This window comes from Aegilops tauschii, chromosome 7 (assembly GCF_002575655.3).
Source record: "Aegilops tauschii subsp. strangulata cultivar AL8/78 chromosome 7, Aet v6.0, whole genome shotgun sequence".
Lineage (NCBI taxonomy): Eukaryota > Viridiplantae > Streptophyta > Magnoliopsida > Poales > Poaceae > Aegilops > Aegilops tauschii.
In genome coordinates this window covers 624505063-624649241 of record NC_053041.3, presented here as the reverse complement: position 1 = coordinate 624649241, position 144179 = coordinate 624505063, and the positions used below count along the sequence as shown (strand labels likewise).

General features: G+C 45.2%; 7 protein-coding genes and 1 non-coding gene across 20 annotated transcripts; 5 read left to right on the top strand and 3 right to left on the bottom strand.

Moving 5' to 3' along the window:
* Positions 1-27651: 27651 nt before the first annotated feature.
* On the top strand, positions 27652-27978 carry LOC141027539 (uncharacterized). The gene has a single exon (XM_073504609.1). It carries the CDS (start codon positions 27652-27654, stop codon positions 27976-27978), a length of 327 nt encoding a protein of 108 aa, XP_073360710.1.
* A 16676-nt stretch (positions 27979-44654) lies between these two features.
* Positions 44655-46115, bottom strand: LOC120969715 (serine/threonine-protein phosphatase 7 long form homolog). Its single transcript, XM_073504608.1, has 6 exons — positions 45932-46115; positions 45594-45845; positions 45294-45514; positions 44899-45214; positions 44719-44820; positions 44655-44669 (listed from the first exon to the last, which is right to left on the bottom strand). Exons 2-6 carry the CDS (start codon positions 45639-45641, stop codon positions 44655-44657), a joined length of 702 nt encoding a protein of 233 aa, XP_073360709.1. The 5' UTR covers positions 45642-45845; positions 45932-46115.
* An 8561-nt stretch (positions 46116-54676) lies between these two features.
* On the top strand, positions 54677-83515 carry LOC109736242 (probable E3 ubiquitin ligase SUD1). Of its 3 annotated transcripts, XM_073505478.1 has the most exons (10): positions 54677-54824; positions 77328-77681; positions 78393-79073; positions 79572-80339; positions 80445-80656; positions 80758-81132; positions 81825-81982; positions 82098-82261; positions 82382-82528; positions 82695-83515. In XM_073505478.1, the coding sequence occupies exons 2-10, from the start codon at positions 77415-77417 to the stop codon at positions 83211-83213; spliced, it is 3291 nt and encodes a 1096-aa protein (XP_073361579.1). In that variant the 5' UTR covers positions 54677-54824; positions 77328-77414; the 3' UTR covers positions 83214-83515. The 3 variants fall into 3 exon arrangements, with proteins under 3 accessions (XP_073361579.1, XP_020151041.1, XP_020151042.1); XM_020295452.4 differs by lacking the exon at positions 54677-54824 and having other exon boundaries at positions 77309-77681; XM_020295453.4 differs by lacking the exon at positions 54677-54824 and having other exon boundaries at positions 77336-77681; positions 81831-81982.
* Positions 83254-87500, bottom strand: LOC109736243 (germin-like protein 5-1). Of its 3 annotated transcripts, none has more exons than XM_020295455.4 (3): positions 87272-87500; positions 87048-87175; positions 83254-86714 (listed from the first exon to the last, which is right to left on the bottom strand). In XM_020295455.4, the coding sequence occupies exons 2-3, from the start codon at positions 87166-87168 to the stop codon at positions 86185-86187; spliced, it is 651 nt and encodes a 216-aa protein (XP_020151044.1). In that variant the 5' UTR covers positions 87169-87175; positions 87272-87500; the 3' UTR covers positions 83254-86184. The 3 variants fall into 3 exon arrangements, with proteins under 3 accessions (XP_020151044.1, XP_020151043.1, XP_045087049.1); XM_020295454.3 differs by having other exon boundaries at positions 87048-87208; positions 87374-87497; XM_045231114.2 differs by having other exon boundaries at positions 87374-87497.
* TRNAL-AAG (transfer RNA leucine (anticodon AAG)) lies at positions 84293-84373 on the top strand. The gene has a single exon. It is a non-coding gene; the product is annotated as a tRNA-Leu (tRNA).
* An 8943-nt stretch (positions 87501-96443) lies between the features above and the next one.
* On the top strand, positions 96444-100840 carry LOC109736246 (uncharacterized). The gene is made up of 7 exons (XM_020295460.4): positions 96444-96742; positions 96865-96969; positions 99377-99503; positions 99588-99659; positions 99747-99795; positions 99882-100275; positions 100366-100840. Exons 1-7 carry the CDS (start codon positions 96709-96711, stop codon positions 100401-100403), a joined length of 819 nt encoding a protein of 272 aa, XP_020151049.3. The 5' UTR covers positions 96444-96708; the 3' UTR covers positions 100404-100840.
* An 894-nt stretch (positions 100841-101734) lies between these two features.
* On the bottom strand, positions 101735-106577 carry LOC109736244 (disease resistance protein RGA5). 9 transcript variants are annotated; one of them, XM_073505476.1, is made up of 8 exons: positions 106383-106485; positions 106009-106259; positions 105623-105883; positions 105325-105532; positions 102998-105046; positions 102344-102646; positions 102194-102231; positions 101735-102090 (listed from the first exon to the last, which is right to left on the bottom strand). In XM_073505476.1, exons 3-6 carry the CDS (start codon positions 105864-105866, stop codon positions 102352-102354), a joined length of 2796 nt encoding a protein of 931 aa, XP_073361577.1. In that variant the 5' UTR covers positions 105867-105883; positions 106009-106259; positions 106383-106485; the 3' UTR covers positions 101735-102090; positions 102194-102231; positions 102344-102351. The 9 variants fall into 9 exon arrangements, 8 of the variants coding, with proteins under 8 accessions (XP_073361577.1, XP_045087046.1, XP_073361574.1 ...); XM_045231111.2 differs by having other exon boundaries at positions 105623-106268; positions 106383-106577; XM_073505473.1 differs by having other exon boundaries at positions 105623-106259; positions 106383-106550.
* Positions 106578-106655: 78 nt separating this feature from the next.
* On the top strand, positions 106656-109313 carry LOC109736245 (disease resistance protein RGA4). The gene is made up of 3 exons (XM_020295458.4): positions 106656-106779; positions 106861-108894; positions 108998-109313. Exon 2 carries the CDS (start codon positions 106912-106914, stop codon positions 108865-108867), a length of 1956 nt encoding a protein of 651 aa, XP_020151047.1. The 5' UTR covers positions 106656-106779; positions 106861-106911; the 3' UTR covers positions 108868-108894; positions 108998-109313.
* The last annotated feature ends 34866 nt before the right edge of the window (positions 109314-144179 follow it).

The following is a 144179-nucleotide window of genomic DNA, read 5'->3' as shown; positions in this document are numbered from 1 at the left end:
ATGTTCACCGATGTTGACTAGTCCGTCTCACGTGATGATCGGACACGGCCTAGTTGACTCGGATCATGTTTCACTTAGATGACTAGAGGGATGTCTATCTGAGTGGGAGTTCATTGAATAATTTGATTAGATGAACTTAATTATCATGAACTTAGTCTAAATCTTTACAATATGTATTGTAGATCAAATGGCCCACGTTGTCCTCAACTTCAACGCGTTCCTAGAGAAAACCAAGCTGAAAGATGATGGCAGCAACTATACGGACTGGGTCCGGAACCTGAGGATCATCCTCATAGCTGCCAAGAAAGATTATGTCCTAGAAGCACCGCTAGGTGAAGCACCAATCCCAGAGAACCAAGACGTTATGAACGCTTGGCAGCAGCGTGCTGATGATTACTCCCTCGTTCAGTGCGGCATGCTTTACAGCTTAGAACCGGGGCTCCAAAAGCGTTTTGAGCAACACGGAGCATATGAGATGTTCGAAGAGCTGAAAATGGTTTTCCAAGCTCATGCCCGGGTCGAGAGATATGAAGTCTCCGACAAGTTCTTTAGTTGTAAGATGGAGGAAAACAGTTCTGTCAGTGAGCACATACTCAGAATGTCTAGGTTACACAACCGCTTGACTCAGCTGGGAGTTAATCTCCCGGATGATGCGGTCATTGACAGAATCCTTCAGTCGCTTCGACCAAGCTACAAGAGCTTTGTGATGAACTTCAATATGCAGGGGATGGAAAAGACCATTCCTAAGGTATATTCAATGCTGAAATCAGCGGAGGTGGAGATCAGAAAGGAACATCAAGTGTTGATGGTGAATAAAACCACTAAGTTCAAGAAAGGCAAGGGTAAGAAGAACTTCAAGAAGGACGGCAAGGGAGTTGCCGCGCCCGGTAAGCCAGTTGCCGGGAAGAAGCCAAAGAATGGACCCAATCCTGAGACTGAGTGCTTTTATTGCAAGGGAAGTGGTCACTGGAAGCGGAACTGCCCCAAATACTTAGCGGACAAGAAGGCTGGCAACACCAAAGGTATATGTGATATACATGTAATTGATGTGTACCTTACCAGTACTCGTAGTAGCTCCTGGGTATTTGATACCGGTGCGGTTGCTCATATTTGTAACTCCAAACAGGAGCTGCGGAATAAGCGGAGACTGGCGAAGGACGAGGTGACGATGCGCGTCGGGAATGGTTCCAAGGTCGATGTGATCGCCGTCGGCACGCTACCTCTACATTTACCTACGGGATTAGTTTTAAACCTCAATAATTGTTATTTAGTGCCAGCTTTGAGCATGAACATTGTATCAGGATCTCGTTTAATTCGAGATGGCTACTCATTTAAATCCGAGAATAATGATTGTTCTATTTATATGAGAGATATGTTTTATGGTCATGCCCCACTGGTCAATGGTTTATTCGTAATGAATCTCGAACGTGATGTTACACATATTCATAGTGTGAATACCAAAAGATGTAAAGTTGATAACGATAGTCCCACATACTTGTGGCACTGCCGCCTTGGTCACATTGGTGTCAAGCGCATGAAGAAGCTCCATGCTGATGGACTTTTAGAGTCTCTCGATTATGAATCATTTGACACATGCGAACCATGCCTCATAGGCAAAATGACCAAGACTCCGTTCTCCGGAATAATGGAGCGAGCAACCAACTTATTGGAAATCATACATACCGATGTGTGCGGTCCAATGAGTGTTGAGGCTCGCGGTGGCTATCATTATGTTCTCACTCTCACTGATGACTTGAGTAGATATGGGTATGTCTACTTAATGAAACACAAGTCTGAGACCTTTGAAAAGTTCAAGGAATTTCAGAGTGAGGTTGAGAATCAACGTGACAGGAAAATAAAGTTCTTACGATCAGATCGTGGAGGGGAATATTTGAGTCACGAATTTGGCACACACTTAAGGAAATGTGGAATAGTTTCACAACTCACGCCGCCTGGAACACCTCAGAGAAATGGTGTGTCCGAACGTCGTAATCGCACTCTATTGGATATTGTGCGATCTATGATGTCTCTTACCGATCTACCGCTCTCATTTTGGGGCTATGCTTTAGAGACTGCCGCATTCACTTTAAATAGGGCTCCGTCGAAATCCGTTGAGACGACACCATATGAATTATGGTTTGGGAAGAAACCTAAGCTGTCGTTTCTAAAAGTTTGGGGATGTGATGCTTATGTCAAGAAACTTCAACCTGAAAAGCTCAAACCCAAATCAGAAAAATGCGTCTTCATAGGATACCCTAAGGAAACCATTGGGTATACCTTCTACCTCAGATCCGAAGGCAAGATCTTTGTTGCCAAGAACGGGTCCTTTCTGGAGAAAGAGTTTCTCTCGAAAGAAATGAGTGGGAGGAAAGTGGAACTTGATGAGGTGATAGTCACCCCTTCCGAACCGGAAAGTAGCGCAGCGCGGGAAGATGTTCCTGTGGTGCCTACACCAACTGGGGAGGAAGTTAATGATGATGATCATGAAGCTTCGGATCAAGTTACTGCTGAACTTCGTAGGTCCACAAGGACACGTTCCGCACCAGAGTCGTACGGCAACCCTGTCTTGGAAATCATGTTGTTAGACAACGGTGAACCTTCGAACTATGAAGAAGCAATGGAGGGCCCAGATTCCGACAAATGGCTAGAAGCCATGAAATCCGAGATAGGATCCATGTATGAAAACGAAGTATGGACTTTGACTGACTTGCCCGATGATCAGCGAGCCATAGAAAATAAATGGATCTTTAAGAAGAAGACAGACGCGGATGGTAATGTGACCATCTATAAGGCTCGACTTGTCGCTAAGGGTTATCGACAAGTTCAAGGGGTTGACTACGATGAGACTTTCTCACCCGTAGCGAAGCTGAATTCCGTCCGAATCATGTTAGCAATTGCCGCATTCTATGATTATGAGATATGGCAAATGGATGTCAAAACGGCATTCCTTAACGGCTTTCTTAAGGAAGAATTGTATATAATGCAGCCGGAAGGTTTTGTCGATCCTAAGAATGCTGACAAAGTATGCAAGCTCCAGCGCTCAATCTATGGGCTGGTGCAAGCATCTCGGAGTTGGAACATTCGCTTTGATGAGATGATCAAAGCATTTGGGTTTACACAGACTTATGGAGAAGCCTGTGTTTACAAGAAAGTGAGTGGGAGCTCTGTAGCATTTCTCATATTATATGTGGATGACATACTATTGATGGGAAATGATATAGAATTCTTGGAAAGTATAAATGCCTATTTGAATAAGTGTTTTTCAATGAAGGACCTTGGAGAAGCTGCTTATATATTAGGCATCAAGATCTATAGAGATAGATCAAGACGCCTCATTGGTCTTTCACAAAGTACGTACCTTGACAAGATATTGAAGAAGTTCAATATGGATCAGTCCAAGAAGGGGTTCTTGCCTGTATTGCAAGGTGTGCAATTGAGCACGGCTCAATGCCCGACCACGGCAGAAGATAGAGAAAAGATGAGTGTCGTCCCCTATGCCTCGGCCATAGGGTCTATTATGTATGCCATGCTGTGTACCAGACCTGATGTAAACCTTGCCGTAAGTTTGGTAGGAAGGTACCAAAGTAATCCTGGCATGGAACACTGGACAGCGGTCAAGAACATCCTGAAGTACCTGAAAAGGACTAAGGATATGTTTCTCGTTTATGGAGGTGACGAAGAGCTCGTCGTAAAGGGTTACGTCGATGCTAGCTTCGACACCGATCTGGATGACTCTAAGTCACAAACCGGATACGTGTATATTTTGAATGGTGGGGCGGTCAGCTGGTGCAGTTGCAAGCAAAGCGTGGTGGCGGGATCTACATGTGAAGCGGAATACATGGCGCCCTCAGAGGCAGCGCAAGAAGCAATCTGGATAAAGGAGTTCATTACCGACCTAGGGGTGATTCCCAATGCGTCGGACCCGATGACTCTCTTCTGTGACAACACTGGAGCTATTGCCCTTGCCAAGGAGCCCAGGTTTCACAGGAAGACCAGGCATATCAAGCGTCGCTTCAACTCCATTCGTGAAAGTGTTCAAAATGGAGACATAGATATTTGTAAAGTACATACGGACCTGAATGTAGCAGATCCATTGACTAAACCTCTCCCTAGAGCAAAACATGATCAACACCAGAACTCTATGGGTGTTCGATTCATCACAATGTAACTAGATTATTGACTCTAGTGCAAGTGGGAGACTGTTGGAAATATGCCCTAGAGGCAATAATAAAATGGTTATTATTATATTTCCTTGTTCATGATAATTGTCTATTGTTCATGCTATAATTGTGTTATCCTAAAATCGTAATACAAGTGTGAATACATAGACCACAACGTGTCCCAAGTAAGCCTCTAGTTGACTAGCTCGTTGATCAACAGATAGTCATGGTTTCCTGACTATGGACATTGGATGTCATTAATAACGGGATCACATCATTAGGAGAATGATGTGATGGACAAGACCCAATCCTAAGCATAGCACAAGATCGTGTAGTTCGTTTGCTAGAGCTTTTCCAAATGTCAAGTATCATTTCCTTAGACCATGAGATTGTGCAACTCCCGGATACCATAGGAGTGCTTTGGGTGTGCCAAACGTCACAACGTAAATGGGTGGCTATAAAGGTGCACTATGGGTATCTCCGAAAGTGTCTGTTGGGTTGGCACGAATCGAAACTGGGATTTGTCACTCCGTATGACGGAGAGGTATCTCTGGGCCCACTCGTTAATGCATCATCATAATGAGCTCAATGTGACTAAGGAGTTAGCTACGGGATCATGCATTACGGTACGAGTAAAGAGACTTGCCGGTAACGAGATTGAACAAGGTATTGGGATACCGACGATCGAATCTCGGGCAAGTAACATACCGATTGACAAAGGGAATTGCATACGGGGTTGATTGAATCCTCGACATCGTGGTTCATCCGATGAGATCATCGTGGAACATGTGGGAGCCAACATGGGCATCCAGATCCCGTTGTTGGTTATTGACCGGAGAGTCGTCTCGGTCATGTCTGTGTGTCTCCCGAACCCGTAGGGTCTACACACTTAAGGTTCGGTGACGCTAGGGTTGTAGAGATATTAGTATGCGGAAACCCGAAAGTTGTTCGGAGTCCCGGATGAGATCCCGGACGTCACGAGGAGTTCCGGAATGGTCCGGAGGTGAAGAATTATATATAGGAAGTCCAGTTTCGGCCACCGGGAAAGTTTCGGGGGTTATCGGTATTGTACCGGGACCATCGGAAGGGTCCCGGGGGTCCACCGGGTGGGGCCACCTCTCCCGGAGGGCCCCATGGGCTGAAGTGGGGAGGGGAACCAGCCACTGGTGGGCTGGTGCGCCCCCCTTGGGCCTCCCCTGCGCCTAGGGTTGGAAACCCTGGGGGTGGGGGGCGCCCCACTTGGCTTGGGGGGCAAGCCACCCCCTTGGCCGCCGCCCCCCCCCCCCCCTCAGATGGGATCTCCAGGGGGCCGGCGCCCCCCCCCCCCCCCCCAGGACCCCTATAAATAGTGGGGGGAGGGAGGGCAGCAGTACCCTAGCCCCTGGCGCCTCCCTCTCCCTCCCGTGACACCTCTCCCTCCCGTTTGCGCTTGGCGAAGCCCTGCCGGGATCCCGCTACTTCCACCACCACGCCGTTGTGCTGCTGGATCTCCATCAACCTCTCCTTCCCCCTTGCTGGATCAAGAAGGAGGAGACGTTGCTGCTCCGTACGTGTGTTGAACGCGGAGGTGCCGTCCGTTCGGCACTCGGTCATCGGTGATTTGGATCACGGCGAGTACGACTCCATCAACCCCGTTCACTTGAACGCTTCCGCTCGCGATCTACAAGGGTATGTAGATGCACTCCTTCCTTCTTGTTGCTAGTAAACTCCATAGATGGATCTTGGTGATGCGTAGAAAATTTTAAAATTCTGCTATGATACCCAGCATTCACTGTGTGCTAATGCTTTGTTCCGGTACTCTATTAAAAGGAGGCCGTAATATCCCTTAGTTTCCAATAGGACCCCGCTGCCACGGGAGTGTAGGACAAAAGATGGCATGCAAGTTCTTTTCCATAAGCACGCTATATTCGGAATACATGCCTACATTACATTGATGAATTGGAGCTAGTTCTGTGTCACCCTATGTTATGACTGTTACATGATGAACCGCATCCGGCATAATTCTCCATCACCGATCCAATGCCTACGAGCTTTTCCTATATTGTTCTTCGCTTATTTACTTTTCCGTCGCTATTGTTACAATCACTACAAAAACCCCAAAATATTACTTTTGCTACCGTTACCACTACTATCATATTACTTTGCTACTAAACACTTTGCTGTAGATATTAAGTCTCCAGGTGTGGTTGAATTGACAACTCAGCTGCTAATACTTGAGAATATTCTTTGGCTCCCCTTGTGTCGAATCAATAAATTTGGGTTGAATACTCTACCCTCGAAAGTTGTTGCGATCCCCTACACTTGTGGGTTATCAAGACAAATTTCTGGCGCCGTTGCCGGGGAGCATACCTCTATTCTTTGAGTCACTTGGGATTTATATCTGCTGGTCACTATGAAGAACTTGAAAGACGAGAAAACTAAGACTTATCCCTCAACTACGAGGGGGGGTAAGGAACTGCCATCTAGCTCTGCACTTGATTCTCCTTCTGTTTTGAGTAAGCTTGCGACACCTAGACCTGCTTCTGCTATTAATTCTGATATGTCACATGTTATTGATGATGCCACTTCTTCTATGCATGATACTTATGATGAAACTACTTCTATGCTTGATACTACCATGCCACTTGGTGAATTTCTTGATGAACAACTTGCTAGGGCTAGAGAGAATGAAATTATTGAAACTGATAATATTGATGAAAGTGATGATGAAGGCTCTACCCCTAATAAATATGAATTACCTGTTGTGCCTCAGGGCTATATTATGGATGAAGAAACTAAAAGAGACTTTCTTGCTTGCAATGATAGAAGTGATCTTAAGAAATTAGTAGTTAAGCTGAAACAAAAATCTCTGAATGCTAGAATGAAATATGATCCTCCTTATGCTACTCACCTATCTTTGTTACTGATAAGGACTATGAATTCTCTGTTGATCCTGAGATAATTACTTTGGTTGAATCTGATCCTTTCTATGGCTATGAATCTAAAACTGTTGTGGCACATCTTACTAAATTAAATGATATAGCCACCCTATTCACTAATGATGAGAGAACTCGCTACTTTTATATCCTTAAAATATTTCCGTTCTCATTAAAGGGTGATGCTAAGATATGGTTTAATTCTCTTGCTCCTGGTTGTGTGCGTAGTCCCCAGGATATGATTTATTACTTCTCTGCTAAATATTTCCCCGCTCATAAGAAACAAGCTACCTTAAGGGAAATATATAATTTTGTGCAAATTGAAGAAGAGAGTCTCCCACAAGCTTGGGGGAGGCTTCTCCAATTACTGAATGCTTTGCCTGATCATCCTCTTAAGAAAAATGAAATACTTGATATCTTTTATAATGGACTAACCGATGCTTCCAGGGACCACTTGGACAGTTGTGTTGATTGTGTTTTCAGGGAAAGAACATCGGATGAAGCTGAAATTCTATTGAATAATATATTGACTAATGAAAATAATTGGACACTTCCTCAGCCTATTCCTAAACCTATTCCGAAGAAGAGGGGTGTTCTATTTCTCAGTCCTGAAGATATGCAAGAGGCAAAGAAATCTATGAAAGAAAAAGGTATTAAAGATGAAGATGTCAAGAATTTACCTCCTATTGAAGAAATACATGGTCTTAATTTACCACCTGTTGAAGAAATATATGATCTTCATTCATCACCTATTGAAGAAACACATGGTCTTGATAACCCGACACAGGTAGTAAAGGTAAATTATCTCTATAGATTTGATGAAGGTGATATTCCTCGTTATAAGTCTGCTAGCCAATGCTTAGATGAATTTGATAATTTTATTGTCAAACAAGAGAACTTTAATGCTTATGTTGGTAGACAATTGCAACGCAATGCTTATATGATTGAACACTTGAGTGATTACATGTCTAGAGTTAAATGTGAACTTAAACTCATTAGTAAACATGCTTCTATGGTTACCACTCAAGTAGAACAAGTACTTAAAGCTCAGAATGATTTGCTCAACGAATTAAATAGTAAGAATAATGATGATGCTGTTAGAGTGGCTACTAGAACTAGTAAAATGACTCAGGAACCTTTGAATCCTGAAGGCCACCCTAAGAGAATTGAGCAAGATTCTCAGAGAAATAATATAGATGCACCTAGTCCTTCTAAGAAAAAGAAAAAGAAAAATGATAGGACTTTGCATGATTCTAGTGAACCTGTTATAGACACACATGAGAATCCCAATGATATTTCCATCTCTGATGCTAAAACACAATCTGGTAATGAACATGAACCTAGTGATAATATTAATAATAATGTTCATGATGATGCTCTACCTAGCAATGATAATGATGTAGAAATTGAACCTGATGTTGATCTTGATAACCCACAATCAAAAAATCAATGTTATGATAAGAAAGACTTTGTTGCTAGGAAACACAGTAAAGAAAGAGAACCATGGGTTCAGAAACCCATGCCTTTCCCTCCTAAATCATCCAAGAAAAAGGATGATGAGGATTTTGAGCGCTTTGCTGAAATGATTAGACCTATCTTCTTGCGTATGTGATTAACTGATATGCTCAAAACGAATCCTTATGCTAAGTATATGAAGGATATTATCACTAATAAGAGAAAGATACCAGAAGCTGAAATTTCCACCATGCTTGCTAATTATACATTTAAGGGTGGAATACCTAAGGAACTAGGAGATCCAGGAGTACCAACTATACCATGCTCCATTAAAAGAAACTATGTTAAAACTGCTTTATGTGATCTTGGAGCCGGTGTTAGTGTTATGCCTCTCTCTTTATACCGTAGACTTCATTTGAATAAGTTGACACCTAATGAAATATCCTTGCAAATGGCTGATAAATCAACTGCTATACCTGTCGGTATTTGTGAGGATGTGCCTGTTGTGGTTGCAAACGTTACTATTTTAATGGATTTTGTTATTCTTGATATTCCCGAGGACGATAGTATGTCTATTATTCTTGGAAGACCCTTTTTGAATACTGCAGGTGCTGTTATTGATTGCAACAAAGGCAATGTCACTTTTCATGTTAATGGTAATGAGCATACGGTACACTTTCCGAGGAAACAACCTCAAGTTCACAGTATCAATTCTATTGGAAAAATTCCAACTATCATTATTGGAGGTTTTGAATTTCCTCTTCCTACTATCAAGAAGAAATATGATATTCTTATTGTTGGGGATGTGCATATCCCCGTTGAGGTAACATAGTGTTATTCGAAATTTCTCCGGTTTCATGTGATTCGGAATGAGTTTGTTAACAAGACCTGATCAACCTTGTTAGTGGATTCCTGTTGATGAGCATGAGATGGATGAAGTTAGAAAGCACAACTTTTTGTACCCTCCTTTTACTTTCTGTTATTTAGAAGAAATAAAGCAAAAATAGTATTTTCTGTCTGTTTTCTGATTTATCCGTGCAGTATAAAAATACCCCAAAAATAGAAGTTCTCCAAATGCCCCGAAAATGAAATATGATTTTTTTTCTAGAATATTTGAGAATATCTGGCACTGAGAACACATCAGGGGGAGCTGGCACCTGGCCATGAGGGCCCAGGGCGCGCCCACCCCCCTGGGGCGTGCCCCCTGCCTCGTGGGCCCATGGTAGCTCCCTCCACTTATTCCTGCACCCATACACTTCTTCTTCCTCCCAAAAAAATCACCATCTAGCTCAAGCACGAGTTCTAGCTCATTTTGCTGCGATTTTCGATCTCCTTGCTCAAAGCACCCCTCACAAAACTGCTTTGGGGATTGTTCCTTGGTATGTGAATCCTCCAATGGTCCAATTATTTTTTGTTCTAGTGCTTTATTCATTGTATATTTTTGCTGCTTAGGTGACCAGGTTCTTGAGCTTGCATGTCAAATTTATATGGTTCCAAGTAGTTCTAATGCATGATATAGGCTCTAGGCACTTGTAGGAATAGTTGCTATCAATTTCGTTGAGCTTGGTTCAGTTTTATTTGAAATCACTAAAAATTTCAGAAATTTTCAGAAAATAATGAAGAGGTTTTTGAGGGGCTCATCGAGCCGAAGCTCGAAGGAAAAACAAAGTGAAGAAGCACAGAGGCCCAAATATAATCTGCCTCGCATCACGGAGGTTCGGCCGTCTGAATGGCCTTGTGATGATTTCTTAAGAACAGCCGGGATTTATGATGATTTCTACGAGTTGGCTAGGAATGCAGGCCTCACCGACTTCCTCCGCGACCAACGCGAACAGTATCTCTTACTCACCAATACTTTTGTGCAAAACATCTACTATTATCCTAAGGAATCACCTCCTTCAGTAGAGTTTCATTTATATGGTGTGGTTAAGAAGATGTCATTATATGAATTTTGCAGGGTTTGCAAAATACCTTTCGAGGGTAGCTTAGAGGAACCACATCGTAATGATGTGGAAGGGTTTATTGACACTATTACCGTGGGGGAAACTAGGAAGGTTTCCGATGCAAGAATCACTAGCATGCATTTTCCTGTTTTACGCTACTTTGCAATATTTGCTAGTCGTTGCTTAATTGGTCGCGGAAACTGTGGAAACCTTAGTGTTCCTAATATTTTCATTCTGTTCCATGGTTTATTCCGCGATAACTCTGTTAGTATGGGCGGTATTATTGCCAAACGGTTAAGTCTGAACCGTACAAAGGGTCCCATCTTTGGAGGTGTCTATGCTTCGCGCCTTGCTGCATATTATAACATACCTATTAGGCACTATGAAAAACAAGAAAAATTGCTGCCCACTGTTTATTTGGATTATAAGAGTATGGTAGCGCATGATTTTATTGTTAAGAATAGGGAAGGGGCGCTTAAATACAAATTGTTCTTTGATAAACATCACCCTGAAACTATTACCTTGCCTGCTCCTTCCTTGTTTGATTTATCTACAGGATAGTATCTCGTTCCGTTGGCAGCCATTCACGCCTACCGGAACCCTACATCAACCACAGTACCAGAGCCGGAACCACAATTTGACCCTCCACGACAGTCTAATTACCAGTGGGATCCGGAGATGATTGCCAACCAGTGGCAATCGGAGTCCTCCTCTTCTCAGTACGACCCCAGTTACAACTATGGATATCCGCCAGGCCAACCGTGGCAATAAACCAACTTAGGCCAAAAGCCTAAGCTTGGGGGAGTACGTATTTCTCACCGACATTACATTCATGTCCACAAAACTCATTTTAGTTGTCGGTGCTCATACTTTTTCATTGTACTATCCATGCTAGTTTATTTTCTTTTTACGCTTTCTTCTTGTGTGTTAGAAAAACCTTAAGAAAAACCCAAAAAATTAGTTGTCGCTTTTAGCTAGTTTACTTTCCATGCTAGTGGTAATAATTAAAAGAAAAACCCAAAAAGATTTCCCGTTCTTCTTTTTTCCTGTTGGGAGCTTTCCCGTGTAAATAGTTTTATTTCTTTTCTTTTCTTTGGGGGTCGATAGGAGAAGACCATAATTAAAATGTTAAAGTGGCTCTTATATGCATTATTGTTAATTTAACCAAGAGCCCATATTGCCTTGTCTTCTCCTGTTTATTGAATGTTTGCAGATTCCAGCTTAGTCCAATGCACGTGCACTATTATTATTTTACACACCGTTCGGTCGTGCAAGTGAAAGGCAATATGACGATATATGATAGATTGATTGAGATAAGAGAAGCTGGTATGAACTCGACCTCCCTTGTTTTTGTAAATATGATTAGTTCATCGTTCATGATTCAGCCTATTATGAATGAACATGTTTGCAATGACAATTAAAGATTATAGTTACTTATGCCATGCTTAATTAGCTATGAGTTATAATGGTTTACCTTGCGTGCCAACATGCTATTAAAATGGTTGTGATGTGGTATAGTGGGGTAGTATCCTCCTTTGAATGATTCGAGTGGCTTGACTTGGCACAAGTTCACGCATGTAATTGAAACAAAATCAACATAGCCTCCATGATATTTATGTTCATGGTGGATTATATCCTACTCATGCTTGCACTCAATTTTTATTAATTTTAATGCATGTTCATGACCGTTGTCACTCTCTAGCTGGTCGCTTCCCAGTCTTTTGCTAGCTAGCCTTCACTTGTACTAAGCGGGAAATACTGCTTGTGCATCCAATCTCTTAAACCCCAAAGTTATGCCATATGAGTTCACCATACCTTCCTATATGCGGTATTTGATTATGCCATTGATATGAGTAAACATGAGACCTAAGTGTTATTGTGAATATGGTTAGTTCATAATCTTTGCTGAAAACTTGAATGCTGGCTTTACGTATTTACAACAACAAGAGCAAACAGAGTTTGTAAAAGTTTTTCTTTATCACTTTCAATTTATCAACTGAATTGCTTGAGGACAAGCAAACGTTTAAGCTTGGGGGAGTTGATACATCTCTGTCGTAACTACTTTTCCAAACACTTTTGCCCTTGTTTTGGACTCTAACTTGCATGATTTGAATGAAACTAACCCGGACTGACGCTGTTTTCAGCAGACTTTCCATGGTGTTATTTATGTGCAGAAACAAACATTCTCGGAATGACCTGAAACTCCACGGAACTTATTTTTGGAAAATAAGAAAAATACTGGCGAAAGAATCAAGGCTAGGGGGCCCACACCCTGTCCACGAGGGTGGGGGCGCGCCCCTGCCTCGTGGGCCCCCGGTGCTCCACCGACCTCAACTCCAACTCCATATATTCGTGTTCGGGGAGAAAAAAATCAGAGAGAAGAATTCATCGCGTTTTACGATACGGAGCCGCCGCCAAGCCCTAAACTCTCTCGGAAGGGCTGATCTGGAGTCTGTTCGGGGCTCCGGAGAAGGGGATTCGTCGCCGTCGTCATCATCAACCATCCTCCATCACCAATTTCATGATGCTCACCGCCGTGCGTGAGTAATTCCATCGTAGGCTTGCTGGACGGTGATGGGTTGAATGAGATCTATCATGTAATCGAGTTAGTTTTGTTAGGGTTTGATCCCTAGTATCCACTATGTTCTGAGATTGATGTTCCTATGACTTTGCTATGCTTAATGCTTGTCACTAGGGCCCGAGTGCCATGATTTCAGATCTGAACCTATTATGTTTTCATGAATATATGTGAGTTCTTGATCCTATCTTGCAAGTCTATAGTCACCTACTATGTGTTATGATCCGGCAACCCCGAAGTGACAATAATGGGGACCACTCCCAGTGATGACCATAGTTTGAGGAGTTCATGTATTCACTGTGTGCTAATGCTTTGTTCCGGTACTCTATTAAAATTAGGCCTTAATATCCCTTAGTTTCCAATAGGACCCCGCTGCCACGGGAGGGTAGGACAAAAGATGTCATGCAAGTTCTTTTCCATAAGCACGTATGACTGTATTCGGAATACATGCCTACATTACATTGATGAATCGGAGCTAGTTCTGTGTCACCCTATGTTATGACTGTTACATGATGAACCGCATCCGGCATAATTCTCCATCACCGATCCAATGCCCACGAGCTTTTCCTATATTGTTCTTCCCTTATTTACTTTTCCGTTGCTATTGTTACAATCACTACAAAAACCCAAAAATATTACTTTTGCTACCGTTACCACTACTATCATATTACTTTGCTACTAAACACTTTGCTGCAGATATTAAGTTTCCAGGTGTGGTTGAATTGACAACTCAGCTGCTAATACTTGAGAATATTCTTTGGCTCCCCTTGTGTCGAATCAATAAATTTGGGTTGAATACTCTACCCTCAAAAGCTGCTGCGATCCCCTACACTTATGGGTTACCAACCCTTTCCAGAAAAATCCATTCCACTCTATCGTACGCCTTCATCATATCCAGCTTAACCACACACAAAGGCTTCCTTCTACTCCTCATTCTGATAGCATGGACACACTCATATGCCACCAAAACATTATCCGTGATGAGCCGCCCTGGAACAAAAGCACTTTGCTCTTCTGAAATCAAAACTGGGAGGATTCCTTTGAGTCTATTGGCAAGTTCCTTTGTTGCAATTTTGTACAGCACATTACATAGGCTGATTGGTCTGAATTGAGACATCAACTCCGTTGAGTTGACATTAGGTATCATCACGATAACCGTATCATTGAAACATTCTGGTGTCGCCACTCCATACGAAAAATCCTTCACTGCCTTGCATACATCCTCCTTAGCTAACGACCAGTGTCATTGATAAAACAAGGCCGGAGAACCGTCCGGTCCCGGGGCCTTCGTAGGGCCCATTTCAAAGAGAGCTGTCTCAATTTCAATATCAGAGATCATGGCTGTGAGCTTTCCATTCATCTCCTCCGGGACTACCATGTCGATGTGTTGCAACACATTAGCCGCTGCATTTGAGCCCTCGGATCTGAACAGCGTGGCAAAAAAGCTCGCTGCCAGAGCACGCATCTCCTCATCGGAAGTACACCGAGTGCCATCCTCCCTACGGAGAGCCTTTACCGCATTCTTTCTCTTCCTATGAGATGCCCGATTCTGGAAATACTTGGTGTTCTGATCGCCCCATTGCAGCCAGTCCATACGGGATCGTTGTTTGTAGTAGATTTCCTCCTTTTCATAAAGATCATGTAGCTGACTCTCGATATCCTTGACCTCTGAAAAAACCAGTCAGTAGCGACCGTTCTTTAGCTTCCCGCAGCTGCGTTTTTAGTTTGGAGATCTGCCTACGAAGGAGCCAAAAACCTGACAAACTGCATTGCTCGTTAACTTGCACGCTAGCACCAAGTACACGTGCATAGATAGATCTAGGGCGCTCCGTATGTGGTGCTTTTTACGCTTAATGACAATCAAATCCTTGCCAGCTGCATTGCTTTTTCACTTGTGTGCCGCAAATATGTACACGCACTCGGATCTAGAGTATTCCATAGGCGGTGGTTCGTACCGCAATACTGGTCTCATATCTGCCAAATGCATAGCCTTTCCACTTGTGATGTCGTCCATCTATTGTCAGCGCCAAATAGACAAATCGGACTATAAATTGATACGCCCGGGGCAAGCCCATAGAACAACGGACTACACAGACATAAAGAGATCCATAAGTTAACGTGAAGAGGGTGACCAGATAGGCAGCCATGTTCTTCTCCACAAAGATGTGTGTTGCCACCATCATGATGCTAGCTAGCCCTGACGCTCTCGCCTCAGGGCACCGTTGACGCTGGCCACCTCTCTTCAAACTCCTGGTGGGAGATCTGTCCAGAGGGACAGAAATATGTATGCATTAGGACGCACCCCTCGCCACTCTGCAAGTGTGTGCCAAGGCATCAACTTGTGGATCGCCAGCGTACTGTGCACAGCAGGGAAACTGCCCGTGCGTAGTAACTAGAGTTTCTAGTAATATACTACTCCCTCCGTCCCAAAATTCTTGTCTTAGATTCGTCTAGATACGGATGTATCAAGACTTGATACATCCGTATCTAGACGAATCTAAGACAAGAATTTTGGGACAGGGAGTACTATAGCAATAAGAGTCATGCAGCATCCCTGCATGCGTTGCCAGAAAAGTTATGTGCAAACTGAATATATGTATGCACCATTGCATGCATGTATGCATGTTGTTCCGTCTAGTACCAAAAAAATAAAATAAGGGCCGCTACTATGTATGCAGGTCATTTGCTTTTAGCACATCGATGGTCAAAATTTTGCCATGTCTTATTCTACTAGACGATGTACCCTGTGAACCTCCTGTCCCGTACATTCTTCTATAAACAATTATATAGAAGTTGACGTATAAAATGATGGAACCACTGACTGATCTGAAAATACATCTAACTAGAGAAAAATATTCTTTATTATATGATGCCATATCCAGTATCTAGCTAGAGCACTCATACGTTATCCTACAAATAGTTATCAGATCTGATTTGTTAATCACAACAATAATATAATACGTAGCCATCACAAGTGTTTTAATTATTACATGATTGTATGGCGTCTAATATGTTTCTATGTTGTTTGGGAGAAACAAATGAGAGACATTTCTACCAAGGTGGAGATAGCGAGCTACTACGGAAGTACGGATCTTGAAGCAAGATTGGACGTCCCAAATAGGCAGGGGTTGCATGGGAGCTCAGAAAGTCTACTACTTCCTCCAATCCAAATTAATTGACACACACTTAGTATTTGGATCGGAGGGAGTATTTATTCCCCTTGGACAAAACTATACAAACAAGATTACAAATAAGATTTGTCGGGGAAGATCATACAACAGTTGAAGCAAAGTTTCAATTTCAGTGCACATGAGAATCACAACACTATATTTGCAGCTCCTAGCATTGACCTTTCATATCCCACTGAGCGTAATCACAATTGTGCGAGGAGTAGCGTAATCACAATGTTCACAGAGCCATTACCCTGGAAATAAAAAATAGAATGACCAAGATTAGGTATCAAATATAATGCCTGAGGTCGGGCCTTGAGTACTAGTAGTTGTTACCCAAGCTTCCCACAAGAGAGGCTAGTGCTGGAAATCGAATTCGATCAGATACTCGATTTGATAAAATAAAATCATGGCAAATATCACTCGGATATGGACATAGGCATCATAGTACAACTTGGGTTCAGGTCGTCTGAGCAATGGCTCGATGATGGCCGTCGGCAGCCTCTGGGTCGTTTTCCCCTCGGTCCATCGGGATTGGAGTGCAGGCGTTGGCAGCCCTATGGTGGTGGCGCTGACCCAGGCCTGGCGGCTGATGTCGGGCTTTTCCTACCGCGGTCTGTGCACTGGGATGTGGGCGGTCGATGTTTTCTCGTGGCTTGAATGTCGAGGCGGCGGCCCTGGAAGGTGGTCCGCATGGTTGGCTCTCCGGCGGGCACCATGGCGGTGGTGATGTCTATTTCTCTTGATCGTGTGGACGGCTGGAGTCATAGCGGCGGGTGGTTCGGGTGCGCTCTTTGTCTATGACAACGGAGGCGCCCTTATACGGAGCTGGTGTTCGGGACTCGTCGCCCTATTCCTGAAGGCCTCGTGGTGACTCGTGGGAGCTACCGTGCGAAGTCCCCACGCTTTGGTGCCGACGGTGGTGACGCCTGCGTGCGCCATTATCTTCTTGAAGAAGTTGTCCTGGTGCTCATCTCCGTGTCTGAATTCCTAGTGAAGACCTTTGTCCGTTGTGGACTCGGCAGCAGCAACACTATGCGCCGTTCTCCCACCTGAGGGTGTTGTCGTAGAGCTTAGGTTTATTAGGGCGTAGTCTGGCTGTGCTCTCGATCTTCCTTAATTTGTTTTGTTTCGTGTCAGTAGCGTTGCCGCTTGCAGTATATGTGATCCGTGGATCCTAGGATCGGCTTTCTAAGAGGGTCACCTCATCACCTTGTATCGTTCGTCCATGTACTTAGTTCGTTTGTTGCTTTATATATAAAGTGGGGCGAAAGCCTGTTTCGAGAGGTTCAGGTGTTCGACTCAGCGATAAGATTAAGAACACAGATGACTGAATAACATTTGGTTGCTGCTGATATTTATAGTATGTCTTGGGTCGTTGACACCAAAAAGAAAATAGGCTGCACATACTTAAGAGTGGACTTCCAACTTATATATGGCATAGATGGGATATTGGGTCTTATGCACTAAATAGACCCAGGTGTTGGTAACAAAATTGGATTCAGGTACCCAATTATTAGTATTCACGTTCCATACAAATCAAATATCATTGAAATATATTGCGAATATTCCCACAACAACATGCAGGGTATCATCTAGTTTATATAAACAATAGTATCAAAATTACATCTTCATAAATGTACTAATGTTTACAACATTGTGTTTTCTATAGTGAAAGAGGGTAAATAAGAGAATAAAAACATGTCCATGAGATAAAAATAAAGAATAGACACTTTCAATGCACTAAAGATCTAGCCCTCGCATGCTACCTTGCTAGTTTGGTAAGTTACAAATGAGTTTGCAGGCACGTAAAGCTATACTAGTTTGGCCTGGGCTTGCCTTCTGTAGCGCAAACTAGCAAGGCATGCATGGCGCATGAGTAGAAGTCAGCTCTGATTTGCAGCAAGTTGGGACGGCGGTCGAGATCTCCCCCGGCATGATAACGGCGAGGTAGCACCGAACAACGAGGCAGTCGTCGTGCATGGGCGACGTGCAAATTTGCTCCAGCTTGAAGTAGAACTTATGGTTGTCATGGTCGAACGCGTGCCTCATCTTCTTGGACTCGAAGTTCACCACCCCCTCAAGCTGAAAGCTGAAGTGCACTATCATCGGCGGCGTCTCTTCCCCCTTGCTTGCGCGGACAAGGTACAAGCAGGTGCATTTATACGAATCAGGGCAGAATTTGATGTACCATGTACTCCCGCCCACGGCGAAGTGCGTGGAGTAGGCGTACTCTCCGTCATGGAGCACCGCCCTGAGCTTGGAGAGGCTGGCGATGGTCAGCGTGTGGGACCCGGACATGGCGACCTGCGGTGGCTCCAAGACGGCGTTGGGTTTGAACAAGTTTCCGAGGAGGCGTGACAGTTTTTTTTGGGGCAGCTGCTTCTTCTCCAGGGTGCACCTGAGGGTGAATTTGTCGTAGCGGGCAGACACGCACGACGACGCCTCCAGCTCCCTCCTCCTCACGCATAGGCCCAGCATGAAGCACTTGTTGGGTTCTTGTATCGTTGCCCGGTCGCTCTCATTGTGGAAAACGGTGTGCTTGCCCGTGGCGTCGAGGATTGGGTGGGTAGTATAGAATCATCTCAACCGTTGATTGGGTGGGTAGTTTTGTCATTTTTTATTTGGTACTTTATTATAGAATTCCTCGGTGTGACCTCCCGTGGCCGTCCCGGTCATCTGTGGCGTCCATCCAACAGTCGATCAGGCTTCAGAGCTCTGTTGGCTCTAATGGCGTCGCGATTCAACTTGGCATTACGAAGTCGTAATCGGCCACGCCGTCATGGCTGCAGCTCCCTCTGCGGCGGCTCAGACTGCCCACTAGTGCCTCTTTCCCCGCTGCATCCGGCGGCCCTGTGCATGCCAAGGCTGCCGCTTCCCGTCTCGGCGGCTCGGCATCACCTGGATATGCGTTGCTTGTGCCTTGTGGCAAAAAAATCGTTACGATAGGTTTGGGCGAGAAGCGAGATTCGATCGGGGTTGTGACTGCTTGTTTGCAGCCGCCGTCTTGTGTACGTATACGTACGAGTGATCGTAGGGAAGCCATTGGGTGCTAATATGACTGTGCATCTGGACATGATCGATTAATCTGAGAGGCTAGCTTGGTGCCTATTTCCTTGGTCAAAAGTACTGGCCTGAAACGATCTCGTCTCTTCATTGCATGTCATCTCCGGCCGGAAGTATTCGCCCTGATCAGGCCAGCGCTAACAGTCTCAGAATGGATGGATCGCGTTCTGTCAAAGCAGGAGAAGAAAACACAGCGGCTTCACAGTTTGCATGTAGAATTTTAGAATATTTGTTTAGTGTATGTTCCGATTTTACCCCTTGAACAAAATATACTACTGATTTTGTCTAGTAGTATCGGTGGATCTAATCCATTGAATGACCGAAAATAGACGGCTCTTATTATTTAGATGTACCGTAAAAGGTCTCTTTCGATGGAGATGTAGGTGCCGGCTGCCGAATCGAGTCTGTGCCGCCTGTAGTTGATGGCGACCTAGACGACCAAGGCCTCCGCTAGGCCATCCTCGTCGAATCTCATCGGCTTCACTTTGACGTCCCAGAAGAGGTCGCGGAAGAATAGTTCGCCCACAGTCAGCTCATCAGGCGCCCGCACCAGCTTGGAGTATCCGTGGACCGGCACCACGCTCGTCATCGGCGCAGATCGGCTCGCGGTGGCACCCATTGTCGAACTTACCAATTAAGCTGCTCTGAGGCGATCGCGCCTGTGTATATATATGTAGGCTCGGCCTGGAGGGAATCCCAGATCAAGCCGGGAGGAGTCATCTCTGTCTTCCAACGATACAAAGCCGTAACTGGATTCTGGCTCGTGTCGTGTCCTAGAGCAAGTTTGCATGTTCATTTTAGCCACGTCTCTAGGCCGAGAATCATACCCCTAGACACGTCACGCTAGGCGGCCGTGTCGCTATCGTTGCTTTTCTAGGGCGGCTGACCTAATTACCAATGTACATTGGTAATTTTTCGGTTTCTGCTTTATTATCTCGATTTGTTTATTTTTCATCTTTTTTTCAAAAAAAATCCTCTCTTACATGATTTTATATTACTTAATAAAAATAATATTCTTCAATTTTAAATTAGAATTTTTCAAAATATTCAAGAATGTAAAACTTGGTCACGAATTTGAAAAAGGGGTTCATTTTAGAAATGTTCGTTATTTTATAAACATTATGCAAGCATTTTTAAAACATTCGTGAATCTTATGAATCTTAATTAATTATGAAAAGGTGTTCACGATTTTATTTTTTTAAAGTTCATTAATTTGAAAAAAAATATTCTTTTTCCAAAATATCCATGAATTTTAAAATATTCAGAAATTTTATTCTTTATTGCAAATTTGGTTTTTTTGTGAATTTGTAAATGATCACAATTTTATAAATGTTTATGAACGTTTGGAAACATATAAATTAAAAGGTTCACAATTATAACAATTCTTCATGAATGTTAAAAAATCACAGATAAAAAAGTCTTTATAAATTTAAAAACAATTCACAAATTCTAAAGAATTATTCATAAATTTGAAACATGTTCACGATTTTGAGTAAGTGTTCATAAATTTTAAAACTTTATACCAATATAAAAACACCCAAAGGGAGATATCCAACTAATCTCAACTATCAAATCATGTCAATCCAACCTCCTAGATTGATCCATGTTTAGATTGATCCATGTTGAGCACCCAATGTGTTGGGCACCCGACATGTTTAGCACGCAATTAATATCATGCCTAATATAAACGTCAAAGCTAACCATTAACACACGATTAATAACTACGTACTATCAGTGTGCAATTAATATTCGGCTACCGGCGTTCATTTAATATCCTACCTAAGGCCAACGGCAATAGACTTCTTCCTTGGTATGCAGAGCAGCTCGTCCTTCATTCATCCACAATCAGCTCGTCCTTCATTCATCCAGCAATGGATTTCTACGTTGGTAACACTCAACTGACTGAGCCACATCACAGCTCTAGGACGACTGAGTCATGCACCCATGGGTGTTGCTTATTTGATGTTGCATGGCGCACGAATGATGAATTCGAATTAGAATACCTATGTCATAATTTTGGCTACGTCAAAGGGTCTCGTTCCTATTAGCAAGTGTGTCATCTATATTTAATCTTCACTACGCCTCCACTCTGCGATTGACTGATGAGTTGTGCATTTGGGGGTTCATTAATGGTTCAACCTAACATCAAGGTGGTCTTCTTGAATGTGTGACTGGCCTCCTAGGAGGACAATAGACCGTAAAATACCCTTACTAGCCACCGTTTTGAGCTCCTTTGTGACATAGTTCAAGACACACATGTTACCATTGATTGCGTCTAGGAAACAAGGCTTGAACGAATTGACGTGCTCTTCTCCACAACATGATCGAACCTGGATATGCTGCAAACTACGTAGTCCTCACAGCCAACAACACTTTGGAGGAATGTACTGTGAACATGAAGGTCTCCCTCATTTGCTTGAGGCTCTCTGACTCTTCACTACGCGTCCACTCTTCATCTTTTCTCGTGCTGCTCATCATGTATCTGCTATCGACTGACTTCTTGTGCCCTCTTAGTTTCATTAACAGTGCAATCTAATGTCAATGTGATCTGTTAGAATGTGCACAATCTTGGCAAACATAATCGTTGTGATGCCCTTCGTGACATCTTTTGGGACTCCCACCCATGCATTGCCACTATTCTGAGTACCTGAAAACCAAATAAAAAATAACAAAGCAGTAGCAAGAGTGAGTAAAAGATTACTCAGCGAAGTGCAATCTAGAGCCTTAAGAACAATAATTCACAAGTCACATGAATACACCATTCAAACATCAAGCCCCATTAAGGCAAAACTTTTACAATCCAACACTCTTGGAACCCACACTAACCAATGAGCATTACAGAGTATTCACACATGACATTGACTAATCATGTTGTGAAGATTCGCCCCGCGGACCTGGCTCTAGCACAACGGAGTAGTGCACATGTGACGAAATTCACCAACTATTCATTCTCACCGCAGCGGGCTAACAAATATCCAATCACAAGGGAGATGAAATTCCGCAGTACGCTTGCTACCTGGTAAGCTCTACAATCGAATTAACTGCCAAAACGAGATAAGAGATGAGAACCCGTAGTTAATCTTTGACTAACAAATATGCCCGTGCGTTGCAACGGGAGAAAAAAATATAGTGCATATTTAAGTATAGTTAGAATTGTATGTGCAAAATGCATTCACAAGTTGTCTCATATTTAGACTTCACCAAGATCGATAAACATGTCTTGCCATGGAACAACAACATCCCATGAATCCGACTTTCTAAAATAATGCTTGGTACATGCATGGATAGCTTCAAAGATCAGGATATATATTTTCCTCGTAATTAATAATTTCTATCCGCAGCACATATAGACGCATGCATACGTATACTCCTATGTCTGCACATATATTGCTCATTCGATTTTAATTTTTTATATTAGTGCAAAAACTTCAGAATTTAATGATCTTTTAAATCCAGTGAATTAATTTTCTGTTTTATTAGGCCAAAAATAGTGGATTATATTGAACGATACTCTGCTAGTTTCTCCATATACAAAAGGCTAAAGAAAGAGATAGTACTTCAGACCGTCCATAGATACATATGTGCATGCTATCCTAAGCTTGCAAAACTGTCATGTATATGCAAGAACTCATGCTCTAAAAGTTATGAAGTTGCCAACCAGGGAGACATGCAATTATTGCAAAAAGTCAGTAAATTCAGGAGAGAAGTACTACCCATAACAACAGACTGATAATCAAATAATTAGGCCGGTTTAGCACGTACATAGACCAACTGGATGATGCTTAATGCACCGGTCGTCGGATGAGCGATGACACACACACACATGCTATACTGTCGATGACTGTAGTTGGAGTGATAGGAATTACTCACGATCGCCTATCGGGATGAGGCATGATCTCTTACCGAGCATGCTTCTTCCATGATTCTCCTTTTCCAACCCTCGTCTCTGTGCAACGGCGGCGACCTGCTCGCTGTCATGTGGTTCTCGGCGGATGGTTGATCGTCAGCGGCAGCTACGTGCGCGACGGCTCGCATACCTACGTGTGTGGACCTGTGTTTCTGGGGCTGCATGCATGGATGCGTCGCAGACTTCGTGGACGGGCTGGCCGGCCGACGTTGCGCTGCGTGCCGAGATCGAGATCATGTAGAATCCATCGAGTTCATCACGTGACGATGCTATCGGCTCCACGTTCGGGTCGTCTCCCTACACCATGATTCCGTAGACATGCTAAGAGCCGAAGTGACTACTAATGCGCCATGGGATGTGTGGCTACGCGCGCCAAAATTCAACTTGTACCTGCTCCTCCTCCTGTCTTCCAGATCACGGCCTCCAGCGCTCCTTCTGCCAGTGCTCCAGCCCACGGGACGTCACATCTGTGATGGCTCGCAACTATGATTGTCGCGGCATGGGCGGCGAGAAGAACAACGAGGGCGCCTCTGTGACGAGAACACTATCAACGCCTGGCCGCACACCGCCTCATAGAATTAGACGCCGCCATCGCTGCCTCATAGAATTAGACACCGCCGTCGCCGCCGCCGTTGACCTCACCCGCCGCGACCCCTATGTATTGCATCGGATGTAAATAGTAGCTCCACGCCTGAACTACAACGGGGCTCGAGATTTCGTGGCGGCAGCGTCAATCGTGTGGTGCGCGATCTTTCGCCCCACTTCGACGCCTATGCATTTTGGTAGCAAATAGCAGCCACCACACCTGCACTTCAACGGGACTTGCTTTTGTGGCCGCGGAGTACATGTTGAGTTGGCGCGTATAAATTAAAATTAGGTCAAAGGTTTGTTGTATAATAGTAGTCAATATGAGTCCGTGAAGGACGCTACAAGCACCAAACTTCGCCTGTACCTAGCCTAGGTTCGAGTCCTAGCCAACCGAAGGTAAACCTCGCTGAGGGACAAATCTTTGTTGACTAAAAAAAACTTTCTCCTTTTAAATTACAACCGTCAATCTTTGTGGTTAACATAAAATCAACGGATATAAAAGAGTGACGTGTGGAAAACTATGAAAGGCTCTTCCCTTTAATATTAGGTAAAGATAAAGATGTGTTAAGCAGAAGATCCATGGATGTTCCTAGTCCCTTTTTTTTCTTGCCCCTACTCTCTCCGGTCTCGTTCTGTCTTGCTTCTCCTGCCGAGGATGCATGCACGTGAACGCTCAGCTTGACCATCATCAGATCGGGTGGCCGCTACATGTACTACATGCATGCATCAAGCTGCTACAGCAGCGCGGCATACGGCCTCAGCAGCTTGGTTTCTTCAACAAAACAAAGATACCCATTGAGCTAAAGAATAACCCAATGAAGAAAATGTCGTCGAAAATGCCCAGGTAATCAAAGTACAAGTAATTGGTACGTTACTACTGGAATAAAACACATCAAAACCGGAACTTAATTAATCAACTAGGCTGTAAAAGCGTTGGTGGATGCCAAGGAAGTGCCGTTTTTTTTATTAATGATAAATAATAATGCTGTAATTCTGAAACTAGTAATGATATGTTAGAATTTCAAAAAATAGGAAGGACGCCATCAATACTAGCGTCCAGACCTGGTCGCTGTTGCAAACCACGTCCACACTTGGACGCTATTCTTAGCAGCGTCCGTTGTTTGGTTCAACCTAGCCCAGAAAAGTCCTCGCCTTCGTCCGACCTAAGGGCAACTCCGACGCGGCAACCTAAATTGACGCAGATTTTGTTCGTTCTTTGTTCATTTGGATCGGTCAGCCGGATGTCAATTTCCATTTTTGTCCGCCGGTCCGAAGATGCGAGCAACACGGACGAACATATTTCACATTTGCGCTGGATTTCAATTTTTTTAAATAAAACAGCCAGCAGAAGTCCAGAAGTCCAATTTACATTAATTAAAACTAAAAAAATAAATGAAAAGATAAAAGAAACAGTTAGCGGCGGGCAGTAGATCTAGGCATCGTCATTTTCCTCCTCCTCCTTGGCCAGGTCGACATAGACTGGCGTCTCCATCCACGGGAACGCCTGATGGATGGCTGGCAGCGTAGCCGCTTGCTGCGCCACCAACTGATGCTTCTCCTGCCGCTCGGCCTCCTCGTCTATCATGCTCACCCGCACGGGCGTGCATGATATACGATGGCAACGTGCTCGTCCACGACCATGATTGCCCAAGCAGCGGCCATGGCTCCTCCTCCATAGGCTCGGGCGCGAGCGGTGCTGGTGGCGGTGGGGGCATGTTAGCCTCCACTCTAGCCGCCGATTCAACCTGTGTGTGTGCAAGGCTAGGCCACTTGGCGAGCTCCTTGCGCTCGGCCTCCTCAATGGACCTCATTGTGGCCTCCTCGAGGGCCACAATGTAGGACTCCTAATCCTCGCCCCTTCACCATGACCGATGGCGATGGTGGACCAGCGAGCGCGCGTGGTGCACGGGACGCATCCTTGAAGCACGACCGACAACGCTGGTCATGCTCAGTGGCGAACTACGCGTCCTAGTTCGGCGAATCCATCGTGGAGGATGGGTCGCGGCGATGGTCGTCCGGGAGTAGACACGATGATGGTGGATCTCCATCAGCTGCGTGCGGCCTGAGTCCGGCACGGTCGGCACCAGAACCCTATCGAGGTTGATATGCCACCCGTGCGGCAGGTTCACGTTGGGCTACGACACCGGCACACCATGCTTCCAAAAGTGCCGGCAGTGGTGCACTGACACATAGAGGCAAAAGCACGACAGCCGGCTCAAGATCGACTTATCTGTTATCATAAACTAGCCAGTTACCAATTGTATTGCCCAAAAGTAACAACCTAGTCACATATATAATGTACGCTTGTAACCATTGAGTAAATTGTACACAAGACCAAACAAAGAAGATTCAACGAGGCCATGGAACAACTCACATGCTCCAACCATAGGTCTAGTGGATGATCCTAATGATGAGTGAATGATCCTAATGACAAGCAGCTAGTGAGATGATGTTGCTCCTGTGATGATTGATGATGTCCGTGCTAGAGCTTGCTTACCACCTAGCAAGGTAAGAAGCGATGGCTGCAAATCGTATTAGAGTATATAGGTCATGAAATCTCTATCTATCAAAGTAAAATGACTCGGTTGAGCCCAATCAGAGCACCAATGAAAGGGCAATGACTGGACGCCATCCGTACTAGAGTCCAGACCTGGACGCCATCCGTACTAGCGTCCAGACCTGGACGCAGTTAGCAATGGAGTCCATCCTGGACGCTGTTATTCTTAGCGTCCTTCCTTTTTTTGTAATTTTCACGGGCCCTTTATCAGTTTCGGAATTATAGAATTATCATTTACTATTAATAAAAAATTCGGAGGAAGTGAACGTGCCTGGAAAGAAGGCTCTGCCACATTGCGTCCGCCCTGCTCTGGCAGTGCCACGCCTCTGCTGCTCGGCCGTCACCACGCCTGCGATCCAGCACAGCTAGTCTAGCTCAGCTGTACAATGCGGCCTTGTCTGTCCATGCATGTAGTACCTCACCGTGCTGGGTGTCGCGTCTGCGTTGCTATGTGGTTGTGTGTTGTGTCAACGGATTAGCCGTTGGGTTTTAGAAAGGCTGTGGCATGCTTTTATTTCCTTTTTGCGGAAGGCTGTAGCGTAGTACTTGTTTGCATAGGGCCTATACATAAACTATGCCGGCGACACGAGCAAGGCGGTCATCGCTGTTGTCGACCAGCACGCATCGGAAAATATCACATGATACCATACTTCACATGATACCATTATACAATACCACTCCATTGTACATCGCGGACCATCAAACGGGCGGCACCAAATATCCACGGACAGCGGCCCGAACATTGTCCATTCAAAACGAGTCACCCGTCACCGGGAGAAGATCCGGTGCTCCCATGCTCGAATTTCAGATGTTTAAAAAAAATTGAATTCTTTTATGAATGTTCACAAGACATGTGTCCATAACCTCTAAAAAAATTGAGATCCAAACTCAAAATACACATTTATAAACAAATAACAAAGTCAAACATGAATATTGTCACAAGAAGACAAAAGCTAAAATGACACTATTCACATCAAGATTTATCTTTTTTGTTCTCAATATATATTTGAGTTTGGTTCTAAATTTTGTAGGGCTAAAATATAGATATATGTCTTGTGAACATTCACAAAAAAATAGAATATTTTCAAACATTTAAAACTGAATATTTGGGCATTGGCGCATGGGAACACCTAAACATTGGGAGCACTGGATATTTTCCCATGAGTCACCAAAAAAAAAACCTGACAGTATTGGCTCCGCACCTTTGAGTGGGCCGAGGTTGCCACATACTAGCATGCATGGGAGAACATGCAAGGTTTGCAGCACCACAACCCTCACTCCCTCAGGCCCCATCTTTTATTTGGTGCGGGCCATGACCTGGTTTGAGACAAAGCTTGACCATGATATCAACTTTCTAGAGATCGAGACGCAGGTAGATGCGGAGTTCATCGGACCACCAGCGACCATTGAGTCCCGCCCAACAATAAGGAAGACCCGCATCGTCCTCGAGCAAAGGGTCACCCGGGAGAGGGATGAGGCGACGATGGCAAGGTTCGCGAGGGAAAACCCGCACCTCGTGCAGGCAGAGACGGAGTTTTTCTGGAAGAGGGATGATGAGCCAAAGAAGGTGGGGCGCAAGACGAAGAATGAGGCTGGCCCCTTCGGTCTAGTCAAGCTCAAGTCTGACGACGAGGTTTAGCCCGACAACGAGAGTGACGAGTCCAACGACATCAACTAGAACAACCTGTAGGGTGTCCATAGGAGTAGATGGTAGTAATGTTAGGTTGATCTAGTAGTTTGAATGTTCGTTTAATCTATGCAATGTTTAGGTGTTTAAAACTTTAAATGTTTGAAGTGAACTATGAAATGTTTAGATTTTAAAAAAATATTTAAATGTTTGAAGTGCCCTATTTTTGGGTAGCTGTTGAAGATGAAGATTTTCGAGTGCCCTAAAAATCACATTTTGATGCTTCGAATTCTACCTCAACAAATTTATGGTGCCTAAAATAGAGTTGCCATTGGAAATACTCTTAAGGGTCGGCGTTTGAGTTGCCCTAAAGGTGCAACTGCACTGTGATAGTTCAAAACCAAACTGCTAGAGATAGAGGAGACACCAAAAGGGATTGTTTTATTATTGTGGAAAGATGGTTGTGCTACAGCTTAATTTAGAGGTGATTACTCAAAAAACGCTATATGTAAACTGGGGTACATGGTGACCACTTTTCATGCTCACGGCGTGGCAAATCCGCGCCACCTCCACCGTACCGCGCATATACCCGCGGCTCGGGCACGAAGAGCCCCAACGACGACGGCCCAACGACGACGGGGAGGGGCGCCGCTATGGCCATCTCCGTCCTCGACATTATCACGTGCGGTGGCGCTTGTTGCTCGTCGAGGCCAAGCCGCCAAGGGATGTGCCCAAGCGTGGCGGACGTGCTGTATAACGTCCAGACCGGCGCGTGCAGGCCCAGAAGCAGCAGCGCCTCGACAACAATGCCGCGACCTTTTCTATGATGGGTCAATGGGTCAATACTACACCGGCGTGACTTGTGTTTGCACTGTACCATCAGTCCCATTGGTCAATGTTGGGCCTCAAGCGGCTGATTTTTTGTGAGCGCTGTCACGGTGCCACCCTAGCCTAACCTATGGTTGTTTTATGAGTAGCCAGCATGGAGTATAGCAAGCATGTAGCAGAAAGCAAATCCTCCTGCCCACGACCGAGCGTCCCGTGCAGTGCAGTGCAGACCGGCCATGGAGCACGCGTCACGAGGGGACAAGAATCGTGGACCGCAAGCGTGCTGAGAAGTTGCATGCTGTACTTAAAATTGCAGAAGGAATCTCATAGGACGGGATGAGAGCACCATAGCCTTCTTTCTGTCTGAAAAACGGGACCAGGTTACAGGCCTAGTGCAATAGGATAATCAACTCACTATATCTGTGGAGGCTTGTACTACTACGCTTAAACTTTTTCAATGAGCTGCGTCATTTCAACCGGTCTGTATAAACCATTTCAAACATATAGCACTTGCCTTCCCAGCCTTTTTCCGCGTGCAAGAAATCATGAGATATTCACGAGCAATACGGCAAAATGCATTGTTTTGTTGCCGGTCATCAAGAATACCAATTTTGAACATAGATTTAACAATTAACCTTATATTGGATAAGAAAGCAGAATGGTACTCACTCAACATCTCAAAAATATCCATAAAAACGACAACAAAAAAAGCATACAAATGAAAAAAATGTGGAAGCACCATCGGCCTATAAACAAGCAAAACTAGCTATATATATAAGCTTCTTCGACTTAAATTTGAACTCTTGCGATCCAATATAGTCATTACGAAAATGGATTGTAAATAGTTTGCCTTGTACCTGCAATTCTTTGTTGGGACCACGTATTTCTCAGTCGCCTGAAAATTTTGTTTCAGTAGATTTTTTTCCTAGTGATTGGTTTAAAATCTAGCTAACGGTTGTCCTTTATCTTCAACCTCCTAGAGCACATACGCTAGGCCGACACAAAACTAGCTATATATATAAGCTTCTTCGACTTAAATTTGAACTCTTGCGATCCAATATAGTCATTACAAAAATGGATTGTAAATAGTTTGCCTTGAACCTGCAATTCTTTGTTGGGACCATGGATTTCTCAGTTCCTAAAAAAATGTTTCAGTAGATTTTGCCCTAGTCATTGGATTAAAATCTAGCTAACGGTTGTCCTTCACCTTCAACCTCCCGGAGCACATTATTTCTTTTTTTTTTTGAACCGCGGAGCACATTATTTCTATTCTTCCTGGCAAAGCGATTTCTTCAGCTATTACAGGGTAGAAATGTCGACCGTGACTAGAAAGAAGGCTCTGCCGCATTGCGTCTGCCCTGCTCTGCCATGCCTCTGCTGCTCGGCCGTCACGACTGCGAGCGAGGACAGCTAGTCTAGCTCAGCTGTGCAATGCCTTATCTGTCCATGCATGTACCGCACTGTGTTTGGTGTCACGTCCGCGCCGCGCTACGTTGCTTGTGGTTGGTGTGGTGTGTCGACGGAGTAGCATACCTTTTTTTGATAGGCTGTAGTACTTTTTCTTGTGTGAATGTCTAGCGGCGGCCAAATTTCCTGTTTTGACCTTTTTTGGTATAAAATCGGAATCTGACCCGTTTGCAACTTTTTTCAAATCTGACTCTTTTGCTACCGCCAAGATTCATGGCGGTAGGTTTGAACAGGCTCCCGCCGGTAGGTTGAGGGCAGGAAACGACAGGCAGCTGTTACTGGGTTGACATGTCCTAACCGCCCTACCGCCGCTAGGGTGTGGTGCGCCGCCTGGCAGCATTCTGTGACATAAAATGGGGTTGTTTCTGTGGTAGGGTTTCACACCCTACCGCCGCACGCGACGGCGGTAGGGTGCGGCAAGCGCACCAGAGTTCTGTATTTGAAAATGATGGGTTATGCGCGGTAGGTGTACACAGGCTACCGCCGGCGTACCTGGCGGTAGGCTGTGAATACCTACCGCCGTTCTTCCTGACGGTAGGCTCATGTCTGGTTTTTTTACAATAACTTGACCATTTGAATTAAACACAGATAGATAAGCACAGCAGCAAAAAGTGTTTGCATATGAAATTATGATAACCTCACACGTATAGATAGTAAAATCGATGTATCCATTAAGTTCAACATATCAAATAGGCTCAACTACTAACATAAGTAGCAATAACACGACACCGAGTAGTTCAACATAACACAACTACTTTAACTTAGCAAGTTCAACATCACTAGTTCCTCCCCTTCCCCATCTTGGTGGCACGCTCCTCGTTTGTCTTCGAGTGGCCCTCGTCCGGCTTCTTCGAGCGACGACGAGGAACCGGTTGCTGAAACGGTGATGGGCTCAGAACATCCTGGTGCGGATGAGATACCCTCTTCGCCTGGGTTGGCTGAGTCGGTTGAGGTCCATCATTGTCGTCGTACTCCTCCTCATCACCTTCTTCGTCGTCACCTCCTTCCTCTTCTCCCTCTTCTTCCACTTCCTCCTCGTCCACTTCCTCTTCTTCCTCGGTCTCGTTAACAAGGCGAGACGACGAGGCGGCATGGCTCGAGAAACCTCCGCCGGTGTGGCTTGATGAAGCTAGGGCACGTGTCGACCCACCAGGAGGAGGAACATGCACGTCAACCGAGGCAGCGCACCCAAGCATGCCCGCTAGCTTGCGGCAACGGTTAATGATCTTCTGCAATAACAATTATAGTAGAGTATGACTTGGATCAGGTTGAGGGTTGCAAATAAGTAAGAACATGGCATGGATCAAATTTGCGTTCGCTCCAATAGAATGCTATGAGGCTTAAAGTTACCTTCGTCGCTTCCCTCAGCTTGTTGTCACCCTCCACGGTTCCGGGGTCAGAACTTAGCGCATTCGAGCCATCGAAAATGTTTCTGTTTAGCTCCGCGGCCTGCAAATCCAAGGATCATTAAAAAGTTAGCGAGAATGACCATGTCATCATCATTAGCTTGAATGCATTTCAACAAAACTTACCACTCAGTTCATCAGGGGCGCATACTCCCTGAAATCACCTTGCATATCTCTGAGGTTTCTTTTGTATGCTTCATCCTCAGAGTCCTCCTCCTCCTGAAGTGATGCCATGTCCGCTTCCGTCCATCGTGGCCTCAGACGCAGACGAAACTTGATGCCGTCGTCATACCAATTCATGTGCCTCTCATACACATTCCAGCAAATGCCTGACCTCTCCCCATCTTTGCGGAATGTCCTCTCGTCCCACATTGTCACAAAAGACTTGTGCTCGTCAGCCCAGTCCAATATCGACTGAGAATACTGCCTGCTCTTCCTGCATAGGGGCATAACAAGCAAAAAAACACAAAAGACCATAAAAACGTCGAACTTAAAGAAATCACGGTAAAGAGATGGCAGCACATACTTGTGAAGGTCGTAACCGCCGGTGTCGTGGGGCCTTGCCGGTGGTGTGTGTTGCAATACGCCAAATTGTGTCGCCACGCGTTGTGGTAGGTGCCATTCGACGGCGTACACGCATATCAGTGGGACAATGCACCAGAAGAGAAGGCGGTCCCGGTCGCACATCTCGTTCAGCTCGAACCCCCAAGCTCTATCGTGGTACGGCCACCGGTTAACCTATACAAAGATTGTTTAGCAACCGTGAAAGAATAAACATTTAAAACTATCTCGCTCATTGGTATACCTGAAAAGATATTAGGTTGTCCAGCTCGTTGGTGAAGGCCTTGTACATCACACTTCCCTTGCCCGAGAAGACCTTAACCTTGTCCCAAGAATAGGCGATGGTAGGGTATCGAGAACTGTCGCCATCCTCGCCATACTCCGTCCACTCTGTCCGTGGCATTTTCTCAAGGCGACCAACCGGCAGCCGCTCCCAACTCCAAATCGAGAGGGCCCAGACACACCCACACATCCCAGATGTTTTCTCGGTCCTCTGCGTTGCGTCATCCAGTTGCAAACAACAAGTGATGATCAGATGACACAATTTAAAGCAATTTAAAGAACCACCCACATAGGTGAGATGTATGACGTCTTACCGAACGGTAGAGGTACGCGAGGCCAGCAGACCCCCAGCTGTACCCTGCATCCCAGTCGGCCAGGAAGTCCAGGTACATCCATAGGGTGTTGTCCCCCGAGCAGTTAGGAAAGACCACCTCTGTGAGAAGAAACCACAGGTAGGCCCTTGCATACTGCTCCACGGTCCTCGGATCCGCATCTTGCGGGCATTCGGCCCGGTGGTCTAGGAGCCATGCCAGTGCTACACCGATGTTCGGTTACTATTGATGGGAGGGCAGTCGCCGATGAGGGCGGTAACCCTGTCCGGCCAGTTCTTCCTATCCACGCACCCAATGAGAGCATGGCCCTTGATCGGTAGGGCCGTGATCATGGCAAAGTCCTCGAGCGTCACCGTCATCTCACCACATGGGAGATGGAAAGAGTGCGTCTCGGGCCGCCAACGGTCCACCAACGCTGTGAGAGCCGTGTGGACAAGCGTCGGCGGCGTACGCTTGAACTGGAGCACGAAACCCAAGAGCCCGGCTCTCCTGTAATATGGCTCGTAGCGGTTGTCGTAGTTCATCTCTTTGAACTTGGTGTGGCCCCTCATACGTAATGGCGGAAGCATCTGTCAATGTGCACATGAAAATAGTTAGAAAAAACTTTCGAAAAGGCAAAATTGTGATGCAAGACGTTGATCAGTGCTATTTACCACTCCGCTCTTGATGTAACGGGCGCGATGACCGTTATCGAATGCCGGGTTAAGCATAGTGTAATTAGTGCCGATCGCCGGACCAATGGGGGGCCTCCTGAAACAAGAACACTTTGTTATGAACACATAATCATATCATATTAAACCGTTCAACTAACATCAATCATATCATATTCAACAAATGTAAAAAAATACTATGAATATGAACTAAGGTTCATTTTCAAATTAGTTATTCTATCCTTTCATTCCATTATATCACATTACCAATCATATTCAACCATTCAACTAACATCAATCATATCTCATTAACCAATCATATTCAACCATCCAACTAACATTAACCAATCATATTCAAGAATTATAAAAAAATATAAAAATTACCAACATATTCATCTTCAAACCACATCAGCACATCACCTCATCACCTCATCTTGTGCCAAATAGGTTCTATCTTCAAACTAGTTAACAAATCCAACATATTCAACCACATCACCACATCACGTCATCAATCATATTCAAACATATTTAACCACATCAAACATCAATTAATAATTGAAAAAATATTAACATGAACTAGGGTTCATCAAATATATAAAATAGGCTCTATCATAGTCAACTTCAACGACATCACCACAGAAATCATATTCAACTACATCAAACATCATATTACTCCTAATTAAACAAACCTAAAAACAACAAAAATCAAAATCTACTAGATGAAATAGGGTTCATCTTGTGCCAAATAATGCGTCGAATCGAAATCTTCTTAACTAAAACGAATTGAAGGGATTGAGAGAGCTTACTTTTCTCGTTTCGGAGCCATCTCGATCCGCAAAAACCGTTCACAAATGAAGAAGATCGTATGGGGGAGTGGAGGGGATGAGAGAGGCCTTCCCCTCTTTGTTCTTGCGGGCGGCGGCAGGGAGAAGAAGATGGGGGGCCGGTTCATGGATGGGCCCCACGAACCGGCCCCCACGGGCTTATAAAGGTTCGACACTTACCGCCAATGTCATTGGCGGTAGGTTTGCAGTACCTACCGCCGGGTGAACTGGCGGTAGGGCCAACGGCAGGAAACGGCAGCCATTTGGTGAGGCTGACGTGGATAAGTGCCCTACCGCTGGTGGTCACGGCGGTAGCCTGGTCAAACCTACCGCCATCTACCCTGGCGGTAGGAAAAAGGGTCAGATCGCGAAATCTTTTGCAACTGAGGTCAGATCCCGATTTTATACCCAAAAAGGGTCAAAACACGAAATTTTGCCTCTAGCGGCGGTTTGGCTCGGGACCTCGGGTGTTGTGCAAGGAGGCAAGCACGACCCAGTTGACGATCGCTGGGTCCGGCGCAACCATGGCCACGATGACAGCTTCGGGCGCACACTCCACCTTCAGTCAGTGGTTCTGCAGGTTTTTTCTTCTTCTTATGAGAGGACACCAATTTTATTGATTACTCAACATCATTATACAGAGTTCCTTGGATGCAATCCTGAACAACAGAAAACATATGGACTAACTGAATACATACAAGCTCTAGCTAACAAATGAGCGGCAATATTCAAATGCCGACGTAGGTGCTTGAAGATCACCGAATTGGTTGTAGTGCCGCTCCACCAACATATGTCTGAATGCGGGCCTGCGGACGGGCCTCGACCTCGCGGACTTGCATCGCAATTTGGGCACCCCACACTGACATGATCCTCCCGAACCACATAGCAAAGGACGGCGTCATGACAATGAAGGACGGTGATGTGAAAGGGTGAAGGGATGGTCGGACGACAAATGGGACACCGAAAGAAGGGCTTAGATGGGTTTGGTTTTGGGGCATGGTCTAAATAGCCAGGGAAGGCAGAGCGCGTCGGGTTGAATGTGGAGCAGCGGAGTGGGCTTATTATCGGGTTGTGCCTGGTTTGAATGTCAGGTAGGCGGATGACCGGTCAGCCGGCGTGAATGTGGGCGGTTAGCCGGTAACGCTCGCTGTGAATGCACGAAGGGTTCTTGAGCCGACGCGGAAAGAGAGGGGTTTTGTGTGTGTCCGGGGAGTCAGACTGCAACATGGCAGACGTCCGTACTCCCCCAAAGCTTCCCCGGTTTGTGGGATTTTGGACTCCCGAATTGGTTCAGATAATTTTGGAGACAACCCTTGGATGACTTAAAATGTCCAAACAGTCAGGCTTAGACATTTAGCGGGCGATTTAAGAGCATCCCCAACGGTAGACCTATTTTAGGGCATAACCATGTTATTGGGCTTTTTGTCCCAAAAAACCGCCGCAACAACTATCCTTGTTGGAAATTTTGCCAAAAAAATGTGGGCATCCTGAAAAAGACAGCACCGGCTACATATCTGCAGAATGTGCGCTGCTGCAGCAAACGGGAAACCTAGGCTCACGTAGCCCAACTGTCGACATTCGAAACATTCCTGCAACCGCCCTCCTCAGATTCACCTTCCCTGCCACCACCGCCCCACCACATCCGGCCAATCACGCCACAACCGCACTACTAGCCGACTAGATCCACCGCCACTCCACCAAATCATCAGCATCGCCACCGCCCACCATCGTTGCGTCCATTTCCACCCAACGTCGTGCCGCATCGCCCCGCGCAACGAATCTAACCTGCCGTGTCGCATCGCACCGTTGTCGCGCGACATCGCATCAGTCGTCTTGCCTCATTCACCGTCGTGTCGCACCGCCGGATGCGACTGAAAGGCACGAGAGCAAGTCAGGCTACCGCGGTGCTGGGCCGCGAGAGTCCGGCCGCTTCGGCGTCTAGTTTTAGTGCGATGGCCGGAGGTATTGGCTCTACACCTTTGAGTCAGCGGAGGTTGCCACACGCACCTATCACATCGCCGTGTGGAGGCTCGCTCGGCAGCAACACGAGCTCCACTTTCTGGAGATCGAGACACAGGCGCATGCGGAGTTCATTAGGCGACTGGTGACCATTGAGTCTCGCCCGGCGATACGGGAGACCTGCATCGTCCTCGAGCAGAGGAACACCTGGGAGAGGGATGAGCCGGTGATGGCGAGGTTTGCGATGGAAAACTCGCACCTCATGTAGGCGGAAACGGGGTTATTCTGGAAGAGGGAGAGTGAGCGCAAGAAGGTAGGGCGCAAGACGGAGGACGAGGCTGGCCCCTTCGCTGTTGTCAAGTTGGAGTCCGACAGCGAGGTTGAGCCCGGCGACAAGAGTGATGAGTCCGGCAACATTGACTTGGACAACCTGTAGGGTGTCCATTAGGATGATCTAGTAATTTGGATGTTCTTTTAATCTATGTAATGTTTGAATGAACTCTAAATGTTTTAAGTGAACTATGCAATGCTTAGATGTTAATTTTTTTATTTAAATGTTTATAGTCCCTATTTTAGGGCAGATGAAGATTTTTGAGTGCCCTAAAAATCACTTTTTGATGGTTCGAACTTTACTTCAACAATTTTATGGTGCCTAAAATAGAGCTGCCGTTTGAAATACACCGACGATCGGCGTTTGAGTTGCAATACTATCTTGACAATAGATGAATAGATCGGATTTTTTTTTTTGAAAAAAAAAGGTGCGAATGCGCTGTGGTGGAGTTCAAAACCAAACTGCCAGAGATAGAGGTTTAGAGGTGATTACACAAAAAACACTATTTAAAAATGGAGTATACGTACATGGTTAAAAAAGGACCACTTTTCATGCTCACCACGTGTGAAATCCGCGGTATCTCCACCACGTATAGACCCTTGGCCGGCTTGCTCGCGCTTTGCCGAACCCACGGCCCGCCGCTATGGCCATCTCCGTCGACCGTCGTCGAGATCATCACGGTGGCGCTTGTCGCTCGTGGAGGCCAAGCGATGTGCCCAAGCGTGGCCGGCGTGCTGTGTCCACGGTGCGACCGAGGCACCCAACACCTACCCCATCCGTCGGTTCACTCCCACAGCTGGGTGCTGTGCAGACATGGAGGACGACTGACGAGGGGACAAGAATCGTGGACCGCAAGGTGCGTGCTGAGAAGTTGCATGCTGTACTTAAAATTGCAGTGTGTGTGGCAGGTGCTGCCATGTCTTGGCAGAAGGAATCACATAGGACGGGATGAGAGCACCATAGCCTTCTTTCCTGTCTGATAAAATGGGACCAGTTTCCAGTCCTACAATATAATCAAATCACTATATACTGCTGTAGAGGAATCTTGTACTACTAACTTGGCAAAACCTTTTTCAATCCAGCACTGCTATACACACGATTTTATACACACGATTTGTGGACGACGCTGAAATTACACCATACTGTGCAATGCATGGCAGCAGCACTGGTGCATCGTTGGATATATATGATTGCCGGCTGTATGTCGTGCGTGCAGTTTCGGCTGCACAGCAGTTTCGTTTTCAATCAGCTGCAACATTTCATCTGGTTAGTATAAATCATTTCAAACGAATAGCATACCATCTAGCTATCTTTTTTTAACTGGTCAGTATAAATCATTTTAATAGATGATATAAATCTGTACAGCTATTCGTTTGAGTATGGCGCATGGAGTGACTGAACATTTCAACTGGTCAGTATAAATCATTTTAATATTTTTTGTAGCCCACCGTCCAGCTATCCTTTTTTAACCTAGTTTTCCTTTTAATCAATGAAAAAAATAGCGCACTGTAGCGTCGTTAATAATACACTATAATGTTATGAGAATTACCTCACTAAATAAATCAACGTACAAAGTCTAGCTACTAGCATATAATAACATATTCCAAGGCCGACGGTGTATACAAAACCAGATTTTTCTGTTAGACCTACCGATGAGTGATGATAGCGAGTCCATTAAAACGTGTTTGAATGACTGATCGTTGCCAACAGTTGTCGGCGCCGACGCAGGTCCGCCTCGTCTTCGGTGGCCCAAGGCCATGAAGGCGCGGTGGATCCTGGCAAGGGCCGGTGGGAGGGCTCCGCTTTAGTCATTTTTTCAATCTTGTTAGGGTTTGTGTCCTGTTTAGGAAGGTAAGACGGCAACAGCTCCCTGAAGATGGAATAAAGGTCTATCCACCTAGTACCCATTCTGGCGGTGCGTCTAGCATATATCGCTGGTGGGTGTATGAAGGTGTGTCTCCGACGGATCTGTCTTTGGCGGATTTCCTCGGATCTCGTCATTGTTCATCTATATTCGTGTGTTTTGGGGTTGGATCCTTTTGACCTACGTTATTCTTCATCGGCGGCGGTTGTTGTTCTCGTGCGCTGGTCCTATGGGGCCTTAGCACGACGACTTCCCGAGTGTCTATTACAACAAGTGGCACACCTTCGGCGATGGAGGGGCGATGATAGCGGCACACCTTCGGCTCGCTTCAGTGCTTGTATCGTCGCTAGGTGGTCTGTGGATCTAAATGTATTTTTTTATTTCTGGTGTTCGTTGTACTGTCATGATTGAAGATAAATAGATCGGAAGTTTTTTCGAAAAACAAAATATATTCCAAGGCTGACGCTATTTCGCTAAGGGCACTATTTTTTTCATGGTTATAGTAACTGCAGACGAAGAAGTATCTCTTTCTTTTTTTTTAGAAATCGCAGAGAAGAAGTCCAACGAGTGAACCGTGCAAGTTGCCGGTCGGTACCGAGCACCGCATGACAGAACGGCGGCGGAGGACGCTTCACGCGCGCCCTACTCCGCACCGAAATCTTCGGCCCTTCTCCTTCGTTTGCCGCGCCTGCCTCCCTCCTTTCCTCTGACTTCCTTTTGACCCTGCTTGACTGCGATTTAGGAGAAAGTGAGGATAGAGACCAGCCACTACTCCCTCCCCCTTCCCCATAATTTACGCAGCATTCATTTTCCTTCTCTGAGTTTGTGCACATCGAACCAATCCCCAGAGAAATCCAAGCGCCGTAGGTAAGGATCTCCTCCGCGCCGCCGGCTCTGTTCTTCCTTGGTCGCTCATGTGGTGGAGCCGCGCCCCTTGAATCTCGATTCTTGTTTTCTTTTTCGCTCAAGATTTTGGTCCAACCCCTGTTCCTATCGCCTGTTTCTTGCGATGCGTCAACCTTTTCAAGTTTGTGGACGGGGAGGCTAAACAGCACCGAGACTCCGTGGTGATTTCTGCTCAATCTCTTCCATTCTATCTAGTTCCTTTTTGCTGCTTTTCGTCTTGCATTTGGTGGCGTGCCGGTTTTGTATCGTTGAAGACAGAGATGAGTCCACTCCGGACAGGATAAAGACTCCCTCCCCGGCCGTCCTACATATACGCGTGCGCGGGTATACTTGATTGCCTGATAGCTTGGTACGTCGTGGTCAATGGGTTCTACCACGAGCCGATCGGCGCCGGTGACGCTCTCCGTGCCGGTCCGCGGGTACTCCAAGCTGCTGCGGTCACCTGACTGGCTGACTGTGGACAGCCTCTTCTTCCGTGACCTCTTGTGGGACATACGCGTGCAGTCGATGGATTTCGACGAGAACGGCCTAGCGGACACCTTGGTCGTCTCGGTCGTCATCAACTTCATGCTGCACGGCTTCAAATCGTATGCCGGCACCCACATCACCCTTGAAATCCTCGACGAGACCGGAGAGCACACCGTCTTCCACAAGGAGAGCAGCCGGGACACGATAGGTAAACAAAACAAGGGTAGCTTTATCCTGTGCATGAGGAGGAGGGAGCTGGAGGCGTCGTCGTGCGTGTCTGCCCAATACGACAAATTCACCGTCAGATGCACTCTGAAGAAGATGCAGCAGGCAACAAAGCGGCGGTGCCTCTTTGAAAGCTTGTGCAAATCCAACGCCGTCTTGGAGCCGCCACAAGTCGCCATGGTTGGGTCCCACATGCTCACCGTGCGCAGCGTCTCCAAGCTCAGCGCGACGCTGAGGAACGGGGAGTGCATCTACTCCACGCACTTCGCTGTTGGCGGGAGCACATGGTACCTCAAATTCTGCCCAAGATGGCTCTAATCCGGCATCCTGTGGCTCGTCTTCGCAAGCAAGGGGGACGAGATGACGCCGACGACGGCGGAGTTCAGCTTCGAGTTCGAGGGGCTGGTGAACTTAGAGTCCCAGAAGACGAGGCACACGTTTGACCGTGACAACGATGACTTCTACTACCATCTGAAGTACACTGGAACATCGCCCATGCAGGACGACCGCCTCGTTGTTCGGTGCTGCCTCGCCGTTGTCATGCCGGAGGAGGTTCCGACCACCGTCCCAACGTGCAGCATCGAATCAGTGCTAACTCCCCTGCTCAGCGCCATGCATGGGTTACAGAAGGCAGGCACTCATTTGTAATCTACTGAAAACCTTGTGAGCTAGTACCATGTTTTGTAGTATAAACTCTTTGGGCTGTTAGCCTTTTCTCATGTCATGTACATCAAGCCTCCTTTTAAATTATGAACATTTTCTTAGTTATGAATATGTCTTTGAAAATTGTGTTTATATTTTGAAAATGCAAATAGTTTTGAAACTCCGGAAAAAAACTTAAAAAGCGCGAACAATTTTTAAAAACTAAAAATCAAATACAAAAAAAATCATAAAAGTTGTAAGAAAGGGCAAATTTGACAATTTTGACCTCGGGACGAAATCATTTCACAGAATGAACTGGGTGCGAAACTATTTCACTCCCCTGACCTTTTTGTGTAGCGCCCGCCACGGCGGCGCCACACCCTACTGTGCAGCGCCTAGCGCGGCGGCGTTGCACTCCTGTCCACCGTGGCAGCCCCTGGGCCCGCACCCAGCAGTGCAGCGCCTCCGAGCTAGGCACCACATATGTAATGTGCAGCGCCTAGCGGCTAGGCGCTGCACTGTGACTTATCCAGCCACTTGGCTGGGCCCCCCTCCCCCACCCCCCCCCCCCACCACACACTCTCTCACTCTCTCCCCGAGCTTTGCCCCCTCTCCCACTCTCTCCCCCTCTCAAATCTTCTTCCAAATCTTGCAAATTTGAAGAATTTGTCCGTGGATTTCGAAGTCAAACCCTCCCTCAAGGTAATAATCTCCGATCCCCTTGTTTTGATCCAAGTAAAGTTCTCCCATTGCTCATTTGTTGCTAATTTGGGGAAACCCTAGTTTTGTTTGGATCTAGAGATTTGCATGGAGATGTGAGATGTTTGTTAGCCAATTTCTATGATTAGGCTTTGTTAGTATGCTAGGGTTATTCTTATGGGTGTTCTTATGTTGGTGCTAGGGTTAGGTTTAGGGCTAGGGTTATGGTTAGGGTTAGGGTTATGGTTTAGGGTTAGGGTTGTTGTTTCATATATATATTAGGGTTTGTATTCCGTGTTAATCCATGGATTAGTACTCATGGAAGCAATGTTACCTTGTGTTCTTTGAATGCTTATAGGGATGGGAAGAACATGTGTATTTGTTCATCATGGGGACAAAGACGCCTTTTTGAAAGGCAATAAAGAACCGGACCCGGATGAGCTTGACATGGTGTTTGATAGTAGTCCTAGCTATGCGGAGCTCTTGCAACAAGTTAGGAAAGATTTGAATTGGATGGACCCTAGTGATATCATTGAGTTGGAGGGAAGGCATAATGTTGGTTTTGGAATGCACATCCGTTGAAAGACAATGCGTGTCAACTCGGAGCAACGTTGGGTTGCATACAAGGAGACGGTGGCCGAATCACTAGACAAGGCTCTTGAGTTATTTGCAACGAAGAAGGTTGATTCAAGTTTGCACTTGGACTTGAACCGGAACCCCTCCCCTTTGGTTGCTAGTAGCCCCCCACCCTTGAAGCGAGATGAAATTGTTTAACCTCTTTTGACCCAAGAAGTGAGGCCAACATTGAGCCCGACAAACAACCAAGATGAATCTTTGCAAGAGGACAATGATGAGTATGCGGACGATGACAATGAAGTTGATCTCCATGACAACAATGTGGGTGATCTCGACAAATATCATTTGCAAGAGACAATGGACCATTCCATCCCTTTTTCCCGTGCATATGCATCGAACTCGGATGACGATGGTTCCGATGAACAAGTTGATGCGGAGGGGTTCACGGTGAAGGAGGCCGAAGCTTTCGAGAAGGTATTTGGTCGGGATCATCGGACTACATTGTTCAAGGATGTTAGTCTCGCGGATGAAGCCGTGGTAGATGGTGGCCAATGTGTACCTCTTGGGGTTAGGCCAAGCTCTCACCGTGATTTGGTAGACGACAAGAACCGGATTGCTAAAGGTTCTAAGTTCGACAGCTTGTTGGATTTGAAGATGTGGCTCGACAACTACTCGGTTACGCATTATCGTCCACACAAGGTGGTGAACTCGGACGTCAATGTGCGCTACACGGTTGCATCTGCATGTGAAGATGAAAAGGAGGTCCAACTTGGACTTACAAGAGGCCGTGGTGGTGGTAGAGCTCGTGGAAAGGAGGTCCAACAAGGAGTGGCAAGACGCCATGGCGGTTGTCCGTGGATTGTGCGTGCAAGACCATGGAAAGGAGGTCCAACTTGGCATGTAGTGAGTTGTGTGCCAACTCACATGTGCCAAGGCAAAAGGGTGGATGGCAAGATTGTGTCCGAAGACCACAAACAACTCGCGTCCGAGTTCATCGCTTACAGGCTCTCCAACTCAATATCCACACTTCCAACAATGAGCGTCCAACATGTCATTGACCTTGTGAAAGCCATCTTTCATTACAAGGTGAAATACGGCAAGGCATGGAAGGCAAAGCAAGCCGCATTTAAGATGTTGTATGGTACATGGGAGGAAGCATACAACCGAATCCCTAGGTTGTTGTTAGCCATGGCCGCGACAAACCCGGGCATGGTTCATGTGGTCGAGCCTCATGGGCACCAAACAACGGTTCATGAAGGAAGGAAAGTCAGAGTATTTGGCCGTGCTTTTTGGGCGTTCGAGCAATGTGTGAGGGCTTTCGAACATTGTAGGCCGGTCATCGCAATTGATGGCACGTTCTTGACCGGACAATACAAGGGCACCTTGTTGGTTGCGATAGCAAGTGATGCCAATAACCGGGTGTTGCCATTGGCATTTGCTTTGGTTGAGGTGGAAAACAATGACAACTGGGAGTGGTTTCTGCATCTTTTGAGGACGAAGGTGTTACCCGCTGAAAGGGAAATTTGTGTCATATCGGATCGGAATCAAGGAATTCTTAACGCCGTGGAGATTGACATTCCCGGGCATGCTCCGTTGCACCATCGTTGGTGCATGAGGCACTTTTGTTCGAACTTCTATAGGGCATGTGGCCTTAAGGAGTTGGCCGATGATCTTCAAGATTGTTGTCTCGCTTTCTCCGATAAGCGCTTCGCCACTTTGTACAACAAATTGCTCGCACACAAAAAACTTGATCCCGGGGGTCAAGAATTTCTCAATAGGCACATTCAATACCGGAACAAGTGGGCACATGCTTTTGATGAAGATGGCCGGAGATACGGTCAAATGACAAGCAATATGGCCGAATGCTTCAATAGGGTGCTCAAAGGTGCACGTGGATTACCCGTGACGGCAATAGTTCAATACACGTTTGACAAGATGAATGCGTACTTTGTAAAGTACTCGATGGAAACCGATGCACAGATAGCGGGTGAGAACCCACGGAAGTACAAGTACAAGTTCCCACCCAAAGTTGATGAATGGTTGGTATTTCAATCACGGAAGGCGGACTCAGAAGAAGCTATATTATATGACAACGAAGAGTGGAAGTACGAAGTGAAAGAGCCAGGAGGAACCACAAACGATGGCCGGCAACATGGAGGCCGGGCTTTCAAGGTGTCGTTAACACAATGTGATTGCACTTGCGGGAGGCCATTGTTGCTTCATCTCCCATGCTCACATTTTTATGCCGCCGGTCGCGTTAGGAATGTGGACATCAATCACCCACGCACCGTGAGGGAGTCGGAGTTCTCAATCATGACGGTCAAGAAAACATGGGCTCCCCGCTTTCACCCATACTTTGACCAATCACAATGGCCGGAGTATCATGGAGTTCAACTATGGCCGGATCCGGAGTTGAAGGTTGTTAAACGGGGTAGACGTAAGACAAAGCGTCTTAGAGGCGACATGGACGGATGGGGCCATGGTGGGCGCCGCGAAGCGGGCAACGACCAATTCCAAGAGCCTCGTGAGAGCTCCCGTTGTGGGGAGTGCAAAGGTCATGGCCACAACAAAAGAAAATGTACGAAACCAAGGAAAAGGTCCAAGAAAAATGATGCAAGCACAAGCCAACAAGGAGCTACACAAGGGAGCCAACCAAGTGGTAGCCAGCCTAGTGGTAGCCAACCTAGTGGTAGCCAACAAATGTTAAGTGCTAGTTTGAAGGAGATGTGAACCTTAATGAATGCTCGAAGTGCACCTTCCCCATCGCTTTTGCCAGCCGGGGTTGTTTCCAGAATAGTCTCGGTCTCATCAGCTGCTTTCTTGATCTGGGCACGCTATGAACAGAAACGGTATCAAAGTGTTAGGAAAGCGAAGATGTGAATATTGCGAATGGAAAAGCAAAAAGGGCTAACCACAAAGTTCATCATTGGAGCTGAAGGGATCACTGAGTTGCCTTTCCTGACTAATGCGTTGTACTGGTGCTGGGCTACCTCATCAAAAACGGTGGGTTCTTCCAGAATCTCCTCAGCATACGCCGGCTGGCATACATCCACGCGGGTATTTGCAAGAAACCATGCGAGATAGTTGTTGAACGCGATCGAGCAGTGCTCACGAAGCTGGGCTCGTTTTCCAGCCCTTGCTTGCTCCACACTAAGAGCGAACTGCACGACATACTTCCTGTGATGGTTGGCCCAATCCTTGATCTTCCGGTGCTTTTTCCTATCCAACCTGCAAGTTAGAAACAGAATATTAGCATCATCGAAACCGTCGAGAAGCTGCTAAGTGCTCAAGGTTAATTATATCTTACGCGTGTAGCAACTTGTCCGTGTCCTCCCACTCCGGCGGGTGTTGCTGGAACAAACCAAACTGGCGGAACACCCGATGTGGCAGGTGAAGCTCAACCGCCCAGTTGCATATCAGTGGGCACCGCATATGCCAGAGATCCCCATCCCTAGTGCACATCGGATTCAGCCTGAACTCCATAGGGTTACCAAAACTCTCTCCTTTTCCATACGGCTCCCATTCCACCTGCAAAATGGGATTGAATGCAAAATTGATATCGAGTTACGATACAAGCATGATAATCAAGTATGCAATGTCGGTTCACCTGCTCAGGCGTGATCGCGTCCAGCTCGCTCTTGTACAACTTGTACATTACCGAGGGATCATCTGTCGTCTCATTTAACACATCCCACTTGTAAGCCCAAGTGGGGAGCCATAGTGGGTCGTCTTTGTCGTCCCAATCCTCGTACTTCACGGTCTTCGGTCGTCCAACCGGCAAACGCTCCCAGCTCCATATGGAAAGTGCGAGCAGACAACCACCAATACCTCAAGTGTGTCTACAACAGGCTTCGTCCAACTGCACATAACAGAGAACATGGTCAAATTTGCCGCAAGAGCGCATTGATAATGTATCAATGAAGTGAAAAGGAAACAACTTCATACCTGTCGATACAAGTAAGCCAGTGTCGCCGAACCCCAACTCCATTTGCTATCGAAGACGGTCAACGCCTTCAGCCACATCCATGGAGCATTCTTGCCTGTGCCATCAGCAAACATAGTCCTGGATATCAAGTACCACATGTAGACACGAGCATATGTCTTCACCATGTCCTCATTAGCATCCTCAGGGCAATGACAGAAGTTTGATGATATCCACGTGAAAGTAGCGCCCGCTGCGACTCTTTCCTTCTTCTTATCTTCTGCTTCTAGTTCCTGAGGCTCCGGAGGAACCATACCGATAAGGGCAAACATCTGCGCGCGCCACCCATCAGAATCGGTGTTCATACATAAAGGATTGCCATCGATAGGAAGACCGGTGATCATAGCAATATCCTGCAGCGTCACGGTCATCTCTCCGGTCCGAACATGGAAAGTGTGTGTCTCCGGCCTCCAATGATCAATAAGCGCGGTGAGTGCTGCAGCACTGTTGGGTGGCGTCGACCGGCGGACCAACTGAATGAAAGGGAGAAGTCCTGCCTCCCTTACATACGGTGTGTACCGCTCATCATAGCGCATCCCTCCAAGGCTGATCCCGTGAGACCGAAGCTTCAGAGGTGCAAACTCCTACAAACAAACAAATCATAACATTACATATGGGCATTTGTGTTTGAAAAAAATACGAAATTCATAACACTGGCCACTTTCAGTATTACCCGCTGCTCCACCGACATAGCGTATGACCGGTGTTGTTTGTCCCAATGATCATCGAGAAGCCAAACCATCCTAACAATTTCAACAAACCATTCTTGTCAACACGATTATCTTTTCAATTCAAAAAAACTAAAGTCGGCCTACTACATGCAAGATTCAAAGCATATGTATCCAAAGCATTTTTCTCAATGCGAGTATAATTCAAAGCATATGTATCCAAAACTAAACTAGGCCTACTTCATACAAATAACTTTTCCATAGAAATAACATGTCAATCAATGTATCCAAACTACATAAATAACATGTCAACCTATCTATCCAAACCACATTCTAATCTAACAAGGGTTCCCCAAATCTAATATATGCAAGATTCAAACAAAAGTTCCCCAAATCTAATACATGCAAGATTCAAACAAGGGTTCCCCAAATCTTCAAAATATCATATTTTCTATGGATAGAAAGAAGGGGATCAGAGGAGAGTACCTTCTACGATGGATTGGTGAAGAAATGCACGGACCAAATCGCCGGATCGGAAGGATTTGGGAGAGGGGATTGAGAGGGGGAGTGGAGAGGGCCGCCGCCCTGTTTGTTCTATAACTGGCAATGGGGTGGGTGGGGGAGGAGAGGGCTAGCGCGGTTGCATCTAAGTCAATGTGCAACGCCCGAGCCCTAGGCGCTGCACATTACATGTGCGGCGCCTAGCTCGGAGGCGTTGCACATTACATGTGCGGCGCCTAGCTCGGAGGCGTTGCACTGCTGGGTGCGGGCCCATGGGCTGCCACGGTGGACAGAGGTGCAACGCCCCAGAGCTAGGCGCTGCACCGTAGGGTGTGGTGCCGGCATGGCGGGCGCTACACAAAAGGGTCAGGGGTGTGAAATAGTTTTATGGGCAGTTCAGTCTGTGAATTGATTTTGTCAATAGGTTAAAATTGTCAAATTTGCCGTAAGAAGGGGGAAAACATGGAACGTTCTAGAACGTTACTAAACCTGAGTAACATGAGTTGCTAAATGGGCCGGCCCAAATCCATATCGTCCTGTGGAGTTGGGCGTCTATTTGACACAGAATGCGTCAAATAAGAAATAGTAACGGCACTAGAGATGGTAATGTCAAGATGATACAAAGCCGCATGTAATTACAAACCATCCGCTCTTCCCGCCCATGTTCCTCACCCCATAGCCTTGCACCGCAGGCACTTGGACTGCTAGTTAAGCAAACTGTTATTTCCATTTTTACCTTTTCATTTGACCAATTAGTGTGCAGATCACTAGCAACTTATACAAACGCATGTTGTTTATACGCTAATTACGATGCTTCATTGCGGTGGAATTAATGACCAACCACTACTAGGGAAAACTTTATACACACAATCTTAGCAGCAGCGCGGCACAAAAAGAGGCGCTACTGCTAATTAGAAGTAGCGAGGTTAAGAAAAGCACGCTACTGATGAAACTTTAGCAGTAGCGCATGAAGGCTAAACCGCGCTGCTACAAAAATGTACCAACAGTACCCAACAACCTAAGTTCACTGGTGCCATGATGCGCGCTACTGCTAAAGCAATAGTAGCAGCGTGCTTTTTAGTCACGTCGCTGCTGCTAATTTTGAAATTGTCCACACGGTTGGCCCGTTTAGCAGTAGTGCGTGTGAGAAAAGCGCGCTGCTGCTACGCTTTTAGCAGTAGCACGCTTTTCCTCCCGCGCTACTGGTAAGGCGCAGCACCCCACCACCTTTTCCCACCCGTCCTCCCCTCCCCCATCTCCTCTCCTCCCTTTCCCCTACCTCTCACATCCTCCCTCTCTCACTCTTCTTCTTCCTCAATACTTCTCCCCGCATTACTCTCCCTCTTCTACCTACCTTTCTCTCTCTTCATTACTCCTAGCTAACTACACCACCTCCATTAATGCATCTCCTTTTTCTTTTTCCTTCCTCCTCCACTAGTTGAAGTTGTCTCCTCCCAAATTAGCTAGGTAGGTAGATGTAGCATTTAGTCAAGTGACCTATTTGCCCCCTAACTAGATCTATCTTTGTCAAGAAGAGCTTTGTGCACTTTTGATCTCCCTACATCATCAGATCTCCACTGTGTGCTCGATCTCGAGATAGAGGTGATTAAAATTTCATGCTTTTGCAAAATGGAAATATGTGTATGTGTGTGATATGATAATTGGGCCATATGATGGAAATTGTGTGTGTGGCATGAGTTGAAGCCAAATTGTGCTTTTGAGTTGCCTATGTTTTGCCGAAATGTCGATTTATTTCCGTTTTGGCGAATTCCAGGCAAACTCTAGATCTATATATGTCCTATTTTTAGGGAAGGTCATGCCGAATTTTTGTATGACTTTGATGCATGCACGCATTTTTTTTAATCAATTTGTTTATTATTACCGTGCAGACGTTCATGATGGTCAGTGGAACGATGGTGGACAGGTGGTTGCGGTCGGCGGTGCAGGACATGAAAGAAAATAACCTGACAGAGGTTTTATGTCCGTGTCGAAAATGCAAAGGAATAGTTTGGCTCGACCCCTATGAAGATGGTCGTGTCGAAGCGCACCTGCTCATGACTGGTTTCATGGATGGCTATACTCGGTGGATAATTGAAGATGAGGATGACGATGTTGAGGACGCCGACGGGGCAGGCAATGATGACACGGGGCAAGACGAACAGATGATCGATAATGGCGGCAGGGAAGAGGCCGGACATGGCGGCGGAGAAGGGGCCGGACATGGCGGAGGAGAAGGGGCCGGACATGGCGGCGGAGAGAACGACGTGGACTCCACACAGCAGAGTTCGTCGGTACTAAGTTCAATCGTGCGGGACCCTCATGTTCAAGCACTGCTTCGCAAGGAGACGAGTACTGAGAGAGCTACTTCTAGAGAGGAGCTAAGCTGGAGCAACTAGTGGTAGACTCGAACACTCCATTGTATGATGGTTGCAATCCTGAGGTGACCCGCTTGAGTTTCACGCTCCAACTCCTGAAGACGAAGGCTAAAAACAAATGGACCAACACTAGCCTCGATGAGCATCTCAAGTACCTAAAGGATGTTCTTCCCGCGGGGAATCTCTGTCCTACTAGTGTTGAGGAGGCCAAGAAGATCGTGTGCCCTCTTGATCTGCCGCATGTTAGATACCATGCATGCATCAACGATTGCATAATTTATTGGAAGGAGCACGCGGAAAAAACAAGCTGTCCGGTGTGCAGTGCTTCTCGATACAAGAAGGCCGGGAAGAAATGTCCCCAGAAAGTTGTATGGTACTTACCAATCACTCCCCGTCTCCAGCGGTATTTTGTAGATCCCAAGGAAGCAAAGCTAATGCGCTGGCACGCGGAGAGGAAGAAGCCCGACGATGGAGATGATTCGAAGCTGAGACACGTCAAGGATGGAAGCCAGTGGAGAGCGTTGAACAACTTCTATCGGTATTTTGAATGTGATGCAAGGAACATCGTGCTCGGCGCGTGTACCGATGGCATGAATCCGTTTGGCAACCGGAACACCAACCATAGCACATGGCCCGTGTTTGTATGGATGCACAACCTCCCCCCTGGTTGTGCATGAAGTCGAAGTACATTCACATGAGCATGCTTATTCAAGGGCCGAAACAACCAGGAAATAATATTAATTTGTATCTGGGGCTACTTCAAGAGGAGTTAGACACGTTATGGAAAACACCGGCCAAGACATGGGCCGCCAGCAAAGGCGAGTATTTCTACATGAGAGCCGCGCTGATCACGACGGTGCACGACTATCTCGGTTACGGATATGTCGCAGGCCAGGTGTGCCATGGATATTGCGGATGCACGCGGTGCATGGATGATACGACGTCTCAGCAGCTAACGTCAAGGAAAGATGGCGGGTCTGGGAAAATCGTGTACATGGGGCACCGAAGATGGCTCGAACAGGACGACCCGTGGAGAAACCGTGGAGATCTATTCAATGGTCACGCTGAGCATTGAGGACCTCCACGTAAGCGGAGCGGTGCCGAAATCGATGAGCTGTTGAAAAACTGGAAGGAGTGCCCCGCGCCGGGAAAGACGATGAAAAAGGTGCCGGAGCCGCTGCTGAAGGTATGGAAGACGAGGTCTGTGTTCTGGGACTGGGAGTACTGGCACAAACTCGATACACCTCATTGCCTTGATCAAATGCATATGTGTAAGAATGTCCTTGAGAGCTTGCTCGCGAGACTGATGAACATGCCGGATAAGACCAAGGATGGGCCGAAGGCAAGAAAAGACTTGCAAGATTTGAAAATCAGGGAAGATCTGCACATGCCGCCCCGTAAAATGTCAGACGAGACAGAGACGGAGATAGAGGCGCGGGAGAAGAAGGGCAAGAAAATAAAGAAAGAGGATTATTGCCCCCCTTCTTGCTTCACCTTAAGTCAGGCTGAGATCGGTCAATTCTTTAAGTGCCTTATCGGAGTCAAAGTTAGTTCCGGTTACTGTGGCAAGATAAGCAGATATCTAGACACGGACAAGAAAAGGTTCAGCGGGATGAAGTCCCATGACTGTCATGTGATGATGACGCAGATACTACCTGTTGCCCCACTAGTAGAAAACGGAGTTTTATCACCGGTTCGTAAGGGCCTTTAGTGCCGGTTCTGCAACCGGCACTAAAGAGTGGGGACTAAAGCCCCCCCCCTTTAGTACCAGTTCGGCACGAACCGGCGCTAATGTGCCACCACGTGGCACGAGCCAGGCTCGGGTGCGTGTAGGACATTAGTACCGGTTGGTAACACCAACCGGTACTAAATGTTTGGGTGTGTTTTGGTTTTAATTTTAATTTTTCCTTTAGTTTTATGTTTTCAATTTAATTTAGTGATTGTTTTACATTATAATGAATTGTTAAATCATTAGGTGAAAGTACCGCAGATTAGTTTCTACTGGATGCATGTGGATCCTAGCTAAGTGATCAAGTATATGCCATATCCATATTACTTGATCACAAGTGATCAAGTAATATGGATATGGCATATACTTGATCACTTAGCTAGGATCCATCCAGTTGAAACTAATATGCGGTTTCTTTCATAAATAATATAATAACTCATCATCATCATCATCATCATATCAATATAAAAACTCTTGCATCATATCATCACCAACAACAGTATATACTAGCTAGCAAAGATATCATCGAGTTCAACATGGTCATGATATTATAAGCGTTCATAACACCACAAAAGCAAATCACTCTTTGAGATTAAGTTCAGGACGAAGAACACGGACACGCATGAGAGGACAACAAGTACTAAGAGCATGATAACTAGCTAAATCACTCCTGCTGCTCTCTCTCAGGTAAAATAGCATAGAACATGTATAGCTCTCCTGATTCATCATATTGGAGCATGCAGATGAACCTGTCTCCTAATCGTGGGCTGCGCTTCTGATTGCTGCCCCCTAGTACTTCTCTGCGATCGTTAACAATTTTGCTCCAATCTTTCACTATTAAGCATTCATCGCTTTCAGAAATCCTGAATGCACTCATGTGCACTGTAGGATATCTTGGCCGTAAGCTAACAATTGACATGCGACCTTTAGTCTCGATCCACTGAGGCACAACTGTCATCGGGAGTCCCTGTTGAAGAACATCGTATAGTAATTAATATACTTAGCAATGAAAGTTTAGCTTGAAAAATAATGTATGCAAAAGATGCACTGAGGACTAATAGTAAAAATCTTACCATCTTTCCTAAATACATGTGACCGTAGTTCAATACGATCACTATTGGTCGCACGTTTTGAGTACTAAGATTTTCAAATTCAGGAAAATGATTTCTCTTGACAGCATCAAGATCCTCAAGCCATGAAACATAATGACTTACCTCCTCGCAGTTTAGTTCAGCCCCGGGACAGTGGATGGTCCTGTCTACCAAGCGCCGAACATGTTTGCTTGAATCAAAATAAGTTACTTGTCAACTATTTTTGAATAAACAATATCGAAGACATAAATATGGTTGAGAAACTCACATAATGGTAGAACTGGAGGCGTCTGCACATCGACCCAGATGTCTCTATTACCTTCAATATCATCTTTCGGACGAATATCAAAGGTGATAACCATATCAGGCTCAAATGCATAAGTCTTGCATAGTGTTTGCCAAGTTTTGCATTCAAAATAGGTGTATGTGTCTGCATTGTATAATTTGACGTTGAAAGTATAACCATGCTCGGTCTTCAAGTAAACTCTCTTTACCTCCATAGTTTCCATAGCACTGAAACCTATCTTATCCAAGACAAAAATTCTTGCATGGTAGGGGATGCGCTAGTACAATAGTGAAAATAAAAAATTATAAGTTGAAGCAAATGAAGCATAAGTCATGCTTAATTACGAAAAAATACTTGTCGTTGTGACTTACTGTATCCACCTCGAAGGTCTCATCCAGCTTGATGCTGAAGCGCCTATCATCAACATGGAAATTTCTGTCACATAGGTCGCGCTGGTCTTCACAGTATTCGCACTTAATGAAATCTTTTTCGTCGTCTGACGACATTTCCTATGTTCATATAGGTGAAACATTAAACACTTACTAGTTCTATTAATTCAACTAATTCAACTACTTCTATTAATTCAACTAGTTCTATTAATTCAACTAAGCATTTACTAAAAATAAACTAGTGCTGTTAATTTTCTTACTAAAATAAAGTAGCTAGTTCTATATATATAGTAATATTTTAATTAGATCCTCAAATCTCAAATACCTAAATTTTCTTACTAAAAATAAACTAATTCTATTAATTCAACAAATTCAACTAAGAATTTACTAAAAATGAACTAGTTATATTAATTTTCTTACTAAAATATATAAAGTAGCTATATATAGTAATATTTTAGTTAGATCATCAAATCTCATATACCTAAATTTTCTTACTGAAAATAAACTAGTTCTATTAATTCAACTAGTTCAACTAAGCATTTACTAAAAATAAACTAGTTATATTATTTCAACAGAAAATTTGACATGCATTAATCTAAACAACAGAAAACAGAAAATAAGTAAAAAAATGTGTGTGTGTGTGTGTCTCTGTGTGTATGTGTGTGTGTATGTGTGTGTATGTGTGTGTGTGTACAAGCGGGGCGGCGGCGTACGGGCGGCAGGGACGGCGCGACGGGCGGCGGGCCGGGGGCGACGGCGCGAGACGGCGACACGTACGGGGCGGCGGGCCGGGGGCGACGGGGACGGCGAAGACGGGCGGCGGGCCGGGGGCGACAACGCGAGACGGCGACACGTACGGGGCGGCGGGCCGGGGGCGACGGGGACGACGAAGACGGGCGGCGGGCCGGGGCGACGGCGCGAGACGGCGACGACGACGCGACGGGTCGCGCGACGACGGGGGCCGGCTGGGGCGGCGAAGGGGGCGGCGGCGACGGCGACAGGGACGGGCTGGGGCGCGACAGGCGCGGCGACGGGGGCGAAGAACAAACTGAAACGAACTGAAAATATTCGTAAGTGGTGTTTATATAGCGGCGGCCATTAGTACCGGTTTGATCCACCAACCGGTACTAAAGGCCTATTTTGGCCAGGCCAAGAGGCAGGAAGAGCAGGCCTTTAGTACCGGTTGGTGGCTCCAACCGGTACTAAAGACCCACCTTTAGTACCGGGTTGGGCTACCAACCAGTACTAAAGGGGGTGCGCTGCCACCCGCGGTGTAGAAAGTTTAGTCCCACCTCGTCGGGCGAAGGGCAGCCGCACTGGTTTATAAACCCAGCCGCGGCTGCTACTTTGAACTCCCTTGTAAAGCAGGCTTCTGGGCCTAACTATGGCGCGCGGCCCTGTGAGCCTGCTGGCCCTTGTGGGCCTGAATTTCCACGCCCGTGGTCTAGCAGGCCCACTGGGCAGCGCCCCAATAATTTTTTATATAGTTTATTTTTCTTCTTTATTTATATTCTTTTATTTATTTCTGAGTAGTTTTTTATATAGTTTTTTTATTTTATGCTATTTTTATTTTCTTCTATTTATTTCTGATTAGTTTTTTATATAGTTTTTTTCTTTTCCCCAAATCGGTAAATGACTAAAAAATAGCAAATGCTGTCAGAAAGTGTTGAAATTTTTTTATATAGTTTTTTCTTTATTTATTTTCTTCTATTTATTTCTGAGTAGTTTTTATATATTTTTTTCTTTTCTGCTTTTTTTATTTTCTTCTATTTATTTCTGATTAGTTTTTTATATAGTTTTTTCTTTTCCCCAAATCGGTAAATGACTGAAAAATAAAAAATGCTGTCAGAAAGTGTTGAAAATTGATGACGTCGCTTTGAATGGTGTGTACGGAACGCAAAAAAGTCTGGAGTTGTAATAAGTTTAAAAAAATGAAGTGCCCATGTAACAGATGAGTTTTCGTCACAAACCCTGATACTTCGAAAGAGATTGTCCAGTTTGTACACGAAGTGCGTCCAGTTTTTGCCGTAACCCTCTCTACTCTTTTGCACATGCTATGTGGGTGAAATGATGATACCATGCCAAGTTTCGACATTTTCAGAGTTCATTTTGTAGTGATTTTCAATTTCACGGTCATTTAGCTCTCTAAACAAATCGGTAAATACTAAACAATAGCATATGATGTCAGAAAGTTTTGAAAATTGATGACGTCGCTTTGAATGGTGTGTACGGAACGCAAAAAATTCTGGAGTTGTAATAAGTTTAAAAAATGAAGTGCTCATGTAACAGATGAGTTCTCGTCAGAAACCCTAATACTTCGAAAGAGATTGTCCAGTTTGTACACGAAGTGCGTCCAATTTTTGCCGTAACCCTCTCTACTCTTTTGCACATGCTATGGTGAAATGATGATACCATGCCAAGTTTTGACATTTTCAGAGTTCATTTTGTAGTGATTTTCAATTTCATGGTCATTTAACTCTCTAAACAAATCGGTAAATGACTGAAAAATAGCAAATGATGTCAAAAAGTGTTGAAAATTGATGACGTCGCTTTGAATGGTGCGTACGGAACGCAAAAAAGTCTGGAGTTGTAATAAGTTGAAAAAATGAAGTGCTAGTGTAACAGATGAGTTCTCGTCCGAAACCCTGATACTCCGAAAGAGATTGTCCAGTTTGTACTAATGTGCTTCACATTTGACCATTTTTCTACTAGTGCCCTTAGAGGGATAATGGACAAGCACGTCCATGACACGCTTATTGGTCTCTGCAACTTTTTCAATGTCATCTCTCGAAAGTCGATCAGTCTGAAGCAGCTCCGAAGGCTACAGGAAGAGATCGTTGTGATAATGAATGAGCTTGAGATGTACTTCCCGCCCGCGTTCTTTGACGTGATGGTGCATCTGTGTGTCCATATTGTGGACGACATAATAGACCTGGGGCCGTCATTTCTGCACAACATGATGCCGTTTGAGAGGATGAATGGGATCATCAAAGGATTCGTTCGTAACATGTCCCGTCCGGATAGAAGCATCGTCCAGGGCTATCTGACACAAGAGTGCATCTCTTTCTGCGAGAATTTTCTATATGGCGCAGACCTGCAGCCGCCTAGTGTTAGTGTTGGTTTGCCCGTTAACAAGCACGATGGGAGGCTCGAAGGAGAAGGTCACTCCAACGGTCGCATGGAACTGCATGTGGCATACTCAGATCGACGCAGCGACTTTGACAGAGCAAACTTGGTAGTGCTACAACACCTAGACGAGGTAGATCCTTTCCTGGCACTGCACAAAGAAATTATTGCAAAGAAGTATCGTGACGGGGGGTATGCAGGACGGACGCCGAAGTTACTAGAGAGCACAACTCCACTTTCTTGCATTGGTTCAAAGAGCATATTATTGCTAATCCCCAGGAGGAGGGCTCTAAGGACGGATTGCTCATATACGCCTTAGCACATGGCCCCTCGCCCAACCCCGTAACCTATCAGGCATATGATATCAACGGATACACGTTCTACACGGAGGACAAAGATATGGACAGTGATGATCAGAACTCAGGGGTGACGATGGAATGCATGACCGGCAGCGACAACGGCGCAACTGAAAGATTTTACGGAAGGGTCGAGGAGATCTGGGAGCTTGACTACGCTGGACTGCACAACACGATGATGTTCCGTGTCAGATGGGCTAAGAATGTCGAAAGAGAAAACCGGAATTTCACTACCATGACTATACCCGACGCCAAGAGCGCTACCGTGAACGCTATCGCAAAAAACGAGCCATGGGTGCACGCTAAGCACGTGACACAATGCTTCTTCATAACCGACCCGTGCAATCCCAGCCGTGTTGTCGCGGGGAGAGGCAAAAGGAACATCATTGAAATGGATGGAGTCGCCAATGAGGAAGACTACGATTTATGATCATGAAGGACTATGAGGGCAATATTAGGACGTTCGAGATGGTTTTCGACAGGCTTGATATCTGGGTGAGAGTGTTGGACCTGCCCTCGGATAGAAGGATGGAGGCGTTTGGTAAGGCACTCGGGAACTGGCTTGGAGACATAGTGAAGGTGAATAGATAGAGATGGTTTTGCGCGAGGAGGTTATCTGAGGGTAAGGGCTAAGATTTCGGTATTTGAGCCTTTGGTCCATGGATTCTACCTAAAGAAATCTAAGGAGGACAACGAGAACACGTGGTTTGATTTCTATTATGAGAAGATTCCTCACTTCTGCTTTGACCGTGGGAGATTGGTTCATGTTGGAGGTCGATGTGATCCACCCATCAATTTGTCTGATCAGTGGGGTGGATGACTAAGAGCTTCCCATGGTCGCAATATTCCCAGTGGTGAGGGCTCGGATAGTGGTGCAACGGGGAGCTCCTGTAGTCGGAGCGGTATTCACACTGGTGATGCCGTGCGATCTCGTCTGGATCACCCAAGGGTAAGAGATCTCCCCAACAAGAAGGAACCTTAATACTGATTTTTCAGTTCAGGTGATGCTCGCACTAGCAAGAGCTTCTGTCAGGTTGGGGCGGAGGTGAACAGCCCGAGAAAGGATAGATACAGGTCTGGGTCTGGAAGGGAAGGAGACCTACATGACGGCCTGGAACAGCGCCGTGAACATGATTTGAGGCATAAGTGGGTGGAGCAACAGTATAGAGACATAAGGGATGTGGCAGGTAGAGCTGATTGGTATAGTAAAGGCAAAGGAATGGAGCAGGGCTATGATGGGAGGTATGCTGAGGAGGAGGGGTGGGCCGTCTATTGTGGTGAGGGAGGGCCGCATGATTTGCATGGCAGGCGCAAAGTTACGTACATGTGAAAGCAAAGGGATGATCTGAACAGACACCCATGCCATGAGTCACATGACAGGTTTGTGGGAGATAATAGGAGAGGAGGACGAAGCAAGTGTGGGTGCCAAAGGGGGAACATGATGCGTTCATTCATGAAACGAGGCAAAAGACTTCCTCGGTGTTTGACCGCATATCCGAGAAAAATGAACTTCCATCGGCGGACCCTGGGGCCCAGGGCAACCGGGCCCAATGAATCTTTTGGCCTGGAAATGTCGAGGCTTGGGGTTGGACTCGACAGTTGGCGAGCTGCGTGACCTGATACGATCCTACAACCCAGCGGTGGTGTTTTTGTCGGAAACGTAGAAGAAGGCAATAGCAATGGACAAGTTGAAGTGGAGTTTGGGGTTCAAATGTGGTGTGGCTGTGGATTGTCAAGGGCGTACTGGTGGTTTGGCCTTATGGTGGAGGGATCATGTGAATGTTATAGTGAGGCCTTTCTGTTAATACTTTGTTGATGCGGAGATGGTGTGCGATGGAAAAACCCTTAGATTCACTAGTTTCTATGGGAAATCATGCAAGGAGTTGAGAAAGAGATCTTGGGATGCCATTAGATATTTGAAAGCCCAGGATAATCTACCATGGATTTGTGCGGGAGACTTTAATGAAGCTTTATTCCAGGTTGATCAGCTAGGAGGGAATGCCAGAAGTTTTGGACAGATGGAAGATTTTAGAGATTGCTTGGATGAGTGCGGCCTTGCTGACTTGGGTTTTTCCGGTTACCCGTACACATGGAATAATAATCAAGAGGGAGCGGACAACATCCAAGTCAACTAGACAGGGCGACATGCAATGAGAGCTTCCTGTCTCTCTTCCCCGAGACTTATGTGGAGCATGTGATGACGGAAGAATTGGATCACCAGGCTATTTTGGTTCATGTGTTGGAGACGGCTCCGCGTCGTGATCACCAAGGCCCAAGGCCCTTTCTCTTTTGAGGAAGCATGGAATCACCATGCTCAGTATGATGGAATGGTGGAAAGCGCGTGGCTGGCTGCTGACTGCGGAGATCGGAGCTTACAGGCTCTGTGCCAGGGTTTGGCGCGGACTACGAGTAGTATGCATATCTGGGCGTGCGAGGTTTTTGGATCGATTAGGAGGCAAATTAAAGACCTGAAGGCCCAACTGACGGATGCCAAGGCTAGGGCGATGACCACTGGGTACTTGCCGGAGATCAAGGAGATTGAGGACCAACTTCAAGATGTCTTTGAACGGGAAGAGATCTTTTACACACAACGCTCGCGCATAGACTGGCTGAAAGCTGGGGATCAAAACACTAAATAGTTCCAGAATAGAGCCTCACACGAAGGAGGAAGAATACTGTTCGAGAGCTCAAAAGGGAGGATGGCTCTATATGATGTGTTGATGAGGAGGGAGATAGAAGCATCATTAGTAGTATTGCATAGCTGGTTAGCGAGGATATGAATGTAAAGCTGACTTCCCAGATCTCAGACAAGGAAATCGAAGAGGCCCTTTTTCAGATGGGCCCGACGAAGTCATCGGGACCAGACGGTTTTCCTGTGTTATTCTACCAACGAAACTGGTCTTTGGTGTGAGAAGATGTGGATGCTGCTGTTTGTGGTTTTCTTTTGGGGGAGGCCACTCTAGAGTCCTTTAACTCTACGGTGATTGTGATGATTCCAAAGGTGAACTCACTGGAGTTGCTTTCGCAGTTTCGAACGATTAGTCTTTGCAATGTGCTATACAAGATCGCTACTAAAGTTCTTGCTAATCGTCTCAAGAGCATTCTCCCTTCCTTGATCTCGGAGGAGCAGAGTGCTTTTGTCCCGGGGAGGCTTATTACTGATAATGTTTTGGTGGCTTACGAGTGTGTTCATGCTATCAGGACTAGGAAATGGAAGAAAAGTCTGCGTGCGGTGAAGCTTGATATGATGAAGGCTTATGACCGTGTGGAGTGGATTTTGTTGGAGCAAGTTATGGGCAAATGTGGCTTTGCTCCCGAGTTGATTAGGATGTTCATGAGATGTGTTACTTCAGCAAGTTTCTGTGTTAATCTCAATGGTGGTCTCTCGAGGAAATTTGTTCCCTCCAGAGGTCTCAGACAGGGTGACCCTCTATCCCCGTACTTGTTTCTTTTCTGTGTGGAGGGTTTCTTGGCTTTGCTCAAGAGAGCTCAAGAGGAGAAAACTATTCGAGTTGTATCAGTTGGTAGCACTGGCCCCCAAGTGACTCATCTCCTGTTCGCGGACGATTGCATAGTTTTTCTGGAGGGGACCCAGTCGAGCATGGAGGTGTTGAAGAATATTCTAAAGGATACGAGGCTGCCTCAGGACAGAAAGTTAACTTGCAGAAATCATCCATCTTCTCTGGGAAAGGCTGTCAGGTAAGATAATGCTCAAGCATATTAGTGGGATCTCTTCGGAGGCATTGAGTGAGAAATATTTGGGCTTAGCTACACGGGAGGGGAGGTCTAAAGAAGGGGCATTTAAACATGTTATGGAGAGCTCCAAGGGTAAGGTAGGAGGTTGGAAGGGCCAGGGGCTCTCGAAGAAGGCTAGGGAAGTTTTGGTGAAATCATCACTTCAAGCCACACCGACCCACACTATGAGTTGCTTCCAGCTCACCAAGAAGATGTGCCGGAACCTGACATCAATCTCGTCGAAATTTTGGTGGCGAGCAGTGAATGGTCAGAGGAAGGTGCATTGGATCTCCTGGGACAAGATGTGCGAGTCTAAAAAGGAAGGGGCCTGGGGTTTCGAGACCCGGAGGCTTTCAAGCAAGCTCTACTGGCCAAGTTTACTTCATGTGTTATCCAAAATCCAGCTACTTTATATGGTAGGACCCTGTACTGTGATTTCAATCATCCTCTAGCCATTTGGAGTGACTCATCAAGTACGGTATAAACTGATTGATGGTTCAGAACTGAATCGGCCTCTTGTTGCCACTCGGCCGAGGTCGAGCCAGAGATTGTTTCAACTCCGAAAGGGGCAGGTATCATGCATGGCTTCAACCTGCGTTGTGATGGGATCGACGCTCATTCGCATTGGCACTAGAGCATCATGGATGGTTGCGGGCACCATTGCAACACCGCTGACTAAATCAAAGTCTCATGGTGCGTCAAGATCATAGATGTCATTCTTAAAAAGTTACATTGACCTTATACATCTATATCTATATCTATCTATCTATCTATACTTCTATATCTATCTATACTTCTACATCTATATCTATATATATACTTATAATAATTATGGACTTCCTAGAAATTCCCACGTTAAATAGAAAACACGAGTCGTTAATCTGGTGGGACCAAGTTATAACGGTGTAGATTTGTTAACCCTAGAAATTCACGTTAATCAAAAACTATGAACCATTAATATGGTGGCTCCAAGTTATAATGGTGTAGATTTGTTAGTTGAAAAGTATACACCTATGCCAAGTTATTTGCATGTCATGTACTCTATACCGCATATTTTTTTAAACATAGTTATTATCTGCATGCATCTTCTTTTTCCTAACAATTTGCTTGGTTCTATTTTATCATAACAAATCACCGTATCAAGCTTCTTATCTTAAAATAAAAGGCCTAGGGAGGCTGATGTCTTCACGCCATCTTTACTCAATAGAACACCTTCCCTAAAGAAAATCTCCAGAGATCACGTACCATCTACAGAAAAAGCCCAGCGAGGCTGCTCGCTTGCCGTCGTCACGCCACCGCCATGCCTGCCTTTGGGTGTCATCTGAAGTGGCTTTTTCTCTGCAAGATCGATCAGTTATGGAGCTCTTATGCATGGCGTCATGGTATCTTCACAATAATGTATTTGGCCTTTGTACCCTGCAGCTCAACCCACCCCCTCTCCATTGTCAATATGCAAGTTGTATAGAAAAGGTCAAGTAAGCAGCCCAGCGCCAGTTGCCTGCCAATTCCAGGGAGGATTCCATCTAAACGTGATGAACAAATATTAACAGTCTTGTACTGCGTCCTTTGGGGCATCTCCAGCTTCACGTCTATAACAAACCATGGATGGGAATACAATCTCCTCTTACACGTTACCCATAGTTGCACCATGATTAAATTGATATTGGTTTACATATGTTCAAGCATATGCTAGATGATGCTTAGTTCAACACCGGCAATCGGCTGTCTTTAGTTTGGAACTTAAGAGTTAAGACTCACATAACTGCTAAACTGTGTTTGGGAACTTGGGATTACAATCTCCTCTGACACATTACCTAAAGTTGCAGCGTGATTAAATTGATATTCCATTACTGATGTTCACGCACGCCATATGATGCTTAGTTCAACACCGGCAATCAGCTATCTTTATTTTGGAACTTATTCCGTACACTGATAGTCCGTAGCAACAGATAGATAACCTGACTATTGCTACTTCCATAGTTTTCTATAGATAGTAGCTATGTAACCTTGACGTCCTCTCTAAACTCATCTAGAAATTTGGTTTGTTAGAGTTCATTTATGTATTTTACAAATCAGAATCAAACATATTCCATTTACTTTATCCCATTGTTTATAGACAATCAGATCATACTCATACCTTTGTAGTTCAGTTTAGAAGACAGGGATATATAAAATATTAGTACTAGGTAGGAACAGCAACACCATTTTGTCCCACCAGGACATGCATCGCTGCTGCGAGCAGGCCGGTAGTGACTCACAGGTCACAACCACAACTTGCTACAGGACTCTCCACCAGTCATTCTCACGTGGTCGCACGAGGCACCCAAGTGTTAGGACGGCTGGCAGCGGCGTGCCTGGATTGCTTGGGCAGATGGGTGACAGTGGCGTATATCCATACAGACGTCTCTTCACCGGGTTATGGATGTAATTCATGTATTATACTCATGCATAATTAATAGCTATGAACAGTTTTTCTGTACAAATGGTGTGTTGGACTGCTATTCATTATGCATCAGATCCTTCTATTTCTTAGTTTCCTTCCCTTATAATAATTGATTTGGTTAATTTTTGACAGATGGGTGACAGTAGCGTATTTCTTATTTAAGGGTTTGAAGGCGCGGATAGTTGGTTAAAAGTAAAGTATGTATTGCGTTCAAAGTTTCCAATTGTAATTCAGATCAATATTCTGTAGCTGACCAATTGCTACCTCTGCACATATACACGTTAAATTGCTATGTTATCTTCCAATGTAGAGATAAAATAGAAGTAAGCATCTAAATATGCATACAGTGGCAACTTCCAGGTTTATATTTGACCTCATGCAGCACTTTCAGATCAATCTGCAATACTTCTCTTTTGAGGCAAAGATGTAACAAGGGATATTTTTTTATTTTAAATATCTTCTATGCCATTAAAAGTATAAGGAAGTTTTGTCCCCTTTGTACCTAAAGAGTATACCGGGCGGGGCATTCATTTGTAAAGGCCCAGTATTGGGACTTTACGTAATATTTTCCTACAATCTATACTGCATATTAGTATTAAGTTAGGCTTGAGCAGCAGTTATTCTATTTTTACAATTTAGATAGGCATAGGCAAATATTTGACATGGTATTATTAAGGTATAGGAAACACATCAAGGACTATTTGTGATAAGAAAAATCTAACATATATACCTATACGATTTATTATTGTGTCTTCCTTATCGTCCATAAAAATATTCTGAGGCTATATCAAGTGCAAACCTTTTGCTCCAAGCCTTCATGTAGACAAATATTTCGACAAAAGAGTATCAATCAATTCCCTCTTTAAATTTGACAAAATCCTGAGTTTTTGGTTACATGTAATTTTTTACACTAACGTTTGATTACTGAATGTTTTTATTCGACATTAGACCGAAAAGACTAATGCGCAGATCCGAAATATGAAATAATAAGTAAAAAATACGTACTCATTTATTTTTGGTAACGTACCACAAAATTCAGAGAGCAATAAAGCTTCAAAGTGACAGAGTACACATTAATTACATGTTTTTTTTTAAACTTTAGAATACATTTTTTAAACCAAGCTCAAAGTCGACATTTGGGGTTTCCATACAATATTATGAGACTGAATTTGGTAGCACACGAAAATTTAAATCACTGTTTTTATGAAAGAAAATTATAGTACATTTTCATGATGTAACATATTTAATCTTTTTAAAGTAAGATGTGTTGCCTATCATAAAGAATTAGTTTGTGCTCTAGGAGAATCGGTTTGTAAATGTATATAGGAAGAGGAATATTGACATGTTCCTTTTTTGTGAAGTTAATATTGACATGTTTTCGTGTATACTATGTTACCTTCCATTAAGAATGTTAATGTTAGTACATGTCAACCAACCAGTCCCAAGGAATGTAGAAACAAAAACCTTTTTTTTTAGGAACACAATTTAATATTAGTGTAACATACTAATAGATAAATCATACATACGTCTAAATTATCGAAAAACATAATCACATTTTGCTACTGGCGGCGGCGATCAACGATTGTAGGCATGATCAACATTTTTTTGGCATATTACTTCACTCGCTTTCTCTTACTGTACTCTACAGTTGTGTATGCCTTCTGTATATTCATAGAAATATCCAATAAATATGTCACCTGGAATTTATCTTGGCTTGACATGGTACATAAAAAATATTTTAGTCTTGCTCAAGATTTTGTTGTTGGCTGTGGATTATTCGTCATGACTCCATTGTACAACTTGATATTTGCAACTAAAAATACACTTCTAATTTCTATGTATGGTGTAATCTATAACATACTTTAGGAGTACTTTTTTTTAAATCTCCTTTATTCCCAATTAATTAGTAAAAAAGTAGTTAATCTCTAACAAATATTGCATGCAACCAAATATTAATAGAAGTTCAACTTATAACCATTTACCCAAAATAGTCTAGCCCGTGCGGATGCACGGGTTGACGACTAGTATCACTTAATTATTTGTTTGGTTCATTTAGCTGCATTGTCGTGTGCCACCTGGTTTATCACAACTGCTCTTTACTCCATAGTGAAGCACGGGGTAAGGGCTTGTGATTTTTTTTCTCCCGTTGCAATGCACGGGCATTTTTGCTAGTCATGACAATTGTCTGATTCCCGGTTGACGTTCTCAACATGTCCTAGCTAAATGGTGGCTACTTCAGTGATTCGTAGAAATGGCGTGTGTGAATAGAAATTTGGAATGCTGTGAGGGATGCAGCACGTTCGATCTTGCACTGCCTGGTACAGTATTGGCGACGGCATTGCCGCGAAACCAGACCTTGGTCCCTGCTGTCTATTGTATTAGTACTTTGCAGAAAGGTTAAACTATGATATGGTTACACTAGTACTGGGCACGGCTTTAACTGTAGAAAGTTACAACGCTGCGACCGATGCAGCATGCTCTAACTTGTACTACGTGCTTTCCACCGGAGACGGCGTTGCCGCGAAACGAGACTCTGGTCCTGCTGTCTTCTCCCCGCGTCTATTGTATTGATGCTTTGCAGATTGGTGTAACAATATAACGGTATTATATGGTTACATGGTACTGCTCACAACTTTTGGAGGAGAGAGACAGTAGTAGGTACGTACTTCCTTATATACAAATTAAAGGCACATGTGTCCGAGAAACACGAGCGTGGTCAGTCACCGGCCGCCGGGAACGATTTTCGCACAAGTTCACACCTTCGTGGGAAACGCAGGAGCGAGAGGGTGCTGCTGCGAAAGAAGGCCTTGGTCCTACCGTATATTCTCCCGCATACAGGGGCAGATCTAAGGGCATTTATAGAGCTTGATAAGACTGGCTTATCTTAATCCCGCCACGTAATCTAGAGATGGCAAGAAAAGACGGTGTAGAAAATATTTCAACGATCCAGAGGTAACTGAAATCATGGCCTGCCGACAGTGAATTCAACTTGCAAAGGAGTTTGGGGTCCATAAGGTGATGGAATTTAACGCCCAGAGCGTACGCCACCAGATCAACGGCGAGACAAAGGATCTATCAACACATGGTCCACTTGTAGAGGAGGTGAAGGGGCTCATGAGGAAACAAATAGCGCGCTATACAAAATAACGCCGTCCCTTAAATTATGCTATAAACATGCTATTAGCGGGATATTATAAACAGATTTATTTAGTGAGACAATTCTCTATATGCTATAGTGACGCTATAGCACACTGGTTTTTCTGTGTGGTGTGGGTGGGTTGATTGGCGAATAAAATTGCTCCTGAGTTAGATAGGGTAGGTTGCAGAAATAAGCTACGCAAAACTTGGTTTCAGGTTCCACCGGACTTTGTGGCGAGGTGGTGATCGTGGATTGCATTCTGACAATTTAATTAAGCTGCAACAATTTTCAACTAAAAAAGGAATTGGTTCTTTTTTAATCTTATTTCTAAACTACGGTGAGGCATTTGTCGCTAAGAGATCGTCCCTTAATTAAGAGAAGGCAAAGCATTTTTTTTCTGGTTTCTCTTTTCTCTGCCTCAACATTTATCCTAACCGTTGTATATGCTTTAAGTAGCCTGCTCTCCAACTCCAAACTTGAGGTTTTCTATATTACTAACATCAGCAGCTCCCGTTCACTTACCAGCCATCAGCAGAGCCCGGCCTAACCCCCGTTCACATCCATCAGACATCAGTAGTCGCCGGAAAGAGGAGGCCACGCTCGCGCTAGCAAGCAGGCGGGACCGCGGGAGATCCAGCCGTGCAGTCAAGGCGGGAAGCCGGGCAAGACGGGAAGCCAGGCCGCCGGCTGCTGGTCGTCGGAGCCTGGAGGAGGAAGCCACTGGCCGCACCAGCACGCCACGGGACAAAGGTTTATTTTCTGTGACCTTGTCCTGACTGAGTTTAGTGTTTCACCTGTTTAACGATTGCAACAAGTGCTCCTGGACCCATTGGTCTAGTTTGTAGATTTTCTTCGGCTAGTAGCTAGTCCTTTTCGAAGAAAAAAGGCTAGTTCCAGTGCCTAGTTCTAGTCAGCAGGTTGTGGTCGTCAGGATTTGGACGGCTATAGTTCCTTCCTCCTTGTTCTAGATGCAATACATAAAGTAATTTCTGATCCACTCCGCTAGTAGCTAGTTCTAGTCTTCTAGTTGTAATAAAGGAAGTAATTTCTGTTTGTTTCTATATTTAATATAAAGATAAAGATATTTAGAAGAAGCTCTAAATTAGCAAGGTATCCTATTGACTCTTCCATGCCCTTTTTCATGTTGCATTTATCTTGTTCATGCACTGTTATATGAATGTAGTGGGCATGAGTCCACATTTCTGTCTTCATGCCAATCTAAGTTCGTGCCCAATATCTTGAGTCTACCTTACCTTCCCGTGGTACATTCGCCACTGCCCGTGTATATGCTACTCCCTCCGTTTGGAATTACTTGTCTCGAAAATGGATGTATCTAGAATTAAAATACGTATAGATATATCCATTTCTGCGACAAGTAATTCCAAACGGAGGGAGTGCTAGCTAAGACCAAACCAGATCTGACCAAGACCTGCGTTGAAACTTGAAACCAGCAGAGGCTTTGCCTCGGAGACCAGAGCTCGGGGCAGCTAATGAACAACGAGCTGCAAGGATGGAGCATCAAACATTGCTGAACGCCTTCGTCCGGTTCATTGCCTTGCTAGAGAGGGTGGGTAACGCCCTTGGCACCTTGGCATTCATCTGGGGGACGGTGGTTGTGCTCGGTGGCTTTGCCACGTTCCTGGGCCAAGATTTCTGGGTCGCCACTGTGATAGTCTTCCTCGAGGGTTTCAGGTAGGCGCCCTTTTCCTTGTAATTTCTAATTCCTAATAAATGGAGCTTTTAGTTTTGTTCAAGTTTTATAAAAGTTAATTTTTGACTTATTCTGTTGAAAAACAACCCATGAATATCCAAAACATCACATTTGTTCTACTAGATTATCCATAAAATATATATGTTTTTGATATATTTCGTCGCCAATATGATTTTTTTCATGGAATTGGTTAGTTAGGAGATGTTTGGCTTTGAGAAACACAATAATATTCTTTAGGAAAACGTTTTCCTATGACCGACCAGCCGAAGGTCGCGTCGCTCGCTCCCACACGACACGCACACCCACCAACGTCAGGGCGCCATGCGTCCTTGCGGGCCCATGCATATCCTTTCCCCGCTTCTTATCTTCTTCTTCCTCTCGTGACTCTTTTCTCCCTGATGCGCTCCGCCATAGCCGCACTTTGCCTCTTCTCTCCCCGATGTTCGTCACCATGGCTGTGCACGATCCTCCACTTTCCTGATGCTCGCCGCCATGGCCGCGCTCTCCTCCTCTCGATGCCCGTCGCCTTGGTTGTGCACTCTCCTCCACTTCCTCGATGCTCGCTGCCACCATGGATGCGCCTCCCCACACCTTCACTCATGGGTGCAACCCCTGGGAGCGAGATGCTACAACCGGTCGCTAGAGATGCTACATCCGGTGGCGAGGCATGCTACAACCAACAAATTGTTTGCTGGAACCAACTACTAGAGTTCATTGTTGAATTTTGTTTGCTGGAACCGGCGTTTGGTTTTGCTACTACCGGTGACTTCATTTGCTACTACTTGCGATGGCATTTTTTCACTATATCATTCATGAAGATGATGCAACTCTGACGGTGGGAGATAACATTTTTTTGCTGCAAATGTCGCAGCTTTTTGCTACCATCGGTGACGGTTTTTGTTACCACCATATATGCTGATGTGATCGGCACCGAATTTTATTTTATTTGCTACCACTGCGTTGTCGTTTTGTTCTGCTCAACAGGCAACCACAAAAGCTACAACCGATGAGCGTTTTGCTACTATGGCGACGGAGTGGCGGAACCGGCGAATTTTTTTGCTGGAACTGGCATGCTTTTTTGCTACGATCGGCTGATTTTTTTTTTTGCTGCAATTGTCAACCCAAGAGTGAGTACAGTGTCGTGATCATCGACTATGGCCGCCAGAGCCGCTACCGCCACCACCGGAGCCGCAACCACGGGGACACGCTGCTGCATGCGCGGAGCCGGTGGGAAATATAGGAGACGAGGGCGGCGACAGACAAGACGCGCAGGACGGTGCTTCGTGGCCGAGCGCGTGCTCGTCCATGGAGGCGCGATGGGGGCTGTTTTCTTAGAGAAGAAGGCGCCGGGAGGGAGGAGGAAGGAGATCATGCGGCTGTAAATCGCTCCATACGTGCGTATCACTGCCCTATTTTTTATAGGGTTTGTAGAATCCTCTACTATACAACACGGCTGATGGCACCATCCTTTCTTTGACATTATGCCTTTACATGCTTTTCCTGACGATGCTTAATTTATTCCCTTGGATGGCACGCCGACGCGGCGCCATGAATGCGTCCACACCGAGAACCAGAGGAGGCGCCCGTCAGACCGATGGTTTCTCCATGTGACTGCATGGGCCCTTGCGGTCAGTCCTACGTGGCGGGCACATTCGGCACCCTATACCCTTCCCAGATATGAGCCGGATATGGAGAGCACCGGTCAGTTTGGGCGTGATTTGTCAGATCCGGTTGGGTGACAATTTTGCGTCAGGATAGTGACTGGACAGCCTACCCCGACATTTGGGACGGATATGCGGGGCCGGTTGTAGATGCTCTTAGCCTGGAAGTGACGGGTCTAATGGCATCTCGAGTCTCATGTGGACAGTCAAAGCGGTCAACAGTAGGCTGCATTCGGTAGAATACTTAAGCTACGTGCCTCTCTCGTGGTAGGTGTAACACTTACCGTATTCAGTGACCGTTAACTGAGGCATCTAAAGTATAGTGACCAACGTGGATACATTGTCCAAGTAAAATTACCGTAGATTTACTTTAATCAGTGATATATTACTGCTCTGCTACACCTCCCGTCCCAAAATGTGGTTAATTTTACACTCATCTTTGACATGTTAAATGGGTATATGCAGGACGTTTAGCAGGCAAAGCAGTTCAGATGACCGATTGTTATTCAAGACTACAGGAGGCATCAAGCTCAAAAGGATGGAGCTGGGAACTAATAGCGGATCTCTGTATTATGTCAATGCAGTAATAATGACGGTATGCATGTGGATGTTGCCAGCTCTTTATGTCATCTATTATGAACCCGTGCCAATACCATGGTTCTCTGGTTATGATGGCTTTGTTTTACTGGTGATAGTGCACAAGATGGGGTTTTACAGATTTATTGGATACATGAGCAGGAAGGAAAGCCACATAGTGTTGCAACTTTGTCCCCTAGTTGTTCTCCTGATGACTGGGTTTGCAATCCACTACTCCTATTTAATAGAGCGTTACAGCGCTGGCTCGCTTGATTATGCACTTATTCCACAATGGTGCGTCATCTACATTTTAGCACGTTTTGGATCGCCAGGAGATGGTTGTCCGTTTCACAAAGGGGTTAAAGTAGCAGCAAGAATATCTCGTGCCATATTGCTTGTTGCAGTAATTTGGGTAATTGCACGACGGTTTCGGCCTATGGGCTTTCTGGGGCTGTTAGGTCCATTGGTACTAGGCAACCTACAAACTCCACTCGCCCTGGCGGCTGGCGCGAATCATGATCTCGTCGGTGTGGCTTTTCTGGAATGAGATTGAAATTTACGACACCGAAAATGAAAATGTCAAGCTAGCAGTGAAGATCTTGTACATAATGGTGATGTGCCAAGGGATACTATATATCTTAGCATGCATACTGGAGTCACTCTCCTTCTTGCTTCGGAGATCACTCGCCCTTGAGTGTGGACTTGTAGACAAGTCAGGGATGAGATCCATCGATCTATACTATGAACAAGCCTATGACACCTTCTTGCAAGAAAGTGTGTTTGACACTACAAATAAGATGAGCCTAGTCACCTTTGCTGTGGACTTCCTCAACCCCAAAAGCTCACGGGACAATAAGAGCGCTGCCGTCCGAATCTTGGACTCCTTTATGCAGCGGTGGAACAAGACATACGACATCTGTAACACCAAGCTTATCTCGCTAATCACCACCTCCCCCAAGGCAGTGACCACCTTGATCAATATGTTGGGCTGGACAGTCACAGAAGATGCAGATATCAGGCTATTTGCAGCAAAGGTCACCGCTCACCTTGCTCCGCATGTACAGATCATCAGGATTCCTGGAACAATGCAGATGGTGTCTTCACTTCTTGATGCCCAAGATGGAATTTTAGTCCAGATTGTTGATGGCAATGGAGGTAATGCAGATGATGATCAGCAAGTAAGCAATGGTGCAAGTTCTCGAACAGTGAATGGTAACGCAAGTGACATTGAAGATAGACAACAAATGGGACATGGTTCAAGCAATTCACCGTTAGACATTGAGGGAGGGAACATGCCAGCAGTGCAAGCCTCCTCAACTCCGGCAACACAGAATAATAGTGAAGGGTGCTCTGTAATGGAGAGGATATGCAGATTTTTGGGTTATGTCCAGAAACTATGGTCAATTCCACAAGAGGACACGAAGGATGAGGACTCGCTCCCTGCACTGGGCATGAACATCCTTGAAGGGCTTGCTCATGATCTCCACAACTGTGAAGAAATCAGCAGAACAACCGAGCTCCTCCCAAAGATCATAGGGTTCATAAGCTACATTCCTGGCCCAACAACATCGCATCAGGAAGAGATCGCCACTTCATCATTGAAATTGGTTGGAAAGCTTGCAAGTGTCAAGGGAGAAATTGGCATAAAACTGCGGCGACAACTTTCAGACAATCCCTTCCTAATTGGCAACCTCGCTGAGATTTTGGAGGATGAGGGAAACTCTAGCTACCTAGAACAATCGAAGCTTGCGATGTATATCATCACCAACATTGCCATGGATAAGAAAACAAGGCAGGAGATTGGGATGGTCCAAGTTATCATTGACAGGCTTGTGCAAAAATTTATTGGGGAAGAAGAATTGTCAAATCCACTGCGAGCAGAGGCAGGGCAAGCACTTGCCATGTTGGCAATTGAGAGCCCCAACAACTGCTCTGCTATGCTGTACAAGACGAGCGAGCTTATTGGAGATCTTGCCAACAAGCTTCAGCGTGGTGTGCACGTATACCAGGCTGCGAGTCTACTCCAGAGTCTGTGCAAAAACTCCAGGCAATTAGTGCTGAGCCATCAATGCTCAGACGATCGCCTATTGTCCACCATGACAGTGGTAAGTCCACTGAATTTGTAGTACTTTTGGGAATTACTGTACAGAACACTATAATTGGAATTGGGAACCTACACACATGCATGCTGTTTTACCGTAATTATGTGCTTCATTGTCTTGGAATTAATAACTAACCTTTTTGCCAGGAATTAACAAACTAGCCTTGATGTAAATCCTACGTGACCTAACAGTTTCAGTGCACCCGTATATGCAGGTCTTGGGAAGAATAAAGGATGCAGAGGGAAAGCAGATGGAGGCCCTAATCGGCCTAGCTTCACAAATCTGCAGTGTCATGTCAGAACGCATTGCTCCTGTCTTGGACTCGTTTTCAGATGACGAGGCATTTGTTGACAAACTTGTAGGTGAACTCAACGCCCGCAAGAAACCAAGTCCTCATGAATTTCCTGAAACGAGAAGCCTGCTGGTTGAGCTCACAGTATCCATTGTGGAATTCTGCCCTCACTACGCACCCATCTTCAAGGAGCACAGGATGGTGGAAGCGCTGTCCAAGGTGGAACGTTACACGGGGGAGGTTTCAGGGGAGGCCAGAGCTCTGCGCGCCATGGTCGCCACAGCAAAGAGGCTGATCGGCGTCGATACGCCGTGAGTTCAACATGGCCGCCGTGAATTATTACCGTCTTGTTGGCGGCTGGTCTGTAACCGTCCACTGATGCATGCAGGCTAGGCTAACAAGGCACAGACTAGCTATTTTTCTTATGATCAGTAAAATGTACTTGGTTCCCCTGTCTAGCACTTAACAACTTTCTATGATAAGTCTCTAGTATTTACTTGTTCGTGCTAAGATTGTGTACTTTCTTGCTTTATCACTGCCGAAGTGCCAAGTTCTTTGCATCTGCTTACCAGCCTCGCCCTTGTTTTCTATTACTCGCATTCATCCTTGCAGTTATTTTGCCCGGCTATATACCATTCACTGGAAAAAGTCAGCTCGTGTACTGAAGGAGAGTGATGCATATCAGTTAAATAGCATTTTGAGGTCCATACATCACAGTCAATAGTTTGTTGCATCGCAGAAGTCTCCGGTTTATTGACATCACTTTTCAGTAACAGAGTCAGTTTCCAGATGTCCTCCTCTAGAAACACATTTCAGTTTGCTAAACGACGATCGATGTTCTCTTCTACTGGCCTTGACTATCAACAAACAGTGGAAGCTGCCGGCGTAACCGGCTGCTCCTTTCGGATGTCAATGGGAATACAAATGGTGTGAATACAAGTTAATTTACACCTTGCGCTTGGCATTGGCGACAGAGCATCATTCTTCAGTAGGGCTCAGAGTAAGATCCTGAAATTTCTCACTTCATCTGTGTGTCGGCTGTGAAGCTAGCACTTGGTTTGATCTCTCCTATAATGAATGCAGGGGGGCAAGCAATGCAATGGCTCCAACCTGAAACTGGATTACTCTGCTCTGCCTGTAAGCCATGGTGGTTCTTTGCTCAACTCATACACCTGCAAGCCCTGGCTGTAACTGAATTAGAGCACATGAGTTTTCAGTAACAGAGTAGGTTTCTAGATGCTCTCTTGTCTAGAGGAGCATTTCGGTATCCTAAACTGCGCCGATCCAACAAGTTAAATCAACTAGTAGTATCATTCAGGTTTCAGTTTAGATATATGAAGAGAGGTAGGCTGAATCAGAATTCAGAAGTACTCGGATTGCATTTCACCTGGTTATCTATGAATTCTGGCCCCTAGCGCAAACCAAGGTCATCCCATGATGATTTCCAACAAAAAAAAACAATGATCGACGGAGAGCGCGTGGTCTGACTTGGACAAGACGAAGGTCCATGTCCATGCCACGACCAGAGAAGCATACTCCAGCCCCGGAGACGCCTACCGCCGGTGAATCTAAGGACGGCCACGGCGACGTGCTGAACAGCCAGATCTGGACGAAAGGATCTTTCCAGCTCCTCTGTCCCGACGGATCTGCACCATGCTGCCATTGCAGTTCGGGCAGTGGCGCCAGAACGCGAGCTCGTCGCCGTCGGAGTGCGCGGCGAGGACAGCAACACCGGTGGCCTGTCAGAGAGAGAGGGGGGGTCGAACTGACGGCAAAGAAATAAAAATAGGAGCCACTGGGGATGCGTTAGTTTTTTTTTTCATTTTGTGAGAGAGAATGGCCTCTGCATCAATCGATACGTGCAGCCATTTTTATTAATTGCTCCACAAAGGTCTGACAAGAACATCCATCAATCCACCCAAAGCCATCATTCACACCTACAAACTCGATAATGTGAAGTGCTCTCACTTCCCATATCTAAAATCGGTGTCGTCGCCGATTCATTCACCGAACGTATCGGGACCAACAGCCGGTGCAGCTTATCTAAAGCGCACATCACATGCATACGTTCTACAAGCGCCATCGTCAACGGACCACTGACCCATCTTGAGAAGAGAGATCCGCATCATTCTTGCCATTCCGGACATCCGTCGACGCCACCACGACGCCCAACGGCGCCACCGCCCTGTGCTCGTCCGTCCAGACGCGAAGACTCTGGAAGATCCATCGTGCATAGCACCTGCCAACCAGGAATGACTCAACGTAGCACCTGTCAGGCAGGCACGACTTGACAGGGACGCGTTAAGTTAATTGCGTCGATTTCCTCATTTGCATTTGTGGCTTATATGGGCCTGGCTGGGCTAATGCAGGCAGAAAACCAAATTTTGCACATTCTTTGGTTGCTTAAATATTGCCTCCTCTGCAGGCAACAAATGCACTGTGTTTGGTTGCATGTGTATCAGTATTTCGATGCAAAGCACGCTGTTTGGTTGCACACATAGACTGGTTCTAGTAACCTTGTACCCTACATGGTGAGTTTACCATCTACCACCCTAGCAAGTTCACACTCCCTTACAATACACATGAGTAAAACAACATTAGAATCACAACAAACTAGACGATGATGAAGTTCTCACTCGCTGCGGATAGCTTTAATGCGCCGATGAAGCGTTTGACCTGAGACGAGTGTCGGGAGAGGCTGAGCACGATTGCAATGAGGGCAAGACGTTGACGCTGTCACTGGCGACCGTTACCGCGACCACAACCGTGGGAGCGAGGCGCCGGCAACCATAGCATCGCCCGCGTTGGCCCATGGTGTTTCAGGTAGCTGCCATTCTGATTGATCCCCTCCAGGAGAGTGAGCATCTTATGCTCCACCGATGCAGGCATCCAGAGGTTCGACTAGGTGGCTAGGAGATCATTTGGGTTCACTTGAATCTGCATTCTTTTCTGCAACATCAGATACTCCGGGAAGTTCATGCATGCTCGTTTTCTGATATGGTTTTTCTCATAATGCATGGCACAAAGATAGATCTCCTCTTAGTTACCATAGATTTTATTTTATTTTGCTTACTATCATCTCCACTTTTCTTGTCAGATTAAGCGACTAAAAATTAATCTGTGCACAGTTCTACCATTTTTGCAGTCATTTATGGGGCCATCTATGTTGAGTATGTGTGTTATGCTATTCAGTACCTTAAATCAATAGGTAGTCAGAAGATGCAATAATTACCCACAAGTGATTTATAGGCGAGTATAGTTTACTAAAGTGGGATGCGTGACTCACTCTACTAAAAAGCATGATGCCACTCACTCCGAGTAAAAACAGTCACATCCTCGAAGCAAGCAGCTAACCAATGAATATATATTGTATATGGGCTTATCTTATTTTTATTTTATCTTAATATGTGTTTATATATTCACTTTTGAAGAATAGAGATAACAACCGATGGTTTCAGATGATGCTTTCAAAATGTCTATTGAGAAAGTTTTATGATGGACAGATTGAAAACTCATTGAGGGTTAAAGAATTGCAAGAGATGCATACAAATAATTGTTCTTCTTTATATTGTTATACATGATAATACAAAAAGGTCTCTCCCTCTTATTTTTATGTATGTTTGGAGAGATGTAGATGTATTATGCTGATGTTCAAAAAGAATCCAACGACAAGATGTTGACGCGATGTTGTTGGAAGGGCCAAAAATTCATCAAGTTACATATAACAACTAGACAATGCCCCGCGTGTTGCCGCGGGAAGCATGGTAACAGATGCATAATAGGTGCTAAAAACTAAAAATATAACAGACAAAAATTTAGGATTACTCTTGGTTTATATTTGAAATCAATAATAAATCATATGAAGCAAGAAGCATTTGACAAAATGACGTATAAAAATATAAACAATTGAATTGAAGTAAATGGGGTGCCATTTAAACAAAAATGTGTAACACGATCTATATATATTTGTTCTATGCGTCCAATGTATATACCATTTATGCCCACACAAATTAGAAGGGTTGGGCGCGCTTTGCTGTGTCTGGTGTTGTTGGGGTTTTCTTAGTGTAAGGTACATAACTTTTTTGAAAAGTCAAACTATTTAAGTTTGATTAAATTTGTAGAGAAATATATCAAAGCCATAATACCAAATGTGTATGATATTTTCATCTCGAAATGAATTTTCATACTTTTTTGTTTCATATTGTGGATGCCTATATTTTTTGCTCTAAACTTGCTCAAAGTTAAAGAAATTTGATTTCCAAAAAGCTAATACCCTTTATATTTTGGAACTTAGGGAATATTTAGTTTGGCGGGTGACCGAGATGATGGAGTGTATTTATTTTTATTTATAATGCGGTGATTTGATGGGACATTCTTAGTGTGGTATGTGTTATCCGCTAACCAACGTATATTTATATGAAGAAATTTCTGCGTCGTTGGCTACATGTACTATATTGGTGCTAAAATATCACATGGTTACTTTTTTATTTTCTAGGTGGTGGCAGGGTGCACGGGATTAATATGTTTTTGCAGGACTGATTGCTGATGGTTGATTTGAAAAATCATTGGCCCGGTCAAAATTGTAAACCAAGTCCAAAATCGAATAACTCAATTGAATGAAAGAGATTCAAAATTAAAGAACATACATAATTGAAAGAATTGAGTGGGAAAGCTTCTTAAGAAATTATTGACCCTCAGGTGGCTCAATCCTAGCTTTAAGGCCCAATTAATTACGAGGCCTTAAAAATTAGGAAGCATAGTGTATAGTACAAACAAATTGAATGAGAGAGGTTTAAGAAATTGTTGACCCGGTGACCCAATTTCAATTGGATACCTCAATTAAATGTGGGCTATGTGAAACTAGGTAGTCTAGTGTAGGATGGATACATTAGTGCACAGAATTAACTTATGACCACATTCATGACTTGATAATGTGGCATGGTAACATGAAGAGAAAAAAATAAGTACTTATGACCACATGCATGATTCGATGATGTGTCATGGTTGCCGGAGGAGGAAAAATAGACAGTGGACTGCAACTACTTATTTAAGAATAGAAGATACATGTATATATATCCTCAAGACCCAGCCCTCTCCCGACCCGGCCCGGCCCAAGCCCAAGCTCAAGCCCGGACCCGTTCGAGGAGGACCGCCTCGTCACCGACCGACGCGTTATTAGCGAGGAGGCGAGCGGAAAATCCTCGCCTCTTTCTTTCCCCTCCCCTCCCCTCCCTCCCAATCCGCCTCGATCGCCCACGCAGCAGCCATGGCGGAGATCGTCGACCCGGCCGCCGCAGCCGCCGCGGGCGAGCCGGAGGAGCAGGAGGAGGCGCGGCCGCTCTCCGCCGCGGCGGCGGCCGCGGACGACGACGAGGACGAGGAGGAGGAGGGGGACGTGTGCCGGATCTGCCGCAACCGCGGCGACGACGAGCACCCGCTGCGCTACCCCTGCGCCTGCAGCGGCAGCATCAAGTTCGTGCACCAGGACTGCCTCCTCCAGTGGCTCGACCACAGCAACTCCCGCCAGTGCGAGGTATGCTTGGCCTCCCCTCCCCCGACCTCCCCCTCATCCCATCCGTAGGTAGCTAGCTGGCCCCCTTCCCCAGGGATTCGATTGGGCGGTGGCGGAATCGATCCATGGGGCGCCGGGCCGGTGCGCGCGGTGCCGATTCATTCGGGAAATCTGCTCCTAGCCATAGGGTTGGGGACGGGGAGATAAAATTGGTCAATAGGCGCCATACCTGGATAGGGCAAGTGATGCAGCAGCGATTTCGTGCGTCGTAGGAATGATTTTGGTGCTCTCCGTGAAGCTACGGTTTCAGAGCCATGTCCATGGAATGTTTTTTGTGAATTCTCCTTCAAGCAATTGGATCTCATTTCGTCGGCTAATTTGGCCTTTTTTGAGAACCATGTCCATGGAATGTTTTTTGGCAAGTGTCCCTCAGGTAGTAGGATCTCGTTTAGTGGCAGAGCTACTTTGGTTCTGTACCTGGTGTCAAGAGATTGGTAATTTATATGGCCATGCTATTCTGCTGACATGGTGATGATATCCCTTTAGTTACTGCTTGCGTCATAATCCTGCGGGGCAAGTTAGTTTTAGCGCGAATATGCTGCGGTACTTTAAGGCATGCATGATAATGGCTTTCAACTTCAACTTGGACGAAAAGGCTGAATAGCATTATACCACCATCCTGTTTGTTTTGCCCAACTCCAGTTTTAACAAACTGCGCTTCTGTGATTTCAGGTCTGTAAGCACGCGTTCTCTTTCTCGCCTGTCTATGCTCAGAATGCTCCAACCAGACTTCCTTTCCAAGAGCTTGTGTTTGGCGTTGGGATGAAAGCATGCCACGTGTTTCAGTTTGTCCTCCGGCTTGCCTTTGTTCTTTCAGTCTGGCTCATGATTATCCCCTTCATTACCTACTGGATATGGCGGTTAACATTTGTGAGAAGTCTTGGTGAAGCACAAAGGCTGTTCTTGAGTCACATCAGTGCTCAGTTGATCCTTAGTGATTGCCTACATGGATTTCTTCTCTCAGCTATCATTGTCCTTATATTTCTTGGAGCTACCTCTTTAAGGGACTATATAAGGCACTTGCGGGAACTTGGAGGACATGAAGCTGACAGGGACGATGCAGGCCGTGAAAGGCATGGTGCCCGAGCTGTCAGAAGGCTAGCTGGTCCTAATAACAGGGTTCCAGGTGCAGATGGAAATATCGATGACCTGGCTGAAGCCCAAGGACTTGGTGCTGGGGAACTTCTGAGGAGAAATGCAGAAAATGTTGCTGCTCGATTGGAAAGACTAGAGGCCCAAGTTGAGCAGATGTTAGATGGTCTGGATGATGCGGATGGTGCGGAGGATGTTCCTTTTGATGAACTTGTTGGTATGCAAGGGCCAGTATTTCACTTGGTTGAGAATGCAATTACGGTAAGGATCTTTTCTTGTTATTCTTCGTTTAGTTAGACAAAATGGGTTTCCTTGTATGTTTACATGTATCTGAACCAATATTCCAACTAATATTTTCATCCTATGCAAAGTATTAGGCTGTGTTTTCTCAACAATCTTTGGTTGGACAGTTAGCCAGTTAGATGCCTTATCTTGGTGTCCTCATTAACATGATGCTCAGCACTGTTATCTGTGACATCTATCTTGCATTTTTCCAGACTGTTAGATGCTTTAAAAGCACTATTCAATCTTGGTGTCCTCATTGGCGTCTCATCGCACTCCCAGAAATGCCATATTAATACCTGGCATGAAAGAAATATGTTTATTCTAAAATTCAGAAGCATTTAGGATCCTTAAAAGTGTAATTGTGATTTTCCGGTCATGTATCACCTGGTGCATTGTTAGCTTTATTGCTGTCATGCTGCCAGTGTCTGTTTCTCCCTTATTTTCTAATTTTTATATGCATATATTTCTCTTCAGGTTTTGGCCAGCAATGCTATATTCCTCATTGTTGTGATCTTCGTACCATTCTCATTGGGAAGGATTGTCCTGTATTATCTATCATGGTTTTTCTCTTCAGCCTCCAGTCCTATGCTGGCTAGGGTGATGCCATTTACGGAATCTGCTATTTCTTTGGCTAATGAAACATTGAATAGTGCTTTTAATGCCATGAAGAATTTCTCTTCCGACAGTCACAATGAAGGTGTTATTGGGCATGTGATTGAGGTGGTTACTCAGTCCTTGAAGATAAATGCCACTGGTCTTGCTGTAATGCAGGGCACTGGGAAGAGCAGTCTGGTGAAAGGAACAGCTATTGGCTCATCTTATCTTTCAGATCTGACAACTCTTGCTGTTGGATACATGTTTATCTTTTGCCTTGTGTTTTTGTACATTGGATCACTGGCTTTACTTCGATACGCCCGTGGAGAACGTTTTACTATTGGAAGACTCTATGGCATCGCTGCAATACTAGAGGCCATTCCATCTCTATGCAGGCAGTTCTTTTCTGGAATGAAGCATCTCATGACCATGGTCAAAGTTGCTTTCCTTTTGGTGATAGAACTCGGAGTATTTCCCCTTATGTGTGGTTGGTGGCTTGATGTCTGCACTCTTAAGATGTTGGGTACCACAATTGCTCAAAGAGTTGAATTCTTTACGATGTCACCCTTGGCGAGCTCCTCAATCCATTGGCTTGTTGGGATTGTATATATGCTCCAAATAAGCATATTCGTCAGCCTTCTTCGAGGGGTATTGCTCAACTTGCCAATCCTTGTGATATTTCTGCTAGTTCATGAACTGCATACAAGGGCTTGTATATCTTGTTTCTCATGTTTGTTTTGCCTTCGTGTGTAGGTACTGCGGAATGGAGTTCTTTACTTCTTACGGGACCCTGCTGATCCAAATTACAATCCTTTTAGGGACCTGATCGATGATCCTGTGCATAAACATGCTCGACGAGTCCTTTTATCTGTCGCTGTGTATGGAAGCTTGATTGTGATGCTGGTCTTCTTACCTGTCAAACTGGCCATGCGAGTAGCTCCTAAAACTTTTCCTCTTGACATTACGTGAGTCCGATCATCCTGATATCGTTTTCATTGAGCCTTTATCTTTTCTGTCTCATTTGGTTATCTTACACTTACATCTGTTCATTGACGTGTTATTGCAGCATTTTTGACCCTTTTACCGAGATTCCAGTTGATGTGCTTCTGTTCCAAATATGCATCCCATTTGCGATTGAGCATTTCAAGCCCCGGGCAACTATTAAAGCTCTGTTGCATCATTGGTTCGCTGTGATTGGCTGGGCACTAGGCTTAACAGATTTCTTACTACCAAAACCTGAAGAAAATGCTGCTGGGCAAGAGAACTGGAATGGCAGGGCAGAAAGAAGAGATAGAATACACGGTGGGATGGAAATGGTAGCCCCACAGCTTGAGCAGCGTATGATTCAGCATGCTGCCATAGATAATGATGGTAGGGGTAATGCAAATGAAGCCAATGACGTTGCTGAAGAATCTGATGTGGATGATCAAGGAGATTCAGAGTGAGTATAATATCTAGATAGCTGTAAAAGGATATCTACTTATTTTCTGCACACCATTTTTGAACTTGCACGAAAGAAGATTATACTTTCTATATATATAAAGAAAAGCAGTTTGGAGTATGGTAAAAGAAGATTATACTTGCCTTTCTTACATCATTTTTAACCTGAACAAAAGAAGATTATGTCTTATATCAAAAGTAAAACAGTTTGGAGTGTGATTGAATTATTTTTCTTCTAACAAATTCTTAAGACTATAAACTCTGCCTTTAAATTTTACAAGTGTTTTCTTGAAGTCCCCTCCCTCCTCCTTTAGAGAAATCTAGCATATATGTTAAGTAATCAGTATAAGCACAGAAATTGCTTTGGATCCTGGGGCTCCATGGAGCCCGACAGATTTTGAAGTTTAATGTACATAGAGATGCGTACCACGTTCCTGTAAATTTTCATGATGAAATATGTTTTGGTGTGAGCTACACAGAAAAAAACCTGTATTTCTAGCACATATATTATTTCCTATGAAAGCCCATGTTTTTTTTCAGGATTGTTTGAAACTTAAAAATCTCACTTTTTTTTAAATTGGGCTCCATGGTGCTCTGGGAGCAAGAAATTCTCTCTTGTATTAGTATATATTATGCTATCACTAAATTTTATCACTGGTTAAGTCCACTTAATAATTCTTTTACCTTTTGAAGGTACAGTTTTGCACTCCGCATCATACTCTTGCTTATACTGGCATGGATGACGCTACTCATATTCAATGCTGGAATGATTGTTATTCCTATCTCACTTGGCCGTCTAGTTTTTGAGGCTGTTCCCCGCCTGCCAATCACACATGGCATCAAGTGCAATGGTAATTTGCTTTTGAGTACTGCTTACCTTCCCTCGTCTGCTATATAAGTTTCATATTTACGAGGTTAATATAGTGATGCTTCACTAAACTTGTGGTTTTCTTGTCTCTTGATCAGATCTGTTCTCTTTTAGCATCGGTTGCTATATTATCTGGAGTGCAGCAGCTGGAACCAGATATGCAGTTGACTACATTAGATCACGACGTCTGGGCTTCCTGGTACAACAGATCTGCAAGTGGTGCTCTATTGTCCTGAAGAGTTCCGCTCTCCTGTCAATATGGGTAATTCATCTGGACTGAGCTTGTTCCAAGTATCTCATTTTGCATTTGTAAGCGTAAGCGTGGTCTATGATTGACAAGGCCTGTACACTAGTGTCTAACCATGAATAATGTTCTTTCCAGATCTTCGTTATCCCCGTGCTGATTGGACTCCTTTTTGAGCTGCTGGTGATTGTACCCATGAGGGTTCCTATTGACGAGAGCCCAGTTTTTCTGCTGTATCAGGATTGGGCACTTGGATTAATATTCTTGAAAATTTGGACCAGGCTGGTAAGATTGCAAATCTCTGATCCTTTCTGCTCTACTTAAGCCCTCAATGACTTTGCAGTTACTTTTAAACCATTTAACCGGATAAACTTATTTATAACCATGGGTAGGCGCCTACATGAACGTTCGTATTGTTTTGTTGATTGTTTTTCTTGGGTACTCTTTGCAGGTGATGCTGGATCAAATGGCACCTTTGGTTGATGAAAGCTGGAGGATGAAGTTTGAGAGAGTAAGAGAGGATGGCTTCTCACGCTTGAAAGGTCTATGGGTCCTGCACGAAATCATAACCCCCATCATCACGAAGCTCCTTACTGCTCTCTGTGTCCCATACGTCCTCGCAAGGGGTGTGTTCCCGGTGCTGGGCTACCCACTGATTGTGAACTCAGCAGTCTACCGTTTTGCCTGGCTCGGGTGCCTGATATTCAGCACGCTCTTCTTCTGCGGCAAGAGGTTCCACGTTTGGTTCACCAACCTCCACAACTCCATCAGGGATGACCGCTATCTCATTGGCCGGAGGCTGCACAACTTTGGCGAGGACTCCCGCCGGTCGAACGAGCCCGATGAGACTCCAGGTTCATTAGAAGACGACCTTGAGCTGATCCCTCTAGATCATCAGGACAACGACGACGTCGGGCTGAGGTTCAGGGGCAACAACCGTCATGAAGACGCGGGGGTGGTTGTCGGTTAAGCAGGAGCGTGTGACCGGCTTTGTAGAGTGAATGAGTTGCCCTGTAGTAGTGTTAGGGTAGTAGGCAAGCAAAGCATTGTTGTACAACACACATAGTAGCGAGGGGAATAAGCTAGATAGAAGGATTTCGCGCCGAAAGCTGATGGTCAACTGCCTTTTTTTGGTTCCTGTGGTAGTCGTTGCTGAATGTATATATTGGTGGAACACCTAAGAAGACATAACCTGATGTTGTTCTGATGTAATGTGTAAGGATAAATCTGATTCGACACTGGTGTAATGGCTGATGTTTCACGTTGGACCTACTACTCGTTCTGGTTTTCATCTCATGGAATGACCAGCTTGCGAAAGTAGCACCGAGGTGTGTGCACTTGCTAGCTGTTTGCCTGCTCAGTTCTTAGGGCCGAGGTGTTATCTTCATAGCCATCAACCACAGTTTCATAGCATGGTGTATTATTATCAGTTCAGTGACAATGAAAGAATTAGAGAAACTATGCATGTATATTTTTCTATGTGCAACTTAATGACTTGTCTAGGTGTTTATGGAAGGCTAAGAATGACAGGCCCTTTGAAATAAATCAGGGAAGCTCGTGGTTTTGGTTCAAACTAAAACAACTTATTATGCATTGGAGGGAGTACTATATTTTGCGGCGCATCCACTTGTACAAGGACCAAATGCATCTGCCAACACTTTGACAAGCGCTCCTTCCTGGGAGCACCATCAGAACTGATCTACAACCAACAGGTTTATACATCTGCAAATGAGAAAGAATATCACAGAACAAATGTTAATTATGATCACTGCATGCCGTTGATTCTCATCTTGACGCGGAAGCCAGAGCTCCGCTTTTAGCTCTCAAGCTTGCTTCTGCTGCTCAGCTCAACCAGGCACCACACTCCTATTGACAAGCAGATACGTACTCTATCCAGGCCGTTGGGAAGTTAGATCTGATTTTGCAAATACCTCCGGTCTGTGCCAAGCTCACGATCTGAGTATCCAAGAGATGCTTGAATGGTTTGGGCGGTTTGGCAGTTGGCACACAATCTCACTAAGGGGCCGCTCGAGAAAAGAACACAACAGAGATCAGATGGCCGAGTTGGTCTAAGGCGCCAGATTAAGGCTCTGGTCCGAAAGGGCGTGGGTTCAAATCCCACTCTGGTCAATTTCTTTTTTTTTTCCCTTTTATGATTTCAGATGTAGTCTGGTCAATATCCTTTTTTTCCCCTTTTATGATTTCAGATGTAGTTGGGGGCCTCTATAATGCAGTTGATGTGGATTCAGATGTTCAGGGTCCTTCCCTTTTTCTTTTTTCACTGCTGATTTAGGAATTCAACAAAATAAAGTGATGTCATGCTCTCTCTTTATTGTTGTATGGAATCGATGAGAAGCTGGGTTTCCTCCATGGATCGGTCGGTTCATTGGGCGATGAGAACCAATCCAGTTTCTATCAGTTTTAGTTACATACAGCCCCGTGGAAACCAGAGATGGGTCAAAACCTTGCTGGGAAGTTCAGGAATATGGACACTTCTCGTTTTTATTTCATCATCTATATACAGTCCTAGTCCTGGTGGGGGAGGAGTTGATCCGGGGGTATCAAGAATTGGACTAGAAGAATGGAAGGAACAGGCCGACCCTATTGCTCCTGCTAAATAAGGGCAACGCGGATCACCAAATGTCTGCGGGCATGTCCGTGGAAAGCGGGCGAGGCGTCAACCATCCAACCAAATGTCCGGCTCATTTCAAACGACCGCTCAGAAGCACGGATGAAATTGAAGCGAAACAGACATAATTCAAACAAAGTATCATGTATTTACAACCAAAGGATGAAATTAAACAAGTTGAACATAAATAGTATGTATAAACTAATCCTAACTAAAAACTAGGCGAGGTACCAGACGGTGACCTCGTAGTGGCATCGCATCACGGTCGCCATCGTCGTCGTCCAATCAGCAACATGTGGGCGCTGATATGAGCTGGGTCAGCGAGGTCTCTCTTCCGTCTCATACAGGATCGGCACATGCCAGATATCCCACACAATGGAGTGTGTTTTGGGATTCCAATCTGGGTACTCATCGAGGGGAAGGATCCTCGTGCGCCGCTGGCGACGCATAGGGGTTCTTTGGTTGCTGCCCACGTTCGCCCCGTCAAATCATGGGCCGACCAAAAAGTTGGTGACCAAATTGCCTGCCTTGGTTTCACCAACAATTTGGCGTTGAATCATATGGAGGGAGTGCGGGCATGGCAAGCTGGGCGTGCCAAAAAAAATATCAAGAGTGACCAAACAGACGCCCACGTCCCAGTCAACGCCACTATTTTGGCTTGACGGTTGAGGGCAGTGATCGAAACGTCTCCATAATAACGGGGATCCTCCTCCTCGGCGATCAGGGAAGCCTCCTCCTTCGCTTGCTCCTCCTCAAAAGCCCACACTTGTACACCGCTTGGGAGGTATTGCTTCATTTAGAGTCTAAACAAATGTTAAGATTAGTTTTATCCACCCGAAAAAAATAGTTTTATCCAAATATGGGTGTGCAAATCTTATGGCCTTAGGCCACTCACAATGCATAGTACCATGTGCTAGAACTTACTACATTCACATTGCATAATATCATGCACTACTATCATATTTCACATTTTTTTTCGTGAATGACATGTCATTTAATTTATAATTGTAAAATTCAATACAAAGTTGTGGATATAATCTTCTTGTTTACTTCTCTCATTTCCAGGTATGATATCAGAATATTCTCTCAATCCTCAATTCCAGTGCCACATCATCTTTTTTTCTTTCTTAAGTTTTACTTCATGATACTATATATTATGATACTTGCACCGGAAAAGGTCGTATGCGTGATGGAATATTACTCACAGTATTTTTATTTTAAATTCCGTTGCAAATGTTTATCACAAATAAACACATCGAGACTACTATGCCTGAGAAAATGCGATAAATTACTAGGAGATTGGAACAAGCATTCAAGACGGCCGAAAGTTTGCCCGGATGTTGTCCACGGTGTGCTTATCCGTGAGGAGCGTCTTGGCTAGGAGATCGTCCGGGAGTGCCCCGGCGAAGAGCGCGTCAGCTAGGAGCACCAGCCCGGGGTTCTGGCTGCTGAGGCTGGCGTAGAGCGTGGCGGGGGCGGTGCCATTGTTGTAGAGGAAGTGCATGAGACCCTGCGGCACGGCGAACACGTCGCCCTTGTGGAGCACCTTGGAGAAGAGCTTGTTGTCCGGGTAGGAGGAGACAAACCCAAAGTAGACGGAGCCTTCCAGCACCAGGGCCGTCTCGGCCGCCCTGGGGTGGTAGTGCGGCGGGAAGATGGCCCCCGGTGCAAGGTCGACGCGGGCGTAACGCTGGCCCTGCGTGTTAAGGCCCGGGATCTGCACGGTCAGCGCTGAGAACCCGTAGCGCTCGCTCACCTCGTCGCGCAGCTTGTCTGCGCCGGCGAAGAAGTCGTCGGACACCACGGCGGCCGGGTCCTTGCACGATAACCCATTCACGCGCACTGCATAGTACATACATATTTTGTGTGATAGATGTTGGTGTATTTTTCTATAAACTTTGTCAAACTCCAAGAAGTTAAACTTAGGACAAAACTAATAATTCAATTAATTTCAAACAGAGGGAGTAAGCAGTGCAGCATAAAAACTATTCCATTGTTTTCTCGAAAAAGAAAAACACAATTGGAACTTTTGATGTAATTTCTCTTCGCAAGAAATAACTTGAGCCTTATTAGTCAAATTATCAGTCAAAGTTGAATATCGAAAAGCGTTGCACCGTGTAAATTAGAACGGAGGGAGCAGAAACCAGAAGGATAAGCACGGCCAGTGTTTCTTACCTTTGGACGTGGCGTCGGCGACGCAGAAGTCCTGGAGAGGGTTGGGGTCGAAGGCCTCGCCGCCATGGCCGGAGCCAAGGGCGACGAGCGCGGCCACGAGGAGCAACGCCGCAGCAGCCATGGCAGATCTTCTCGATCAGCACATGTGCAACGAGAAACGACTGCAAGTTAGATATATAGCACTAGTGAACTTCCATGAATGAGGAGCCGTGGTGTGAACGTACAACGTGGAATAATTCCGGTGAAAACGAACGCAAGAAGGCTCCTGTAGTCCTGTTTAGAAGCTTCGAAATTGCTTTGTCTAATCATGCAGGGAGAAAACTAACCAGCTTTCACGGACGGGGTAGGCCTCGTGTGGGTACTCCGTCTGGAAATTAACGAAAGTTTTCAAAGACTATTCGTTATATTTCGGAAGAGTGTGCGAGCGGCGAGCGCGTCATTATCTATCGTATCATTGCGGATTTTTGGCGTGCCTACCTTGAATTTATAGGAGGGGGTTCATACAGGAGCGTGGAAAAGGATTGAATTGAAGCCATTGGTTAGCTTCCACGGTTGCAAGCCGGGTTTAATCTAAGTTGGCAGCCACGCTTTGCTCAGCGGAGGCTAAGACGACGTCTCACCAGCTTTGATGGGCCTCAGCATGGTTGAAATGTGTGCATTGTGAGCGTCAAGGTTTGAATTAACATATTAAGCTAATGCAGTAGGTGATTTTTTTCTTCTTCTTTTTGCGGGTGAATGTAGTAGTAGGTGAATTTGGGGGTTAGTGGAAGCAAAACCACGCAACAGAAGACTTGGGGGCTGGTGCAAAATCATAATTTAGGCCTCGTGTATACAACTGTTAACCCCAAGATGGTGTGGAAGTTTCTGACCATGATGGGAAAGCAACGCTCTTGCATGAAGCTTTTAAGGAAAGGCTTGGCCAATCTGAAAACTTTGACATACCTGCTCACCTACTTGACCTACTTCCCACTCATCAGGATCCCTCCTTTCTTGAGGTTCCATTTACCAAAGAAGAAATTGATCGATGCTGTGATCAAGGATCTACCAACAAACAAGGCACCTGGACCTAATGGGTTTAATACCATTTTATCAGAAAATGTTGGCATATTATACAACAGGACTTCTATGACCTATGTCAGCAATTTTAAAAAGGACACCTTTGTTTGCATAGTATCAACAACTCCTTCATCACTCTTATCCCTAAAAAGGAAGGGGCAAACACTGTCAATGATTACATGCCTATTTCCCTTTTAAGCTGCACGATCAAGCTTATTACCAAGCTCCTTGTTAACAGACTTCAATCAGTTATATTGGAACTAGTTCATGTCAATCAGTATGGGTTTTTAAAAACCAGAACCATACAAGACTACATAGGATGGGCTTATGAGTACATGTTCCAATGTCACAAAAGTACACAACCAACTGTGGTTCTTAAACTAGACTTTGAAAAGGCTTTTGATAAGATAGAACATGGCATGATCTTAGCAATCCTTAAGCAAAAGGGCTTTGGAATGAAATGGTGATCTTGGATTAAGCAGATTCTGGAGACAACCACCTCATCTGTTCTTTTGAATGGCATCCCTGGGTCACAGTTTAAATGCAGAAGGGGTGTCAGACAGGGAGACCCACTATCACCTTTACTGTTTGTTCTAGCAGTCGACTTCTTGCAATCTATTCTAAATGATGCAAAGAACAGAGGGGTCATTACACCTCCATTCAGCTCCACCTCTTGGCCTGACTTTCCCATACTGCAATATGCAGATGACACCTTGATTTTATGTCTGCCTGCCCAGCAAACTTCAACAGCTGCAGAGCCTAGTCCACCTATTTTCAAAGGCCTCTAGCCTTAAGGTTAATTATTACAAATCCAGCTTCCTCCTAATCATTGTCTCTGGAGAAGCAGTGCAACATCAGTCTACTCTGTTGGGATGTGCTATTGGAACATTCCCTTTCATCTAGCTAGGCACACCACTGGGCTTCACTAACCCAAAAATGGAATTCTTCATGTACATTATTGAGAGAATACAAAAAAGGCTGGCCATTTGCTCTCAATATTTAAGCTATGATGGCAGGCTGCTCATGGTGAATGAAGTTCTCTCATCCTTGCCCACCTTTCTCAGGAGTTGTCTCCTTCTTTATAAAGGCATCATTGAGCAAATTGATAAATACAGAAGGCATGTTTTTTGGAGAGGCAAAGATTTGGAAAAAAAAAGAACCCACCTCTTGCTGCTTGGGACATGATCTGTAGGCCAAAGGATAAAGGAGGACTTGGAATTCTTAATTTACACACTCAGAACACCTGCTTGCTAATGAAGATGATGCACAAGTTCCTTAACCACTCTGATATTCCCTGGGTACATCTTATTTGGGAAGTTTATTATCAATAGGGGTACCATCATCTGACATATTCCAATGTTCTTTATGGTGGAGGGATTGTCTAAACTTATTAAACACATACAAGTCCCATGTTACTTGCATTCCTCAAGATGGAAAAACACTTGGATTCTGGCAAGACGCCTGGGATGAAAAACCTAAGTCTCAGTTATGGCCACATTTACATTCATCCTCCAAACAACAATAGATCTCTGTTTATGAGATATTCCATACTAAGGATGTTTTAGATCACTTCCATCTACCAATCTCCGAGGAGGCCTATGAAGAATATTTACAGCTAGAGCAATGCCTACAAGACCTGAATCTTAATGAAGATCATGACACATGGAAATTCGCACCTGGATAGGTAACATACAAGGTATCCACAGCTTATACCACTTTGACCATTGCCCCAGAGGTCATACCAGCCATTGCCCCAGAGGTCATACCAGTCAACTTAAGCACAAGATATTCTTTTGGCTATTAATCAATGATAGGGTTAACACCAGGGCCCTTTTGCAGAGAAAATGTTTCTTTTTGCATGATTACTCTTGTGTCATGTGCAACCTAAAAGCCGTTGAGATGAGGGATCACCTTTTCTTTCATTGTCGATTTGCACAATTGTGTTGGAACAACATTTGCACCAACTGGCTACCAGCACATACATGCATCCAGGAAGAAATTTGCAACCACAAGCAACTCTTGAACGTGCCATATGCGATGGAGATTATCATCCTAACCTGTTGGGCAATCTGGACAACTAGGAATGATTACATTTTCCAACATATACCGCCAAGCATATACAGATGCAGAAAGAAGCTAAAAGAAGAACTCAAATGGATCACCTACATAGTCAAGAGGAAGGAATACAGTGGATTTGAAACATGCATCAAATCCTTTAGATAACTTGTAATTGTGCTGTTGTATTTGTTGTCTCCTTTATTTTCCTAGTTTTGTTTGTTTGTTTGATGTATGTTCCTTTTTTTCTGGACATAATTCTTTGTACTCTTTTAAAAAATCAATAAAAATATGCAGCAGAGTCCTGCTGTTTCCCTAAAAATAATAATATAATTTTATCAAAGAAACACAAGAAATATGGAGAATCGGGCCTTGAAGAAACAATTGGATGGAAGAATAATAAAAAAATCACTCAACACATAGGTGTCTGGAGCAGCCATAAAGTTCATTGTCCTCTTATAGGGAGATGATGAAGCCGATGGAGGAGAACCGAAGAGGAGATGAAGAATCTAGGAGCTAGCTTGCAGTCATTTACTTTGCTCTTTTTGCATGAGACCCGAGAGAAAATAAGTCAAGGAATGCAAGAGCATGGATATTATTGATATGAACTTTGCTTTCGAACTCGCAACCTCTGCATTCGAAGGAAAGCGCACAAACCACTAGGCTATCCCACGCGTTGTGAAATACATGCTTTTTATTTCTTTTATCTTTTTCTTCAGTTCGTGGTTTTTCCTCCAGAGGTTTTATTTGTTATTTGTTTTTTCTTAAATCTGTGGATTCTTTTCAAATTCATGATTTTTTTTCAAAACCGATGAACCTTTTCCCCCCCCCCCCCAATCCATGAACTTTTATTGTAATTCATGAACATGTTTTTCAAAATCAGTGAACTTTCTCCAAAATTTTGAAATTTTTAAAAATCGAGGGACTTTTCCTAATTCAATGAAATTATTTCAAAGTCAATAAATTTTTTAAAATTGATTAGATTTTTTAAAAAATTCGATTTACTTTTTTTAAATTTGATAAACAATTTTAAAGTTTGAGATTTCTTTTTTTCAAAATTTATGAATTTTTTTCCCAAAAACAATGAACATTTTTCAAAGTCAATTAACTTTTCTTCAAATTTGTGTTTTTTTAAGTTTGTGAACTAATTTTTAAAATCCATGAATTTTTTGAATTCATGATCTTTTTCGAATTTTATGATTTTTTTAGATTTTTTCGTATTTATTCAAACGTCAACGGTTGAACCAGTGAACCATCATGAATAAAAAAAGGGATAACAACTGCATTTTTTGTGGGTTGCATTTTAAGAATAAAAAAAATGATAGTAGTATGTCTGGTATGATGGACGACTTGGTCAGTCATTGTTCTTTAAACTGGACCATTACGGTTCAAATCATGGTCTGCACACCTTTTTGGGGGATTTAAAGGGAGAAAAATGGTAAAAATGGGCCGGCCACTGAGCGTTGCAGTGGGTGTTGGTTAGGTTCCGCAGCGCTAACAACGCGAATAGGAACTCCCGTCAAAGCAAGATGGTAATATTTTTTTGAGAAGAAGCGAGATGGTAATTAAGGGAGAGACGTGAGGTGGGCCTAGGTTCCAGCACGTGGGCCTCATTTATTTTAATTCTAATAGTCAAAATGAAGCCCAAAGCCTTTTATTATCATTAGTACTCAATGGGCCTCTGATGCTTAATGGTAGCCCACACAATCTTATGTGGTACTAGTGTGTTTTTTCTTTTCTTTCGAAACCCACAGTAGAAACACCAATGCTCAACATACACATATATAAGATCTCAACCCTACGAATACATGCACATACATCCTACTCATTGGCCAAGCTATAAAGAAATAGTTGGGTAGGTCAGTCTAAAGGAGAACACACACACACACACAAAAACTGAACTATACAACTTCAATACTACGAGGCCCGGTTATTTTGAAAACCATCGCAAAGCTGAACCATCTCATTTTCTTTTGAAACCAAATCAATTCTTCTCTGACTGGCCTTACCCATGGCGAGTTATTTAATACATAAATTACAAAATTTGAAAACTTCACAAGCAATAATCGATTGACCTATTCATGCTACCAAATTGGTACTGTGAATTTCAGATAACTATAGCCTATAGGATTTTTCTTTTTTGAAGGAGCGTATAGGAAAATTGGAATTGAGAATTTTGGGATGATGCCTTGAAGTGCAACTAGGAGAAGAAAGTAAACTAGTTTGTGCACAGTGCAGCTGTGCCCTGGCGTGGCTAAATGCGGATCATTCAGGCTTCGAACAGGGCAGGCTAATGACAGGCCCCTCGTGCACATTCAGTGAGGCTTCTGACGCCTGACGAAGTGGACTGGGGATGCGTAGTTTCCAATTTCTCTTTTGGACAGGGCGGGCCACTACACGGTTCTGCGCGCACGTAGCTTCGCCGGTGATCCTACTCCTCTCATACTTTGTTTTGGGGAAAAGAGTTCTATCGACGATAGGGTTACAGTCAAAAGCTCCTCTATACATGAGGTCCTTTGTGTAGCCATATTGCAGTGCTACACTCAGTACAACTGTATGCCGCCAATTGATTTGCTATCCTATTTTGTTCCTTACGAAGCTTGTGTGGAATAAATTTCTGGCTTCCCATCAATGCTTGGATTTGAGCATTACTCCTCTCATACTGAACGCATATCGCCAGTAGACCTATACTAATCCAATGAAATGCGAGCACCTATGTGAGTGTAAGAGCATCTACAGCTGGGCACCCTAAACCTTTCTCAAACGCCTGGGCGGGCTGCCCGGTCACTAATCGGTCACGATTTTTCGTCCCAGACACACTAGTAGAAAAAGGGTCATCTGTCCCGGTTGGTAAGGGCCTTTTGTCCCGGTTGTTGAACCGGGACTAAAGGGTCGTTACTAATGCCCTAGCCCTTTAGTCCCGGTTCTTACACGAACTGGGACAGATGGGCCTCCACGTGGCCGGTGCGGCGAGCCCAGGCAGGAGGGCCTTTGGTCCCGGTTGGTGGCACTAACCGGGACCGATAGGCATCCACGCGTCAGCATTTCAGGGGCTGGGGTTTTTGTTTTTTTTAAGGGGGGGGGGGGGGGGGGGGTTGGGGGTTTTGGGGGGTCAATTTAGGTGTTTCATATATTGTGTTAGCTAGCTAATTAACAGAGAGAAGTGTCATCTCTTATCTCCGTGCTTGGTCGATGCTACGTACTATATACGTATAGAGAGGACTAGACACGCTAGCTAGTAAGCAAATGAAGGAAACATAAGATCGTCATGAACATATGCATACAGAGAAAAGTGATATCGACCACCTCTCCTTCTCCGAGAGATTGGTCGAACAACAAGTTCTCGTATATCTATCTGACACTACCGGCTACATATATACAATAATTATCTCTTACAATATAATCTCCTAATTATATATGAACACAGGGTCCACATAGTATTCTCCGTTTTTTGCGATCACGTGGTCAAGGAAGAATGCTGCCAATTCCTCTTGAATTGCTCGCACACGATCTGGTGGTAGGAGTTCATCCCGCATCCGAAAAATCTAATTTGAAGAAGAGGGTCAATACATATATATATGAATAAATGAAACTCAACACAAATGATGATAATAAAATAAAATTGTGAATATTATTGCTTACGCACTTCATATTGTTCGTCAGAGTAGCCCCGCTCACAGGTCGTGTGGCGGATGGACTCGCAAACGTAGTATCCACAGAAATCATTCCCTTGTTCCTGCGACAACCACTTTACAAGAAATAGAGGTCAATCAAACTGATAAGCAAGCATGCTAAATGATATTGATGAAACTAGCGCTTGAATCACTAGGAGATGCGCGGAACATGCTACTATAGTACTTACTTTCGGGTGTCTAAATTGCAGCTTTTTCGGCAGTCCCGGAGCTTTTTTGGTGAATTTTCTCCAAACCCTGCCAGACAAAGAAAACAATTACTTGATATCAGGAAATGAACAAAGTTGCTGATATGGTGGATAATGATCGATTTAACTTACTTCTCGAGCATTTGAGTCATGTCCCCACGAGGCCCGGAAGGCCCCTGGCCTCACGAACCGGGACCAGTGCCCCCATGGGTCCCGGTTCTGGACTGAACCGGGACTAATGGGCTGACTCGGCCTGAACCAAAGCCCTCTTTTCTACTAGTGACAGCCCACTCAAACGGGCCTCAACGCCCGGGTTGACTGGCACCCCTCATATCCAGCCCAAATATGGGGCGGATAAGAGGCGCGTCCGGGCGCGTTCGCAACGTCAGCCCGGCCCACCCCGACCCAACATAGATCCTATCCAATGAACCCTAGACCTCAGTCCACTCTACTCTCTCCGTCCTCCCCTCTTCCCAATCCATCCTCTCCTCTTCCCGATCTGTCCGCTCCTCTTCCCACTCCGATCCATGGACGACGACCACAACGGCTCCGGGCTCCAACGGCGGTGAGAGTGACGTCGATGCGGTCGCTCTCCGCATTGCTCTGCGCCGCTGCCGTCTAGATCAGGGCGGCAACAGAGGTGGGAGCTCACGGAGCGACGTGCCGTCCCCCTTTGCCCGTCATCACAGTGCGGGCGACGTTGCCGGGCCCTCTCGTCCGGCGCGCAACACCGGTCGGAGTGCCGCCTGCTCCGCCTCACTCTAGGTACGCCGCCCGCCGCCACCCCGTCTATTCAACCTCATGAGAGCGTCCACAGGCATCGTTGGGTGTTTGTGCCCTCGCAGCGCCGGGTCGGTCGAGGACGCCCGAGTCGGAGGCGCGGGCAGCTCGGCGCGATCGAGCGGCAACGCGCGAGGGAGGCCATGGCGGCGGGCAACGCATGGGCGATGCGCGGGGCACTTGCGCGCGCGTCGGTCGATCCCGAGGATGCGCTTATTGCGTCCGTCCTTCGACGGTCCCTGACAACAGCGGAGACAGATGCGCGACGGTTGCGGCGGAAGAATGCCAAAGCGCTCTGGCTCGCTACTGAGCTGTCGGAGCGCGATGCGTCGACGAAGGCGACGGAGTCACATCCAGGAGCAGGAACGCTTGCTCCGGAGGCTTGCCGGGGAGCACATGGAGTTGTCGGACGACTCCGGCGACGGATCAAGCTCCTCCAGCCGCCGACGCCTACACCGACGAGGAAAGCAGCACCGCTGACCGCAAGGGGAAGGGGGTGGCGAGGAAATGATTATTTCCTCCGCCCTTCCTTGTTTAATTAAGTTTTTTTTATCGTATGTTTAGAGAACTGTCCGATTAAGACAACTTCTTTTGGTTCTCCAATGATCGTCCATGCTACAATTTGACCGATTTAACTAGATTTGTTGCTAGTATGAAGATGTACATACGTTCATTTACATACGTGCATGTGTTGCATGGATATGAGAAGCCGTATTTGAGATACGCGTATGCCGATGCAGCAAAATGAGGCGTACCCGCTCACTGTCCTCACTGTCCGTGGGCGTGTGAGGGGCATATTTGTCGTGTGTGGTTGTAGATTTTTTTAAGGCAATATGTGGTTGTAGATGCTCAAGATGGATTGTGGTGGGCTGCCGGACAAGCGGAGCGCGGATTGCACAAAGCTTTTGGGCAGACCGCTATATTTGGCTGGGTTCTTTATACCTCAGAATGTTTCGATTGAGTAAAGAACCTTTTGCCCCTTAAAAAAAAGGTTGCTGGGTTGACTTGACTTGACCGACTCTGAACCTGTGGGAGTTGGAGGGAAACTGTCGCACATGGCAGTGGCACCGTACCATGACGGGTCCCCCATGGCATGTATCCATTGTTTTGCTTTTGCGCACGCATCCTACATTATCCACCCAATGGTTTTGAGTCTTGCCTTGACTATTGAGTCTTGACCGAGGACGTCCAGCGGATACGCCCATCTCGGAGCTGCTGCATAGGCACCCCGTGTGTTTTTCCCTTGTAGACTTGATAGGTCATGGTATAAGATTTATTTACCTTTTGGAAACCGTATAGCCGGCCGTGGTTGGTTTGATACTGGTAGCGGCCATTGCCGTGTCTCCCCCTGCACTGCCATTTCCATGTTCGTACACGACACGCATTGCTTCGGAAATATGGCAGCTTTGCTTGCGAGGCGAGAAATATGGACGGATCCAACGCGCAGGCGACGCGGTTTTACGGGGGGCAGCAAACAGCAGCGTCGTGGTCGTCACGTGCAAGCGACGCCAAGCCCGGCAGGCCCGGCGGGCCGGGTCCAGGTCGCCGGAGCCCAGGCGTGAAAAGGTTGCGTCCAATCCGCCTGTGGCTGTGAGACAGCAAAGCGCGTCCGCGGTTATTGTTTTGGGAAGGCGACGCGGGACGCCAGAAAACGCGTGTCCTTTCCGCCGTCGTCGGGCGCGCAATAAAAAAGGAGCACCCCACCCCACCGCTCCCCCCGTCTCAGTATAAATCGTGGATCACGGCCCGGCCTTTTGTCCTCAAGCATAGCAGCAGCAAAGGTCGCTTTCGTCTCTCTCACCCTCAACCCGCGCCCCCTTTTGTCGCCCGCCGCCGACGCCGAAGATTCAACGCCCCCCCGCCGACGACCGCCCGCCCGCCCGCTCGCCCATGTCGATCCAGGGCCTGCTCCTCGAGGTCAGAGGTAGGAATACTCCTTGCCCTCCTCCGTTCCCACTCGATTGATTGATTTATTCCACGACGCGGTTGGACTGGAGACCCTTTTGCTCAACTGATTTTCTTCGACGGTTGGTTTGCTTGCGGCAGTGACGGGGTGCCGGAAGCTGCGGGACACCGAGTTCTTCTCGCGCCAGGACCCCTACGTCATCGTCGAGTACGCCAACACCAAGCTGCGCACCCGCACCTGCACAGGTATGCCTCCCCTCCACCTTTTTTTTTTGTTTGCTTCAGCTTCTCTATCGTGCAGCGTGGCTGTATGACGTTATGCGTCACCACATACTCCTCATGCTCTTCAAGTGAAAATTGTTTGTGTGCATCACCAAATCAAACCTAGTACTACATAAAACCGGTGCCATTTGAACTCAGGGTCTAGTGCACTTACTGCACTGTGCAATCAATCTGGCAGCAATGTAATCTGCTTATTCACCCATAGTACCCAGCTCGATCTGCCTTTGTCCACCAACACACATTGTTTCAGACGAGGGTGGGTGTAAGTGTAGCACTAGCAATGGCCTGTTCATTTGGGAGGTCATACCCAACTCAATTTGCTCTTCGGTAGTTGCGCCAACCGAGCCGCCGCCGCTGCTATAACAACGGTGGGTGAGTGACCATGTCAGCAATGCCTCTTCTTTCTTCTCGAGGAAGAGCAACGACTCATCTTCAGTTATACTTTGCTACAAGCAAGGATCACTCACTACCCAATTTGTTCCACCAGTTTGGCATCGGCAAACTCTGCCCAAGCCTAGGTGCCCAAAACTGGTGGTATTCCAACTGAATTCACTCCAAGTTTGAACTGGATTCACCCAAGTTATCTAGTGTATTGTACAGTCTGGTGCCAAATTAATATGTTTAATGATCATGCTCAGCTCAACTCAATTCGTCTCAGTAGTTGCACCTACCCTCACCACGCGGTGGTTGAGCGACCAGGTCAGGTCAGCATTGTCTCTTCTATTGTTCTCGAGGAGGGTGGGCCGCGAACTAACCCCTCCACTCTCCCCACACCATTTTTTTTTTGTCTGCCTCAGCTTCTCTATGTTGTCATCACTACATAACGTCTTCATGGCTGCTTGCCTGCATTTGAAAATTTGTGTACCAGCAGACTCAACCACCTAGCCTAGCCGTCGGCCAAAATTATTGGTATTTGTACTGTGGGTAGCGAGCGAATTCACCGAGTTATCCGCTGTACTGTAGTTTGGAACAGTTCAGGTCAGCATTGCCTCTTCGTTCTTCTTGACAGGGCAATGACTTGTTCCCATGTTCAGTTGTAGTTTGCAACAGCAAGGGCCGACGATGACTTGTTCCCATGTTCAGTTAAAAACTTGTAGTTTGGAACAGCAAGGCCGACGATGACTTGTTCCCATCTTCAGTTAAAAACTTATAGTTTGCAACAGCAAGGCCGATGACTGTTCGGTGTATGGGCTGCTTCTCTGAAACATCTGCATCGCATCATTAGGACTCTTGTCAATGATAAAATCACTAGTAATCACTTAACAAACACTTGGTAAAATCACTAGTAATCTAAGAACCTGTTCATTATTCATGGAAGCTGACACCATCGTTGACTATTGCTTCATCTCTTTGGAGCCCATTGATTGGATATGTTCATAGTTGCCTCCTAATAGTTTTGTGAAGATTGCGTGCCTTGTGACGATGTTAATTTTGTTTCTTGCACACCTCCTGGTGGAATCTTGCCACCCTAGGTTACAGTCAAAAAAGAATCATGCCACCCTAGATTGGCATAAGATTCTCGGGTCAATCTGAGAATATATTCTTCTACCTTTGTTTTGATGCGCCGAACCCCTGATTGATATGTTTCTGCGCACTAGCGGTACCCATTACTCATCCTAGTTTTTGCGAAAATGCCATGCCCCTTTGCGTGGTTTTTTTTGTTTCTTTCACGTCTATTGAGAAAAGTGCCACCCTAGTAGATTGGCATAAGATACTCGACCAGGTCGCTTTGAGAATATATTCTATCAACTTTGTTTGATGCAAGGCCTATGAATAAAGTTGTACGCAATGGTGGTACTCATTACTTGTACTGAAGAATCTTATTTCCTTTGTAGTAGTACAACTTGGCATCCACCTCTATATGTTTCAAGTGATGCTCTCAGGCTGCTGAGCTGGTTCTAGAAGTTGAGCAATTCAATTTTCTGGAACGCTATTTTCCATTGTCAATGAGTTACCATTTTTTATATCCTTATTATTGAAATTTGCTACTTGGCCTTCTTTATCCTGACAAGGATTTAAATACAGCAAACTGGTATGGTGTGCAATTCCCTTTTATTTTGTTCTCTATGAAACTGAAACCATTCCTTATAAAGGTATCCAGGCCTCCCTGTAGGAAAGTTCTTTTTCTGGTCTATCTTACAGTTACTATGCTGAATAGAAAATGCACTCTCATCTATCCTAGAGTTGACCTGAACAAGTCCTCAACTTTTTCCAAGAGGTTCTTCGATCTGCATTTCATAACATATTATTAATCTAGCAGGCTATCACCCCTTGACTTTCAATTAATGTGGAGTGCACTGCAAGGACATTTCCAACGTTTGTACATATTTGACCTCCATAAGCTTACTATTTTTTTTCTTAATACAATCAGATGGGGGAAGGAACCCGTCCTTTGATGAGAAGTTTCATATACCACTCATCGAGGGGCTCCGTGAGCTGAGTATCAACGTGTGGAACAGCAACACAATCAACACCGATGACTTCATTGGCAGCTGCAGGTTTGTGCTTTATGATGCAGCTCATTTTAGTCATTATACTGTTACCGCGTAAAGCGACTGATTGCTGAGCGTTTCTGCATGCAGGGTGCCGCTGAACAAGGTGCTCACGAGTGGCTACGATGATGCCTCATGGCCCCTCCAGACACGCCATATGAAGTAGGTGTTTTGTTACATATGCGTACTGTAATACCTTTTTCCTACTGTCACTTGCAGATTTCCTGACACTCAAGTCAACCTGTGCAGGTCTGCTGGGGAAGTGAAGCTCATCATGCACTTTGATGTCTCAGCAATGGTGAGTGAGAGATTGATCACTGGTCTTTGTTTAATTGTTTCTGTTGATGTGTCATTGCCTCATTGTTTTTCTCTTGTGTATATCAGAAGAACAAGATGGGAGGTAAAACTTCTGGCCAGTACGCTCCTTCGCCATATGGTGCCTCCTCAGCTTCATACCCAGCGCCTTCAGCATATGCTGCAGCACCCCCACCGCACCAAGCTTATCCAGCTCCTAGCCACGCACCATATCCTGCTCCTTCTGCATACTCAACTCCGCCTCCTCAGCAGCCATACCCAACTCCGCCTCCTCAGCAGCCATACCCGCAGCAGGGATGTCCTCCTACAAGTCACCCACCACAGCCATATGGACAACCGTACCCGCCGCAGCCATACGGGCAACCGTACCCACCACAACCATATGGGCAGCAACCTTACCCGCCACAGCCATATGGGCAACCGTACCCACCACCATCAGCAGCACAATCCCCTTATCCACCTGGTAAGATCTTGATGAGCTTAGATAAATCCATCCGTTTTCATGCCTCTAATCCGGTGAACTAATGTGATGATCTCACTGAATCTTATGCAGCGCCTTACCCTGGAGCTTATCCACCGCGGCCATATTGATACACCCAGCTTCAGTGACCTGACGTGGCGGCACCGAAACGAAGAAATGATGATCAGTTGTGGCCGCTGAGCTGTTTCAAATGGAGTACAATTCACAAGCCTACTGAAGGTGTGTTAGATAACTGAAACATGTAAATCGTCTCCTTTGCGCTAGTGTTGCGAACAGCCTGGCAAATCATCAGAAACGTTTACTCTCTCTGGTATGCACTATATAAGTAGCTTGCAGAACGCGTGATCAAGTCAGTTCAATATTGTGGTTAGAAACCTTTCTTCTGTTTTGTAGCCATTATCGACTTTTCTACCCGCAAGTCTGTAACTATAGTTGTAGCTGCTTGAATGCCAGCGAATGCGTGGCAACTGCAAAGCCTGCAGCATCTTGCAGCCGACCTGAAACCTGAAGTGTTTTGTGATGCTCAATAAATTTTCCTTGTTTGATATACGCCACGGTGTGTGGTGAATAGAATGTGATTTCGAATGAGATTTGTGGCTCAATAAACTGGAAGTGTTTTGTGATGCTCTTTGTTTGGATATACCCTTGACGTCTCCTCAACAGAGGAATGAGATTTGTGCGGATTTGCCAATCAAAGATCATTGATGCTTATTTCTGAATTCCGTCACTCTGGCGATGTGTTAAATTCAAATTTTAGTTATCTCTTTGCGGTGTTTGGAGGCTTACTTGTACTGTATATAGCTGGCCTGTGATGGGTGCTGCTGACCAGTCCTATGTCACACGGGCCCTCCTTTGAATTTATTAGGTAGTTAGTGCAAAACAGTAGTTAGATTAGCAGTGTTTCTGCAGTGCTTTCATCATTCTGGAGATGAATCTGATTTTCTTCTCCTTTTTTTCGGGCGAGAAGATCAGTAGTTAATCATTACTATTCTCATCGATTAGCTGTCGGAACTTTTTTCTAGGATAAGACCAGAACACATAGAACGATCAATTTGTGCATATGCACAAAACACACAGCAGCTGCCGCCTCCTCTCCCAGGAAAAAAAAGCTTAGGACATCGTGGGTTTGCCAAGATGGCGAGACGCCTTGCTTCTGTTTTGAAATAGTTATTGACATAGATGTAAGCCTAATTATAGTGTCACCTGTTTTTGAACCTGGTAGTGTTTTGTGAGTGTTCAATAAATTTGCATTGTTTGATGTACTACTCATGATGAGTGGTAAATCCTCTAATTATTTACAACAGAAACATTTTTTCTTTTCCTCGTATGACATACTCCCTCCGTCCCAAAATAAGTGACTCAACTTTCAACTTTGTACAAAATAAAGTTGAGTCACTTATTGTGGGACGGAGGGAGTATATGTTTGTTTATGTCTTCCCCATTTCAAATGAGAACATGTCGATCATGCAGCTCGCGGCATGGTCACAGAAAAATTAAATGTATAATGCCAGCCTATAAGGCTGTGTGCATCACTCAGAGGCCGAGGGGTACATCCTCTTTTCGAAAATAAAATAAAATCCCAGCCTATAAGATAACACATGTGTACATACGGATGTAGGTAGATGCTGTAATATTTAGACAGCTGATCAGTTTGGATGGCATCAGGATGGGGACTGCTCCTCGGATGCTCGTTCGTCCCGCCGCATGGTTCACCGCTTGGTGCATCGTCTCGACGCACCGTCTGTCTGTCGGATGTCCCCGGCGCTAATAAGCGGGATGATGCGCTCAACCCCTGGCCTGGGTCAGGGATGAATGAAAATAAGCACCTGGTGCCCAGTTCTGACTTTGAACAAGTTACTTTCCAGCACAAGAGAGTTCCTAGAGGGAAGAAAGTAGGTACCAGATGGACTTCATGACAAGAAAGAACAGATCGACACTCTGTTATGTCCTTAGGAAAATCACACCAAGAGCTTAGGAAACTTAGCAAAGCTGTAAATGGTACATTAAAAGCGTCATCTTTTTTTGGTGCACGAAGAAGAAATAATCGTACCAAAAAGCTTAGCGCTTGGGTTGGGGCGGGCTCGTGGGTCGGGGAGGGCTGATGCGGGAGCCATGTCGCCTCGACCTTGGTGGGCTGTTGCGGGAGGAAGATGGCAACGGCTTTGATGGGCTGGAGCTGGTGGGAGGCGGTGCTGCTGCCCTTGGTGGTGGCACTGCCTTTGATAACGCTCCGGCCTGCATTGCTGTGCTCCTCGGTGCCGCTTTGTAGTGCGATGGTGCGGTCATTGGTGGCCACCATTGTTGATGCTTGTCCCTTGTTGCATATTGTTTGCCATCTTGGCCTCTGGCAGACCTGTCACGATTGAAGGAAAAATGATGAACGCCCTGTTGAGGTCTCTTTTGGTTCATTGAATAGGCATATCATCAAAATTGGAAAATCATATGAAGTTGAGGTGACAAGTATGTCAAATTCTTTAAAGAAAGATATTTCATCTGATTCATAGGATATGATTTTTTTTCATTGGGTTTGGGTCTAGGCTAATGCTTTTTTTCTTCCCTTTGAAATAGAAAGGATTGGTTTCTATGCTGGACAGGAATGAGATTCTATTCCTACAAATCACTGGGTTCCAAAGAAATCCTTTTATAAAATTCCTATCCTTTAAAACCCCTACAAAATTCTTGTAAACGAAAGAAAAAGCCGTACCTGCTTTCCTTGCCTTCTTGATTCTCGTGAGTCGCGGTGTTCTCATCCTCCTCACCATCAAAAATCACATCCACAAATTTGATTCTCATCCTAGGAGAGTTGGGGTGATTCCTGACTACAGCCTCCAATGCAGACTCAGCAACTTCTATGTTGAAGTTATCAGCAGCCCCAACACCAACTCTTACACAGACATCCGTAAGGCCTCTCAAGTGACTGAAACCAACAGTTTCAAAGGTATCCGGTCTCCATTGGTCTGAGTTGAATCCTATGTTGAGCTTTTGGAGTTTGGGCATCACTCCTTGTTCAAAGGACAGGCATGGTGCAGCACACAAGAACTTGAAGTACGTGAGTCTATAGAATCCCCCGTCAGTCATGATCATCTTTTCTGTGGGAGTTGTCTGATTATACAGGGTGAGAGCAGCGAGGGCCGTCATTCTTTCCAGGATTTCAATATCACTCCTCGACAGACTCCTAATTGCAATCTTTAGGATGCGGAGACTCCAGAGCTCTCCAAACCACTTAGGGACATGGAAGAAGATGCAACAGTGGCGTGACAGCTCAATCCTCCGAAGACGCAGGTGCTGCGGAGGAGACACCATGCTGAAGCCATCAGGGGAAATAATTATGCTTGTCGGTACTGCCCGAGCATCATCCTGATGAGAGGCGACTGAAGAAGGTACCAAAGTTATGGTCCGCAAGAAGCTGAGCTTCACAACAATCGGGCCTAGGCGTTGCATAATCTTTTCCAGAATTTCTGCTGGCTGTACCATAGCACAGGTGAGCTGGAGATCCTGAAGGTTAGACAACCCTCCAAGTTGCAATACATTCTCCGTTGAGTAACGGCTGAGATCAAAATTCCCCAAAGTGCGAAGAGATGTCATGTGGGCTACTCCTTGAGGCAGAATAGACTCACTCGGAAGGCGGAGGTGCAGTAACCTTTCCAGATCAACAATATCTGATGGAACAGCAAACAGTCTTGCATCTACTTCCAGTGTCTCCAAGTATCGGAGCATTCCAATCTTGTGTGGAAGTTTGACGGTGATATTACATTCAATCGTGAGATACTTCAGAAGAAATAGGTTCCCGATACCAATGAGGTCAAAAGTCTCGTTGTCTTCATCAGCCCAAATATGAAGATCCAGAATACGAAGAAATCCATAATCCATAATGGAAGGAGGCGCACACTTGAAGAAACCCCAATATGCAAGTGACCGAACTTTCGATGTTACGATGGTTTCTGGAATGCATGCGCTTTTTACCCCTCCAAACTGGATGGATAATCGACGAACTTTGTCAGTGTTTGCTAGAATTGATTCAGAATAGTCCACAGTAGTGACAAAATTCTCATCCAAGGATTTGGACCTAATAAAATCCAGTACCAAATGGTGAACCGTACATGACAACACCTCACCAATATGATTGGTGTCCACTGCTTGGACCATTGCTCTGCTGACAAGCTCATCAAAATAACACTCAGCAATTTTCAATGTGACTGTCCCTTCCACATCACCGAAAAAACCTTCGGCTACCCAGTGCCTCACCAACTCAGCCTTCTTCATCACGTAGCCCTGTGGATACATACTCAGATATAGCAAGCATGTCCTCAAACCAGGTGGAAGACTATTGTAGATAAGGTTCAAAACATCGTTCATCCCTTGGGAAGTAGAGGGAAAAGAATTCTGTATGTTCCTCCAATCTTCCATGACGATGCTTAATTCGCTTGCTAACAGACCAGCTATACTTACAATTGCTAATGGTAAACCTTCACATTTCCTGATAATCTCGTATGAGACTTCTTTGGTAGCTGGAGAACAACCATCTCCAGGGGCAGAGGTAAACACCCTACGGAAGAATAACTTTCGAGATTCATATTCATCAAGAAGTTCCATCTTATATATACGGACCGAGTGATAACCAGAGCATGCCAGCGCTACGTCATGCACTTGTGTGGTTGTTATTATTCTGCTGCGTTGATCACCACGAGGAAAAGCGCGGCTAACAATATGCCATACGGATGCAGTCCATAAATCATCAAGTACGATGAAGTACCTGCATAATTTTGTATGTTAGGTCAGAAAAAAGAAACAAATTCCTTGCTCAAGGGGCAGCATATATATTAATTTGCTTACGTACACCGGAGCAAGTGCTATAAATTTTTTTTGCGGGTAAACACCCATTAATAATATTCATAATTTCTCAAAATGCTTGGCAGTGCCTGACACGCCATAACCGGAACCTCGTAAAATATGTCTATGCTTTTATTTATGAGAAGAGAACACACAATTTGCTTATTTAGACAGTATAGTTGAGAACTTGAGATTAATCACCCTTTGCCTTGGAGATGCTTGCTGATAGCACCAATAAGGTCCAGCACATCAGGAAAGCCAGGGGGCCATGGTGCCTTCAGTTGTGCGAGCATGCTGGTGAGGACCCCCCTCATATCTGGATTCTGAGACGCACTTACGAAAGCCCGGCACTGAAATTTCCCTCCATGCTTGTGATACAAGGTTCTGGCAGCTGTTGTCTTTCCAACACCTGAAAGAAGATGAAAGAAACTTGGCATATGTTCTAGCTAGTATTAATGGGCCGGGCAAAAATACTAGAGTTGAAGATAGATTATTGTACCTGCACATCCAATTATAGGTATCACCTTGAGTGTCTTGTCGTCGACATCGTCGTCTAAAGCTAGTAGCTCGACAAGCTTGTTTGGGGCCCCCACGACCACGGCACCGGGTGTGGTACGGACACCGAAGGAACCCGGCATCCGGGCCAAAATTTTGGATAAGCGGCGGTCGCGGGCTTCCTGCGTGTCAGGCCTGGCGGTCTTGGGAGACCACTGGAAACCTCTGCGTCTTTCCCTCGCATCCATGGCACGAGCAAGTAAGCCTGAATAAACAGCCTTGGCACGATCAGGCAACTCTGAAAAATCACGACGATCTCGAGCACTTTGGACGAAGTTGAGGTAATCCTGCGTGTCATAACAAAGCTCCCGAACTATCTTCATCCACCACCGGGCCATGAAGCTAGCGCCGTCGTCTTCCGACATATTCTTCAGGGGGATGCACAATTCCCTGAGAGCATATCTAAGAAGACGAAGCTCCTCTGCACTGAGTAGACTCTGTCCGGAAGAATCGAGTTCCCGGAGGAGGAGGGCCGACGGACCCAGCATAACAGTAACAGGAGCTTGCATCGCTGCTTCAAGATCAGGGTCTGCCGCTATCCCCGCCCTTAGGAGCGCGGCATCTAGATCATCCATCCCCGCCTTCTCCACCTGAAGCAAGAACCACGAATGATTATCGACCCCTCAAAGACAACCAGATGGTTAATTTTTGTTTGTAGTTTCCTATGGATGCACGACAAAGGAAGCTCGGGAGGGAAACAGTACCAGGGAAATCTCGATTTTGACGAGGCTATCAGATGGCCAAGAAAGTAGTGCGTGGACAAAGTGAAACAACACAACACAACAGACCCCTATCCCTCTACATACATGGGGGAAAGAGAGGAAGGATTGGGTGCTTAGAAGACCGGACCTGTGAGTGAACCGGCCAAGCAACTGGTTTACCGGTTCGCCTCTGCTCATGGAACCGTCGCTCGTCCAAAAACACCGTCTCTCATGTCTTTTTTTTTTCTGAACAACGGGTATAGGAGATGGCTTATTTAGACGGTTTTTAGTTTCAGTCTGTGATCACATATTTGGACAGATATCTTTTTATAGAGAGACCTGTATGACTCTCAAGTCACCACAACTGAGAGAGAACTCTGAAGCACCCTCCTCCACCAAGGTAGAGAAGTTCTGCCCCCTTCCCTCTCCCTCTCTCGTCCATTTCAAGCAACACTAACCCCTCTTTGCCGTGCATATGCAGATCTAGGGAGGACAGGAGGAGTGATCTGTGGACGCAAGGAAAGAGAGATCGATGGAGTTTGCTGTGGCGGCATTTAGCGCGGTAGCTGGCGTCGCCGTGTCGAAGCTAAACAGTGTGAAGGGGAGGCCGAACACCGATGCTAGGAGCATCAGTGCGGATCTCAACTCGATCAAAGCTACCATGCTAGATCATGCAGACCATGTCCGGCCTATGAGTTTCTTGCGGGCAGAATATTTTGCACAACTGAGGGCCTTGGCATGTGACATCGAAGACTGTATAGACTGCTTCAACGCCAAGATGACGACCGATGCTGATTTTGCAGACGAAATTGCCCGACTCAAGGAGAGCTCAAAGGAAACGACTGACCGGATACATAGGTTTGGCTTTATTCCTGTACAAGGGGCTGCAGCACAAGAGTCTGCTGTTGCTGTCCCCGCAGAGATTGAGAATCTTCAGTGTTTGATGAGGGGTAAACATGATGCTGATTACCTCAACTGCTTGCTATATTTCTGCTTGTTCCCACCTAATTATCATGTCAGGACTAAGCCCCTGATGAGGAGATGGACGGCGGAAGGGCTAGTAGGAAGAGAACAATCCGCAGTCAGCAATTTGGACAAGTTCATGGAGTCCAGTATCATCAGGTCCACCCAGAAAAGCAGCAATGGGAAGGTGAAGAGATGCCAGCCTACTGGCGACACGATTCGTCAGTACATCTCCCAACGGTCCATGTCCGAGAATTTCATACTGTTATGTCACGGTGCGGCCGCCGAAATGCCGGAGGGACACCCTCGCAGGCTATCTGTGCATCCTTGTGCAAATGTCCCACTGAATTTGCCTGAGAGTTTATCTGATGTCCGGACGTTGGCGGTATTCTCTACTGCTGCGGGGGATCTTGATGAACATGTTCTACGTTTTGCCAATTATAGAGTGCTGCGAGTGCTGGATCTAAAAGAATGTGCTCACCTGAGTGATGGCCATATTCAGGCTATCTACAACCAGGAGCTGATGAAATACCTGAGCATCAAATCAGGCATCATTGATCGGGTTCCAAGGGAAATCGGGAAGCTGAATCAGCTAGAGACACTCGACCTGAGTGGGAGCCCAAATTGTGACGATGCTGATGGAATAGTGACGGTGTACAAAGAAGTCCTCCTGCTGCCCAAACTGAAGCACCTCCTTGGCAAGTTCCAGCTTTCTAGAAGGGATTTCTTTGTTTGGAGATCAGATGTAGAGAGGTTTCTGAGAGCTAATAAGAGTGTGCTGGAGACGCTGTCAGGATTTGTCGTCGGTGGGAGAAATGGATTTCAACAGCTGCTGAGTCTTATGCGGCGGTTGCGGAAGGTGAAGATATGGTGCAAATCCGACGCAAGCCAAGAAAACCTGGGTGTTCTTTCAAGCGCCATTACTCAATACATCAGCGATGGCGCTGGAGCGCCTCATCTTAAGCGGTCCCTGTCGATCGACTTCGGAGCATGCCCAAGAGAGTTCGTGGATGAAATAGACGCAGTGGCGGGCAAGCTCGATTCGCTCAAGCTGCGTGGTCAATTGAGCCGCCTCCCTCCGTTTGTTGCAGAGCTTAGTGCACTCGAGGAGCTCTGCCTTTGGTCGACTGGCCTGCGTTGGGAGGTTATTCGAGAAGGGCTGAGCTTCGTGGGGGGACTGAAATATCTCAAGCTTATTGAAGACAACCTCGGGCTCATCGACATATGGTATGATCACCTCATAAGCATTGAGCGGTTATCCATCGTGTTCAATGATCCAATGCTAATAGACATAACAATCCAAGATGGCGCGCTGCCTTGTCTTGTGTCGCTTCATATCATCTGTCCACAGCTGCTCCTTCTTCCTGGAAGAGCACTTGGCATCAAAATCGCACACATGACTCAGCTGAATGAAGTCGCACTCCATCCTGACGTCGACGTTGGAATAAAAGCTGAATGGCAACGCGCCGTCGACGGCCATACAAATAGGCCTGTACCCGTCCTTTTGTCCATTGAAGGACCCTGATCAATAATGCATACCTCATCAAACAAGGTCAATCCTCTACTCCTCTCCTCTTTTGTCTCCACTCGAAGTATCTTCCATTATCTGAGCTAATTAATTAGAGCATATATACTCTCTCACTATGCATGTGCAGTCGGTGCAAATCAACAATGGAGCCACCTCCCGTGTGCATTGCTGCCAACTTAAGTTGAATGCTGCTGCTCTCCTTGTGTTATGGTTTTCTTCTTATTGTTACTATTATAATTTATCACAAGGTTTACCACATGTTTTTTTACCTTCTTCAAATTATTATTTGCGTGCGTACAATCAGTTGCATAATTTTTTAGAGGGATGAATCCTTACTCTTGCTGTACATCTTATTGTATTCCTCCGAGTGAAGAACTTTGCTATTAACTGGTGTATCATGTTTACTTTTTATCATTATTTAGTCCTGTGTTTTGTATGTTCAACAAGCTTATCTCAACTTGGGGATTGATTTTAGTTGTGTCATGCTTCATACGCATTGTCAAGATCAAAATGCTATTTTGCAAGGCAGGGTCCGGTAGGAATAAATGATTTTTCACAAAAAAATCATAAGAAATGAATCACACAGAAACAGTTTGTGGTGTCCTTTGAATTGTATTATTAGCTTTGAAAATTTCTTTGGGAATCCTTTCTTTGCTTCATATTTTGGAGAATCTAAAAATTTGCTCAAACCTCATGCTTTCATTTTCTTTGAGAAGTCCAATTCAACACATGTTGTTGTCTTCTCTCTCTCTCTCTCTCTCTCTCTCTCTCTCTCTCCCTCTCTCTACATAATTGGGATGAAAGTCATATTGAATTCTACAAGAATCGAAAACACATAATTTGTAACAAAAATTGTTTGATTGCACAAAAGAAAAATGCAGGAACTTTTCTTTAGCATTAGGTGCATGGCATAGTTGTCATAGAAACAAAGAAAATTTCTATGAGCATTGACTTAGTCAAATTTTTCCTTTGAAATTGCATGCAAAATAGGTCATATTTTTTCTAAGACACACTGCTAGTGATTAGAATGTCGCCTCCGACTGAAAAAATAATTTGCATTAATATGACACCAAAGCGTCAAACTTGGGGTTTGATCCCCTAGTGGGCTAGTGGTACCACCACCCTCCTAACCATCAAGCCACAAGTTGGTTCTAATATGGTTTCTAATCATACAAAACAAACAATCTATCTATATATAGAAAAAAAAATGGAATTGATTCCTTTAAAATTCCTGTAGAATTCCTTCAAACCAAATCGTCACCCGGATTTCATATAGGGATCTACAAGACATGGCATCCGATTCCTATATAAATATTTTTCTTGTGTTTCTGCTATCATGTGCAAACATTTTTTAAACATCTCATTTTCTAAACAATAGCAATGTAAAAAATCTAAGCTGGTGTGCTATTTATTATTGCGTCATGTCGTTTGCTTTTCAACTATTTATGATTCAAATTTCAAACCCAGTTGTGTGAAAATAAATGTGGATGGCATTTTTTTGACGTGTGGGACATAGTGGGCAACCGTGACAAGATCTTAAGGGTGATCTTATTTTTGTGGTCACCAGTTATCAAGCATGCCAACGAAGCGATTCCGACTGAAAGCATGACATTAATCCAGAATACATATTGTGGAGTACATGGGTATTGTTCGTGCCGTTTGAAGGTCCTTTTCGGGGAAGCAAATCATCTTATAAATTTGGATTTTATTGAACATAATGTTTTTCGATCTACATAGTGTCCTATTAATAGTTTTCCACCACACGGCATCATTAATTTCTAAACCAAGGGTCAAACTCTCTTCTATTTGTATTGGATTGTTGTGACATGAGACCAATAAGAAAGTTTTCTTTGTCAGAGGAAAGGGAGTATGTGTGAGTAGGACTGCAAACGAGTCGAGTTTGAGCGTGTTGGACTAGGCTCGGCCTAGCTTATACTAAAATTTGAGCAAGCTCGGTATAAAGTGACTTGTGCTCACCTTGTAACGATCTCGAGTCGATCTCGAGCTAAATAATATTTTTTTTTAATAATACAATGCAAAACAAGATAGGGCACAACACAACATAAGAAGCCACTGTAAAATTTGACTTATTGAATACTAGTACCTCCGCTCTAAAAATTTGGCTAAGAATAACAGGATATTTGACACAAACGGCTGACGACATACCATATTGATGCTAAATTATCTCCGTGCTTAATTATGCTTTCATGTTTGCTAGTAGGTAAAATGGAGAAAAAATGTACATAACATATATGATAATAAATTACCTTATTTTATTTAAATATATATAAAGATTATTTCATTATATACGATATCGAGCTAGAATCGAGCGAGCCAATGTTAGCTCAAGATCAGCTCGTTTGTTGATTGAGCTACAAAAAGTGCTCATACTCAGCTCATTTCTTTTTGAGTCAATCTCGAGCAGCTCACAAGTCTCGAGTTTTTCTTGCAGCCCTATGTGTGAGTCATAATTAGATGGAAACAAGATCTACAACCAATAGAAAAATCATCCGTTTTTTAATAAGATATATGATGACCCCAAATAATCCGATATACCTAAATAAGTGATCTGCATTAAACTATTTCTAACATGCAAACACGTCCGAGCGTAGCTCAGGCTCCTTGTGGTGAAACTAACACACTGGGGTTCAAGTCCTAAATTTGGCACTGGTGTTCGTATTTTATCGGATTTATTTCATTTTTTTCGGTGAAGTTCATTCAGTGGATGGAGACATTCTCATCAACTATGAGACGTATGTTGACTTTATCAATCTCAAGATATTGTGTCGGCTCAGTATCTCGCTTATAAGGGTAGGGTGCGTGCGTGCGTTCATTGAAGTGAGTGCATGTGCATGTTGTGAGCATCTGTGTTAAAAAAATCATGTTTTATTGACTAAATTAACGACTAAAAGTTTGAAAAATATATGTACATGCAACTTATATACCCGATTGGGAGAAGTAGTATATGCGTACAACAGCAAATCAGTTCTTAATCCTGACGGCCTGCTCAATAACGTTGCAATAAACAATGTGAATATATATACACTCACTAAAAACACATACGTGCAGTTTATATTTTCATGAAGACGAAGCAAAATACAACATACATGGAAATTAAATAATGGATCGGCAACACACAAATTCATCAAAAGACGATTTTCTTGGGCCTATCAGGTTCGCAGTCGATCTCATGGAACACGACGACATCAGGGCCCGTCTCCGGGCGCTGCAGCGTGAGCGGGCAGCTGAGCTCCAGCCCACGTTTGTTGCCGAGGCCGAGGGTGATAACCCCGGAGAGGCGCATCTCCATCTCGAACACCCCCGTAGCGTTCTGCTTCTCGAACTCCTCGGCTGCCGCGGCGTCAAGCACATACGGGCCCTCGCCGCCGGTGTGGAGCAGGTACGCCTCCCTCTTGAGCGGCTTGTGCCTGTGCCCCTCGTCCGCCACGGTGACGTTGTACAGACGCCGGTCGTGGAAGAGGAAGGTGGCCACCAGAGGCCTGGTGTACGTCATGTCCATGGCCCCATTGAGGTTACGCACTGTGAGGGCGACCGAGGCGGAGATGTTGTACGCGGAGAAGGACCCCCGCGTGCCGGCCAAGGCGAAGCTGTCGAGACGGGCGTCCTCGACGTAGGCCTTGACCTGCGGGGCGACGGCGAAGCGTAGCACCAAGAGCACGGTACCTGCTGAGACGACGAGTGCAGGAAAGGCGTAGCGGAACAACCATGTGAGCGACGACGAGGTGTCCCTTTGCGTACGGAGGTCGCAGCAGGAATCGCGAAGCCTGCGGGAGAAATTCCCCAGCGAGGATCGGGTGCCGGAGGTTGTTGGCATGCTTCCCAGCAAGCCTTTTTTTTCCCAAGTAAACAATGAACAAGCTGGGCTCCAAATCAAATAGGAATTTGGAGTAACTGCACCTTCACCATTGAAAGAAGAATATTAATGATTTTCTTTTGTGATGAAAAGAATATTAAGGATGTGCATTAGCGAAAAATAACCATGCATACAGAGGATAATACGTTTATCTAAATATCTATGTACTACCTCCGTCTAAAAATATAAGTCGTTTTTAGGCTAAAGTAGTCTAAAAGCGTCTTACATTTTGAGATGGAGGTAGTACCTGATATTAAATCACCACATTTGTTCTGTACCATGGGCTTTTGACTTTCAATGTAAATTCATATCGACTTCTTTTTTTTGGAAATTTCATTAATTTCAGTACATTCTGAAATGATTGTCTCCCGGTCAAAATAGTTAAGCAACTATGGTAGTACACACAAATAAAAGAACTTCATAAAATTTTGAAAATATTCGGTTGGATCTCCAGTCAATTCAAGTGGAAAATTTTGTCAATGAAATCCAAAATCACTAAATTTCAGTTATTTCAGCTATGGTGGAAGGGAAACTAGTGGTTGAACCCTACCTCGGTGCACCCACGGTGCAGCCATGCAAGAAAAAACATAACAAAACATTTCGAAAAAAAATCAAAAACTTTATGAAATGATCATCAACAAACGTTAGAGAGGGTTGCCAAGTTTTGTGGTCAAATGTCATCAGAGGAGAACTGTACTATTTTTTTTTTTACAAATTTTGGTCAAACCGTGTACGTACATTTTGAGTGATTTTGTCCTTTTTTGTGTAGAGCTCCTCGGATGTCATTTGATCACCAAAATTTGCAAATCTCTCTAACATTTGTTGATGATCATTCCCACAAAGTTTCAGATTTTTAAAAAAATGTGTAGAATATTCGCAAAAAAAAGGGTGGGTGTAGAACATTCGCAAAAAAAAAGGGTGGGTGTAGAAAAACCACTCTCTTTCCCTCAACTCAAATGATGCAATGTTTGACCAAGTTTGTGGGGAAAAAGTAACTACAATACTAAATTGATACTCTTCCATAATGTAGTGCATACAGATTTAAAAAAAAAATTCATACTTTGCAAACTTTGACGTATTTTATAAAAAAAATATTATATCTATAATAGCAAAAATATAAAATATGAAACTACAACTTATAATTAATCTAATGATATATATATTTGGCATTCTAGATGTAAATGTTTTTCTCCACAAACTTGGTCAAAGTTTGTGACGTTTGACTTTTCAAAAAATCTATATATACACACTAAATTATGTAAGAGAGAGTACAATATAAAAATATATTCAATTGTGTTTCTCATGATACTAACTAGCCTGGATTTGGTTTGGATGCTCCAATGTCTGAAGCTTAATTTGAATGTTCGACGTGGCCTTGACATGAAAATCAACTCAGAAATTTGTTGTTTGGTCGAACAATTTGAAAGTCATCAACACCTTCAAGGATTGTGAAATCTCTGCAACAGGTGCAACACTTATATTTGACGATTTTTGTATTCAGGCTACTGTTCTCACTAAAGTTATTATGTTTTTTGTCCCAGTGATGTCAATTTTGTAGCTCATATGTTAGTGCGAGAGTGTGGTCCTTAACTAAGTGTCTATTTAGAGGAACCTCAAACTTTGATCGTTCCCTTGATGTGGGTGTTTTTAATATAAATAATGCTTACCAGAATGGCATTCCCTCAAAAAATAAAACTAGAAATTCCTCGACTGCATTTACAGCTAGTCTATTCAGATCACTCATGCCATGATAGTTTGCAGGAAGCCCTAAGGGGCACCAGCCCACCTAATCTTTTTTCCCATTAAATCACTTACATAGGCAATAGCTTAATTTACAATATGTTCCTCAATATTTTTAGATGAAAGGCGTTAGTTGTAACCCTAATAAATACTGGCAAACGAGATGAGGATATCACTTACTCAATATTATTGTGGCATGTTACCCGTAGTAAGGTGTATCATAGCAAGTATCATGCATGTCAACTAGACAATTTTGTAGAGGTGACATACAATAAATGAAAAAAAAATGGCTCGATATCTTATAATGTACTACATCAATGATAAATGATGTGCTACTATGCATCATGTAAGACAATAAAAGAGGTCATACTAATCTATGATTTTAAATTATGATGCTATTTTCTAATACTCCCGCTACAAACAGCCTGGCATATGTTCCTCAATACTATTAAGCAATAGTCTATCTAGGGCACATTTAGATGTGTCCTAGTTGTTGCACATCTAAATGATTCAATGAAACTTAAAAAAATGAAAAAAATATTAAACCGCATGAATATCCACGTAAAATCAATGACATAGAACTTAGATGTGCAATACTTCCCACTATGACCAATAGGGTATATCAAGATGTGCTTTAGCAAAACCGTAAGCAATAGTAATGTGTTAGGGTGATAATTAAATTTATTAACTAGGGTTGAGCTGGTACTCCGAAGAACTATTGGAAACAGTTCTGAGATATTTCTCCATAGGTGACATGGCTACGTGTCCACAAACCTCCCACGGTATCCGACATCCATATCCGATGTGCGCGGGTAAGTGGGCACCGTGCGTCGCCTAAAGTTGTGGAAGAGCTCCGATCCTAAAGTTGTGAAATTTCGGCAAGCGTACTATCAGCTTTGCTACTATATTGTCTACTAGTAATGCATACTATTCCACCCGGATGTGTACACCGCCTAACTGATGTGTACCTAAAACAAGATGCGCCACACACGTTTCTGTCGAGACTCGATTGAATCTTGTGACTTTGTACTAGCTAGACGCAACACACCAAAGCTTAGACAAGTAGACGCAACACACCAAAGCTTAAGCTTAGACAAGTAGACGCAACACACCAAAGCTTAAGCTTAGACAAGTAGACGCAACACACCAAAGCTTAAGCTTAGACAAGTAGACGCAACACACCAAAGCTTAAGCTTAGACAAGTAGACGCGACACACCAAAGCTTAAACAAGCAGGCGATGCCGGACGCAACAAGTTTCTTTCAGGTCAGTCGGACTCAATCTGGATTCCCTGCCTGCTGAGCAGCCTAATCAGAATCTCTCGTCCACAGGCTGCTCATCCTCATCTGCCTTGGGGATAGAGAATTGAAGGTCCACAATACGTACAACACAAGGACGTGTCACCCTCGTCCTACACGGCTTTGAAAAGCCCACATGGCCATCAGACCATGACTTTGGGATGATGGGCTCACAAAAACCGGGAAACCGAATGCGGAACCGCCACTGAAATAAAGTTGACCATTTCTCGGGTTTTTTTTCTCTGATATATGCTGGTTCGGTTTTTTTTTTGCGGGGTGGTTCGGTTTGCACTCTCGTTAACCGAATTAATTTTGGCACATTTGAACTGGAGAAGGCCCCCCCTCAAAAATAAGAACTGGAAAAGGCCAAATTATACAGTTCTCCATTTTTTTCCTTTTGTGGAACAACCGGTTTTTTACCCGCAAAAAAAAGTAGAACAACCGGTTTTTATTTATTTTTATTTTGAGAACATGTTGAACAACCAGATCATACATGTGATGCGTCAAGGGCTGATTTGTACTGAATGATTGCTTAAGGCCCAACTGCCCAAACCAAAGCCTGCTCGCGTAGCCCTAGTAAGTACGTAGCATATACTTGTCTCAAAAAAAAAAACGTAGCATATACAAGACCAACGCCTGAAGGAAAACATAATAGGGCGCTACTGTTATGGACCCATTATTTCTTTTTTATTTAACTTTTATTATAAAAAACCGTAGGAACCGCCTGAAGGAAAACGTAGCATATACTTTTATTAGTGCCTCTAATCGTATGGTTGCATGGGTCCTGCTCAATAGGCATGCCGACTATTTTCTCTTTTACTTCATTTTTTCTATTAATTGTATCTTTATTTTTTTAGAATCATTTATTGTATCTTATTATCCCTTCTACATGCATCCCTCTAAGGAGCAACAAATAGGAACTCCCCATAGCTTGGAGGCCTAGCAAGAGTAACAGACATCATGTGCTATTGCACATGTGTATGTTGACTAGCAAAATTCAGTATCATCTCCTCAGAACTTACATGAAGGATGATATCTTAGCACAAACGACCATGAATGCCCCGCAGATGGGCGTTGGCAGTGAATGCAATTATTAACAGAGCCAAGGGTGACACTGAGAAGCAGTGGTGGCGCTACACTAATAAAATAGGCCGGGCCATGCTAGGCTTTCACTCGTACATAATGGTTGTTTCGCTCACTAACTACTCCCTTACTCATGCATATTCCGTAGACTGGGCGGGCCATGACATGGTTTAGCCCTAACTAAGCTCCGCGAGTGCTGGGAAGTTTTGTGACCTTGGACTTCTTGACGATGGCGACCTGGCGAGCAAGGGGTGGTATATCGCGATCACGCGTAGGGATGGTGGGTAAGGTAATTTAGGTGGTGAGGAGGGAAGGTACCAAACGGAGCAAGACAATGGTGACGCATGTGTCTTCATTGAGCGCAAGTTTGAAGAGACATGTAATGTGGCCCAATTACTAACGAAATGCAATGGGCAATCGTCAAGAATTGTCGAGGACCACGTGTTGGAACAATCGTCACAAGTAGAGCCTTCGATGCCGACATGGATACCTCCTATTTGATGCCGGTAAGTGTCAAATGGTGGAGGCTTCCCACATGTTCAAGAGTAATAGGCCAGCCCCGTTCCGGCGATGCATTGTTAGGTATTTGGGGCGCTCTGTTAAGTAGTTTCCTTTTGATCTTCTTCTTCAGGGATTCTATGGATTTTCCACCGAAAAAATGTTCAATGAGTTCAAAAAATATTCATTGTATCACGTGCTTAAAAATGTTCAATGTATATTAAAAAAATGTTAACCCAATATTTCAAAAACGTTCACCGTACAATAAAAAAGGTTCAACCTACTATAATACAAAAAATATTCAGTGTGTATTTAAAAATGTGCACTATATACTAAAAGTGTTCACTGTACAGTAAAAAAGGTTCAACGTATAATACACAAAAAATTTCATTGTCTGTTTAAAAAATGTTCACTATATATTAAATGTGTTCGTTATGCATTAAAAATATAAATATTTTATAAAATTCTCAATATGTATTGAAAAGATGTTCATTATACGTTAGGAAAATGTTCATTGTATAGTGAAAATAAAAATATAAAAACATAAATTAAAAGAAATAGAAATAAAAAAACCCACCAAAATCGGAATAAAACCAAAAAAAAAGATCCATCTAAACTGGAATAACCCAGAAAGGAGAAAAAGGAAAGAAAAACGAAATCCAGATTAATTAAAAATAAAAGTAGGACAAACCAGAAATCGGAAGAATAACAATAAGTTTCACTGGTCGAGAGTAAACAACTTCAACTTGCGTTGGCCAGGCAGGGAGTACTCACAGGCATCATGCCTATTGGAAGATGCATGCAGGCGTAAAATAGGATTGTGGGAAACCCTATTCTGCAATTATGGTGCTAGAAATAGGTGTTATGGTATGTAACACCCACACAGCCTTCCGATCTCTTACATAGTGGGCCGGCCCATATTGTTTTTTTTCACCGGTATTGAAAACCTCCTAAAGTTTCCCCCGGTTTTTCGGGGCATGTCTTTCACAGGAAGGGATTTTCTAGTTTTTTCATGATTTTTCTAAAATTCATGAACTTTTTAAAATTTCATGAATATTTTTCAAGTCCATGAACTTTTCCCAAAATCATGCGTTTTTTTAATATGCGAACTTTAAAAATTCCATGAATATTTATTCAAAATATCGAAGTTTTTCAACTACATTAACTTTTTTCAAACCCGTTAAATTTTTTCTAAACCAATGAACTTTTTCTTACTTCACAATCATTTTAGCAATCACAAAAACTGGTGATCGACTTTTCCCTGAACTTTTTTTTGACAGGGAAACCTCGGTGTTTTTTTGTTTAGCCAAAAGTGTTACTACGTTTATTACAAAGGCCACCAGAAAAAGGGTGGATCACCATCCCAGCTAAAATCTGATTGAGTTTAATAAGAGGGCTTTGCCAGCTGATGCGTGAGTCGGTTGGCTTCCCTTGGGACAGTGTGCAAAGGAGATGCCATCAATCATATGGTCCTTAGCAAAACATTCAGATAGAATTGCAGCATAAGGATTGTAGATCTCCATCTCGCCATTGCATGCAGTAACCAGCTCCAAAAAATCAGCTTCAAAAGCCACATTCGTGCACCCCTGCCTATGGGCAAGATCAATCCCTTCTAGCAGCGAAAGAGCATCCGTCGAGCAGGCATTGGGTACACACGTATGATAAGTTGTTGCGCCAGGAACAACTTCTCCTCATTGGTTTTGTTGAGCAGCACCGATAGCACCTGATCCATTATCATGGAAAGCAGCATTGGTGTTTACCTTTTACAAAACCGTAGCTAGGTTTTGAAGCAACTGTTATCATGCGTCTCGACGCAGGAACAGTTGCGACAAAATCTTTCTCAAGTAAATAGTCTATGTCCTCGGTTCCATCCTGATAGATCGAGCACTGATGGGAAACTGGAATATGTCTCCCCGCAAGAATGGCTTTTGCTGGTCTCTCGAAACAGATTTTTGCCCCGTTTTATATATAAAGCAACAACCGAACAGAGTACACGGTGGAACGATACAAGAAGATGAGGTGACACATGCGACTACGCTATCGAAAAATAATACAGGTAGGACCAAATACAACACCACGATTCGCCCTAAACACCTAAGCTCCATGACAACGCCCCCAAGAGGGAGAACGGCGTAGAGCATCGTCGTTGCCAAGTCCAGGCGAACAAAGGTTTTCACCCGGAACCCAGCCGCGGAGAGGAGCACCACAACAATGTCTTCAAGAAGAGAGTGTCGCTCGCGAGCGTCGCCGTCGTTGGCGCCAGGTCGATAAGCTTTCGCTTGGCCGCTCCCCCGTGCCACCACAAGGCCTCCAGGACGAGCGCGATGAGATGGGAACTCCATATCCAGATCGAGGCAACGCCACCGCCAGATATATAGAAAAAATGTTGACCTTGTTTAAAAACTGTTAATATTTTGTTTAAAAAATGTTAATCAAGCATTTAAAAATGTTAAAAATATATAAAAATTTGACCATGTATTCAAAAAATGTTAATTTTGTATTTGAATTTTCTAAATCAAGGTTCAATTTTTTTAAATGCGTATAGATAAAATATTGACCATGTATTAAAAAAATTTAAACATGCATTAGAAAAATGTATTAGATATGTACCAAAATCGTGTATAAAAAAATAATGAAAAACCATGGGGTAAACCAAGAAAAGCAAAGAAAAAAGGAAAGAAAAGAAAATAAGCATTGAAAACCGAGAAATAAATAAAGAAGACCGGAGCAAAACAAAGAAAAAGAGAAGGAAATAAAAAACAATTAGAACCATGAAGAGAACAAATAAAACCAAAGAAAAGGAAATAAAACCAGTGAAATGGAGTAAGAACGAAGAAAAACCGTGAAAAAAATAAAGAAAAACAAACAACAAAAATAACCTGGAAAATCCTATGAAATACGGCTCTATGCCCTCTAAGTAGGTCGCTCCCTACTTTACCACTAAACTATACTCGCAACATTGTAGATTATGGTATAAATAAAACTCTTCTGTAGCTCACTGGTTAGCAGCGCTAGCTATTAGTAGTATATTGGAAACCCGGGATCGAATCGTGGTTGCTTTCCTTTTTCATCTGTATTTCTTTCAAAGTCGCTATTGGGCTGGCCTGGAACTTTAGATGCACGCGGCAAGACATCCTATCATCTCACTAAATGCGAGACATTGTCGCCGCGAGCCAGCGCACCGTCGAGAGAGAAAAATAGGGAGCAAAGATGGGCCGTGGTAGCGAAGTCTAATGGCCGTGGCTTGCTAGCCCGTCTGCGTGGGCGCCAGTTTCCGATCCGGTCGCTGCCCGAGGGCGGCCAATAGTCCGAAATTATTAATTAAGGAGTACTCGTTGCAAAGAACACTTCATCTTCTCATGTCACGACAAGTGGCGCATATGCCGCGCGCCACTTGTCGCAACCGGGGAGTTTTCCCTTTTTTCGTAGATTCGTTTATTCAAAACGTTTTATCTCTTAAACCGTGCGTCCAAATCTCAAACCGTTTTCATCATTGGATTTCTCGCGTCGAGATCTTCAAAATTAGATCCCATGTTGATAGGTTTTAACGAACTTTTTTTTCAAAAAAAAAACCGGACGAAAAAATCAAACCGGGAGCACGGTTTTTTCCCTTTCCGGAAGAGGCACGCCCGTGCCTCTCGCGAAATCACAACCGTGCCTCTCGTGGAAGCAAAACCGTGACTCTCGTGGAAAGAAAAAAAAAACAGAAAATACGTTTTTTTTCCTTTCCGAAAGAGGCACGCCCGTGACTCTTGCGAAAGCACAACCGTGCCTCTGGCAAAAGCAAAAACCGTGACTCTCGCGAAAGAAAAAAACAGAAAACGCCTATTTTTCCCTTTCCGAGAGGCACGGCCGTGACTCTCGCGAAAGCACAACCGTGCCTCTCACGGAAGCAAAACCGTGACTCTCGCGAAAAAAAAACAGAAAACATGTTTTGTTTTTCCTTTTCCGAGAGGCACGGCCGTGACTCTCACGAAAGCACAACCATGCCTCTCGCGGAAGTAAAACCGCGACTCTCGCGAAAGAAAAAAAACAGAAAATGCGTTTTTTTTTCGTTTCCGAAAGGCACGGCCGTGACTGTCGCTAAAGCACAACCGTGCCTCTCGCGGAAGCAAAACCGTGACTCTCGCGAAAGAAAAAAAAACAGAAAACACGTTTTGTTTTTCCCTTTCCGAGAGGCACGGCCGTGACTCTCATGAAAGCATAACCGTGCCTCTCGCGAAAGTAAAACCGTGACTCTCGCGAAAGAAAAAAAAAACAGAAAACGCGTTTTTTTTTTCGTTTCCGAAAGGCACGGCCGTGACTCTCGCTAAAGCACAACCGTGCCTCTCGCGAAAAAAACGTGACTTTTCACGAAAGAAAAAAAAAAGTAAACACGTTTTTTCGCGCAAACTTTTTTTTCAAATTCTTTTTGGTCGAAACGCTAAGGAAGACCATGGAAAAACCAAAATGTCAAAAAAACTAGGAAAAAACCGTTTAAAAAGCCGAAAATGCGTGCGGAAAAACAAAAAAAATATCTGGAGGGAGAGTCCAGAGCGCGACACGTGGCGAATGACTGAGAGCGCGCCAAGTGGCGCTGATCGTTGCGAGTCTCCCTAAGGAGCGCTCGTTAACTAGTTGCTCCCCAATAGTCCAGCCTTCGCTGAAGGGCAGCCACGAATGCAGCTGATCAATAATCCTTCCTCTGCTGGCTGTTTTCGGTATATTTTTTATCTTTTCTATTTTTATTTTCTATCTTTTTTCTTTTACATTTTTTCATAAATTCCATTTTTGAAATAGTTTCATTTTTAATTTTTAGAATGTTCGAAATCCCTAAATTTTACGATTTTAAAAATTGTTCATGTGTTGAAAAAATCTTGAAATCTTAAAATATTCAAAAACTTCATATTTTATTATTTCATCATGTTTTCAAAATTTTCACCTTTTTAAAAATTGATGGGAATTTGAAATATATTCACAATTTAAAAAAATGATTGGAATAAGAAATTTGTTCATTTTTTATTATGTTTTCACAATTCAAGAAGTTGTTTGGAATCAGAAATTTGTTTGTAATTACAGAAAATCTTTACACTTTGATTTTTTTTGTTCATGTTTCCAAATATTTTTGCATTTCAAAAAATTTCTCACAATTCAAAAGTATTGTATGTAATTAGGAATTGGTTCACAATTTGTTCACTTTTTTAAAACAGATTAAAAAACAACATGACGAAATTTGTTCACAATTTATGGGTGAAACACAGCATGAAAAGCCGAAATTTTGATTTGTTGGAAAAGTGGGCCAGCCCATTTGTGAAGGCTTCAGCGAAGCCACTCCTACTTGTCGTACACGACGAGCGTCAACTGGGAGCTCTCTAAGATTTGCCGCCAACAGGCGCGTAGCCCGACTGAACACCCGGTGCCTACAAAATGGATGGACCAAAAGACGAGGCCAAAAAACACTTCAACATTTTACCAATTTCCACACACCACCTCGTGTCACGCTGGTCATTCGATCACATAGATGCTTCCTATTAATGGTAAGCTCAAGCAGCATTTGAGAATTAACATGACTCTGCCGTTTGCAACAAAATAAGGAGTGAATAGCAGAAAACCACCACATTAAAGCATAGATTTGCAGAAAGCACTCTTTTACGAATTTCGTCCAGAAAACACTGATTCCGGGCTTAATCTTTTGCAGAAAGCACTGATTCATTGTTTTAGGCATTTTAACCTCGATTATGACAGGTGGGGCCTTTTTTGTGACGTGGCGTAACGGTTCGGGCTAGATGTCGTTAGATGTTTTGTTTGCCAAAAACACCTCCTTGAACAAACAAAAAAGCCAACACACCCTTCTCCACTAGCCCCGCCGCTGGCAGACCTGCTCACGACGACGCCCCTTCTCTCTCTCTCTCTCTCTCTCTCTCTCTCGCAGAACACGCAGCACGCAGCATGAGCCGTCCCCCAAATCCTCGCTGCCTCGTCGGTCTTCAGCGGCCAAGAGGACCATGGCCGTCCCAAGCAGGCAGCAGGACTGCAGGAGCACACGGCCTTCGTCGGCCAGCACTCCCCTCGTCTCCTTCGCTAGATCCGAGTGGTCGCGGTCTCTCCGGTCGACCCGTGCGCCTCGATCGTGGCCGCCGACTTCGACCTGGACTAGCCCGTGGCCGTGGCGGGCGCGAAGCCAGAGCTGCCGCTGGTCAGGCGCTGGTGGAACTCCTCCTTGAGGCACGCCACGGTGACATGCAGTGCTGCTTCGACGTGCGGGCCGGCCTTACAGAGGGCCCCGCCTCGGACTCCAGCGTGGGGCCGGCGCTGGCCAGACGCGGCCCGCAAGGAGGTGGAGGGAGCGGGCGAGGCCGGTGAGGAGCGGTGCAGGCGTGGCCGTCGAGGCGTGCAGCGCATGCGGTGGCCGGCGGGGAGCGCCTGCGGGGATGAGCGAGATGGGCGAGATCGGGGGCTGATTGCTTTTTGCTATTATGAATGAAGGGTGTCTATGCAAAACATCAGGGACTATTTTGTAAATTCGGCACTAACCACTGTCTAACGCCATTTGTGATGAATCGTTACGCCAGTCAGCAAATATGGGACCCACCTGTCATAATTGTGCTTAAAACAGCCTAAGTCGTTGATCAGTGTTTTTTGCAAAAGATTAAACTCGAAATCAGTGTTTTCTGGCAGAAATTCGTAGATGAGTGTTTTCTGCAAACCTATGCTTCAATGTGGTGGTTTTCTGCAATTCACTCCAAAATAAGCCTCCTTTACTTCCTTTTGGCCTCATTACTTACCAGCATTATTGAGCCAGAGATGGCGTAAGAAGTCTGCTAGGAATACGACATGTCTTGCTCCAGCAAAACCAACACTCAATGACTCAAGTTTTTGCTATCAGGTGGAATACCCTTCCCCAATCATTGAATTAGCAGTAAATTGACCAGTAGATTTGGTTATTGTGAAAGTGAAAAGTATCATCCATTCATTTCAACTAGTTAGAAAACCCTTTCTCTAGAATGAACCTGATGTCATTTCCCCATGTTTGACCAGGTATGAGCATACCAAAAAAAAAGAAGCAAAATTAGCAAAATTGAAGTGTGTATATCTTTGAGTTATTCTTAACATGACTCCCAAACAATTTTCATGGAAACAAAGAGTCTTCGATATCAGATACTTTCAATTAGAGCGTATGATGACCCTGAAACATGTCCACTGAACTCATCACATGCTTGATCAGTAAACTTCCTGGCAACACGGTTTATGGTGTTAATTTTACAAGGTTCATGATAATGTTGATTCCCTGACTACGTACTTTACTCTTCACTTTTTGTACTTTCATGTCATCTAGTGCTCCTCACAAGACCAAGACATGTGATCCAAAGCATATTGAGATATTTCTCCACGTACAGATGTACTAGTTGTTGATTTGCTAGGAAGTTTACAGCCGGCAAAGTAACATGCTCTGTCTGTTGTTCTGTGCCTCATAAGCACAAGATACTTTCTTTACTTCCTTACCCGCCATCCAACTATTTAGCCCCCACTCGACTGCATTCCTGCACTAGTTCATGCCCGTGTTTGATAATACCTGCTCCACCCACTCACTCGTCAATGACCCGCTGAAACTTACACTAACATGGTTGCTGAATACATGGAACCTCAGTATCTCTGTCTGCTATCCATAGTGGGAGACACAAAGTATCATATCTCAGAGATCAGTTGTGTACGCAAACCTACAGGGGGGAGGAAAAAGGAGCCTCCAAACAGTCCAGATCTTTGAGTACCATCAAGTGTGAAACTGGTCTGTCCATCATCACACAGGCCCGCCTTTTCTCAGTGGCGCTCACTCTCGCTACTTTTCCTGCAGCTGTTAATTTCTGAATCTGATGATCTATGATTGCAGCTGCACGGTTGCTCTGCTCACACGGTAAGCATGAGCGGTCAAAATGTCAAAGCCAACTTTGACATCACCACTCCACAGCTTAATCGTGCATTGTTATATCCCTTGTTCATGATAGCAGAGCCACTAGCTTGTAGGGTGCTAACAAATGGAATCTGGCTAGATTTTTGGTGGTGACATGACAAAATCTGTCTAGTCTGGATGTCTGAACCTTTCTAAAAAATTATGGAAAATCTCTCTAATATTCGTGTCTGAATCTGGCTAGGTGGGCCATGTACTTGGTTCCTTCACCTTACTCCTAATCAAACGGAATACTAGGGTAATAATCTGATTACTCAGTAGATCTCTCTTGGTCTGAAGTTACGCATGAAGTAGTCACTGCTTCCATCTTTCTTCAGACTGCAGATGCCACGCCAAACCGGAGCAGCACTGCATCGGCATATCGATCTGCACATATTTTGCAATTTATTGTGCACAACAAAACATTTACTGAACCCAGACAAGATCTGCTTAGCACTGCGAATATATGGCTCAAAAACAGGAATAAATAAACCACATGTGCTGGGGGGAATTGATATCGATGAGCGGAGCAGGAAAATAGTCCTTGGAAGGAAGCAAGCTCACCAGCTCATCATCATCGTCATGTTTTTTTCGACAAAGGGTGAATTTTATTGGCTCAAAATGAAGCATCAAGAGGATTTTTTTTTAGAAAAGGAGGATGACCCCGGCCTCTGCATCTGGGAGATGCATACGGCCACTTTATTGATTATTCTCGAGGACCGTACAAAGTATTACAACAATGTGCCTGAATCCACCATCTTGGCAACATATGCCGCTACTCCTATCCAATATGATGAAGGGGTGCTAGCTGGGCCACTACCCAAACCACTCACCTAACTAACATCAAAAGCCGGAAGCCGAAACTCATTCGGAAGCCCCAGCCGAGCCACATACCGGGTCTAGGGCACAATCCGGTCAGACGCACTCGTGTGTCGTCGCCGCCATCTTCCACAGGTCTTCAGATCATATTGAGGCTTCTACCTTGTCTGGCCACTCTGCCATCGACGTCACCATGACGCCAGATAGCAACCTCCTCCTGCGTGAGCCCATCTCCGCGCATCGGACGTCGAGTCTCCACAGCGCCATGCCATCGATCTCCGCCGCCATCAATGTGTGAGATGAAGCACCGCTCCACCATCCCTCCAGCCAGCACTTGCTCCAAAACGATGCCCCCAGAAGGGAAAGCGATAAAACGCCATCATCATCCGATCCGGAAGACCCAGATCTGAGGTTTCCCCTTGAGCACCCCGAGCCTGATGGCGCAGACTGCCGACGATGCCTCGACCATCGGCAGTAGGTCCACCAGACGAGCGTCGCCTACGTCGCCGCAGCCTCCAAGATGAAGCTGACCAGAATGCATGTGTCGACGCCGAACCGCCACCACTTCCACCGCCGCTTGAGCAGCCCCCGAGCAACGCCTTCAGGAAGGAGCACGCCACCGTGGTGTCGTCGTTGCTTGGAACAGGGGGGTCTGAGGTTTTCACCTGAGCTCCTGGGAGGGGTAGAAGGAAGGAGGTCCTCTCCGAAGCCTCCAACGAGGGAAGCAACACCCAAAGGCACTGCCATCGGAGTGGCCGCCACGCCGGCCAAGAGATTCCCCCGGAACCCTTCCAGCCACCGGATCTGCAAGGCCAGCACCCATGAACGGTGGCCGAAGCCACCAAGGGCCGGATCCGATACAGATCGGAATAGATCGGGGTCGAGGACGAACATCACCATGGCCACCAACATCCAGCGAAGAACCGTCGCCGCAGCCGAAGCCCACCACCTCCCCGCCATCCACATGGCCAGGGAAGTGGCCCACCTGTCCACGCCGGCGCCGCCCGCCGAAGCTACGCCGCGTGCCACCAGCCAGGGCCGCCGCCATGGATCCGAGGCTCTCCACGAGGGTCGCGCCCGACCAGCGCGAGCGCCAGATCCCGCCGCCACCGGCCGCCAGCGGGGTGTTGCCCGCCGCCGATCGCCGACGACGAGCGCCAGATCCCGCCGACGGGCGCCGCCAGCACGCAGCCCGCCTCGTGCAGCCCTCCACGCCAGCCACCGTGGCAGGCCAGCGTCGCCGCGTCCCGCACAACGCCGCGTTCCGGCCAGGGTAGATCGCCCCACGGCGATCCCGCCTCGCGAGAAGGAGAGAGCGCCCCGCCGCCGCCCATGCCGGGCGGGCTTCGCCCGCCGGCACGCCCTGGCGGCAGCGAGGGGAGGGATGGGGAGAGGGTCGCGGTTCGGCGGCGGCTAGGGTTTCCTCCCCTGCCGCCCGTGGGAGCGCCAGAGGAGGGACAGAGGAGGGACCAGCATCAAGAGGATACAAAACATGATGAGCACACACCCGGCCTCTGCATAGCGATGATGCACACAGCCGACACCAACACACACGCAAAAATACGCCAACAACTAGCAATGTCATATAAGACCAAAGCTATATTATGTGTAGGCGTGAAAAAAATAGCCCCAAAGCGACCAGATCCGCTACCGGCAAACTGCAGCAATGACCATATCCGCACCATTCATCTTATGACACCAAATGAACAACGAGATTCTTCAACGGCAATGCCTTCAGGAAGGGAGTGGCGCTCAAGCGCCGCCGTCACCGGATCCAACGACCAAGGCCAGAATCTAAGTTTTCACCCTGAAGAATTAGTCCGAACATATCCGAGCAATGCCGTCAACAAGGTAACGACGTAAAATAACATCGTCATTGCCAAGTATAACCGACTCGGTTTAGACATGGGCTTTCACCCCGGAGCTCGAGACCGGATGCACGAGTAGCACCACCATCGCAGTCACTTGTGTTGTCTGCCACCTCTTTTCCACGATTCCAACAACTAAATGCGATATGTGACCGCAATCGCTGCACAACCATCCCTATGCGTCAAGCCGTTGTCTATAGTTTGCATCTCACCGCCAAAGTCAACCACCTCTGAAGAGATGAACCCTCCTGAAAGATCTTTGGGTGTCAACCGCTGTCGTGGAGCCGCTGGAGGTCGTTGCATGACAGTCAGTGCCGTTGGTAGCCACCACCACCTGGCCGGTACGATCCGAATCACCGCCATCAAGCACACCAGATCTCACAACCACGCCGGGTCGCCGGCATGCCCTGTTCCAATCTGGTGTACCAGCAAGAGGGGCCTATGGCCGGAGGTGGGATGGTTGTAGCGCTCTTGCCACCCATGTACTGCATGCGTCAGGAGCCGAAGTTGGCCGTCCAGCCGCTACATGCCCCGGCCAGCGAGAAGACATGATCCGTCCACACCGCCGGCTAGGTGAGGGGACGAAGGAGGTAGCGCAACTCGAATCAGCGACCACACCATCAAGCAGCAGGACAACGCGAGAGCGGACAGCCTGCCGAAGGCCATCGCCGAGAGCAGCGTACACGCCCCGCCGCCTAGCTCCAAGCCTAGCAGAACCGGCCACTTTGCGCCTTCCGATGGTCCCACCGCCGCCGGCGCTGGCCAGGCTTTGCCGGCGACGCCCTCCGGCGGCGGTGAGGGGAGAGGAGGAACCGGTGTAGGCCTTGGGCCGCCGGACTGGGGCGCCCCGGTGCGACTTAGCAGGTTACCAGCACACATGCATGAGACCATGCATAGAGGCAGGCAGTGGCTGCTTTGCTGAGTTTTTGTTCAGTTGCGTTTGGAATGGGTCCTCATAAGCAAAAAAAAGGTGTTGTTTGCATGGCTCAGATGAGATGCCGCGTGAAGAAAAGTACGTGCCCCATGTTACTCTGCATTATCCACGGACAGTTAGTACTAACTGGGTTTAGCTATGCGGTCGGTCTCAGAGTCTGGGTCAGGTCAGCCAGATGCATGCAAAGATGCCGGTCAGCAGAGACTTTCAGAAAAACACACATACAGTTGGTCAGGAATGATGGTAGTACCTATATTACTGCTGGCTGCTAATTTACCTGTGACCACGCGTCGATCAGCATTTAGTTGTAGGATCACCTACTACTCCTGGATCGATCGAGGAGCAGCATATACAAGTACACCATGGCGCTGGAATGGCCATAGCAGATGAGTCCAGCGGCTCCATACACCAACAAATCCTCCCTGCGGAACCACAAGGACACGCGCATGGTCCATGCATGGAGGCATGTTCCATGTTAGTACTAGCTAGACTTTTACAGGTAAGTACTTCCTATGTAAACTAGAATTTCAGAGCATCTATAACCGGAGTCCTGTATCCGCTCCCAAACATCCGGGGGCACTAATAGAAAAAGGGGCTTTTACCCCGGTTGGTAAGGGCCTTTTGTCCCGGTTTTCGAACCGGGACTAAAGGGTCGTTACTAAAGCCCTAACCCTTTAGTCCCGGTTCTTACACGAACCGAGACAGAAGGTCCTCCACGTGGAGACACGAATAGAGAGAAGTGTCCTCTCTTATCTCCGTGCTTGGTCGACGCTACATACTATATACGTATGGAGAGGACTGGACACGCTAGCTAGTAAGCAAATGAAGGTAACAGAAGATCGTCATGAACATATGCATACAGAGAGAAGTGATATCGACCACCTCTCCTTCTCCGAGATATTGGTCGAACAACAAGTTCTCGTATATATATCTGACACTACCGGCTACATATATACAATAATTATCTCTTACAATATAATCTCCTAATTAAATTGTAAGAACACAGGGTCCATATAGTATTCTCCGTTTTCAGCGATCAGGTGGTCAAGGAAGAATGCCGCCAATTCCTCTTGAATTGCTCGCATACGATCTTCTGCTAGGAGTTCATCCCGCATCCGAAACATCTAATTTGAAGAAGGGGGTCAATACATATATATATGAATAAATGAAACTCGACACAAATGATGGTAATAAAATAAAATTGTGAATATTATTGCTTACGCACTTCATATTGTTCGTCAGAGTAGCCCCGCTCACAGGTCGTGTGGCGGATAGACTCGCAAACGTAGTATCCACAGAAATCATTCCCTTGTTCCTGCCACAACCACTTTACAAGAAATAAAGGTCAATCTAACTGATAAGCAAGCATGCTAAATGGTATTGATGAAACTAGCGCTTGAATCACTAGGAGATGTGCGGAACATGCTACTATAGTACTTACTTTCGGGTGTCTAAATTGCAGCTTCTTCGGCAGTCCCGGAGCTTTTGTGGTGAATTTTCTCCAAACCCTGCCAGACAAAGAAAACAATTACTTGATATTAGGAAATGAACAAAGTTGCTGATATGGTGGATAATGATCGATTTAACTTACTTCTCGAGCATTTGAGTCATGTCCGCATAGTCCTGGGGATCTTTTCGTCTCGAGTCTAAGACGGTTACTACTCCCTGCTCAAGCTTAATCTCTAGGAGAATATAGTGAAAGCTGCGCATGCATGCATAAGTCATCAATTACATTACCATAATCTGGACTAATAAGGGAAACCAAATATGCACAAGACAGTAACACTCACTTGAAGTTGTAAGGAAAGAGTATTATATCTTTGTTTTGATTTAATACCAACGATCGTAGCAAGTTGGCCTCGGCTTCTTTGGCATGTTTTTCAACCGTATATGCATCTATGAGATTTGTGTTAATGAACCAAATATCACCGATTTGTCTTTTCTTCAATTCGGCGATCTTCAATCTGCATAATATAGTGAGGATAATTATAAATACATGCAATGAAAGAGCTGACCTATATAGAGAGACTTAATGACAGAAGTAGTACTACTTACAGACAGTAGCAAGTGATCGTTGATTTATCGAGGGCCTTTTGATTGAAAAACTGGAAGAACTCCTCAAATGGAACATTCAGCAGTTCAATTCCAACGAGGTCATGCTCCGGTTTAACTCTCAGCGTCAAAGTATTCATCCCATCAGACTCTCTGCAGGTTTTCATGTACCAATCATGTAATCTTCACATCATCATTGTTAGAGATCTTTCATCTTTGACGAGAGGCTTCCCGTAATGGTATTTGTGTTCGTCCACCTCCATGATTTCATAATGTACATCGTCGGGCAGGTAATCTCCAAGATTGCTATAACCGGCCACCATCCTCGGATCATTAGCGACGATGTCTTTAGACACCTTGAGCGGGGGGCACGATTGGTTCGCTTGTTCGCCGAGCTGGGTAATTTTTTTCCCAGCTCGTCGTTCTTTTAACCTTTGATCACTGACAGTACTTCCCGACCGCTCCGCTTCGACAAATGTCTTTGCAATAATGCGCTCATAGTTGCCTTTCGGCGGAGACTTTGGTGGTTTTGTCACGGCATCCAGAGTGCGCTTCGCTTTCACCAAATCTACCTTCTCCTCCGGAGGTGGATGTTTCTTTGCTTTCACCCCTTCAAAGAAGTTCTTCACTTCGGCTCGCACGATCTTCGCGTTCTCCTCCTCGGTCCTCTCGTATGGTAACTTCTCTGGAGTCTTCAGAGAAGGACCCAATCTGTATTGCCTCCCGCCTCTGGCAGCTGTACTGCTAGACGCCGGCAGAGCAGACGGAGCGGCTGCAGTTGTCTTCTTTCCTTGCTTACGAGGCGGAGGAGAAGGACTACGACGCGGCGGAGCAGCCGGAGCGGCGGCGGGTCTCTTCCGCCCTTGCTGATGAGGCGGAGAAGGAGGAGGCTGGCTGCTCTGGCACGCCGGCGCAGGCGGAGAAGGAGGCGGAGTGCCGCCACGCGCCAGAGAAGGAGGCTGAGTGCCCTGATCACTCGCCGGAGGAGGAGGCGGAGGAGGAGGCGGAGTGCCGCCACGCGCCGGAGAGGGAGGCTGAGTGCCCTGATCACTCGCCGGAGGAGGAGGCGGCGGCGGAGTGCCCTTACTCGCCGGAGGCGTCCAATTTGGAAGGTTAATGAGCTCCTTCCGCCATAGGCACGGAGTCTTCAGAGCTAAACCCAGCCGAGTCTCCCCTTCACCGGTAGGGTGGTCAAGCTGGAGGTCCTCAAATCCCTCCGTTATTTCATCCACCATCACCCTAGCATATCCTTCTGGAATCGGCCAGCAGTGGTAGGTTGCGCCGGGTTCAGGAGGTAAAACAGAGCCAACAGCCGCCTTGACTTTGAAGTTCTGCCATTCCGCCATTAGGTGGCAATTTTGAGACTCCGTGATAGCATCCACGGGGTAGCTAGCAGGAGCCGTCAAGACATGCTCCGGCTGAAGCAGCTCGGTGGAAGCCACGCTGCTTCTCCGCTGAGATGGCGGGGTAGCTTCGGGGGTAGTTTCGGCATGTCGATTGCCATCTCGTTCCTCTAGCGCTTGAACCCTTTTGTGCAGCTTCTGAATTTGGGTCTGCTCCATTTTTTTCCTCCTCTCCTGGCTTTTGTAACCGCCTGCGTCCGGAAAACCAGCCTTCCACGGAACGGAGCCTGGCGTGCCTCGTGTCCGTCCAGGGTGCTCAGGATTCCCGAGGGCCATTGTGAGCTCGTCGTTCTCTCTGTCTGGAACGAACGTCCCTTCCTGCGCTGCATCGATATATTGCTAAATCTTCTTGACTGGTATTCTCAAAAGCTCGTTCCTCCAAACGCACCTCTCTGATACAGGGTCCAAGGTTCCGCCTGTTAGGGAACGTAGTAATTTCAAAAAAATTCCTACGCACACGCAAGATCATGGTGATGCATAGCAACGAGAGGGGAGAGTGTTGTCCACATACCCTCGTAGACCGAAAGCGGAAGCGTTAACACAACGCGGTTGATGTAGTCGTACGTCTTCACGATCCGACCGATCAAGTACCGAACGCACGGCACCTCCGAGTTCAGCACACGTTCAGCTCGATGACGTCCCTCGAACTCCGATCCAGCCAAGTGTTGAGGGAGAGTTTCGTCAGCACGACGGCGTGGTGACGATGATGATGTTCTACCGATGCAGGGCTTCACCTAAGCACCGCTACGATATTATCGAGGTGTAATATGGTGGAGGGGGGCACCGCACAAGGCTAAAAGATCGTTGATCAATTATGTCTAGAGGTGCCCCCCTGCCCCCGTATATAAAGGAGTAAAGGGGAGGCCGCCGGCCTAGGAGGTGTGGCGCGCCAGGAGGAGTCCTACTCCTACCGGGAGTAGGACTCCCCCCTTTTTCCATGTTGGACTAGGAGTGGAAGGGGGAAGAGGTGGAGGGGAGGAAGGAAGGGGGGGCGCCGCCCCCCTCTCCTTGTCCTATTCGGACTGGGGGGGGAAGGGGGGCGCGGCCCTGCCCTGGCCTCCTCTCCTCTCTTCCACCTAGGCCCACTAAGGCCCATTAAGTTACCGGGGGGTTCCGGTAACCTCCCGGTACTCTGGAAAAATCCCGATTTCACCCGGAACACTTCCGATGTCCAAACATAGGCCTCCAATATATCAATCTTTATGTCTCGACCATTTCGAGACTCCTCGTCATGTCCGTGATCACATCCGAGACTCCGAACAACCTTCGGTACATCAAAACATATAAACTCATAATATAACTGTCATCGTAACGTTAAGCGTGCGGACCCTACGGGTTCGAGAACTATGTAGACATGACCGAGACACCTCTGCGGTCAATAACCAATAGCGGAACCTGGATGCTCATATTGGTTCCCACATATTCTACGAAGATCTTTATCGGTCAGACCGCATAACAACATACGTTGTTCCCTTTGTCATCGGTATGTTACTTGCCCGAGATTCGATCGTCGGTATCTCGATACCTAGTTCAATCTCGTTACCGGCAAGTCTCTTTACTCGTTCCGTAATACATCATCCCGCAACTAACTCATTAGTCACAATGCTTGCAAGGCTTAAAGTGATGTGTATTACTGAGTGGGCCCAGAGATACCTCTCCGACAATCGGAGTGACAAATCCTAATCTCGAAATACGCCAACCCAACAAGTACCTTTGGAGACACCTGTAGAGCACCTTTATAATCACCCAGTTACGTTGTGATGTTTGGTAGCACACAAAGTGTTCCTCCGGTAAACGGGAGTTGCATAATCTCATAGTCATAGGAACATGTATAAGTCATGAAGAAAGCAATAGCAACATACTAAACGATCGAGTGCTAAGCTAACAGAATGGGTCAAGTCAATCACGTCATTCTCCTAATGAGGTGATCCCGTTAATCAAATGACAACTCATGTCTATGGCTAGGAAACATAACCATCTTTGATTAACGAGCTAGTCAAGTAGAGGCATACTAGTGACACTCTGTTTGTCTATGTATTCACACATGTATTATGTTTCCGGTTAATACAATTCTAGCATGAATAATAAACATTTATCATGATATAAGGAAATAAATAATACTTTATTATTGCCTCGAGGGCATATTTCCTTCAGTCTCCCACTTGCACTAGAGTTAATAATCTAGTTCACATCGCCATGTGATTTAACATCAATAGTTCACATCACCATGTGATTAACACCCATAGTTCACATCGTCATGTGACCAACACCCAAAGGGTTTACTAGAGTCAGTAATCTAGTTCACATCGCTTATGTGATTAACACCCAAAGAGTACTAAGGTGTGATCATGTTTTGATTGTGAGATAATTTTAGTCAACGGGTCTGTCACATTCAGATCCGTAAGTATTTTGCAAATTTCTATGTCTACAATGCTCTGCACGGAGCTACTCTAGCTAATTGCTCCCACTTTCAATATGTATCTAGATCGAGACTTAGAGTCATCCAGATCTGTGTCAAAACTTGCATCGACGTAACCCTTTACGACGAACCTTTTGTCACTTCCATAATCGAGAAATATATCCTTATTGCACTAAGGATAATTTTGACCACTGTCCAATGATCTACTCCTAGATCACTATTGTACTCCCTTGCCATAATCAGTGTAGGGTATACAATAGATCTGGTACACAGCATGGCATACTTTATAGAACCAATGGCCGAGGCATAGGGAATGACTTTCATTCTTTTTCTATCTTCTGTCGTGGTCGGGCTTTGAGGCTTACTCAATTTCACACCTTGTAACACAGGCAAGAAACTCTTTCTTTGACTGTTCCATTTTGAACCACTTCAAAATCTTGTTAAGGTATGTACTCATTGAAAAAACTTATCAAGCGTCTTGATCTATCTCTATAGATCTTGATGCTCAATATGTAAGCAGCTTCACCGAGGTCTTTCTTTGAAAAAACTCCTTTCAAACACTCCTTTATGCTTGCAGAATAATTCTACATTATTTCCGATCAACAATATGTTATTCAAATATACTTATCAGAAATGTTGTAGTGCTCCCACTCACTTTCTTGTAAATACAGGCTTCACCGCAAGTCTGTATAAAACTATATCCTTTGATCAACTTATCAAAGCGTATATTCCAACTCTGAGATACTTGCACCAGTCCATAGATGGATTGCCGGAGCTTGCATATTTTGTTAGCACCTTTAGGATTGACAAAACCTTCTGGTTGCATCATATACAACTCTTCTTTAATAAATCCATTAAGGAATGCAGTTTTGTTTATCCATTTGCCAGATTTCATAAAATGCGGCAATTGCTAACATGATTCGGACAAACTTAAGCATAGATACGAGTGAGAAACTCTCATCGTAGTCAACACCTTAAACTTTGTCGAAAACCTTTTTGCGACAATTCTAGCATTGTAGATAGTAACACTACTATCAGCGTTCGTCTTCCTCTTGAAGATCCATTTAATCTTAATGGCTTGCCGATCATTGGGCAAGTCAATCAAAGTCCATACTTTGTTCTCAAACATGGATCTCATCTCAGATTTCATGGCCTCAAGCCATTTTGCGGAATCTGGGCTCACCATCGCTTCTTCATAGTTCGTAGGTTTGTTATGGTCTAGTAACATAACCTCCAGAACAGGATTACCGTACCACTTTGGTGCGGATCTTACTCTGGTTGACCTACGAGGTTCAGTAATAACTTGATCTGAAGTTCCATGATCATCATCATTAACTTCCTCACTAATTGGTATAGGCGTCACAGAAACTGGTTTCTGCGATGAACTACTTTCCAATAAGGGAGCAGGTACAATTACCTCATCAAGTTCTACTTTCCTCCCACTCACTTCTTTCGAGAGAAACTCCTTCTCTAGAAAGGATCCATTCTTAGCAACGAATGTCTTGCCTTCGGATCTATGATAGAAGGTGTACCCAACTGTCTCCTTTGGGTATCCTATGAAGACACATTTCTCCGATTTGGGTTTGAGCTTATCAGGATGAAACCTTTTCACATAAGCATCGCAACCCCAAACTTTAAGAAACGACAACTTTGGTTTCTTGCCAAACCACAGTTTGTAAGGCATCGTCTCAACGGATTTTAGATGGTGCCCTATTTAACGTGAATGCAGCTGTCTCTAATGCATAACCCCAAAATAATAGTGGTAGATCGGTAAGAGACATCATATATTGCACCATATCTAATAAAGTACGGTTACGATGTTCGGACACACCATTACACTATGGTGTTCCAGGTGGCGTGAGTAGTGAAACTATTTCACATTGTTTTAACTGAAGGCCAAACTCGTAACTCAAATATTTTACCTCCACTTCACTCTGAAATTCTTTGAACTTTTCAAATGTTTCAGACTTGTGTTTCATCAAGTAGATATACCCATATCTGCTCAAATCATCTGTGAAGGTCAGAAAATAACGATACCTGCTATGAGCCTCAATATTCATCGGACCACATACATCTGTATGTATGATTTCCAACAAATCTGTTGCTCTCTCCATAGTTCCAGAGAACGGCGTTTTAGTCATCTTGCCCATGAGGCACGGTTCACAAGCATCAAGTGATTCATAATCAAGTGTTTCCAAAATTCCATCAGTATGGAGTTTCTTCATGCGCTTTACACCAATATGACCTAAACGGCAGTGCCACAAATAAGTTGCACTATCATTATTAACTTTGCATCTTTTGGCTTCATTATTATGAATATGTGTATCACTACGATCGAGATCCAACAAAGCATTTTATTGGGTGTATGACCATAGAAGGTTTTATTCATGTAAACAGAACAACAATTATTCTCTAATTTCAATGAATAACCATATTGCAACAAACATGATCAAATCATATTCATGCTCAACGCAAACACCAAATAACACTTATTTAGTTTCAACACTAATCCCGAAAGTATAGGGAGTGTGCGATGATGATCGTATGAATCTTGGAACTACTTCCAACACACATCGTCACCTCGCCTTTTACTAGTCTCTGTTTATTCTGCAATTCCCGTTTCGAGTTACTACTCTTAGCAACTGAACCAGTATCAAATACTAGGGGTTGCTATAAACACTAGTAAAGTACACATCAATAACATGTATATCCAATATACCTTTGTTCACTTTGCCATCCTTCTTATCCACCAAATAGTTGGGGTAGTTCCGCTTCCAGTGACCAGTCCCTTTGCAGTAGAAGCCCTTAGTCTCAGGCTTAGGACCAGACTTTAGGCTTCTTCACTTGAGCAGCAACTTGCTTGCCGTTCTTCTTGAAGTTCCCCTTCTTCCCTTTGCCCTTTTCTTGAAACTAGTAGTCTCGCCAACCATCAACACTTGATGTTTTTCTTGATTTCTACCTTCGTTAATTTCAGCATCACGAAGAGCTCGGGAATTACTTTTGTCATCCCTTGCATACTATAGTTCATCACGAAGTTCTACTAACTTGGTGATGGTGACTAGAGAATTCTGTCAATCACTATTTTATCTGGAAGATTAACTCCCACTTGATTCAAGCGATTGTAGTACCCAGACAATCTGAGCACATGCTCACTGCTTGAGCAATTCTCCTCCATCTTTTAGCTATAGAACTTGTTGGAGACTTCATATCTCTTAACTCGGGTATTTGCTTGAAATATTAACTTCAACTCCTGGAACATCTCATATGGTCCATGACGTTCAAAACGTCTTTGAAGTCCCGATTCTAAGCCGTTAAGCATGGTGCACTAAACTATCAAGTAGTCATCATATTGAGCTAGCCAAACGTTCATAACGTCTGCATCTGCTCCTGCAATAGGTCTGTCACCTAGCGGTGCATCAAGGACATAATTTTTCTGTGCAGCAATGAGGATAATCCTCAGATCACGGATCCAATCCGCATCTTTGCTACTAACATCTTTCAACATAATTTTTCTCTAGGAACATATCAAAAATAAACACAGGGAAGCAACAACGCGAGCTATTGATCTACAACATAATTTGCAAAATACTATCAGGACTAAGTTCATGATAAATTTAAGTTCAATTAATCATATTACTTAAGAACTCCCACTTAGATAGACATCCCTCTAATCATCTAAGTGATTACATGATCCAAATCAACTAAACCATGTCCGATCATCACGTGAGATGGAGTAGTTTCAATGGTGAACATCACTATGTTGATCATATCTACTATATGATTCACGCTCGACCTTTCGGTCTCCGTGTTCCGAGGCCATATCTGCATATGCTAGGCTCGTCAAGTTTAACCTGAGTATTCCGCGTGTGCAACTGTTTTGCACCCGTTGTATTTGAACGTAGAGCCTATCACACCCGATCATCACGTGGTGTCTCAGCACGAAGAACTTTCGCAACGGTGCATACTCAGGGAGAACACTTTTATCTTGAAATTTTAGTGAGAGATCATCTTATAATGCTACCGTCAATCAAAGCAAGATAAGATGCATAAAAGATTAACATCACATGCAATCAATATAAGTGATATGATATGGCCATCATCATCTTATGCTTGTGATCTCCATCTCCGCAGCACCGTCATGATCACCATCGTCACCGGCGCGACACCTTGATCTCCATCGTAGTATCGTTGTCGTCTCGCCAACTTATTGCTTTTACAACTATCGCTACCGCTTAGTGATAAAGTAAAACAATTACATGGTGATTGCATTGCATACAATAAAGCGAGAACCATATGGCTCCTGCCAGTTGCCGATAACTCGGTTACAAAACATGATCATCTCATACAATAAAATATAGCATCATGTCTTGACCATATCACATCACAACATGCCCTGCAAAACAAGTTAGACGTCCTCTACTTTGTTGTTGCAAGTTTTACGTGGCTGCTACGGGCTTAGCAAGAACCGTTCTTACCTACGCATCAAAACCACAATGATAGTTTGTCAAGTTGGTGCTGTTTTAACCTTCGCAAGGACCGGGCGTAGCCATACTCGGTTCAACTAAAGTGAGAGAGACAGACACCCGCCAGTCACCTTTAAGCAACGAGTGCTCGCAACGGTGAAACCAGTCTCGCGTAAGCGTACGCGTAATGTCGGTCCGGGCCGCTTCATCTCACAATACCGCCGAACCAAAGTATGACATGCTGGTAAGCAGTATGACTTATATCGCCCACAACTCACTTGTGTTCTACTCGTGCATAACATCAACGCATAAAACCAGGCTCGGATGCCACTGTTAGGGAACGTAGTAATTTCAAACAAATTCCTACGCACACGCAAGATCATGGTGATGCATAGCAACGAGAGGGGAGAGTGTTGTCCACATACCCTCGTAGACCGAAAGCGGAACCGTTAACACAACGCGGTTGATGTAGTCGTACGTCTTCACGATCCGACCGATCAAGTACCGAACGCATGGCACCTCCGAGTTCAGCACACGTTCAGCTCGATGACGTCCCTCGAACTCCGATCCAGCCGAGTGTTGAGGGAGAGTTTTGTCAGCACGACGACGTGGTGATGATGATGATGTTCTACCAACGCAGGGCTTCGCCTAAGCACCGCTACAATATTATCGAGGTGTAATATGGTGGAGGGGGGCACCGCACACGGCTAAAAGATCGTTGATTAATTGTGTCTAGAGGTGCCCCCTGCCCCCGTATATAAAGGAGTAAAGGGGAGGCCGCCGGCCTAGGAGGTGTGGCGTGCCAGGAGGAGTCCTACTCCTACCGGGAGTAGGACTCCCCCCTTTTTCCATGTTGGACTAGGAGTGGAAGGGGGAAGAGGTGGAGGGGAGGAAGGAAGGGGGGGCGCCGCCCCCCTCTCCTTGTCCTATTCGGACTGGGGGAAGAGGGGCGTGGCCCTGCCCTGGCCTCCTCTCCTCTCTTCCACCTAGGCCCACTAAGGCCCATTAAGTTACCGGGGGGTTCCAGTAACCTCCCGGTACTCCGGCAAAATCCCGATTTCACCCGGAACACTTCCGATGTCCAAACATAGGCTGCCAATATATCAATCTTTATGTCTCGACCATTTCGAGACTCCTCGTCATGTCCGTGATCACATCCGGGACTCCGAACAACCTTCGGTACATCAAAACATATAAACTCATAATATAACTGTCATCGTAACGTTAAGCGTGCGGACCCTACGGGTTCGAGAACTATGTAGACATGACCGAGACACCTCTCCGGTCATTAACCAATAGAGGAACCTGGATGCTCATATTGGTTCCCACATATTCTACGAAGATCTTTATCGGTCAGACCGCATAACAACATACGTTGTTCCCTTTGTCATCGGTATGTTACTTGCCCGAGATTCGATCGTCGGTATCTCGATACCTAGTTCAATCTCGTTACCGGCAAGTCTCTTTACTCGTTCCGTAATACATCATCCCGCGACTAACTCATTAGTCACAATGCTTGCCAGGCTTAAAGTGATGTGTATTACTGAGTGGGCCCAGAGATACCTCTCCAACAATCGGAGTGACAAATCCTAATCTCGAAATACGCCAACCCAACAAGTACCTTTGGAGACACCTGTAGAGCACCTTTATAATCACCCAGTTACGTTGTGACGTTTGGTAGCACACAAAGTGTTCCTCCGATAAACGGGAGTTGCATAATCTCATAGTCATAGGAACATGTATAAGTCATGAAGAAAGCAATAGCAACATACTAAACGATCGAGTGCTAAGCTAACGGAATGGGTCAAGTCAATCACGTCATTCTCCTAATGAGGTGATCCCGTTAATCAAATGACAACTCATGTCTATGGCTAGGAAACATAACCATCTTTGATTAACGAGCTAGTCAAGTAGAGGCATACTAGTGACACTCTGTTTGTCTATGTATTCACACATGTATTATGTTTCCGGTTAATACAATTCTAGCATGAATAATAAACATTTATCATGATATAAGGAAATAAATAATACTTTATTATTGCCTCTAGGGCATATTTCCTTCAGCGCCAGCCCCGAAGAACCAAGTCCGGCAACGGTCTGTCCAGTTCATTGTCTGTGGTTCGATCCCTTTTTCAAGCAGATCATTATCAGCCTTGGCCCACTTAGGCCGGGCTTTGAGGTAGCCACCTGACCCCGTGCGATGGTGAAGCTTCTTCTTCGCAGCATTCTTCTTGTTTGTCGCTGACATCTTCTTACTCTTTTCTGATGTCTTGTGGGCCACAAATGCGGGCCAGTGATCTCTGATCTTCTCATACCGGCCGATGATTTCTGGTGTCTCTTCTTTGTCGACAAACGTTTTCAGCTCATTCTTCCACCTCCTGAATAGGTCTGCCATCTTCTTAAGAGCATGAGACTTGATTAATTGCTCTTTAACTGGCTTCTCCGGATCCTCCTCTGGCGGTAGGGTGAAATTTGCCTTCAGCTCAGTCCAAAGATCATCTTTCTGCATATCAGTGACATAAGACACCTCAGGGTCTTCCTTCTTAGGCTTATACCATTGGTGGATGCTGATCGGGATCTTGTCCCTAACTAGAACCCCGCACTGAGCAGCAAATGCATCCTTTGTCCGGATGGGTTCAATCGGTTGGCCGTCGCGCGCGATTGCTGTGATCTCAAACCTTTCATCCGAGCGCAACTTTCTCTTCGGGCCTCGTCTCTTTACCGAAGTTGTGCTCGATCCGGAGGGCTAGAAAAAAGAAGAAAGATGAGTGTTAATTAATATGTGTACATACCAAAACAATGAATGCATCAATTAGCTAGTCAGCACAGGCTTAACTAATATATTTACCTGGCCGGACTCTGTTCGGTCACCGGAGCCGTCACCACGGGCTCCTTCTTGCACCAGCATTGGGTCACCGGAGCCATCATAATCATGTCTTTCCTCCTCCACTCTTCGATCACCGTAGCCTGCTTCTTCACCCTGTTCTTCCAGACCATCATTGTCGTTAAGATACGACAAGATATCACCTCCGGCTAAGATTATGTCCCCCGACACCTCTTCTGCTTGCTCGTCTCGTCCGTGCTCCATTGTTTCTGCAAATATTACAACATGGTAATTATTACACAAACATGAAAGTAGGTGGATATATTAGTGCAAACGTAGACCTAGCTTATTCCGGGTTTGGGGTGGCCTCGGCAACGCTTCAAGGGTAGGGGCGCGGCGGGAGGGGGTAGTAGACCGACATCGTTTTTTCTAGGGTTTGGGTGTCCTCGAGAGTTTTGGTCGAGCAAGAGGGCCGGGGGGTGCTCCCGTGGTATAAGTTATCACGGTCGAGAGGGGGTATAAATATCGACCCTCCATCATGTCGAAGTTATCTGGGAGGGAGTTATATATATCGACAACGACGACATACATACATGGGAAAATAATGTTATCGGGGAGGGGGTATATCAACCCCCCCCCCCCCACGTGTTGAAGTTATCGGGAGGGGGTTATATCGACAACGACGACATACGTACATGGGAAAATAATATTATCGGGGAGGGGGTATATCGACCCCCCTCGTGTTGAAGTTATCGGGAGAGGGGTATATCGACGACGACAGACCCGATAAAACATAAGAAAACGAAGAAGAAATAAAAAGAGGAGAAGAAGAAAGGAATAGAGGAGAAGATCGAAGAAAAAAAAGGAGAAAAAAAGAGGAGAAGAAGAAAGGAACAGAGGAGAGAAGAAGAAAAAATAGAAAATTCTATTTTTTCTTCTTCTCTTCTATTCCTTTCTTCTTCTCCTCTTCTTTTTCTTCTTTTTTCCTCTTCTTATTTATTTCTCCTCTTCTTCCTCTCCTCTTTTTCTCCTTTCTTCCTCTTCTTATTTTCCTTTTTCCTCTCCTTCTTTTTCTTCTTCTTCCTTTCCTAGCTAGATATATAAAACTTTTCTAAAAATGTAACTTTTGCATATATAAAACTTTTCCATGGATCATCATTTCTCATATATATCCATCTATAGCCACATACATATATAAATGGAAAAAAATGCTATGAACAAAAATATATATATATACTTGGTAAATATTCTATGAACATCGTTTCTCATATATATCAATGCATACATCCATGGATCATCATTGCTCATATATCCATAGTCATATATAAAAACTTTCTGTATATGAACAAAAAAACATTTTTTTGACATATTTAGCACATTCTAAATTTTCCTAACTCTTTTACAACCACAAAAATTACTCCAACTTCGTGACAGTACCCACACTCCATTTCACCAAAAACCTTCTGATCCATAGTTCAAAATTTTCAAATTTCATTCAAATGAAATTTGAACCAGATTCAAATTCCTTGCTGAAAACCTATTCTAAACCAATCCAAAAATTCTGAAATTTTGCCATCACCTTTGTCTTGCATCAGTACCTCACCACAAAAAATATCATAAATTCTAAAAATGCCCAAAGCCATCTAGCATTTGATCAAACACCCTCTATATGCACTGTTCATATCTGTAAAAAAAATTCAGAAATTTCAAAAAATTGGACGGCGTCTTGCTGCTGCTCCACTCCTTCTCCTCTCCTCTCCTTCTCCTCTCCTTCTGCTCTTCAATGCGTCGGGGCCGGCGGCGACCATGGAGCAGGGGCGACAGAGAGCAAGGGGCACTCGGGCGCAAGAGCGGCGCTCGATCGGGACCATGGGAAAGGGGGGGCGGTGATGGCAGGAGTCCGGCGACGAGGACGGCGGGCTCGGGGCGGCACGCGGTGACGGGGACGGCGGTCTCGGGACGGCAGGCGGCGACAGGGACGTGGAGGGGTGGGCTCGGGGAGGCACGCGGCGACGGGGACGACGAGGACGGCGGGCTCAGGGATGCCGGCGACGAGGACGGCGCGGGCTCGGGGAGGCGACGGCATTGGCGGCGGCGTAGATGGCGAGGTG

Excerpts from the sequence above, each read along its gene's own strand:
- LOC109736244 (XM_040395110.3), bottom strand. The coding sequence starts at position 106,577 with ATGAGCAGAGGCGAACCGGTAAACCAGTTGCTTGGCCGGTTCACTCAC. Across the intron at positions 106,269-106,382 it reads TCAAAATCGAGATTTCCCTG|GTGGAGAAGGCGGGGATGGA; the intron begins GTACTGTTTCCC and ends TTCTTGCTTCAG. Across the intron at positions 105,047-105,324 it reads AAGCATCTCCAAGGCAAAGG|GTACTTCATCGTACTTGATG; the intron begins GTGATTAATCTC and ends AAAATTATGCAG.
- LOC120969715 (XM_073504608.1), bottom strand. The coding sequence starts at position 45,641 with ATGTACAAGTTGTACAAGAGCGAGCTGGACGCGATCACGCCTGAGCAG. Across the intron at positions 45,515-45,593 it reads ACGCGATCACGCCTGAGCAG|GTGGAATGGGAGCCGTATGG; the intron begins GTGAACCGACAT and ends CCCATTTTGCAG. Across the intron at positions 45,215-45,293 it reads ACGGACAAGTTGCTACACGC|GTTGGATAGGAAAAAGCACC; the intron begins GTAAGATATAAT and ends TCTAACTTGCAG.
- LOC109736245 (XM_020295458.4), top strand. The coding sequence starts at position 106,912 with ATGGAGTTTGCTGTGGCGGCATTTAGCGCGGTAGCTGGCGTCGCCGTG.
- LOC109736246 (XM_020295460.4), top strand. The coding sequence starts at position 96,709 with ATGTCGATCCAGGGCCTGCTCCTCGAGGTCAGAG. Across the intron at positions 96,970-99,376 it reads GCGCACCCGCACCTGCACAG|ATGGGGGAAGGAACCCGTCC; the intron begins GTATGCCTCCCC and ends TAATACAATCAG. Across the intron at positions 100,276-100,365 it reads ACAATCCCCTTATCCACCTG|CGCCTTACCCTGGAGCTTAT; the intron begins GTAAGATCTTGA and ends AATCTTATGCAG.
- LOC141027539 (XM_073504609.1), top strand. The coding sequence starts at position 27,652 with ATGACCTGGTTTGAGACAAAGCTTGACCATGATATCAACTTTCTAGAG.
- LOC109736243 (XM_020295455.4), bottom strand. The coding sequence starts at position 87,168 with ATGGCTGCTGCGGCGTTGCTCCTCGTGGCCGCGCTCGTCGCCCTTGGC. Across the intron at positions 86,715-87,047 it reads CGCCGACGCCACGTCCAAAG|TGCGCGTGAATGGGTTATCG; the intron begins GTAAGAAACACT and ends TGTACTATGCAG.
- LOC109736242 (XM_073505478.1), top strand. The coding sequence starts at position 77,415 with ATGGCGGAGATCGTCGACCCGGCCGCCGCAGCCGCCGCGGGCGAGCCG. Across the intron at positions 77,682-78,392 it reads GCAACTCCCGCCAGTGCGAG|GTCTGTAAGCACGCGTTCTC; the intron begins GTATGCTTGGCC and ends CTGTGATTTCAG. Across the intron at positions 79,074-79,571 it reads TGGTTGAGAATGCAATTACG|GTTTTGGCCAGCAATGCTAT; the intron begins GTAAGGATCTTT and ends ATTTCTCTTCAG.